The sequence below is a fragment of the Phragmites australis genome, chromosome 1 (assembly GCF_958298935.1).
Source record: "Phragmites australis chromosome 1, lpPhrAust1.1, whole genome shotgun sequence".
In the NCBI taxonomy this organism is placed as follows: Eukaryota; Viridiplantae; Streptophyta; class Magnoliopsida; order Poales; family Poaceae; genus Phragmites; species Phragmites australis.
Genome location: NC_084921.1, coordinates 12,326,152 through 12,470,330, shown reverse-complemented (window position 1 = coordinate 12,470,330; position 144,179 = coordinate 12,326,152). Strand labels below are relative to the sequence as shown.

Below are 144,179 nucleotides of genomic sequence, written 5' to 3'. Positions count from 1 at the left end.
CCAAGAAGCCCCTCTGTCAGTGGCCCCCACAGGGGTCCAGCGATGAGGTGTCAGCAGGTGAAAGGCCCGAGACTGCATTTAAGAGCGCGCGTGGCCTGTCACCTCCAACTACTCCCGCCACGCTCGGTGTCAGTTCCTGCCATATTCTGGCAGAAGGGCGTGGGAACATTAAATGCACGGGTCCCATCCCGTGCCATCCGGCGCGCCTCGGGATAACGTCGCAAGGCCCGAGGCGTTCCGTCTGCTGCGCTGCTGTGGCAGGCGAACAAGACAGGGCGAGCACGCCGGACCGCTCTGTGGCTGACCGGTGGGCCCCCTCCACGGCGTCTGTTGCCAGCGCCATCATGACGATTGATGACCGGGCGCGGGGCGCGTTTTCAACCCCCGTCACTTCACACAGAGGCTATGATGACTCCATTTCCATTTATGGTGCCTTGGAACTTGTGCCCTCCCATTCGAGGCACGCTACTGCCGACGGGTATTTAAAGCGGCCGGTAGCACGGACAAAGACAAGCAAAACAGGTCTTACAAGCGCACAAGCGGAAAAGACCCGGCAAGCTCTGCACGGTTGAAGAAGTTAAGAAAGTAGAGAAGATCGAGAAGTTCAAGAGCACCCAAAGCCAACAGATACACACAGACCAAAGAACAAGAAGCCCCAGTCTCTAGGATAGACAAACATTCTTGTAACTAGCACATTCCTGAGAGACATTCTCAGGACATTTATAGCATCCGCACAGGAGTAAGGTGTTACGCCTCCGTGCGGCCCGAACCTGTCTAAACCCCCAGTGCATTTACTTCATTCCGCACTAGATCATTCCACCCCACCAGCCATCGCATTCATATCCATTTATTTCTCCAGCAAACTTATTCAGGATCATCCCCCGACCGAATCTCTAAAAAGAGATCCCTCAGGATCCCTGCGATAGGAGTTAACCCTCCGATAGATACTATAGTGTGCCAAATGATAGCCGGTGCATCGCATGGCATCCACTATTAGAACCTGTAATACTCAATTTAAAAAATACTAAACTAAGTAGAAGAGCGATATATATTCTATCTTTTACACTATCAAGTTATTTCGCAAAGTTTCGCATTTGCTTAGCCTGCTTGGTTTAGTCACAATTCTTCTACACATCAATCTATTCACAAATGGAAAATATCCTAAATAAACATTAAATAGGCATTATCGATTTTTTTTACTACTAGTTAAATGCTCGTGCTTTGCAACGGGAGTCGAAAATTTTCATTAAGATAATAAAGTTGATCGAGTAAAATATATTCAAAATAACATAATACATAAAAATAGTATTAATCTGACTCATGCGACAGCGTGCAATGACTCGACTCAAGATAATGAATATAACTGTTGTTGCTGCGAGAAGCCTATTGATGGTTACACTACTATTGATACCTTTTCGCACCCTTTGATTGAATTTAATATTGGAAGCAACAGCAAAATTATATGCTTGCTAATAGCTTCTGCAATTGAAAAAAGGTGTAATACATACCTTGAATGTTGTGATAATTCGTGGCTCAGCTTTGCTAAAAATACTGAGCTCAGAAGACCAAGTATCACCATTACAACAAGCATAATGTCTGATAACACCACTGATAAGAGCAGTTACAAGAGTTGATTCTTTTGAATCCAAGCACACATATGTCCCTCCAGTGACTAATGCTATCAAAATTAATAAAAACTACTAAGATACTTGCAATGCCGTTATTTGATAAAATTTGCGCCTTGCCAATAAGAGTGAGGTGCATCTGCATTAGAAAGATTAGATGGGAATTTACTAAAATCCAAAGACATCCATCTCAGTAATGGTGATGTCAACATTTTCAAAATTAGAAAGCACAAATACAGGTACATTGGTTGCATCATTTACATCCACAACAAGAGCTTTATCAGAAATTATCACATTAAATTTGAAAAATTGGATAAATATGGATGAAAGATAATATTACAACAAAATAGAACTGTTTGTGCTTTATATTTACTTGTATTCTAGTAAAACTTTGTGTAAGACTGAACTTTATGTAATAATTAATAATATAGCTCCTGAGCTAAAGAAAGTAGGTGCAAACGGAATGGGGAACTTACCAGACAAACAAAGAGCCAGTTATAGAGATTGAGAGATTTATACTTATGCATGGGGAACCATGCAGCAGTTTGACTTAGCATATGGACTTATAATGAATTACATCTATGACTATATACAATAATACAATACATTCACCAAAACCAACTCAGGTGTCAACAAAATCATTCAGTTAGGAAAGGAAGTTTTGCATCGATTTAACTTGAGAGACCCATCCAATGACGTCGATCTGCTTGATCCCCTTGAATGCCTCCGGCAGCAGCGAGAACAGATTTCTCCCACCCCTCACAATATACTGCATTACAAACCAACAAAAATCCACCAAATAAATGTAAGCTCGTACAAATCAATCACTGAATCAGGATCGCCGAAAGCAACAACACAAGCTACAAATCAGACCTCATTGTAGTCAGCGAGGGACACCTTCTCCTTCTTAAAAATGGAGGTCTTGAAGTCGAACGATGGAATGGCGATGCCGATCGCCGGTGGCGACGAGACCTTCGTTGCCGCGGCGGCAGCCGGTGGAGGCGGCGAGGAGGCATGGGGGTTGGGTGGCAGGGAAGGAGATGAAGAAGGCGGCGACGCCTGGGGTTCTAGGAGGGGCGGGGTTTTGGGTTTTGCGGGAGATGACGAGTGAGGAAGCAGAGGACATGGCCGCCGCCATTTGAAATAATATTAAACCCCTATGGAAGAGATGGATGCGGCCGAGCAGGAGCGGAGAGCGGAGATGGGTTGCTGACGTCGTCAAGGACGAGCCCCACGCCATGTGGCGGGAGGACGAGCTCGCCGTCGGTCTGGAACATGATCTGCGAGCGGAGCAGGTCCACCGCGGCTTAGCAATATAGCCGAGGAGCACAGGGCAGTGGCTGGTGACGAGCTCGTCCTCCCGACGGTGGGCTGGGGGCGGCTGAGTGGATCCATGGCTGGGGGCGGTCGAGCGGCGGCGTGTGCATGTGCGCCTGAGGGCGGTAGGCGGCTAGGGGATGAGGAGGTAGGGTTCACATATGGGCTTGGGGGTGGGTCAGCTGGCTGAGCCTTGGCCCAGATCGGAGGGAGGAGAGGCAGGACGTCCTGCCAGATCGTACTTTTTAAGTAGTAGAGAAAAGTAACTAGCTTTTTTTAAGAAAAATAGATTTATTTTATTAGTGAAAAGGGAAACTAGTTTTTTAAGGCTTGTTTGGATACTCGAAACCCAGTCAGGATCCCGGGCCTTTCCCTGTGGGAAACGAGGTCGTGCAAAATTTTCCCCTTCCATTCCACGTGAGCCTTTGGATGCAATAAGGGTGAAGAGAATTTCCTCCCAAATCCCCTCGATACCCCCTAATCCACGCGGATAAAAAAAATGCCCCTAGATGCATCGAACTTTTCCCCTTCTTTCTCCCATCATCTGTGTCTCCGTGATTGCTTCGTGTCTACTTTGTCGATCCCAATTCACAGGCATGCACCACCTTACCACCTCGCTGCCATCACCGCCCCAACCTCGTGGTGCAGCTGGCCACAAGGATCTTTGCCATCCCTATTCCCTATCAAGCCGCAACTCAGCTCAAAGCAGCTCGCCCGTTCTTTCTGTTGTTGCCCCCATATGGCCGTTGTCGGCGTCGCTCCTCGACTAATTCTGTTGGCTTTCAACCAGATCTGATTGGATTTGATGTGTCGCCCTCAGCCCTAGCTCCGGCGTCTAGCAAGCCGCGTGTCGTGTCACGCTAGGCAGAAGCCATAGTTGCCCTCAACTTCCAGCAGAATTCGCCATCGCTGTCTTCGTTTACAGCCCCGTGCCGCTGCTATCCTACGAGTCCTCTTCACCACCCTCCGCCATCGGCCACGGTAGTCCAGTCATACCCCACCGATTCCAGTAGGCGAAGCAACAATCGAGCTTCTTGCGTTCAGCTACGAGGTCACCATGAGCTTTTTCATGGCTTAATGTGCAGAGCAGGGATTTGATGAGCTTTTCTCCCAAACAACAACGGAGATTTTTTACATACTCTCAGCAGAACAAGTATGGCAAAGAAGATTGGAAGGTGTTCATTGAATTTTCGGATATCGACATGGAAGGAATTTGATTTGACACAAAAAATAGGGATAAATGCAAACCCCCCCCCCCCAAAAGTCACTTGGATTTTGACTCCCCCCCCAAAGTTGTTTTGTTGCAAAAAAACCCCTCAAAGGTTTGATTTTGTTGCAAAAACACCCCCAAAAATTCAAAAAAATTTAAAAAAAATCACAAAAAATTCTAAAAAAAACTAGAGACAATTATAAGACCTTTTGTGAAATTTGTTTTCAAAAATAATATCCTTTTTTATCATATTTCATGGAGAGTAAGTTTGAAAAAAAAGAAAAATGTGCAACTCATTTATTAATTCGAGTTAAATGCATAGTTAATTATTTACTAATCCAAAAATCATGAAACAAATTTTTTTAGTCTTATTACATGATCCTCTATCTTGTAAAAATACATGAAATCTTGAAATAGTTATTGTAACGTGCAGGATTGAGTAAATGTATTGCAGATAGATTAATTCATAACAAATCCATAACACCCCCAAAATTAGTGAAACCACTTTTATTAGTTTACTTAAACAATTATTTGTGTAGGAAAAATAATGATAGACATGACAAAGTTAAAATAACATGAGTTAATAAATGAGCTGCACATTTTTTTTTCTTCCAAACTTTCTCTCCATGAAATATGATGCAAATGATATTATTTTTGAAAACAAAATTCACAGAAGGTCTTATAATTGTCTCTATTTTTTTTAGAATTTTTTTAATGATTTTTTTATTTTTTTGAATTTTTAGGGGGTTTTTTCAACAAAGTTAAACTTTTAGGGGGGTTTTTGGAACAAAACAAATTTTGGGAGGGAAAATCAAAACTCAAGTGACTTTTGGGGGTTTTTTTTTTGCAGTTTTCCCAAAAAAATAATCTCTCATGAGGTTTACTTCCCTGGAATTATCTTACCTAGCACCCAAACAGGCCCTTAGGGGGTGGAAAGCCCACCAATGCAAGCCCAACTCAATCAAGTCCACAGCGGGCAAACCCTTGCCATCGCCTCCCGAGCCTATATAAACACCCAAACCCTAGCACCCCGATTCTTCCACATCGCAGTCATCCCCGAGAAGGAGCCGCCGCGCGAAAAGCAGGCCTCGCTGCCGTCACTCCTCCTCGGGGCGCAACCATGGTGGCCTCAAAGAAGACGGTAACGACCGCCTCTCTGCCCCCCCCCCCCACATCGTTCTCCCATCCCTCCAGCAACGCGCTTGGGTTCTTCCGCCGATTTGCTGCTGCTGCGTTGCGCGGAAGAGTAGGATCTTGCGTTGCGCTCTTCGTGGTTGTAGGGGGCTAACGCTTTGTTGTTTGTTGGCGCCATGGTGGTTTTGCAGAAGAAGTCCACGGACAATATCAACAACAAGCTGCAGCTTGTGATGAAGAGTGGCAAGTACACGCTCGGCTACAAGACCGTCCTCAGGACCATCAGGAACTCCAAGTGTAAGCAAACATTGCCTCGCCTAGTTACATGATGCTTACGCTTGCTGTAAGCAGTGGGTTTTATTTGCCTAACGTTTGAAAGGAGCCGTCGTGGTAGTCTGAATCCATGCCTGTATTGCTAGATTTGTAGTTTAGTTTGTTGCTGTATGTCTTCCTGCGCATAGTAGAAACTGATTGCGGTGGATCTCATGGCCGCTGTGTATGAGTCAGATGCGATAGCAATCAGCTTCACTGTTGCTTTTTGTTCATACGGGATCACTTTTCTGCGTCCGTAGCTGGCGGTGGCCTATATTTTCCAAGATTGATGTTAAACTTTTTCATAGATTTGCTTTTAGAGACTTTGAAATTTTAGCTGCATGGTTTTATGGTGAAATATTCCTGGTTACTTCAAAAAAATTTCGAGTCCTTAGTTTTCTCCACTGCTAATTAAGCGACAGTTGTTTAATTTCTCGTCCTATTTGTTCATTTTGCCCATGTTTGATAGATTATTATCAGTTGATATCATTATTAGTTCTTATATGGGCAGTGCTCACACCTCTTTCTATTCTAATTTGGAGTCTAGTGAATTTTTACATGTCAAAATTGGAATACGAATTTGGGAGAAGGAGAATAGGTGCATGGATCCATGACCTTAGCCACAACTTATCTTGGCTACATGGATACCCCCACTTTATTCTCTGGACAAGTATTTTTTTGACATGTTCTTAGAACAATGTATTTTGCTAATAATATAAAGCTGTGAATGGAGGGTATAATGATCCTTTCCCCAGATGATCGACAGTGAACATTCTGTGCGCTATAATTTCTCTTTGGAGAATCAAGCCAGAATTCTGATCCTCCAAAGTTACTACGTTTTAGAGAAACATTATTTATCTGACTGACATTTCCCAATTTTTTAGAAATATTCTTTCTCTTTGGGGAAATATTTTTTTATCTCACTGGCATTAGGCACCTGGTAAAGAGGATATGATGACAATTTCCCCAGATGATCTACAATGAACATACTGAGCGCTATAATTTCTCATTGAGAAAACCAAGCCAGAACTCTGATCCTCTAAATGTTGTTGTGATGTGCTCGATTCATTATTGTTTGGAGTAACAATGCATTATTAATTGTGTTGAATTCAATTCTGTTGCTGTTTAATGTTACTCATAGCCTATGCCAGATGTTAACTGCTTGTTTGTTTGTTTCTACAAATTGTTATTTTCAAATGTGTGAAAATTTGTGATGTTCAAAGCTTTTTAGCGTTGAAAACTGATTACCAATGGATGTAATATTCAAATGGCCATCGTGTATGAGTCAACGCCATAATAATTCTACCCATTTCCTGCATACACTACCTGTGTGATACCACTGGTTATTTGCATAAGTGGGGATATCATGTTACTGATTATTTTTCACCTGAGCTTATTTAGTTTCACCTTTGGATTGTGTGGTGCAAGTATAATTTCTTTGAATTACTTTTATGCGTTTATTGTCTTCTTGATAGTTTAACTTGTCTCACCTTATTCATTATGTGTCTTCTACATAGACACCTTTTGTTTGTTAAATTTTGAAGTAAGTGATGACATTTGAATTTGTGATGTATCTCTCAGGCTGTTCTAACAGAATTATCATGCTACCATTTCCTGCTTTCTTCTAATTTATTTGTTATTGCAAGTCTGTAATATCTCCCCACTTAATGATTTACAGCGAAGCTTGTGATCATTGCTAACAACTGCCCTCCTCTTCGGAAGTCTGAAATTGAGTACTATGCTATGCTGGCTAAGATCACCGTACACCACTTCCATGGAAGTAAGTTAGCTTCCCTGATTTCCATTTTCTTGGAGTTCACGTAGCAGTTATTTCTTTTGGAACTCATAGTGGCAATTGCGAAAAAAGAAGGAAAACTCTACATTTTTTGCTATTAGCAAGTGTGGTATATCCCCAGCTTGTAATATCTAGAAGATGTTCGTAAGCTGGTTGCTATATCCCAACTTGTAATAGGACAGTGTGGCTATGCCAATTCATTGGTTTATGACTGTTCCTATAGTAATTGCATTATGCTGTTGGTTTCCAGACAATGTTGACCTGGGAACGGCCTGCGGTAAATACTTCCGTGTCTGCTGCCTCAGTATTATTGATCCTGGTAACTTCCTGTCACTTTTCAGAGTGAACAAAAAAGGCATTATTTGGTCATGTTTGAAGATTCACTTTGGGGACTGATCATATTTTGTTCTGTGTTTGCATTTCAGGTGACTCCGACATCATCAAGACCACACCAGGTGATCAGTAAGGAGCACTGCCCTGACCTCTCCGGATGCTGTCTTCTGAGTTTTTCTGCTGCAGTAGATCTTTGTTGGACTTGCTTGGTCTCGCAATGTTGAACAAGCAGTTGCCAGTAAACTTTGTTTCGTGGGAACATTGTTTTGAATTGAAATTTTTGTTCCTGGCTTTGAATTGAGCTTTGTGGCGCTGTGATCACCCTGTACAGAATTGATCGGTGGCTACATCTTTTCTTTCTTGCTTGCGTTGACATTTCTTCATAGTTCACTCGTGTTCTAGCTTGAGGTATCTGTTCTAACGCAGCGTAACTTGTTACAAGCGATCCTAAATAAAGAACCGAGCTGCTAATAATATTTTAGATAAATTAATTGATGAATACATTTTGTAGTTTTAGCGACTAGCGTATCGAGATAAATCTTATGTGGACACTCTGTTAGTTCCTATTACTAATTTTATCTACTATAATACTATTATAGTATTTTTTTAATACTATTACAGTATTTTTTTAATACTATTACAGTATTTTACATTTTTTCTATCTTCAGTAACTATTTTATTTTCTACTTTTTATTACTTTTTTTTTAAAACTCAAATACTCTGTAAACGGTAATATAGGCTTCATTTCTGTCTGCAAACCTTCCGTTCGCTTCCTATAGCGCTGGATGGGCATACATAGATGCGGCTGTGAAAGGCGCCTCTACTGGAGTCGGCCTAAGCTAGTTTCGGCTCCATAACTTCATGTCAAAATGCCAGAACTTCATACTATATTCTTCTAAGTTACGAATAGACACCTTTGTGTGTTGTGATTAATTATAGAGTAACTCATTAGTAGTTACTAATCTCAACAGTTACAAATATAATTATTCATATAATATATAATGTAAATACTATTTACCGATGAATATCGACCATCTCTCTTTATCTTTATTTGTACTTCTACTTTCTTCTTGCAATACATTATCAACACGATTCCTTCTCCACTTGGCAAAAGTAACAACATCAAAGGTAAACTATGGCGAATCCATTTTTCCTTGTTCATGCAATACATGCATCTTCTCCTTTCTTTGTCGTCGTTGTCCTATCAACACATACACGCCCTCGTTCTCACCGTTGTACACATTGTGGCTTTGTCTGTTGCCCATTTGGCCGCCACAACGGCCCTGCAAGTGCCATAACTCCTACGACACTGGAGTTAGGATAACTGTAACACCGGCCACTAGCGTGAGGTCCTTTATGACAGCTGCTGCAACCACGGCGGTGGTTGGCTCAGGCCCGCCGCCCACAATGGTATCTTGCAGTGTTTCTGTCCCTTTCTTCAACGGCTCACCTCCAGGCTTCGAAGACACCCCGGCAGCGACGACGGTGTACTCATCAGAGGAGGACTCAGAGGAGTACGTCCCAACGATGCCCTCTCCAACTTTAACTCCTCCACGACTCCTCCCCGATATGAACACGACAACCATGGCTTCTTCCTCCGTTGCGATGCTTTACAACTGCCTCTGTCGCATTGCGACAGCAGCTGCCAAATGTCGCATGGGCCTTCGCTCGAGGTCGTGGGCCTCAGAGGCCCTCGACCCCTCGACCTCCCCTCCAACGATGGCTGAGCATGCCTGTGCACCCACACGCATGGGGCAGGGGGCCTTCGGGCTTCTTCGTGCACATGTGAGAGAGGGAGGGGTGGAGCACCCCTATGACCGACGAGCCCACCAGCAAAGGTGGCAGACGCGGCTCACAGCAATGCGGCTCCGACACACCTTCATGGCGGTCCACGACGGCCACCCCATCTCCGATGGTGGCGCTCAACGCAACGCGACAATGCACTCGCTTTGGCGCCGCATGCCCACATCCGTGACATGAACATGGACGACGACCAACCCATCTATGACGGACAACCCGTCTCTACACCTGACGGCGCTCCAGCGACCGGCTCGACTTTGGCCCATCCAAAGGCGATGACAGCAACAACTACAATAGGGGTGGGCGGTTAGGGTTTACAAACCCTAATCGCCAGCTCTCCCTTATATATGGCATGGGGTGGGGGGCACCCTGAATGGGCCTAGGCCAAAAAGGCCAAAGGGGTCAAGGCGTAGGTTTGTTCGGCCTGCGCGGAAAAGAAAAAAAGCCATCTCTGCTATCAATTGGGCTAAACAAATGAAAGGGCTTCAGCCCAAAATTTGTTTTAGGCTCGAAAAGAAAAAAATAATTCGGTTGCTGGCTATTTCCATTTAGGCCCCCTGGGTCCTAATAAATAGCCTATATAAATAGCACTATGTGTATTATTTTCATTTTAGCCCCTATAATTGTTTATAATTGTACCCATTGATGTACTTTTATAAATATGCATATCCAAACCCAATGAGTCCTCGATTTGCACTATGTTCTATGTCTAGGCATTTTCGCACTCCCAATAGCATGTCTATTTATTTATTTCGTTCTTATTCATTCTTGCAATTTACTTTCATGTTGGATTTAAATTATTCTGCACTCACTTTTACATCTAAGCCCAAAACTGCTTTATATCAGCACAGAGTGCTTAATTCAAAGCAAAATTTAATGCATAATTTTAAGTGATTGCCTTAATTTAATATTTGAAATATAAGGTAATGGAATTATGGAACCTACTACATATTTGCAGATTATCCATAATTGATGTGAGTTTTACACTCTGTCAGTAGACTTAATGATTACCTTCAACATATTCTTCTAAATATTATACTTAACATAACAAAAAGTAATAGGAATATAGTCATCTACTGACAATTGTCAGATTATGCCTCATATTACTGCAAGATCTACACCATATTTGGTGACTATCTTTAACGTGTTAGCTCCAAAATCTTAGGTAGATACTATGTAATTCAAATCTCAACTCGACTTTATAAATTTTGCATTATTTACAACATTATCATGATTCTTCAATTTACACAAAGTGTAAATTCATTCAATCATTGGTCATTTTGTAGGACAAAATGTCCAACGTAGAGTTCGACAGACTTGAGTTAGATGGCCGAAAATATCTAACTTAGGCAATGAACATGAAGATTAGTTTGTCATCCTGCAGACTAATAATGGCGATTAATCCTCCTAAAAAAGGAGATCCACCACTTTTAGATCAAATCAAGTATGGGGCTCTAAACTTAAAAGTGCATCTAGGTCTTCTATGTGGGTTTTGGATAATTGATGATAAGAGATCAAGGGACTAATGAAGTTTAATGAATTTATGAATATGTATTAGTCCTATGAATAAGTTATAAGACGATAGAGTCCCTCAAAAAGTAAAAGAGAAGCAACATGTGGCTACTCAATAGATTTAAATTTATTTTTGTCGATGTAAAGAATAGGGAGTCCCCTGTTCTACGAGCCAACACCAACAAATGTCTGTTGGCAGTAGATATTATCAAAAGTTGACTCAGGCACGCACGCCAGTCCCCTGATCGCGGAAGGAAACCCCATGATGAGCCCTTGCTGGTCGTGAGGCAGGTATTCAGCTAACCAGTTTAATCTCATTTAATGCTACCCTACTCAAGTGCTTTCCTTCCCCAGACACGTCCTTTTGACAAGCGAAGTCATAGCCAGTGCAATGGTGCAGTGGCCCAACACGTAGCAATTAATGCTACGGGATGGCCCTACAGGCGGGTGTGACGATCTCGCAAGTAGGCGTGACGATGTGCGGCTGATGGGACTGGATGCACAAGACGATCAGACGGACCGAGCATGCCCACTCTCTATAATGATGGCCTCATAGTAAGGGTTTTCGGCAGGAGTGAGACTGCCATAGTTCTGGCATGTACTATTTGTATACATGCCTCTCCTCCTACTATATAAAGGAGGGAAGATCAGACTTGTAAGGGATGAAACTCTTTCTATAACAAAGTTGATCCCCATCATAAGAAAGTACATATGATGTAGGGTTGTTATCCCACGAGAGGTCTAAAACTGGATAACCCCTTATGTTCTTGAGTTCATCATCCACACACACTTGTAGGAAATGTTGATCGTGCTCCCGTTGACTGGTATACCCTGGACATATTGTCAGGGATTAACCCTCGACAGTTGACGTGCCAGGTAGGGGGCACATTTTCGCGTTTTGGTAAGTGTCGATAACCTGATTAGGCTACCGATGGCCAGATCCATGACGACCGCTGAGTCCCGTTCAAGGACCTTGGACACCGCGAGGTGTTTGTCATGAGATATGACCCAGATGAGCCTGGTGTGCTCCAAGCTTAAGATACCAAAATAGAGTCCGAGGAGTCCGAAACCCAACGAGAAGTTTGTATGGTAGCCCATGGAGCGGGGAACAGCGGAGGTTCTCGTCCCTCGGGCGCCGGTGGTAACCCTCATGCCATACTCCCAGAGGGAAACCCGCTCGGTGCTGGACAAGGAGGCGCTCTAAGCAACTACAATGCTACCCAAAGGAGCGCCTGCCGAGGGAGCAGTCCTTGGGGGTATCATCGCTTAGGCCTTCATGTCACGCAAATATCGAGGGCTTCGTCCCTCGCGATATTTCACCACTCCGTGGTCAGCAGCTTGACTTCGAGACAATGACACCCGCACAAAACCTGCAAATTGTATAGACGCTTCTAAGTCACCCACCTATGATAATACCAGAGGGTTCACTGGTGGCGCCATGGTTGCGTGACCTCGCTCTCATGGCAGAAACCACACGATGCCAAGTTACGGCGGCAAAGACCACGCCCATTTCTAGGACTGATGACGATCGTGGTCGCCAGGAATATAATAGGACCCGTGGTAGGACAAATCTCGTGCCCCACTGTAACGTGGGGTTCTAGGAGAACCCCATCGCACCGGGATAGCCAAACCCCCGAGTTGCGTGAATCTCTTCGCCAACGTGACCTCCGTAGCGTGATCTCTGCAGCGTGATCTAGGGCCAAAGGGCCAGCCGAGAGCAGGAGAACCTCGCTCGATGAGGGAAGGACAAGGGCAAGCGGCCATACCGCTCGCCTCCCCCTCGTAGAGAGACATTATATTCCTCCATCCTGTTGCCAGGACCTCATGATCTTTATCTCTCTCCCCGAGCATGTGTGGCCATCCATCAGCCTATGGCTCCCCATTACAGGACAAGGTGCAACACCTTATGGACCCGTTGCAAGAGGTGCACTGGCTGGACAACTTTCGGCCAATCCTAACTAAAAACTACGAGCCCAACTTGCCCTGAGACATTTGAGTGTTTGTCCCAACCATGGAACGCCTCCGCACCTGCCTTCCCTTGCCGTCCGGCCTGTCCCAACATCATGCGCCGTAAGATCACCTGTCAAGCCATCATGTCCCTGTGCCCGTGAGTCTTCCTGCAAAACCGTCCACTTGTCTGGTTGTTCTGCAGACCCTATCTCGTCAGTCGTGCGGTGCTGCGCCGGCCCGTAAGGTCCCATCCGTAGCATTTAATGCTTCAGGATGGGGCAGTACCCAACAATGCCATCCATGACTTTGTTCATTGGATGGGGTGCTTAGGGAAGGAAAACACTTGGAAGTAGATAGCAATAAATGCGATTAGATGGGTTAGGTAAGGACTGGCTTGACTGGCTCCACTACCAGCAAGGGCTGGTCGCGGGATCTCATAATATCGTAAGGAGACTAGTCGCGCAAGCCATGAGCTGATCGTGCGAGCTTGGACCTAGTCACGCGATGGGCCAAGTTTAGGAAATATCCCCCATCGGTCATCATACCCCTCGCAAGACCCATAAGCTAGGATGACCCCTTACTCAAGACTCTGTCAACAATGATCATCCTCGCTTCTATTTTTCTCTTCACTTGATCTTCCGAAAACTTGATAAAGTTTACTTGATTGCTTCTCATGCACCAAGCAAGGAAGACTTCTCTCTTTTTATCATCTTCATCCGGTTCACCACTAAGGCATGAACCGCAAACATCAAACATATAAATTATACATTAAGCTTGTCCAATGAGTTTTTCCTATCTAGGTTTCTTATAGGAGTTTACAATGAGGCAATAACCAATATATGTCATATTATTTTCTCATTATATTTTTTTATTGGCGTTTAAAGGAGTTTTAATGGTATATCAACATATTATTTTTCTCCTCATATGTTCCCATAGGGTTTTGGAGGAGTTTCAACAAAAAGTTTACATTTTGAATAATTGATCAAGGAAAAGTGTTATAAGTAGACACTCTTTGGGTGTTAGTCATGCGATCAATTAGAGATTAACCAATTAGTAGTTACTAATCCCAACCATCACAAATATGATTGTTCATGTACTATATAATGTACACACTATTTACCAATGAATATAAGCAATCATTCTCTTTATCTTTCTTTGTTCTTCTACTTTCTTCTTCAATACTTCTCTAGGTTATGTAGAATCAGGAATTAGATTGGGATGTGTTTGGTTATTTGAATTTGTATCTGTCTGACTTGGTGGATACGTATATTCTCAAAAAGAAGCGTGTTTGTTTGTTTACATCCACTATTTTAGTCTAGCCCGATAGATGCATATACGCCTTTAATCTAGCTCGGAAGTCGAGCTTTACTCCATAGCCTGGTTCGGCAAAGGTAGGCTCTTTCATCAGTCATGCAGGCGGGTCACTTGTCAATCATCTTCATACGAATAATCAATCACAACCCAACGTTTGCATCCGCTCATACGGCTTTAGATTCGGTTAACTAAACAGAAACTTAGCTCAGCTTATCCATACATATACAAATAATTAAACTTTTTTTTCCAATAAATATGACTCCGCTCAGCCTGCTTTCCCTCAACTTACTTATACGATACAGTTTTACGAAACCTCATCTGGAGAACCAAATAAATCCAATGTGTCACTTGCTTGTTTCCAAACTTTCACAGGTCGGAGTCATGCTTTGGCATCTATTTCCCACAATCCTAGGAAGTCCGGACATCCGAACTCAAGTCGAATTTGACACCCATTTCTAAGTAAATCTGACTATGTTTGCTCGTGCAACTACTTCATTTTTCACCAAACGAAACAAAATCCATGGACATGTTTTGTCATTCCATTCCGTCTTTTGATTTAGGGTGTGTATAGTTGGAGGAATATCTCTGGATGAGAGATATCCATCTAATTTTTTAATGTTTGGTTGGAGGGCGAGCTAGATGGGATGATCACTAAAGGGAATATTCTCCTTAGATGCTAGATGAACTCATGTTGTAAAATTGGCCGGAGGAAGCTATCCATAGTCTGGATGAGCTTTATCCCTACTGCTGTGACATATTTTGATTGTTTAGAGTAAATGTATTTTTTTATGACGCTTTAAATGATATTATCTCCTAAACCATTTATCGGATGTACGATCTAATTGTACCATTATATTTGTTGCAATTAAATCAACAAAATAAGATCTCATATGATAATATTTTGATAAAAAACTAAATATATGACAAGCGGGTTCTATAAAATTTTGACTAACCTTATCTAAGTTATATCCGTCCAATCAAATAAAAAATTTGTATCACTATATCCATACTACCAAATAAAAAATTAGATCATCATATCCAATAAAACATAAATAATCATATCTCATCAACTTTATCCTCTAACTAAACACACTAAACGTTAGCCTTGTGCTGTCAGTTATGTGTAACTAAAGTTATGTGTGCTTTATCTTCTAGCATGTGATGACCAACAAGAATGTTGTGATCTACAAGATACAAAACTAAACAAATGATAAAATAACTATTTTTTTATAGAGGAACCAATTAAAAAACTATCTGGCTGTCCTATGGAATAAGAGGGGCCCGCCCCTGTAGCAAGATGTTGATTCTCCTGTTGTGCATTTGCGGCGAAATTGCGAATCGAGCCGGGGTTGGGCCGTGGCAGGCCGGCCCGATAAGAGAAGCTTCATGCCAGCCCATCTCGTCCCGAGGGGCGGGCCCCGCACAGCACGGTCGAACTGGGCCGTCCGTGCGCGAGGCGGCGAGCTCCGCCTGAGCCGTCCGATAGGGATGCCGCGCCGCAAGGAAACCCTAGGCTGCGAAGCAAGGAAACCCTAGGCCGCTCCCGGTCCCGGCCCCGCCGCCTCCTCCTCTCGGATTCCTGCCCGCTCTATAAAACACCCGGGCGCCCCGTCGCCGTCCTCTCATCGCCGGCCTGCTTCATCTGTTCGATCATGGATGGACTAGGCAGCTCTCATCTCTCCGATTGTGGCTGGTTTGGTGATCGTTGCCTTCTCTCCTCTTAAGCTGCTGTGGTTTCTTGTTGTTTGGATCTCCTCTGCTGTCCTCTCTCTTTATTTGTTCTTGCTGCTTGGAGACTTCTGAAAGCTGATGGATGGATGGATGCAGATGATGAGTCACAAGTTTAATGGGTAATTTGCGTCTGAGGCATCTCTGTGATGTCACACCCTTTTTTTCACCTTGGAGATCTGATGCATCTTTCCATGCTCCAATCCCTCAAGCAACAGCATTTTCTTTTGTTTTCTTTTTTCCTTTTCATTACTAAAACTTATTCTTCTTGCGTTGTTAGAGCTCTAGATAGCTCCTTTTTCGTTATGTGCTACTTTCTTTATATGTTATCTTGATTTCTTTTTCCCTTTTTCCCAAGATTCTCGTTTGCCTTGATGGGTGGAGATTGATATGATGACGAGTATTTCCCTATTGGTTTGACTGGCCGCCATGATGGCCTCGAATCTGTATTAGCTCTATCTGATCATCTCCCTGCACATTCTTATCTAATCTTGCAAAAAGATTTCTTTCCGCTTATTTGGATCCGTTTTTATTTTCCCTATTAGGGAAAAGATTGTTCTGTCTTCGGATTTGTTTCGACGGCTTCAACTCTTCTTCAGAGCGCTCAGTTTTCGAACCACTAGTCTGTCTACAGAATATATCTAAGAAACGGATCGGAGATTATAGGTGCAAGTGTTCGATACACAAAATTTGAATCCAAGCTTCTGTACACAGAATTCAAACTAAGCTAATATTGGTTAAGAACGGATGAACTGCGAGATATTTTAGGATCAAGTGCTCGATACACAGAATTTTCATGCAAAGCGTACACGCGGGTGGGGATGAACCGCGGGAGAAGGAACGAAGATATATTTTGATGTGGGCTGAACTGGCTAATCTCGATGTGCCATTTAATCAATCTGTGTTTGGGCCTTCAAATTCCCTACCTTGTTGCGCACTCGAAACACATTCACACCGGTGTCTTTGGAGACAGGAATGTCCATGTTTAGGTGCCTCCACTAGATTATAGCTGCTGTTGGCGCACTGTATAGCCTGTCACCTAGTATAGTGATATGAAACTATAGTGCAAGGCAATTGAACATCAGCAAAGTTCAGCAAGAGGTGGCCATATTATCAATTCAGCATATGTTACAGATGGAATTTGTAAAGTTGATTACTGGTAATACAGATCAAATGGTATTAAGGATATGCTTTTTTATCAGGATTGTTGATTTTTCATGTCTGAAATCGACCTGCTTAGATTTTGGTCAAACGTGCGTGGCATCATCATTTTCATCCTGAGAAACATGTATGTTAATGTTTTTGTTGGATTATTTTCATAAGTAAATGAAAGGAAGAACAATGCTTACATGTAGGTCATCATCCTCATCAATGCTTTCTTGGCAGCTCCCTGTTAAAAAAAGATTCATGTAATAAGTGTTTATAATTGAATATATACCTGCATGAATGATATTTACATTGATGATGCCACAATATATATGCTCCTGGATTTTACCATGAAATTCAGGTATTCTTTCTCATGATTTACCAGGAAGTTTCCAAATCATTGCAACTCATTGATAGTGTTCTTTCCTTTTTCGAGACTATCAGAATATATGTGCACAATATGCTGATGTGTAACCTCCGCTTGATGATCAAACATTGATCTTCAACATCACGACAAGAATTGGAAAGTCAGATGTTATGTTACGAAGAAATATAAATACAAAAGGCTTTTTAAAGGGTGGAAAGAATTTGCACGTGACAACAATTTGCAGCTAGGTGATCTATGCATCTTTTAGCTACTACTCCAAGAATACCTTAATTTATGTGGAGTAAACACCAAGAATACCTTAATTTATGTGGAGTGCATTTTTTCTATTGCATAATTAATAAAATAATATATAATGAGTCCAGATCATGGTCACCAGAACTCTGGATCGAGGGACGCGAGACGACACCTAACAAACTTGTAGTGCGACAGGGGCATACCTCTTCGGAATGCTAGTTTGGAATATGGAACATGATCCTAGATAATTCGGGTCGATGACTCGGGTCGATGGTCTACTTTCACAGATATATTATAGCCGTCACGTTCCAACTAAAGGCTATTATCCAACATTATTCAACATTGTAACCTGTCCATACAGTCTATTATCAAATATTTCCATCTAAAGCCAAACATCTAACAGCCCACTAAACATCCTGCCCATTCTCTTATGATCAGTGTCTTGTATAGAACATCCAACCCAAGCACCAAACACCACCGAACCCTCACTTTTCTCTCCTATTCTCCCTCCATCTTTTCCCCAAATCAGCCCCTATCCCAGCGCTGCAGCGCTCTGTCTTTGATGGCAGCCATGGCTCCCCTCTCTCTCTCTCCCTCCCCACTGGATCAACGGTCGGGGGGTTAGTTAGGACACCACCGTCACACTCTCCCCCTCAGATCTGTAATGTCAATGCTCCCTTCCCGTCAGATCCATGCAGTCATCACTCCCTCCTCACCAGATCCATGCTGCCACCATGAGCTCCTCGCCGAATTTTTGTGCTGCGACACGTTGGATGTGTATCCGCATCGTCGTGCCATGGGTGCGGCTCCGTGTGACGTGCGCCGGTGGGGCGGCGTCCCGGCGACGACACAAAGCATCCTGACGGTGACTTGGACCCACAATCCAGGTCGTTCGATCCTGGTCGTGAATCGTGCCATCGACCCTGACCCCTGTGACTATGATCCAGATCTATAGGCATCTAACACAACCAAGCATAAATTGTGAACTACAAGCTCCCTGTACAGCTCCCAGTTGGCAGTGAGCGGCTGAGTGCAGCTCTGAATCTAAATAGAAGTGGAACTTCTGCGTAGAGCAGCACTGTAGTAGTTGTGCCGTTGTAGTGACTGCAGGTTTGAACTTTTTTATTGTTGCTTCTCAAATGCAGTAGTTATGTACTTAGGTCACCTATGGTATTTTCCTAATTACCCACTGTTTCAGTCAGAAAAGAAAAACAGAGAAGAATCCAGTAGAATCCACTTTTGAATATTGCATTCTCATTCTGAATGTGTTCATATGGCAGACTTTTATACAAAACACGCATTAGGTTTGATTTCCCAGTAAATACCGAACCTAACACTGAACTGAAAATTAGGCAATTACTGCAAGGGAAAAATTATTGGATTGGAATGTTCCTTTCAAAGGAATCCCAATGAAGCTAGAAGATGGATTAAACTCACTTGTTCATGAAGAAATCAAGAGGCATCTACAAATGAAGCAGTCTTAATCATGTAAATTCAGTGAGACTACTTTCTTATGAAAGTGAAGCAAATATCAAGTGGGTGCCTTAGATTGCTGACATTATGGTAAATTCTAAGTAGCACAAACAAGCTAATGCTGGGCATAAGAGCATGCATGGTGTTGATAATTGGAAGTTTAGACATTGCATGAAGCAAATACTCACTTGCAATTAGCATGCTCAATCGATGGTCATGCACTTACATGATACAGCTGGGAGGTGGCGGCGCCAACCCTTCCTCACGGAGCACCACATCTTTTGCCGCCACATTCTCTAACCTTGCTACCTCTGTGCCATGGCTCTGGTGGCGCCACTAAAGTCAAAGCCGGTGACTTCGGTCCGATACTGAAGGCAACAACCCCAAGTTAAGGCAGATGCGACCGACCATGTCAATGTACCATTGGCACCACCGCAAAATCAGATGGGCACCACCGCGAATTCTTCTCTCCGCATTGGCTCCAGCCAGTGGTTTCAAGGGGAGACCGAGGCTAATAGACTGGATGGTGGCCGGAGGAGGACAGCGAAGGGAAGAGACACCTGGCGGTGGAGGCGGAGGTAGAGGGTGGGAATCGGCAAACGGTGGATCACAATTGAGGGAGGGGGCGAGCAACTCAGCGGGTGATTTCTAGAAAGTGCCAAGCGTCAAGCGATGGGACTCCAGATTATCAGCAGTTGTTCAGATCAGGCGGTTGCAAGTCCATTTGCTGACATGGATGCATTGGCTGGGATGAAATGTGAGGACATTTTAAAGTGGGGGTGGTGGTGGCGGTGACGGTGCGATAGTGGTGATGACAGCGTACAGAGCAGCGATGGCGATGATGTTGAGGACGCAGGGAGCCGACCGGAGGGCGGGGCCCTGAGGTTACCAGAGAGATAATAGCGAGCTTCGCGGTGAATTCTTCTCTCCGCATTGGCTCCAGCCAGTGGTTTCAGGGGGAGACCGAGGCTGATAGACTGGATAGTGGCCGGAGGAGGACAGCGAACGGAAGAGACATCTGACGGCGGTGGCGGGGGCGGAGGGTGGGAATCGGCAAACGGCGGGTCACAATTGAGGGAGGGGGCGAGCAACTCAGTGGGTGATTTCTAGAAAGTGCCAAGCGTCAAGCCATGTGATTCCAGATTATCAGCATTTGTTCAGATCGGGCGGTAGCAAGTCCATTTGCCGACGTGGATGCATCGGCTGGGCAGGAATGTGACGACATTTAGATTAGTAAGATTCTTGTACCCTATGGTCATCAATGGAAAAGGTCACCGATGGAATAGATGCAAGTGCAACTGTAAGAGGGGACATTGCTCTGAATCGAATAGATGCAACTATGTATGGCAGATCTTAACCTCCAACGTCAGCAATGGAAGGGGAATCTTACTTGAGAGCGGGACAGAGGCTTCGGTTTTCTTTAACCAAGTGATCAGGATTCCTCCAGATTCTGACGCCAGGAGAATGAGATTCCATTCGCTAGTGTCACCTTTGGCATTAACCTGAGATTCCATTTACTCGCGTCACCTTTTGGGCCAGCTACTTTTAGGCAACTAATTTATATATTAGAGCTACTGTCTATGTGGATCTTACATGTATATATATATGTATACATATGTGTATGCACATATAATTTTTTTGCAAAATTCTAGAAAAATAGCAAAAGTAATAATAGTTATATTGATAATCCGGTTAAAATAATCTAAAATACATACGAAAAATATTTAAAACTAAAAAAATATGAAACAAATTTAGTTAGATTCGTATTACTATCCTCTATATGTAAACCTAAGATTCTTAGCAGTTACTAACTATCCGAGGCCTTGTTTCAGAATAATCCAAATCAGTTACAGAATGGTTCTACCTTTTATGCATCGAGTGCATTTTTGCTTTGCCTATTATCAAGTTTGTGCCCGTCAGATTTCGTTATGTGATCCATTGATCCTTGTTGGATTCACGACGACATACAAAAAGATATTGGCAGCGCATAAAATTTTGAGTGATATGGATGTAATTTTCACTTATCAGTGGAAGTATGTGCTAGGATTGACGGATGAAGCCCCAATAAATCAGGAAATACTTTGCGTACAACCATTTGAGTATAACTCGAGAAACATTTATGAGCTTCTATCTAATTGATTTCAATACTTAAAGTTGTAAGAAAATAATTATATGTGTAGCAATATTCATAAAAGCGAGTAGGAAAAGTGTTGAGATAAACTACGTACCGTCTCAGTAGATCAATTGCTCCAGCACGTTTATCGCTAACAAACAATTGTTTTTGGAGCTAGAACCACATACCAGAACTCGCCGTTGATCAGTGGAAAGTACTGTCTCGCTTCATGGAAGGGCAGGCTAGCTGCGACTGCAAGCCCTCTATGACTTCACTCAGTGCAGTTCAATTATCTGCTAAAGCAGATGATTCGATGGCGGTGCTTACCGGCGATTGATCGATTGATTAACGTATTTGAGAGCAAAAGTACGTGATAACGCGTTGTAATTGAATGTAATTGGACAGTAGAGAGTCGAACCAATTATTCCCACTGCAAAATTTGATTGTACATATATCCACAGGATGAAGGGATGAAAGTTGCCGTTAGGGAGACACCCCTCCCAACGGTCAACAATAACTACTAATTGCAGTTACTAATTATAGTTATGGATTGATCATTACAAGTTCCATGAAAGGAACCTCTCACAAGTCACAATAGCTTATTAGCGTAGCATGCTAATGAACAAGCAAAAGCTTAAATTGACCTTTATAAGCTTACAATATAGGGGGAAACTTCCTGTTGCGACTTCTGAACATTTTTTTTTAAAAGCTGAAGCAAACCCCAGTGTACTATGCCTATGCGGACCATATCTTTACGACAAGACGGTGCGGCGAAAATGGCTTGCGGCTTCAGGGAATGAGAAGTGCTGCGATGCACCTCCGGACACCGTTCTATGCACGCAAGGCTCCCTTTCTGTTTTGTCTGCACCGTGCTTCCACGGTTATCATTTATCAAAGCAAGGTTCAGGTTCAGCCATCTTTGCGACGGCAGGGACCATTGAGCACAACTGGTCGTGGTTCAGTAGGAATCTACATACCAGGCATAGGAAGGAATAATCACCACCAACCAGTCAAAGTGTTTGCAGCGGAGATCATAGGAGGCTGCTCGAAACTTAGAGCAAGTAGAGGAGACGGAGCTTTCCAACTGATAGCCAGTGGGCAGCTTTTGCGAATAGTTCTGAGGTGTCCCTAGCATTGCTAGTACCACATGTTAGGGATATGTGGCAGGGCAACTAGTGGCCTGTGGAAATCACCAGATTAACATACTAGAAGCGACTCACCCTGTCCTTTTAAAATGGAGTTTGAGTAAAGAGGAGATATCACTTTTGACGACACAAATTACTAGGCAGAATCTTAACGGTTTATACGAGAACCCAAGTTGAAAGCTTGGTTCACTTGTCATGAACGATTAATATTAATATTTATTTAATTTGATGATCTTCGATTTTGTATGAGTTTTGATGTGATTTTAATTGATTTATGATCTTATTTGAGCATATTGATTATGTACTAACTGAAATTCAAGTTGAAAATATATGTTTGTTTGTCTTATGGTGTGCAGATGATAGATACAACTTAGCGGTCGACAACGAGATGATCGGGGTCAAGCGGAGTGCTTGGTGTCGGATGATTAAGGAGGTCGGGTGGAGTCAAGAGTGATCTTAGCTGAACACGTGGATGTCAAACAAAGTATGGAAGACGAATGGAGATGGTGTGTTGATAAAGTCGAGCGAATGAGATGTCGGTGCAAGTGACACGATGGCTCAAGGGATCGGGAGTGGGAGAGACTTACTGGCAGTCAGGATCGCATGACGGAGTACACGTGTCGATATCGAAGCGCTTGTTTAAGGTGTAAGCAAGTCGACGAGTCACGCTTTGACAAGCATGCAGATGATTTCGTGGTTTGGCCTCAAAACCATAGGAGGACTGGAGAAGTACGTGACACCATCACGAAGTTTGCGTCGAGGCGAAGCTAAATCATAAAGGCGCCGTGAGCGTCCGATGAATGGAGAAAAAAATAGACCAAAATACCCTCAGTAGTAGGTAGAAGTGTACTACAGGAAAGGAGTATTTTAGAAAAAAAGCTAGAAAATGTAGGGATTAAGCTTCCTAGGCTTATAAATAGAGGGGTAGAGCTATGAGAGAATTTTAACCATTCAGTTGAGCCCGCTTGTGCAACACATTTGAGAGCTTAGAGCTAGAATTTTAGAAGAGAGGAAGAGAAGTGTTTAGCTTATGTATTAGGTGAGAGCTTTGTGAGAAAAATCTTTGTAATCTATCTAAAATAAGGTTTACCTCTGCTGCAATAAACTTTATTTTTCTTCATATTATTGTGCTCACCTACTTCTAGTTTCTCTATATTGGTTCCCTTGCAAGTTTGCAAATTTTTTTGTTTTCGAATTTGATTTTCGTTTTGGTTTTTAGGTTGAAATTTTAGCACCTTGTGAGGTTATTATTTTTTTTATTGCTAGAGGCATAAAATTCATATACATATGATTATATGATGGGGTCTTGAATTTTCTTGCCTCAACAATCAACTTGGAGAGTTTTATTGCTCGATGTTCATCTTTTCTTGTTTCTTGCCAAGTTATAATCTTTCGAGTACTAAGACACATGGATTGATCTTAAACGAACCTATGGTTCATATACCATCCGTAGAGTCGTGTTATCTCGATTTTATCTTGTTAAATTTATCTCTATTTTTTCTTCCGCGAGTTTTGAGGTGCGTTGGGTGATCCAAATAGGAGAAGATCATCGATTTTGCAAGAAATTTGTTGAGACGCCTATTTACCCCCCTCTAGTCGTCGTTCTCGATCGTACAATTGGTATCAGAACCGGTTTGATCACTTATTAACCTTAACCAGCTTTGTGATCTATAGGCGATATGGAGAGAAGTGGGAAGATTATGCTGTTTGATGGCCGTAATTTTTCGTACTGGAAGCTACGCATGGAGGCTTATCTTCTAAGCCAAGGAAGTGCAGTATGGAAAGTAGTTGATTTCAACTACGAGATCTCTGTTGCTCGCACGACTCAGGTTTAAATCGAATAGTATGGGGCCAAAAACAAGACCAAAAATATTTTGTTCACAAGCCTAAGTCAGAATGAGTTTGGCAGGATTCAACACCTCCGTACTACCTGGGAGATCTGGACTACTCTAAGTGTCTTTCATGAAGGCGCTAATTAGATTAAGGCCAGATGCCAATGTACATACAACTAAGAATATCAAATGTTTGTGCAAGACCCCAGAGAGTCTTTGGATGCCATGTTTGCTCGTTTTATTGGAATTGTTAGCAATTTTCGATCAACTGGTGTTTTACGCTATTCTAACCATGAGAGAGGGATCAAGCTTCTCTATGCTCTGAATCGTTACATATATGAAGTGAAGATTTTGAACATTTAAGAGTCATCAAGTTATGACACATTAACTTGTGATGAACTCTTCTGCAAGCTCAAGTCAACCGAGATAGCCAAGGCAGTTCGGATTAGTCTCGGAAACCCCCTGTCTCAAAACATGGCATTGGTTTCCGGATCTAGTGGTGATAAACAATCTGGAGTTGGTGTTTCTTGTACTAACACTTTATCTGGTGGTTTCTCTTTATCTTCCTTGGTCTCTATCATAGAGGAGCATGTGAATATGCCTGATGATAAGGATCTTGCACTGATCATGAAAAAATTCACCCGCTGTAGCATCTAGGCCGCTAAGAAAAAGGTAAGGGTTTCAGTGATTAATGATAACCATATCATTGTGACTAACATTTCAGCTATTAAGAAACAAAGAAAGACTTAATTGTCAATGGTGATCTTACACTCTTGCCCATTAAAAGAGTTATGTGATGATCAAAGGACTGAAATGTGAAGGATAAGGATCTTCTAGATCTAAGTGTCACAAGGAGATGAAGGACACTTAGAATAGTATAGGTTCTTTTTATTCTTAGTCTTTTGACTGTACTATAAAGAGGGGTTAAGAGTTGTAGCTTGACTTAGGAGAGTCTAGACATAGTCGATGCACACTTGTGACTTTCCATTACTAAGTTAACCTCAGAAAATCATTGGTTCCGAATCTCGAAGGTAGAACTCAAAATCGCTTTGAAATAGATAAAATCAGCGAAATTTCAGTTCACCAGATGATCCTCTGATGTCAGAGTGAGTTCGTCGGAGTAAATTCCTAAGAGTTCTAACTTGAAAAATTGTTGAAGACCACGCCGGATAGTCCGGCGTTCGATAGGTGAAATCACCGGATAAATAGAAAGCCATGAAGTTCAGAACTAATTCTATACACCGGATAGTCCGGTGTAGCAAAATATGATCACCGGCTGAATTTTTACAGAGAGGTTGTAAACTATCATCTGGCCCACTTCAATGCACCAGATGATCCGCTGTAGGCCAGGGTTAATCACCGGAGTTTTAACGGCTAATGGAACAGTTAACGGCTATTTTGTCAGATGTATTAGCACAGGATATTCCGGTGTGAAGCGTGTTATTCACACCGGACCTTCCGGCGTTAAGAAAAAGTTCTGGGTTGTTAGGCAACGGCTAATTTTCGATCCTTAGCCTATAAATACCCACCCATTTGGACCTCTCTTGCTCTCTTGCGACCCTGTAGCAGCTCATACACTTGGTGTATCATTTAGAAGCAAGAGAGAGAGTACTTGTGTCAATTCTAAGTTCTTAGTTGAGGATTAAGGACTTCCTTGAGTGCTTGAAGAGTAACAAGTGTGCATCTAGCTGTTGTCTAGGCTTGATCTTTGTCAAGTGAAGCTTGAGGCTTGTTACTCTTGGTGATTGGCAACACCTAGACGGTCTTGGTGATAGAAGGACTTCTCGATGAGCTCTTGGAGGAATTGTGGGAGCCCTGGGAAAAGAAGGTGTACTTGGTTTGATACCCGCCAATCCGGAGATGGAGAAGGGGTAATCAAGAGGGAGCACTTGAGCCTTGGTGACTTAAGGGGGAGCGACATCCTTGGTGGATGCTCCAACGAGGACTAGGGGGAAGTGCCAACTTCTCGAAACCTCGGGAAAAAATCGGTGTTGTCTTCTCCAACTATTTACTTTCTTGCATCTTATTTTGAGCTTTGTTATTATTGCAAGTTCTATTCAAGAATTATCTCTCTTGGTTAATTTTTGCTTGGTTAGTCATCTTGTGCTAGTTAAATTCCTTAGTTGTATTTCTTTTAAGTTTTATTTGGTCAAGCGGTAAAAGTTTTATTTAATATCCCAAGTCACCCCCCCTTCTTGGGCTATTCGATCCTTTCACCCGCTTCTACAACAACCGTTGAGACCAGAGGAGGGGTAGTTCCCATACCTGCGTTGAGCGTGGTGACACCACCCACTTCAAAGTAGGTTGTCCCAAGCTCAAGAAGAAGGAAGAGCGCGACCATGACTATGCCAAGCATAAGAAAAAGAACAAGAAGCTCTTTTTCAAGAAGAATTACGACAAGATGGCCAAGAAGGCGGCCAAGGCAGCTTCTAGGGCGTTCGTGGCAGCTCTCAGAGACATCGACACCTCTTCCAGCAAGGAGGAGAGCTCGGAGGAGGATGAACCGCAAGCAAAGAACAAGAAGAAGGCCAAGGACTTCACCGGCCTCTGCTTCATGGCGGACGACAACAACGATGACAACGACCCCGATCTAGATCTTTCTGAGGTATTGCCTTCCTACGATCAACTTTCCATCTAAGTTGATACCTTGAATGATGCTCTCGTTAGCCAGGATAGGTTACTTAAGAAAGTTGTGTGTGAGTTAAAGGATCTTAGGCATAAGTATGAATCTGTCTTTACTGAACTTGCATTGCTTAGGTCTAGATCCGATGTTGAGAAGTGTGAGAGTTGCCTAATTTTTATGGCTGAACTTGCCGAGCTTCAAAATATGCATGCTCAAGTCGACAGTCGACTTGAGAGTGATAAGAAGAAGCTCCTTGAGGAGGAGTCTAGGTCTACTCTCTTAGGTGCTGGTAAGAATTACCCTTTGCTTGCAAATAATATTGAACTGAAAGACAAACGTTTAAAGGAGCTAGATTCTAAATTGAAGAGTTCTGGGAGTTCTAAGGATGTGCAACTAAATTGTTCCACTTGCACCATTTTTCATGACAAACTCAGCTGGGTTAGAGGGCAAGTTCAAAAGCTTTTGACTGAGAATAAGTGCCTCCTTTTTCTGGTGGAGAAGTGCTTAGAGGGCAAAGGGAAAATGAATTTGATCTTAGCCAAGACCAAGATATATGCTGACAAAACGAGTTTAGCTCTTGGGTTCAGTTTTGAGAGGGTAGCTTACAGTGAGGAGAGTAAGATTGTGTTTACCACACCTGCTACCTTAGACGCTGAGAGGTCTAAAATCAATGCCACAACACAACTCATCAAGAAACTCATTCCTCAACCCATAAAGAAAAAACTCGCACCACAACCTAAGAGAGCTTCACAACCTAAGACAAGGGAGCTCCTAGTGACCGGCAGTCGAGTTCCCGAAAGACACTACCACTGCACCTACTGCTAGAGAGAGTGTCACTTGGTTGGGTTTTGCTTTCGTCGTAGGAGAGATAAGCAGCGTGAGTGGGAGTGGAGCACCCGAGATATATACCGCCCCTCTATTGGTGTACATGAGCCTTTTTCTCGCTTCCATTCATGAGTCACTAGTGTTTTTTAGTCTCTTCCTAGAGGTGGTGCCCGATGTGGATTTTACCATGACTCATATGGTTTTGATCCACGTGTAAAAGGCTTTGAGTTCTAGCGCTTTGGCGGACCACATTTTTCTCTTCGTGATCCTCGCCCCCCAACGTACTAGTGTTGATTTGCATGTACCTACTTTTACTGCTTCAGGGCGGATGACCTAGTACTGGATTCTCAAAAAGTTTATGACTAACCTCAGTATTAAGTCATCCACCTACTACTCTTCTCGCATGTAGGTGGCACGTGGAGGCCTGAAGAACAAGTGGCTTATTGACTCTGGTTGTTTGCATCATATGACCGAAGATACATCATGATTCTCCAGCCTCACCCTAACGAAGCGGTACGAGTACATCACTTTCGGGGATGATCGGAAAGAAATGATGAAAGCCAAAGGTATGGAAATGGTGAATTGAGGGTTTTACTCTCAAGGATGTGGCTTTGGTGGAACATCTGAGATACAATTTGCTTTCTGTATCTCAGTTGTTGAATGAGGACTTGGAAGTGCGTTTTAAACGCGATACTTCTCGAGTTCTTGATTTTTACGGCGCTTTGATTTGCCGAATTTCTAGAGTTGGGAGAGTGTTTGGAGCTGATTCTTTTGAGTCCCTTGGCTCTTCTTGTTGTTTGATTGCTCAACCTTCTTCTGAGCTTTGGATTTGGTATAGGATACTAGGGCATATGAGTTTTGACTTGCTTACTCGTTTGAGTGCCCTAGGCTTGATCCAAGGATTCCCCAAGCTCAAGTTTGAGAAGAACCTCGTTTATGCTCCTTGTCGGCATGGTAAGATGGTTGCCGCCTCTCACCCACCAGTCAATATGGTGATGACTGAATGACCGGGAGAAATTCTCCATATAAATATTATTGGTCCTTCCCGAGTTTGTTCGGCAAGTGGAAAGTGGTATGTACTTATTATTGTTGATGATTTCTCTCGTTACTCTTGGGTTTCTTTCTTGTGAGGAAGGATGAAGTGTTTTCACCCTTTCGAAGCTTGGCTTTGAGATTGTTTAAAGAACTCTCTGGTGCATTGAAAGTAATTCGCAGTGATAATGGCACCGAGTTCAAGAACTATCTCTTTGATGCTTTCTGTCTTGAGCATGGCATTAAGCATCAATTTTCTGTCCCACGTGTTCCTCAGCATAATGGCGTGGTTGAGAGGAAGAATCACTCTTTGGTGGAGATAGCTAGGACGATGCTCGATGAGCATAGAACTCCTAGGAAGTTTTAGGCTGAGACCATTAGTACGGCGTGCTACATCTCCAGTCGATTTTTCTTACGCTCGATCTTGAATTTGACTTCTTATGAGTTATGTTTTGGGAGGAAGCTGAATGTTTCGTATTTGAGAGTTTTTATGTGTTAATACTTAATCTTAAAGCGTGACAATCTTGATAAGTTTGAGTCGCGTTCTTTCGATGGCATTTTCTTAGGGTATTCTCTTCATGGTTATTCTTACAAGGTCTTTAATCTTGACACTAACACCATCATGGAGTCCTGTGATGTGACCTTTGATGAATCAACCATTTGTGCAAGTCCTGTCTTTGAGTGTGTAGGTGATCAGGAGATGAGCGAAAGTATTTTTGTAGACAGTGACCTTCCAGCTTTCGGGGATGACGAGAATGATCCACTACTTCCTACTACTATACTCGCTCCCGAGCTGGTTCCTGTCTCCTCGACACCGGCAGAGGGTCCTATAGCCTCTACTTCTACTTCAACTGCTTTCGAGCCTGCACCAGCAGTGTTTGAGGTGGAGGTCATCTCGCAGCGTGAAACCCCTCAATACATTCAGCGAAGACATCTTTATCAAGCATCTAGATGCAACAAGGTTTGCCTTTCTAATAGGAGAGCTTGGTGTGTGCCATCACTATAGTATTATGTGAGGGGGAGTTGCCTTTGTACATACTCTATCTTGCTTTTGTTGCATTTGCATTGCATAGTATTTTTGTAAGATAATCATATTAGCAAGCTTCACCTTATATGTTCTTTGCACTTTCTTGTACTAGTTATGAATTTGTGCTAAGTGTAGTCAATGTATAATAATTTGTGCAAGCTTAGGCTTTTATTGAAATATGATATAAAATCTATTGAGCAAACTTGTCTTTTCTATGAATAAACTTGAAATGTGAACATAATCTCTTATCACATTTGAGTATTTGTTTTAGCTTGATCAGTGCTTAAATTAGGCTAGTTTTGTGAAAAGCTTGTGCTAGGCTGCTTTGTTTAATTCAGTGGATTATGGGTCTTTAACCTTTTTCTATGTAAATATTTGGCCTATGATTAACCTTTGCGAGAGCATGTGCTCTTTTATGTTGCAAAGGCACAACTTATTTTAGCTTTGTGAAAAAAATGCATATCTTGAATCCTATGTTGAGTTAATAAAATAAATGATCAAGTTTTAAGCTAAAATTGAATCTAATACAATAGCTTAAGACTTCATGTGGTTTGCCAAAGAAGTGAACTCATGGTTGCTTAAAACCCACTTGGGGATAGTTAAATAATCAAATGAAAAAGTTTACTTATGCTTTTTAATGTGCTAATAATATTCTTTTTCATATTGTTAAACTAAGACTTAGATTGATACGTGGGTGTTTGCATAGCCCGTCGGGTTGAACTTGGTTGCCTAGTTTGAATTTGACATAGCACTAGTTTTTTTAATCTTTGCACTGATCATGAAACTGTGGATGCTTTTATGGTGACATCTTTTAGATAATTGAACAATATGATCAAAACTTGCTTCACTTCTTGTGCTTGTGACATGAACTCACTTCGAGACTTTATGTGTTTTTGAGTTATATTGTTTACTCCTCATAGTGTTTTGATATCTCTAGTTCTTGCAAATGCTTTGTGATCTATATGTGAAGCTTTGTAGGCTTATATTTTATTTGCACATCTTTTGTATAGTCTTGTATTCTTGATGTTTGCATTACCAAAAGGGGAGAAAATATGCCCATGCACAAATATTCAACAAAGGGGGAGAAAATTGCATTTATCTAGAAATGAAAGGGGAAAATGAAAAATATGCAATAATCAAGGAGGAGCATGTGTTTTTGGTTTTTTGAGTTTTTCTTTATCTTTTAAGATTTTTGCTCGTCTTTGACTCTCTTAGGGATTTTGTAACCTTTCTTATACCAAGTGACATATATTGTTCTTTCTTGAGTTTTTGTCATTTGGATGAGATTATCTTGTTTTAATTTCTTCAAACCAAAATCTTTGTGCTTTGAAGGTTGTCAATGCACTCATTAAGAGAGTAGGAGATATGTGTTTGCTTGTCTCATAGTGTGCAGATGATGTATGCAACTTAACGGTCAACGGCAGGATGATTGGGGCCAAGCGGAGTGCTTGGTATCAGACAATCAAGGAGGCCGGACGGAGTCAAGGGTGATCTTAGCAGAACACGTGGAGGTCAAGTAAAGCATGGAAGATGAATGGAGACGGCGTGTTAACAAAGTCGAGCGAAGGGAATGCCGGTGCAAGTGATAAGGCGGCCCAAGGGACCGAGAGCGAGAGAGAATTACCAACGATCAGGATCGCATGACAGAGTACACACGTCGACATCGAAGCGCTTGCTTAAGGTGTAAGCAAGGCAGCAAGTCACATTTTGAGAAACGTGCAAGCGGTTTCGCAGTTTGGCCTCAAAACTATGAGAGGACTGGAGAAGTACGTGGCATCATCGCGAAGCTTGCGTCGAGGCGAAGCTAAGTTGTGAAGACACCGTGACCATCCAATGAATGGAGAAGAAAATAGATCAAAATACTCTCGATGGTAGGTGTCGGAGGATTAACTCCAGTCGCAGGGATCCCGAGAGATCCCTTTTTAGAGATTCGGCCGGGGGATGATCCTGAGTATGTTCGTCGAAGACATAAATATGAATGAATGCAACTGCCGGTGGTGGTGGAATGACCTAGTGCAAAAAGAAGTAAATGCACCGGAATTTAGACAGGTTCGGGGCGCACGGGGGTGTAACACCCTACTCCTGTATGGATATTATAAATGCCCTGAGGAAGTCCCTCAAGGATGCTGCTGGTTACAAGAATGTTGGTCTATCTTGGAGCCTGGGGCTCTTTGTTCTTCGGCCTGTCTCGTGCTGCTCACTTCTCAGCCGTGTTTCTCTTGTGCTGTGTTCTTGTCTATGCTTGTGCGTCCTCTCTTTTTTCCATACCTTTCCAGGATGCATTCCGCTTCTTTCTTCTGTGCCGCCGACTGCTTTAAATACCCGCCGGCAGCAACGTGCCCCGAACGGGAGGGAGGGGGCACGAGTTCCGAGACACCATAAATGGAAAGGGCGTCATCATTTCCTCTGGGCGAAGTGACCGGGGGTGGAAAATGCGGCACACGCCCGGTCATCCGTCACCATAAATGGCCTGGCAACGGGCGCCGTGGAGAGGGCCCACCGGGCAGCCGCAGAGCGGCCCGGCGTGCCCGCCTTGTCTTGTTCCCCTGCCACAGCAGCGCGGCAGACGGAACGCCTCGGTCCTTACGATGTTATCCTGAGACGGGCCGGATGGCACGGGACGGGACCCGTGCAATTAATAACCCCACGCCTCTCTGCCAGAACGTGGCAGGAACTGACGCTGAGCGCGGCGGGAGCAGTTGGAGGTGACAGGCCACGCACACTCTTTAAATGCGATCTCGGACCTTTGACTGGCTGACACCTCATCGGTGGGCCCCTCGGGGGCCTCTGCCAGGGGGCTTTCTGGGTCATCGAGGTACCGAGTGCTCAGGGGTACTGTTCACCTCCCCGAGCACTCTCTCCCGGGCACACTTGTACGGATCCTCGGGGAACCGAGTGCTCGGGGGCTGCTGCATGCAGCCCCGAGCACTCTCTCCCGGAACTTCCTTCGGTGGATCCTCAGGATACTTGGGTGCCCAGGGGCCACTGCCGGCGGCCCCGGGCACGTTTCTCCCGGTACTTAGCTCTCCTGGTCGTCGGGGGACTATGGTGCTCGAGGGCCACCGTACACCTTCCCGAGCACTTTCTTCCCGGTACTTAGATTTCGTGGATCATTGGGGAACTGGGGTACACGGGGGCCACCGACTGCGGCCCCGAGCGCCCTTGAAAGTGCATCTTGGCCCCCTAAGTGGGTTTTGGCTTATTGATGACAAAACGATTAAAGAACTAACATGCTTTGTGAGTATTGAACAAGTATGAGCATTAGTTGTGAAGGTAAATGACGTTTGACGCCCGTCGAAACAATTTAAGAATCAACGAAGGATATAAGATAGGGCTTAAATTCTTTTTACTTTTGCAATTGAGTCTAGGATAGATTTCTTCTTAGATGGATGAATTTATTTGCTTGATTAGTGTCTCAATGCTCAAGAGATCCTTTAGAATCACCCAATTGAGAGACACATTCACTCACGGACACGAAACTCTTTCTGAAAATCTTCTGAGTCCGGAGTCTCCGGTGTTCACCGGATACTCCGGTACTCAGCGCTCAGCCGGAGTCTCCGTGCTAGCCTCCGGCAGAGAGTCTCGGCTACGGGTTAATCTTTTCAAGAAAAAGACCGGTAAAATGTTTTGTGTGCAGTCGGAGTCTCCGAGGTAGACTCCGGCAGAGGCTCTCGGTTAGCTCTTAATCTTTTTGATAAATAATAGTAAAGACCGGAGACTCCGGTGTTCACCAGATACTCCGGTACCTGGAGATGCCGGAGGATCCGGCTAGTCTCCGGACTTAGTCTGTTTTGGAAAATCTGTCAGGACCGGAGACTCCGGTGTTCACCGGAGACTCCGGTAATTAAACAGAACTGTAACGGCTAGTTCTGACACGTTCGTGACCGTTCTGACGCCGTTTTTAGAATTAGGACCGGAGACTCCGGTGTTCACCGGATACTCCGGTAAGCTCTGACAAAAACAGTAATGGCTAGTCTGTGAGAGAGGGCTATAAATGCCTCCTCTCTCCATATCATTTAGGGCTTGCTGTGGCTGGTTTCCTTGAGACCTCTTGAGCACTTTAAGAGCATTCAAAGCCTCTCCAATCATCTCTAGAGCCAAATTTGCACAAATTTGAGAGTGTGGGTTTGGAGAGGGTTCAAGCCACTTGAGCATTGAGTTCTTCATCGAGCATTTACTGCGATCATCTCCTTTGAAGCTTTGGGTTTCTAGAAGGAAAGGAGTTGCCCGAAGAGCACCCAAAACTTGTGGTGTGCCTCGGGAAGTTTGTAAGCACCTTCATATTGAGCAAGAATTTCTAGCTTGATCTTTGTGGTCGCTAGAAGAGGATAGGGTTGGAGAAGACCCGGCTCTTTGTGAGCTCCTCAACGGAGACGTAGGCACTTCTTTGTGAGGTGGCCGAACTCCGGGATATATTCTCGTGTTCTTTCTTGTGAAACTCACTTGATCGTGTGCATTTGATAATTTGTCATTTAAATTGCTATAGTATCAACCTTGCTAGTTTTAATTGTTGTTCTAGCTTAGTAATATCTACTTGATCTAGTGCATCTCATAGAATCTAGCTGTGATCCTTAGTTCAAATTTATTCTAAAATTTCCTGTCAGGCCGGAGACTCCGGACTAGACCGGATACTCCGGACCATACCGGAGTATCCGATCTTCACCGGAATATCCGGCAGTTTAATCCGCTGTTTTTAGTTTTAAATTTCAGAAAAGCCTATTCACCCCCCTCCCCCTCTAAGCACTTTCAATTGGTATCAGAGCCTAACCTCCTACAAGGCTTCACCGCTTGGAGGGAATCATTATGTCGACATCCGGAAGTCCGAGGGGTCCGAAAGATGATCCATCAAGAAGTGATGATGGTAATGGTAAAGGAAAGGGAAGTGAGATTCCTTTCAATTATGATCGTTTGAATTCTTCTAGCAATTACATTTCCGTGCCTTCCGGACGTGCACCATTCTTCGATGGTACACATTATGCCGCTTGGAGGCACAAAATGAAAATGCACTTAATTTCTCTTCATCCAAGTATTTGGAAGATTGTTTGCACAGGTTTTGAGCTGCCGGAGGAAGACCAAGAGCTCACCTCAAGTGAAGAACAAAATATGCATCGCAATGCTCAAGCTACAAGTGTGTTGCTTAGTGCCTTGAGTCCGGAGGAATTCAACAAAGTAGATGGACTTGAGGAAGCTAAGCAAATTTGGGACACACTTCAAGTTGCTCATGAAGGGACTACAAGTGTGAGAGAATCCAAAATAGAATTGCTTGAGGGAAAGCTAGGAAGATTTGTGATGGAGGATCATGAAACTCCTCAAGCAATGTATGATCGGATGATGGTGCTTGTGAACAAGCTAAGAGGACTTGGAAGCGAGGACATTGATGATCACAAAGTGGTCAAGAGACTTCTTAGGGCATTTGCTCCTAGAAATCCCACTTTGGCGACGCTCCTCCGTGAGAGAAGAGATTACAAGAGGCTCACACCGAGTGATGTGCTTGGAAGGATTCTTGCTCATGAGCTCATGGAAGAAGAAGCAAATGAAGTGAAGATTCATGCTAAACAAAGCTCAACCTCAAGGCATAAAGAAATTGCACTCAAGGCAAGCAAAAGCAAGCAAATTCAAGAATCAAGCACAAGTGATGATGAAAGCTCCGAAGATGAAGAAATGGCGTTCTTTGTGAAAAGGTTCAAGAAATTCATGAGAAAAGGAGGCTATTCAAAGTACAAGAGAGACATGCCCAAGAAAAGAACATCAAGAAGGGCATGCTATGAATGTGGCGAAAATGGTCACTTTATAGCCGATTGTCCAAACAAGAAGAAGGGAAAGGACAAAGAAGACAATAAAGTCAAGTCATACAAGAAAGACAAGAACAAGATGTACAAGAAGAAATATTCGGGTCAAGCACATATTGGAGAAGAGTGGGATTCCAACTCCGACTCGGACTCCGATGATGAAGGAGTCACCACCATTGCTATTCATGAGCTTACACCAAGAAAATCACTCTTAATGAGTGATGATGATGATGATGATGATGATGGAGACTCCCCAAAATGCTTCATGGCCAAGAACCACAAGGTAAAATCTCAATCCAAGCTCCTAGATAGTGATAGTGAGTATGATAGTGATTGTGATAATTTGTTCAAAGGTTTGAATAAAAATGTCATGGCTAAAATAAAGGAGCTAATGGATACAATAGATAGTCATGAAGAGACCCTTGAGAGGCAAGAAGACTTGCTCATCCTTGAAAAGGAGAGAAACCTTGAACTCGAGGAGCTCTTTGCTAAAGAGAAAGAAAAAGTTGAGAAATTGTCTAAAGATTGTGATTTAGCCAATTCCTCAATTGCCGATCTTAAGAGTAACAATTTCGTGCTTCAAGAGAAATTATCTTGTTTAGATGAAAATTATAGAACTCTTGAAACACAAATTGATATTCTTAAGAAAGGCTCTTCTAACTCTAGTGAAGCAAATTTACTATCTAATGCATCTACTAGCAATGGATGTTCTCGTTGTTCTAACCTTGAAATAAATGCTTGTACAACTAATATTGAATCCTTGCAAGCATTACAAAAGGAAAATGAGAGGCTAAATGCTTTGGTCAAATATGGGTGCATCAAAACTTATAAGTCAAAGGATGCACTTTACAAGACTATTCAAGCCAAAGACAATAAGCAAAAGAGAGGTCTTGGTTTTGACCAATATACAAGCAAGCCAAATGATCGTGTGGTATTGAATGGAGTGGAATGCCTCAAGTTTGTTAAAGGAGGCAAACAAGTTGATCACCCTACTCAAACAAGGCAACCGAAGGCTCATGCCCCCCAATGTTCTTTTTATGCTTCATACATGCTAAAGAGAGACCACCGTGGTAAAGTGGTTGCTCTCTATGTTGGTCCCCGCACAAGAGATAGAATTGTAAAAAGGAATGTGTGGGTGCCAAAAGTGCTTGTGACTAACGCTAAAGGACCCAAACAAATTTGGGTACCTAAAATAAAGGCATAACTTTGTTTTGTAGGCATACTCCTCCGGTGGATCAAGTTGGGTCATTGATAGCGGTTGTACCAATCATATGACCGGAGAAAAGAGTATGTTCTCCTCCTTTGAAAAAATGGAGGACCTCATGAAAACATCATCTTTGGCGATAATGGAAAAGGAGAGGTAATGGGACTAGGTAAAATTGCCATCTCAAATGATACTTTCATTTCAAATGTCTTGTTAGTAAAATCACTCAATTACAACTTATTATCCGTATCTCAATTATGTAAAATTGGTTATAATTGTCTTTTTACAAATGAGGGTGTGGTCGTCTCTAGAAGGGAGGACGCCTCTATGGTCTTCACGGGCAAGTTGAAGGGTAAACTCTATCTTGTTGATTTTTCAACGGATGGAGTGATGCCTAAAACTTGCTTGATGGCTAAGTCTAGCATGGATTGGCTTTGGCATCGCCGACTTGCTCATGTTGGCATGAGGAATTTGTCCAAACTTCAAAGGGGCGAACACATTCTAGGACTAACGAATGTGACCTTTGAGAAAAATAGAGTTTGTAGTGCATGCCAAGCGGGAAAGCAAGTTGGAGCATCTCATCCCTTGAAAAATGTGATGACCACTTCAAGACCATTGGAACTCCTTCACATGGACTTATTTGGGCCAATCACTGATATAAGTATCGGAGGTAACAAATATGGTTTAGTTATTGTTGATGATTTTTCACGCTTCACTTGGGTATTCTTCTTGCATGATAAAAGCGAAACTCAAGCCATTCTCAAGAAGTTTGTGAGAAGAGCACAAAATGAATTCGAAGTAAAGATCAAGAGAGTTAGAAGCGACAATGGAAGCGAATTCAAGAACATACAAGTTGAAGAGTTTCTTGATGAAGAAGGAATCAAGCATGAGTTCTCGGCTCCATATTCCCCTCAACAAAATGGAGTGGTCGAAAGAAAAAATAGGACTCTAATTGAATCCGCAAGAACAATGCTTGATGAATACAAAGTATCGGATCAATTTTGGGCGGAAGCAATCAACACCGCATGCCATGCCATCAACCGGTTATATTTACACAAGTTGTTGAACAAAACTTCATACGAGCTTCTGACCGGTAACAAGCCAAATGTTTCCTATTTTAAAGTCTTTGGTAGCAAATGCTTTATTTTAAACAAGAAATCTAGAAGTTCTAAATTTGCTCCAAAGGTAGATGAAGGGTTTATGCTTGATTATGGTTCAAATGCTTACGCCTACCGCATTTTCAACAAAACCACTGGATGTGTTGAAATTGCGAGAGACGTAACATTCGATGAATCTAATGGCTCCCAAGTGGAGCAAGTGGATACAAATGTTTTAGATGATGAAGAAATACCAAGCGAAGCAATCAAGAAGATGACAATTGGCGAAATCAAGCTCCTAGAACAAGAAAAGACTCAAGAAGCTCAAATAGATAGGGATCAACCATCTTCATCAATGCAAGTTGAACCATCAATGTCAACCCAAGATCAAGACGACAAGAGATCACAAGATCAACATCAAGACCATGAAGATCCGAACAATTTCTTGAATAATGAAGTGGAAGACATCCAACATCAATCTCAAGTGCCACATCCACGTGTTCATCAAAGTATCCAAAGAGATCACCCCGTGGACAACATCCTTGGTGATATACAAAAGGGGGTAACTACTCGTTCAAGAATTGCAAATTTTTGTGAATTTTACTCTTTTGTTTCCTCTTTGGAACCTTTGAAGGTAGAAGAAGCGCTTGATGATCCGGATTGGATAATGGCTATGCAAGAAGAATTGAACAACTTTAAAAGAAATGAAGTTTGGTCTTTGGTGGAAAGGCCAAAACAAAATGTGATTGGGACAAAATGGGTCTTCCGTAACAAACAAGATGAAAATGGGATAGTAACAAGGAACAAAGCTCGTTTGGTTGCTCAAGGATTCACTCAAATCGAAGGTTTGGATTTTGGTGAGACATACGCTCCCGTAGCTAGGCTAGAGTCAATTCGTATTTTATTAGCCTATGCTACTCACCATGATTTCAAGTTATATCAAATGGACGTGAAGAGCGCATTTCTAAATGGACCAATCTCCGAATTGGTGTATGTGGAGCAACCGCCCGGCTTTGAAGATCCCAAACATCCCGAGTATGTTTTTAAACTCCATAAGGCGCTCTATGGGCTAAAACAAGCTCCTAGAGCATGGTATGAATGCCTTAGGGATTTTCTTGTCAAAAAGGGCTTTGAAATAGACAAAGCCGACTCTACTCTCTTTACTAAGAATGTTGATAATGATTTATTTGTTTGCCAAATATATGTCGATGACATTATATTTGGTTCTACTAATCAACAATTTTGTGAAGATTTTAGTAGGATCATGACAAGAAGGTTTGAGATGTCCATGATGGGAGAATTGAAGTTCTTTCTCGGATTTCAAATCAAGCAACTCAAGGAATGAACCTTCATTTGCCAAACCAAGTACATCAAAGATATGCTCAAGAAATTTGACATGGAGAATGCCAAACCAATCAAAACGCCCATGCAAGCTAATGGACATCTTGATCTCAATGGAGAAGGCAAAAGTGTGGATCAAAAGGTATATCGTTCCATGATTAGATCTTTGCTTTACTTATATGCATCTAGGACCGATATTATGCTTAGTGTGTGCATGTGTGCAAGATTTCAAGCCGCTCCCAAAGAGTGCCATTTGATGGCCGTTAAGAGGATTCTTCGATATTTAGTTCATACTCCATATCTTGGGCTTTGGTATCCAAAAGGGTCATCTTTTGACCTTATCGGCTATTCGGACTCCGATTATGCCGGTTGTAAGGTGGATAGGAAGAGTACTTCGGGTACTTGCCAATTCTTGGGTAGGTCCTTAGTGTCATGGTCATCCAAGAAACAAAACTCCGTAGCTCTATCCACTGCCGAAGCTGAATATGTTGCCGCGGGAGCATGTTGTGCTCAACTCCTATGGATGAAGCAAACTCTAAGAGACTATGGCCACAAAACTCCCAAAATTCCACTTTTATGTGATAATGAGAGTTCCATCAAAATAGCCAACAATTCCGTACAACACTCAAGAACCAAGCACATAGATATTAGACATCATTTCTTGAGAGATCATACAACAAAAGGGGATATTGACATTCGCCATGTGAGAACCGAAAAACAATTAGCCGATATCCTCACTAAACCACTAGATGAGCAAAGGTTTTGTGAGTTGAGAAGTGAATTAAATGTCCTAGATTCTCGAAACGTGGCTTGAACTGTTGCATACACTTGCTTGTTGTAGATTTATAGCTTTTCTAGTTAAGAGTTTGCGAAAACTGCATTTTGAGTGTTTTTCTCAAAATTATTTGGATTTTTTTTTATCTCCCGATCATAATTTGTAACTTGTGATCATAGTTATGTAATGATGCTTGATTGGCTGATCACATTTGACAAATTAATCCTCTTGTCCAACATCTTCCTTCCAGAAAATCTTTTTCAATTTCTTCAGCTCTAAATCCTGCTGTGACAGTTCCAGGTCCCGGAATGTCCGGTGTTCACCGGAGTATCCGGACCTGACACTGTTCACAGACTCAGCGTTATTCCGTTCTGCTTCCAGTTACCGGACAGTCCGGTATTCACCGGAGTCTCCGGTACAAGTGTCAGGACCGGAGTCTCCGGTCTCCACCGGAGTCTCCGGTAAAAGTATCAGGACCGGAGTCTCCGGTCTACACCGGAGTTTCCGATGTCTCCAGAATTCTATATATTTCCCCAGCCCGAACAGTTACCTCTTTCCATCTATTCTCTTGTCCTCTCTCCAAACGACCTTCTCTCCGGCGATTTTGAGAGGAACCCAAGGATCTTCAAGTCTTGCTATGTTTCTCTCTTGGATTAAAGGCCGGAATCTCCGGAGATCTCTATTTCTCAAAAATCCCCGGAGGATTTGAGCTCAAAGGTACCGTTTTCAACAATCTTCCCGATCTCTCAATGCTCTTGTCTAGAGTTGTTTTCCTTTGGTAGAATAGTTTCTAGTACCCTCTAGAACCCATTCCCAAACTTGTTTCATCTCTAGTTGGCCATATCTTCAAAACCCTAGCTTGTTAGGTTTTCTGTCGGGGCCGACCGGAGTATCCGGTGTTCACCGGATACTCCGGTATCAGCCTGAAATTTCAGCTTTTTTCTGTCCAATCCTTTTTCCTCAAAATTCTTTGTTCATTCCATTGCTTCTAGATGCTCTTGCAATGGCCGGAGACCGTTTTGAGAAGGGTCGCACTTTTGAGAGGAAGAAGAAACAAAGAAGTGACCCCCGCGCTCAAGAATCAAGTGCTCCTGCCCAATCAGAAGATAGTGGAAGCGGCCATGCCAGTGGTGAAAGAGTCCGCAAAATAGCCGCAAGTGGTGGTATTCACATCGAGGAAGGCAGAGTTGCTGGAAGTGGTGACAGGGACCTTGTGACCATCTGCCGAACCAAATCTCAAGCTATGCGAGGCCGAGAGTCTGCAAGGGGAAAGGGGCCAGCCAAAGTAACTGCAGGAAGAGGTCGAGGAAGGATGCCTTCTACTGAAGAAAGAGGCAAAGGTGTTGCACAAGATAGCTCATCTGAATCTGAGGATAATGAACAAGAACAAGCTGATGAAGTCATTGGACCCTTAAAGCTTCACAGACCCCGGAGAACTGCTTCTGTTGTTGATGCTCCAAAAAGGACAGTAAACTACATGAAGAATGTATCAAGGGTTGTTAGTGAAAGGTTAAACAACCCATATGATTTTGAGAAGAATGTTGCCGATTATCGTTTCTGGAATGACTTTCAGGCAGACTTCTATGAGACAGTAATTTTGGCCAAGAAGAAGCCTATTACTCCCATGCAATGGATTGATTGGGATTATATGGCCAGGAAGAACGACCCGGTGTTCACTGAAGTGATTGCAGCCTGTGAGAGCAAAAGGGTGAAAAATATTATGGCTTTCAGGTATGATTGGTGCGAGGAGGTTATTGCACAATTCTATGCCACAGTGTGGTTTGAGGGATGTGAAAATCCCATTATGCACTGGATGACAGAGGGAGTCAAATACAGGATCAGTTTCAGAGGCTTCGCTCACTACTTCCATCTAGATGCCAGAGATACTTCCAAGGATCAAATTCACAATGAGAATCAACTGACATTGGAAGAAATTGGGTTCATGTATCTAAATCATGGACGAGTTGAGTTCGGAAAACTTACAGGGATGAGGCCTTTCTATCGATGTTTGAACTCCCTATTCCGGCTCACCTTGGCGCCCAAGAGTGGAGATGCAACAACAGTTCAAAGTATCTCCAGAAATCTACTTGCAGCCATGTCAAATGATCATGCTCCTTTCAGCGTAGCTCACTTTCTTTGGGAGGAAATTGTTTTTACATCCAAGTCGCCTATAAAAAGTTGTGGATATGCCCCTTATCTCATGTTTATCATTGAAAGGATATCCAAAAAGACTTTTGTCAAGGAGATTAAGCATGAACCATACAGAATGAGGCCTTTGAACATTCAAGCTCCCTCTCCATCTCCATCACCTCCTCGTGCTCCTCCTAGCTCAAGACCGTTTGCCTCGAGACGTGCTCCACCTCGAGGGTCTTCTTTCATCAAGAGTACTCTCAAAGCAATTTTCAAGATTTGCACTCACAATACCACTCAAATCAAGGATCAAGGTGCTCGCTTAAAGAAAATGGAGAATCGTCATAAACAAATGTACACATCCATGAATCTCCAACCTCCTTGCTCTCCTATTGAGTCAGATGAAGCGGAGAGTGCACCTTTTGAGGTTGAGAACCCTTGGGCATGGTATGATGAAGCTCAAGCAGCAGCTGAAAGTTCTCACCAACAAGCTCAAGACGATTCCTCTGACGGCAACGAAGGAAGTGAAGACGAGGAAGAAGATGATGAGGAAGATGGTAGCAGCGAGTAGGCTCTCTCTCTTTTTGGTGCTTGATGCCAAAGGGGGAGAGATAGTTATCCTTTATCTTAGTTTCCTTAGTTTTGGTCTCCTTTAAATCTCTTTCGCCGTTGGACAATTGGATTCTTGATTGTGATGAACCTTGTGCTATTTAATTTCATAAGACCTTTATGTTAGTATGATGATTGTTGTACTTTCATTAGTTTTGTGTGCTCTATGTCTTTTCATAAACTTTTGCATCCCACGGATTCTAGGATATAGGGGGAGCTCTTGTGTTCAAATTCCTAAATAAATGCATTGTTGTTTAACTTTGCTTAGAACAATGCATACATTTAGGGGGAGCTTACCATATCTTCTAGAATTCAAAACCTTTTCATATATCCTTGTGTATCCTTTAATCGGGTTGTCATCAATCACCAAAAAGGGGGAGATTGAAAGTGCATCTAGGCCCCCTAAGTGGGTATTGGCTTATTGATGACAAAACGATTAAAGAACTAACATGCTTTGTGAGTATTGAACAGGTATGAGCATTAGTTGTGAAGGTAAATGACGTTTGACGCCCGTCGAAACAATTGAAGAATCAACGAAGGATATAAGATAGGGCTTAAATTCTTTTTACTTTTGCAATTGAGTCTAGGATAGATTTCTTCTTAGATGGATGAATTTATTTGCTTGATTAGTGTCTCAATGCTCAAGAGATCCTTTAGAATCACCCAATTGAGAGACACATTCACTCACGGACACGAAACTCTTTCTGAAAATCTTCTGAGTCCGAAGTCTCCGGTGTTCACCGGATACTCCGGTACTCAGCGCTCAGCCGGAGTCTCCGTGCTAGCCTCCGGCAGAGAGTCTCGGCTACGGGTTAATCTTTTCAAGAAAAAGACCGGAGTCTCCGGTGTTCACCGGATACTCCGGTAAAATGTTTTGTGTGCAGTCGGAGTCTCCGAGGTAGACTCCGGCAGAGGCTCTCGGTTAGCTCTTAATCTTTTTGATAAATAATAGTAAAGACCGGAGACTCCGGTGTTCACCGGATACTCCGGTACCTGGAGATGCCGGAGGATCCGGCTAGTCTCCGGACTTAGTCTGTTTTGGAAAATCTGTCAGGACCGGAGACTCCCGGTGTTCACCGGAGACTCTGGTAATTAAACAGAACTGTAACGGCTAGTTCTGACACGTTCGTGACCGTTCTGACGCCGTTTTTAGAATTAGGACCGGAGACTCCGGTGTTCACCAGATACTCCGGTAAACTCTGACAAAAACAGTAACGGCTAGTCTGTGAGAGAGGGCTATAAATGCCTCCTCTCTCCATATCATTTATGGCTTGCTGTGGCTGGTTTCCTTGAGACCTCTTGAGCACTTTAAGAGCATTCAAAGCCTCTCCAATCATCTCTAGAGCCAAATTTGCACAAATTTGAGAGTGTGGGTTTGGAGAGGGTTCAAGCCACTTGAGCATTGAGTTCTTCATCGAGCATTTACTGCGATCATCTCCTTTGAAGCTTTGGATTTCTAGAAGGAAAGGAGTTGCCCGAAGAGCACCCAAAACTTGTGGTGTGCCTCGGGAAGTTTGTAAGCACCTTCATATTGAGCAAGAATTTCTAGCTTGATCTTTGTGGTCGCTAGAAGAGGATAGGGTTGGAGAAGACCCGGCTCTTTGTGAGCTCCTCAACGGAGACGTAGGCACTTCTTTGTGAGGTGGCCGAACTCCGGGATATATTCTCGTGTTCTTTCTTGTGAAACTCATTTGATCGTGTGCATTTGATAATTTGTCATTTAAATTGCTATAGTATCAACCTTGCTAGTTTTAATTGTTGTTCTAGCTTAGTAATATCTACTTGACCTAGTGCATCTCATAGAATCTAGCTGTGATCCTTAGTTCAAATTTATTCTAAAATTTCCTGTCAGGCCGGAGACTCCGGACTAGACCGGATACTCCGGACCATACCGGAGTATCCGATCTTCACCGGAATATCCGGCAGTTTAATCCGCTGTTTTTAGTTTTAAATTTCAGAAAAGCCTATTCACCCCCCCCCCCCCTCTAGGCACTTTCAGCCCTCTCCCGGGACTCGATCTTTCTCACCTTGCGGGAGAGACTCCGCGGGATGGCGCCATGTGGCGAATGGCTAGCCTGGCCTCGGGATTCGGGGACCCCCGGTTTCTGATACACCGACAGTAGATAAAAGTGTACTACGAGAGAGGAGTATTTTAGGAAAAAATTAGAAAACTTAGAGAATAAGTTTTATAGGCCTATAAATAGAGAAATAGAGCTATAAGAGAGTTTGAACCAGTTACTTGAGCCCTCTTATGTCACCCATTTGAGAGCTTAGAGTTAGGGTTTTAGAGAATTGGAAGAGTAGTCTTAGTCTATGTATTAGGAGAGAGTTTTGTGAGCAAAAATCTTTGTAATCTATCTAAAATATGACTAACCTCTGCTGCAATAAAATTTATTTTTCTTCATGTTATTGTGTTCATCTCCTTCTAGTTTTTCTCTATTGGTTTTCTTGCAAGTTTGCAAGTTTTTTGGTTTCCGGATTTGATTTTGTTTTGGTCTTTGGGCTTGAATTTTAGCACCTTGTGAGGTCATTCTTCTTGTTGCTAGAGGCATAAAATTCACATATACATACTTATGTGATGGGATATTAAACTCCCTTGCTTCTAGATAATCAATTTGGAGAGTTTTGTTGCTCAGTGTTTATCTTTTCTTGTTTCTTAGTAAGTTGTGATCTTAAATGGAAACTATGGTTTATATATCATCCATGGAATCGTGTTACCTCGATTTTCTCTTGTTAAAATTCCTCTCTATGTTTGCTTTCACTTGAGTTTTGAGGTACGTTGAGTAATCTAAATAGAAAAAAGTCATCAATTTCGTAAGAAATTTGTTGAGCCGTCTATTCATCCCCTTCTAATCGCCATCCTCGATACTTCGTTATATATTATTGCTAATGAATTAAGAATTTATCCCTGCCATCGATAATGGAAAGAAGGAAGCATACTTATAATAATTTAAGCAGTAAGTCAAGGGTGACGCAGAACAGAACTCACCGTTGCACTTAGCCCCACACCGACTGCAAGGTTTCAGCTGACTCTGGGAGATCAATCAACCAGACCTGATATTCCATTCCCCAGGTGATGACAAACAGCGTGAACAGAATTCTGCAGTCTGATATCAGCACCAAAGTTCCTTTCACCTGTTCTCCATAGCCTGCAGTCATGGGTCGTTCGTGGTGGTTAGCGTTGGCAAGTTGCACATGAACTCTTAAGCAACCATCAACTTCAGGAATAGGAGAAAATGACTATTGCAGGACATGTATAACAAAGATATAACTTTATTCGATCCAATGAATTTAACATCAGATTCCACAACCTTGTTCAATAAAAATATCAAAGATTCCCATGCCTCCCATATAGGCATAAAAGTTATTCAGTAAAAGATCGGCATCATTTCAAACGGTGCTGAAATGTGTGGAAGGTGCAACAACTATCTACCCAAAAAATATATTGATTTGGAGAAAGATTAACAGCGATGGGTGAGAGAGTTATAGACAAAAGGCAATTGAAAAGTAAAGCAAACCATCAAGGCACCATCCAAATGACTTTATGGCCTTCATAAAATGACAGTTGATAGCTTACACCGAGCTATCGATACCCCCACTGAAATATTTATTTGCATTTGCAACTACCTATTCTAAACTGCAGGACAGTCAAAGTACGGGTGGTCCTTCCAATTTATCATTCTCCCAGAGAGAAGCACATGATATCTTAGCTTCCAGCTTTCCGGGCTTCGTCTCCGATGACTGCGCAGCTGTAGAGCCATAGAGGAAACCTCTGGCGCTGGCACACGTCGATATCAAGGATAAAGATCTATTAGATGGCCATGGACGGTCCATCTTACAGATTCCTTCCGTGGTTTACATGGTTTGTAGCTTGTGTTCTTCTCCAGTCGGTTGTTTCTGCTCATGCATGGTGCCCTCCACATCCTAGCCCAAGGCGAGAAGCAAGGTTTAAGCAGAAGACAAATAAGTTTTGGGAGTACCAGGCACAGAGTAATACCTGGGTGGAAATAAACATGCCTTTCAACTTGATGTCTTGTATCAACGGTACCTGCACAAAGGTAGGATCAATCAAGCATCTGGAAAGGAAACCCGGCCGTGCTTCTGTTCATAGTGAAGAAGAGGATGGTGCAAGGCTTGGTGGAGATGATGGAGAAGAAAGAAATGATCCAGTCTTGCCTGTAAGGAAAAGAATTTCCTTGACAAGAATGTCAGAATCATCAGTCTGGATAACAGGACAGAGTGGATTGATCTACGAGAGGTTCTGGAATGGGGTGATGTGGGTGATTGCTCCTCATGAACTCCCAACTTCAGCTGGCTACGCCATGGCAACTTTCATTGTCAATACAACTATTCTTGCTCTTTCAGAGGCTGGAATCCTTTACCAGGTAAGTTGCACCCCCATGATCTAACAGGCAACGTTCTAGCCTATTCAGACTTGTGATTCTAGTCTTCTAGCTCATTCCACTACTCTTACTGCGTCTTATTAGTCATACTTGTATCTTTTTATTGAACTGTTTGAGTTATGATAGAACAGTGTTTTGTTACCCATTTTTAACAACAACAAAAAAAAGTTCAGGTTTTTTGGAATGCTTTTAGTACCTGCATGTGCACACAACTTAAGATGTTGAGCAAAGAGCAGTATCTGTAGTTATCAAGAGCAGTGGAACAAGTTGTACAAAAGAAAAAGTAAGAGAGTAGTAAGAGCAGTTCTAGCTCATTCAGACTTGTGATTCTAGTCTTGTAGCTCATTCCACTACTCTTACTATGTCTTATAGATAATCCTTGTATCTTTTCTTGAATTGTTTGAGTTATGATAGAAAAGTAGTTTATTTATCCTTTTAAAGTAAATAAAAATATGTCCAATTCGATTAATTTTTAGAGTGCTTTTAGTATTTACATGTGCTCAAAACTTACGAGGTTGAGCAAAGAGCAGCAGTTGTAGTCATCGAGAGCAGAGGAAATATTACAGAAGAAGTTGCACAAAAGCAAAAGTAACAGGGGAAAATAACTGAATCCATAATAATAAAAGTAGCAGCGGAATGAGAAAATCACTTCATGTTTGTTATGTTAAAAAATGTAGAGAATAGGGGTAATACTTATTCTTGAGTTAGGCACAAAGAACATGACTAACTACCATCAGTGATATCATGTAAATGAAAAGATGAATGAACTATTTTTTTCACGAAAAGTTTCACTCCATGCTATTTGCATTTTCGAATAATTGAAACATGAGATGAAGATGCTGTAGAAAGTCAGAAATATATGTCGGTAACGTGAACACATCCAAGTGAAATAGACTGCCGAATGGATCCATTTAATTGCAAAAATTGCTTTAACTAATATATTTCTACATTTTCAGCTACAGCTAAATGAACATGCCCAGCCTATCTGGACAGAGATGACATTCAACTCTGACCAACAATTCACAAACCTTGGAGAAAAGAAACAAAGTCAAGCTATGCGTATAAGAAACGGGATTGTAACCGATGATGGAAGGTGGGTCTCTATCCTAATGTTTTCTTCGAAGTACAGTTGGGTGGAAATAGGGGTTAAGTAGTTAATTTGTAATCAACCAACATGCATTGATGGACAGATTTTTTTTTCCCTTCTCAATCAGGAAACTTTTTCTATCTGTCATGAATGGATCCCTACTTGAGGTCACGGAACTTCAGCCTCTAAGGTATGAAGCTGTATTGCTGAACCTCATCCTCTTTGCATGGCTGTAGTATCGAGCTCAAACTCAAATGAAAAATGACAAGGTAGAATAAATAACAATGACCTTTTTTTTTTTTTTTACTGACTAAAAGAACACTAGCAATACATTTGGAGGTTTGAGTTTCACACCCAGTGCTTATTTACAAGAGTGAATATCTTTAGATGCTGTTTTTCTTAAAACTATTTTTATGACATCAAACAATTTGTAATTCTTTTTGTCACTACTACCATGGCCTACTGAACACAGTATTAAATGGTCCAACATTACTGATGCACAGGTGGAATTACCACGGGCGTCCTCCGGGAGGAGATGTATCATATATATCTGATGCTGGAAATGCAAGACCAGGGACCTTGTTCACAGTAAGGTGTGCTAAGTATGTGTTCTTTAGGAGTAGAGAGGTACTTTCATTTCATCCTACTTAGAAAGTAAGTGGTTCTACTTAGAAAGTAAGTGGTTCTAAAGTGTCCCAATTCGCTCAGCTCCAGTCCTGACCAATGACTGAAGCAAAGACCAACTTTTACAAAAATGGGTGGAAAACTAAAAGGGAAATGGAGGAAAATGAAAAAGTGCTCCTCCCACTATGCGTATTTTCTGCCCTTCATCTGTGGGTGCACTAGACATAAAAATTTCACTAATAGATTAAACGGTACAAATAATCAACCTTCTTAGACAGGTCAACACTATACTCGTTTAATTTGTTTATCCAAGATTTGGAATGCTTACCAAGAATCTTCTGTCCACAACCTGTAAGCTATATTGTTGGTATACTCCAATGCTAAGAATGGATAATGCAGTGCAGTTCCACTGGAGACCTATACGAGTTTGACAAAGAATCAAAGCCGTCATGGAAAAAGCATATATGGAGTGAAGAAACAGCAGAAAATATTTCATTAAGCTCATCTGATGGCTGTGCTTTACATGGTTTGCTAGGATCTAACTCAGTGTCACTTTTCCTGATAACCAAGGTACGTAAGAATTTGTTTTATCATACCAGATCCAAGCTAATATATAAAAAAAATATGTTTGATAGCCCATCTACTACACAATCTTCTTACAAATGCAAACGTTCAAAGCCAAGCTAAAAAAACCCAACTAGGGGAAGAGACGTACACCCTAGCATTAATATGTAGAAGGTAAAAATTGAACCTTGGTTGGCGCTAGGTTACAACCACCCCCACTAGCCAATATATCTCAGAGAGATTCTCAAAAACTCAACTAATGGAAGAGGCGTGCACTCTAGCATTAATATGTAGGAGGTGAGAATCGAACCCTAGTTGGCTGGGTGACAACCACCCCCACCAGCCAATATATCTCAGGGAGATTATCATAAAATTAGACGGAGGAACTAGGTGGCTTTATATTAAGAAGAAATATGCACCCAAATTCACATTGGAGAGGACTCAAACTTGGATGGTCTAGGCGTACATCCACACCCTCAACCAATTGAACTAGCCTCGGTTCCTAAAGCCATGTTGACACTTATACAATCAGAACAATATATGATGTGTTCCTGTTATGATTTATTAAGCTGCCTAAGGTACTTGAGAGAAGAAAAGAACCTGCATATGCTTAGTTGGATATCTACTAGCAGAACAGTGAAAGTATGGTGTCACGTGTCAACTATAAAATTAACATTATCATCCACTAGGAAATTCAGCATTAATAATGACTTAAGATTCATCAATAAAAATTAAGAATATCCAAACAATAACATTAAATTTTGCTAGCTGCTGAATTAAAATTTTCGCAGCTAAGACCTCTTTTTTCGTTGCAAGAACAATATTTCTACTTTTATTTGTTAAAGCTAATTATAGATTGGCAGGATGGTCTTTTAGTGGAGCGACGCTTGCATAGAAGGAAGTGGAAGTGGGATAAACAGGGAGCTCCTGTGGGTCACAGACTTAGTTCAATTACAGAAGTTCAACAGGATGAACTCAATGATGCAACTTCTATGTTCTTCACGACAACCACAGGAAACATATTCGAATATCAGTTTCAAAAATATACAGGTATGAACTCATTAAAAGACTTTCATTTATTTGTGCCAGATGTCATTCAAGGGAAAAAAGCAAATAAGTTGAATTTCTTTTTTAAAAGAAAAGTAGTAGGGACTAGGGGGGGGGGTTCATCAAGAAGAATAAAGGCACAAATCTGAGCCTAGAAATACAAAGAAAAAAGAGAGTATACATTCAAGCGCAATGAACAAGGCTGTGTTACAGGGCATACTAAATTCAGCTTGACACAGTAGCACTGAAAACAAGCAAATCAAACTAGATTTAGCATTCTCTCCTAGGACCATATTGACATGGTTTATCTTTTTCATTGGACAAGGCGGGGCTCAAAGCAATAAGATAAGAGGACAATGGATAAATCACATGTCTCCTGAGCATGCAAAGGTTGCAAGAAATGTCCGAGGTGTACAGGTTCAAGTTGGCAGAATGATATTCCCACTAGATGATGGTAGGCTTGGGGAGCTACATTTTCCTGGTATGGGAGGTGATCATATTGGCCCAAGTCCACAAAGTAACACAAGAAGAAAACTGTCAAACAAGTACGAGTGGTCCATCCTAGATGCACCAGAAACAGAAGGTTGGAATGCAGAATATTGCACCGAAGAGCATGGTCCGACAAATTGTATTACTGGAGCAAAGAATATAGCTGCAGACACTGAACCAAATGACTTGAGCAATACCCCACCTTCCAGGAGGCGCAAAACGGAAGAGAAACAACACTACCTACATGTTAATAGCCATGAGAGTGCTGAAACCCAATCATACAACTTTCTATCAAGAAGCATTCATCTGAACTTCCACATGCGGGTGATGCATGCAGATAGATCACTTTTCCTTGTAACAGATAATGGCATGACTTTTGAATATCTAAACAGGAATGGTATTTGGTTGTGGCTAAGACATGAGCACAGTACGGCCATGAAAGGCACACTAGGAAGCTACAATGGCAGCTTGTATCTTGTTGATGTGCATGGGAACTTACACATCAGAGAAAGAAATGGAGATGAACTATCATGGATTAACTGTACAGCAATGAAGAAGGGAAGACAGGTTGCAAGTGGGTCCCCATGGGATGGCATCCCTGGTCTATTTCGCAGAGTGACTACTGATGATGCACTCTTCTTTGTTAACAAGAGAGGCAGGCTGCTACAGTTCACGGTAGAATTTCAACACCTTTTAATTTGAGTAAAGTTAGTTTTGTTAGATGAAAAACTTCGAATATGCCATTTTCATTAGAGCTATTTCAATGATCCAAGATTTAAACACATAGTTGTTAAAAAGCATTAGTTCCTTCATCGTGCCCAAAGTCCTTTGTTATAAGGGGAAAAAACTGATAATCCTCCATAGCAGGTTTATTTTTTGAGGAATAGTCCTCCATAGCAGTAAGTAAATGATTCTTCCCTTAAAAAAGACTGAACAAATAAATGTAGGACTCATGGTAATGCCATGTGTGTACATCACCCATTAATCTATCTAGAGTACATGAGTAGCTGATAATCGACATGCAGGATTTCACAAATAGAGAACAGAAACAAAGAACCCAAAATATGTTGATAACATAATAGTTATAGAAAATTACTCTGGTGGTATCCTTTCATATATTAAGGCAGGCATGTCATAGGAAATCTTAAATGTATCATTGACTTTGTTCTTAAAGTTGGGCTTCTATTCGCAAGTTGATCTTATTTTATTCTACTATCCACTCTTTCCATTGTATCTTGGTAGATGCAGGCAATGGAACTAGATATATTGATTTTTTTCTCTTATAACACACACAACGATTTATTAACAAATTTAAGAATAAATGTGATCTATGCTAAAAGTGGTAAATTGCTATTAAAATGATGAATCGTGCAGGGACATAACACAGGATGCATAGAGAACAAGCTAATGATATATATCTTATGTACCTCTTTCCTTTTCAGCTCACATTTTACTCTCAAGGTGAAAAGCACGAAGTGACTGTCTTTATTCATTTTTCAACATGACCATCTTTCAAAATTATGTTCTTATTCTCAATAGTACCTATTCAACTGAAAACAATTTAACACCACATTATCAAATATTCACCAATCCAGGCATACTAACTTGTGTGTAAAACAGCCTCATACTTCATGTCCTCTTGAACTTGTGCAGGTTGCGTTGCGGAAATTCAAGTGGAAGGACTGCCATAGCCCTCCTAACACCAAGATTGCATTCATAGTGGATCAGGAGGTCTTCAGACGAAACATCATCTTCGTGGTCGGCTGCAACGGCCGCCTCTACCAGTACAACAGGATCACAGAGCTATGGCACAAGCACTACCAGTCGACTCACCTGGTCCTCTCGCGATCCCCAGGGACGGCCATGCGACCGTCCCAGTTGTCCCTGGCGGGCTCCCTCTTCATGGTGTCCGAGCACGGGGGCCTCGTGGAGTACCACTTCAGCCCGCAGGACGGGTGGGAGTGGGTGGAGCACGGGACGCCCCACCGGGATGTGACCCTCGTTGGCGCCCCGGGCCCGTGCTTCGACGGCGCCCAGCTGTTCGTGGTCGGCTCCGACGGGCGTGTATACCGGCGGCACCTGGACAGGCGGACGTGGAGGTGGACGGATCACGGGCACCCGCCGGAGCCGGCCGCGCCGTTGCTGGACGCGGCCTGGGACGGCGACGAGCATACGTGCACCACGCCGGGCGCCGGCGCGCATAACGCGGACGGCTTCCGGGGGAGCTGCGACGGAAAGGTTTGCAGCATCTTTCTTGGCCGCATTGTGTAAACCCCCTGCGCTGGCTGTGGTGTACTAATGGCACTGTGGCATTTGGGCGAACAGGTGGCGGCCGCGCGGCCGGTGCCCTTCTCGGAGGACGCGGTGGTCTTCGAGCTGCGAGACGGCCGGGTAAGCAATGCAAGCTCGCAATCTGCTCCTGCTCCGCCTGATGGCGTCTCATCGCACTGCATGAATCGAACGAAGAGACATGCCCTTACCGCCGTTCTGTTTTGCGGCGTGCAGCTGGCGGAGCTGCGGCGGGCGCCCCCCGCGGAGGGGTGCGGCGGGTGGGAGTGGGCGCGCATCATCGGCACGCCGGCCAGCGCTTGCATGACCAGCTACTGGACGGCCGTGGCCACGTAGCCGCCGAGCTCGAAGCGGTTGGTTAACTTCACTTGGCTCCGACGGTGGCAGGTGCCAGATGGGGAGTGCGGTGGCATACGTTCCTGCGCGTTGGCCGCTGCAGCAGTCCCCGCGAACGAGAATGGTTTTCTTGCCATCTTGTATGATGATTGATGAGTGGCTAAAAGTAGTGGGATAACCAAGGTAGGAGAGGGCGAACGTACGCCTGATATAATTTCGAACTGACCTTCAAACTTCAGCTTGACCTTCAAAATTCAGCTTACGTAGCTCCAGCGCACTGCTCCGGCTCTCAACTTCACATCAAATTTAAATTTATATATTAAAATAAAATAGTTTAGGTTTCTATTTTAAGTATAAAATGAAAATAAAATAACTCAACTAAACACGTTTATCGTACTCATAGCTCTATATCAGTTACAAAATGTTAATTATGTAATTAAACATGTATAATAATTATAGTATTACTTTGTACATGTTTATTTATTAATTTAAGCTTAAATGTACTTATTAATACTTTCTATATAATTAAAGTCATTTAGAAAGAGGAGGAAAACAAAAGAAAGGAAACATGGGAAATTGCTTCTCACGATTTGACTAGGATTATCCACGATCTGACCGTCAGAAGTAGCCACAAGAGCTTTCCGTGCTCTAACCGCCACAGCGCAGAGCGTCCACTTAAGAAAATCAGCACTCTGCTCTCTCTCTCTCTCGCTCACTCTCTTCACACAAATCGTGGGTGAGAAAAAAGAAAGGACGACCCCGGCGACTAGATTTTGATGAAGGGCACTTCTCCAAGCTTCCCGAGGACTTCCCCAAGCTCATCCTCTTCATCCTCTTTGTCGGAGACGTCTTCCACACGAGTTCATCCATCTCAAGCTCGCGCACCACCCTAGAACCTGATATCCAAATCGGAGCCTCCCCAGAGTGGACCCCTCCGCTAGAAAGCTTCTCTACGTCGAGATGAGATACTCACTACCTTTGCCCCGTCATTCCCAAACTCTAGTTGGTCTCATTCCCGATTAGGCTCGACCTCAACCCTAGCCTGGAGCATGTCTATGGAGCTTCTCGAGTTTGGCTCGGTGAATATCGTTCAAACTATCACACTATTCTCTTAGAGAATTTTGGTACCCTTCATGGTAGAAAGCCTCACCGGAGCCTTCACCGGTGATCTCGCAAAGGTGCCTCTAGCAAACCGTTGCTCAGGCCGGTTTGACCGCTAGCCATCGGTCTTATCGTCACTGTGCTTGCGGTCTGGCTGCCAAGGACCCAAACTCTATGCACGCCTGTGGTCGCTAGCTACTGCAAACTTTATAAACTTAGGTTAGCTTATCCAAGGTTCAAACCTTCGAAACCCTAATCATTTGACGATTTTTTACAAATGTTTTCAAAATACGATATTCTATTATTATGTGAGCATATATCATATGCACATTTTTCCGTCATTTATTTATTTATGTGGTGCCAAATGGTCTTCGAGTTGTGTGGGTAAATATATACCCCTGCAGGGTGTAAAATCAATTTGAATTGTCGCGCTCTCAGTTATGAGTATGCTCCTGTCCATCTGCACTGGTTGTAGAGTCACGAATATGGGGATGATGTAGTATGATATGTGGGAAATAGATAGAGATGTTCGGTGATGAATTATTATTGGTTCCAATTACATATATATTCATGTTGATGGATACATGATAGAAGGGTATACTTGGTTAAGTGTAGATACTCACATATTGTGTTAAAGTTGCTTTTGTATATGAATTCACTTAACCTTATAGCCGATCATTGCTAATATCCAAATGCATAATCCTTAGAGTCGGTTTATTTATATGTACCTGTTATGGATTAAATCTTGCGAGTACCTTTGTACTCACGCTGCTATTTCAGGTGCTACCAACGAGGAGGAGGTAGTGTTTGGCTACTTTGCACCCCTGATGTAGGTGGCGGGGATGAATAGTATTACCAAACCATGCCCCCATTAACACAGCCGTGGATATGGGTCCTTTGAGAATGCGTTTCCTCAACGACCAATGGTTAACGGCAGTTCTGTGGAGTGGTTTTGCGAGAATAGTTAATAATATGTAAACTACTTGGATGGCGTGATTTTAGGGTGAAACCTAAGGTTATATGGTTACACCTATCTTTTGTTGTTTATAGATGTCATCTTCTGTTGCATAGTTTTTAGTTTTAGTTAGGAGATGAACTGTTCTTATCCTCTTAGTTACTTTTTGTTGTAAATTGTAATAACTCAAATGATTGTAATATATTTTTAATTAGTCACTCTTTCTTAAGTTTTGTTGTGATGACCTATGTTAGAAATACGTGTGTTCCGATCTTAGGCACAAAACACATACCGTGACTACTGGGATGATATTCTGGTTAATCGTTGTAATCGTGATTATGTAAATAATTAATTTAATAATTAATTAGAATACTATTTAGATCGTTCCTCACACTACAACTTCACGAATTTTTAAAGCTAGAGATACTCCGCTCCAAGAATTATTAGAGTTAGAGCTCAGCCAAAGATGATCATACTCTTATGTTCACCTATCCCGATCTTCACCTGTCAATGAAAAACTAACGAGCAACCAACAGTTTTACATGCATATCTGCCTTATTGCTCGGTAAGCAAACAATGTTGGCGGGCGTAAATACAATGCCAGTAGCAAGAGGAGTGTAAATACAATGTCGTGCCATTCATCTTACTCAGGCATTTGTGTTGCCTATGTTACTAACAATGGTTATACACTTCAAAATGCCTTTCGAGTTTTCTCTTTCGAAAAAGCTAAAAACATTGCCGGAATCATTGGTGTCACACATTTCTACGATATATAGTTATGAGATTATTTGTCGTGTTGCTATTTCATAATTCCCATTGGAACACATCTTAACATCCAATAAAATGGAAACAAGGTAGAATTTACAACACCAACCATTTACTTACATGTACAGAGTTATATGACAAGTGGAATAGATTTGCTCTGGGTACATGGCACCGCTCAAACATTATATTATGCAAATATCCATAAAACTTAGTTGAGTAAGTATTCACTACCTCCTCTCTCCCTTTTAGAGAGTACCCACTCCCTCCTTTGAGTGTGCAAGATTTCCCCTTCAGGAACCCTTAAGTTGTGCCAAATGTCACACTTTTGGGTCCCTCATTCCTCACAAAGGTTGCATTATTTGCAAGCAAACTGACACCTATATAAGAGGCTAGAAACCACTCACCCCACCCTCATTCCTCCCAACTCCTAGCCCGAGCTGGCCGGAGTCACCCTTCATCCTACTCCTGCACACGCACTCAACCTTGTCGCCGCTAGCCAGATCCGCCATTGCTAGATCTGCAAACTGCGTTGCCAATCTACATCTCCAGACCCTGATCAAGCATCCAACTCCATCTATTCACCATGACGCCACCACTACAACCACGATGCTACCTCTAGCCGGTGGCTCCTCGGCCAAGTTGCTCCTCCCCTGGAACCACACCATCCATCCCTGGGCAACTTCCCTCGGCTGGCCATGTGTTTCATCCATAAGGTGATCAAGATAATGTTTGAGCCATGTGTTTCGTCCATAATATGAATAATAGTTTTCATTATCACGAGTAGATGACATGAAATCATTTGGATGCGGATGGTTGTTCTTACATCTTCATACGAAAAATTTGTTTCGAATGGAAATTTATTCTATTTTGGCCATCTTCACATAATTCATGTGGCTTATGTGAAAAATTGATGGTAAATAATATAATAACTTATGTATTGTCACACATTTGAAAATAGTTGAATTACATCTAACAGTAAATCCAAAAAACATTTAAAATGTCAAAAAAAATCCATCAAGAGTATTCCAGACTTTTTCACTCAAACAAACAAATCCACCATATGACAAACAAGACCACCAAATGATCAGATTCAATTTATTTGGCAGCTGGCTAGAATACCAATTCTGCAAAATCCATGATGTGCATTGTAACCCCTCTCTTTATCCTTTACAGGTTCAACCTATGATACACTCATCAACCCCCACACCTAGGCAGGGTTCGAAAATGCGATCGCATACCGCGAATATCGACGCTTATTGGTTGATTCGCTAGCACTCACATTTCAAAAATCATCATTTATCGGTTGAATTTGAATTCAAAAATTCAAAATTCAACTGAATTATCACCAAATTCTTTCAATTTTGATCGATATTCACGATATTTGAAGAATTCGCTGGAGAACGCATTTCGGTGTTACACCACATTTGTGAACCCTGCACCTAGGTACCCACCCAATCACATGACACCATATCATCCATCATCGCACACCTCCCACCACCGTACCTCCCCTCCATGCCTCTCTCAACTCTCACATGCGATTAATTGCATATAATTTTTTCAAGTTATATATATGCTCCTTTTGTGTGAATATCTTGTGAAAGTTTATTTATTTGAGAGTTTATAGAAATCTCAAAAGTTTAAACGAGTTCCAGTAGCGGAGCTTCCTTAGGGCCAACAGGGGCCTTGGCCCCCCTTACTTCAAAATGTTGTTGAAGAAAGTATTAATTTTACTACTTAATTGTTAACTATATACTAATCCTTCTCTCTACTAGCCCCCCTCAATTCCTTATCAAGCTCCGCCACTGGCGAGTTCCATTCAAAGTTTTTGGGATTTTGTCAAGGACTTTGACCAACATTGATAAAATGTCCATAAATGCAATTTGAAAGTTTAAGAGATTAATTTGAAAACTCCTAATCCCGATATGGAAACTGAAAAGATTGAACGGTATCCAAGCAATAGATTTTGATGTTCCTATATTTTGAGACCCGAAGGCGTTCTCCTGCAGGCACCAGCCGGTAGCTGTTTCCAAAACTATTTTGTGAAGTAACTATGTAGATACTTATTACCAAGTTGGCAGAAATTTACATTAAAGTAGTGGTACTCTTTTCTATTTTCATATCTCAAAATTTGCACCATTGAATGGCAATAAGGTATAAATTTTTATTGCATTCTTTAGCTAATGCTTTCATGTGCTGTTATCGATAATTTCTTTCCTAATCATCAGAGAATGAATTTTTTGCCATAATTACTCACCGAAGTTTGAGATTTTGTTGCAAAGATACCGAAATAGCAAACTGGAAACAAAGACAGTCTTTTGAGAAATTGTATCAAGCTAGAGCATCCCGTGCTGTCATCCTAATCACTCATCCAGTTTGTATTATGCCAGATCATCCCAATTAATATACATATATTTTCTGAAACTTCTTTTGGAAAACTTTCATTCTCCAGAGCGGGAACACTGTCAATCTTTCTAAAAATATATCACGTTGATGTATCTTGAAATTTCGTGCTAACCACATTACCATTTTGTCTTGCACAAATACCGCCACAGTTAATTTTCAGATCTATTCTAGTTTTCTTCCAAAAGCATCCACAATCATAACTAGAGCAAGCATCCATAGTAACTAGAGTAATGACAAGCACTAAAAAATATCTCACTTCAATGTATTTTGCCTAACACTAGATCTCCCAAAAATTATTCTCCTCACGGGAGACGAGTGTCTGGCCATATGCACATCAGTTGACATGTCTAATAATTTTTTATTTTTTTATTGGAGCAAGAGATAAAATAAATAAATAGAAGAAGAAAATACTAAAGAAAAGGATAATCCGCTTCTGAGCGTCAACAAATTATTTTTTTATTTTTTATTCCAGGCAATAGCAGATTTGGTAGTAGTCTTCCATTCGGTACCTTTCTGAATCCCGATTCACCTCTAAAAAGAAATAGAGTCCACATTCATTTAATAATAAAAGTCAAGGAAATATTTCATATTTATTTCCGGAAGCAGCCGGACATACAATTGGAAACAAACAACCTCGCTCTTTAACAAATATACGGTCTTTATTTTGTTTGGCTGTATCACATGCCCAATTTATACGGCACAAATTCTCCACATTTTTTTTTGCTCGTTTCAAATTTCCTACCAAAGCATTCCATCGAAAAACCTTAAGGCAACATGTACTAGGAACCTAGGACGCCTCCTTTTTGCTTTGTCTTTTGGTGTTATCTCCCAAAATTTGTTTTCAAATTCATTTCCAATAGCATATCCACAAAATTAGAAAACTGTTAAGACTAGCAATCATGCACGTGTTTCACATACGTAAAATCAATAATATCGTGATGGAGCAAAAGATTTTCATGAGAAAAAATAATTGAAAAGTAAAAAGCTAAGAATACTTATAGGGTCTATTAATGGTAGGTTTATAAATTAATTAGAAATTTCTAAATAATTGAGAGGAAAGTGGGAAGTATGATCAAATTTGATTATAAACCATTTAATGGTATGGTAAATATCATTTAAATTTATTATAACTTATCTATTTTATAGAATATAGCAAATATAGATGTGAGGTGCCATATTTTATAGAATATAGCAAATATAGATGTGAGGTGCCATATTTTATAGAATATAGCAAATATAGATTTGAGGTGTCATACCATCTCAACCAAAACTGGTAGCAAGGCAAGGCGGGCAGCAGCGTAGGTTTTGTTTCCATTTCCATATCCATACTGGAAAAAGGAGCGAGGGCAGGAAGTAAACGGAGAAGGAAATGCTGGTACCTGCCTTTCATGAGCCGCCCCAAGGCTTTGGCAAAAATTGGAAGGAAAAAAATCTGGAGCAGGTGGCAGTGCCAGAGTATCTCGCTGCCAAGCGTGCGACGCTTCGTCCCCCGCCACCCCCACGCTTCGCTGAATGCTCCGCGTTCACAGTGCACCGCGGAGGGCGGTTGGAATCTCAGCGGCTTGCGGGCCCTACATATCAGTGTCATGATCCATGTAGACGGGGTCTAGCTCAGCGGTTTCTTTGTGCTGCCACGAGCGCAGCCTTTGCGCCCCGGAGCACGGGGCTGGGCGTGGATATCGGAGGAGGCCCTAACGGCTCGGTCACGGCGTTGCTGCCAACGGCTGGTATTCCCCCGCGCGCACCGGCGTCCTCGCCTCCGCACCGTCGGATCGGTGGAAGCTTCGGATCCCTCGCCTCCGTCAAGCTAACGCCGTACGAGACCGGATCGGACGCTCCTCGGGGTGGCATCCTGCCTCGGGTGACACCGGTATGCTCACTGAGAGATGGGTCCAGTAGTTTCCGGGCCCGGTGTCAGGTAGGTACCAAACGATGGGTCGCTTGGGGGTGCGTGTCTCTGGGCTCACTGCCGCATCAACGGACGGCTCGCCCTCTGACCACGTAGGACGCACGTGTGACCATGACTGGTGGGGTGTCATCCTGTGGGCCCCGAACGTCAGGGATACACGTTGTCGTTATGTACGGCGCTGCTCGGCGTGCACCGAGGAAGCGGAGAGCCGCATCGGCCCCTGTCCACGTGTCACCTGCTCACGCCCTCCCACCCCGCGTGCTTCAAACGGACGGTCCAGATCGGCGAATCGGATCCCTGGACGGCCCGCCGACCCGCAAGACGAGTGGGGATTTTTACTTTCCTGCCCTTCCTTCCCTCTCCCGTTGGTACAAGAAAGTGGGTGCGGGAGCAGGGGAGCCGCGTTCCGGAGGAAGAGACGAGGGGAAGGGGGGTTCTCGGAGAGGTCGCCTTCGTCCTCCACTCGCTCGGTAACGCAAAACCCCATTCCTCGCTCCCCCTCCCGTTCCCGCTCCCACTCCCTGTAGGTGGAAATCTAGGGTTCTAGGCGCGGATTAGATCGTCTGTTCTTGGAGCGGTTGTTCGTGTTGCACGGATTTGGGGTTTGTTTTGGCGAGGGTTTTTGGCTCCTGTCCTGTGGTGCGTCGTGCTCCTCGTTTCTTTGGTTTTTGTTTCAAGGTCGCTGCATTCCGGTGCCTGCTTGTCAAAGTTTTAGATTTGGGGCTGTTCCGTTTGTATAGGTTTTTGCCGTATTTTTGTGCGGTTTTTGGGCCCTGTTCTGTTGTTTTTGGGCCAAAAGTTTGGTTTTTTTGGCTGGTAAAGGACACAACAACGGTGCTCCGGAACCGTTCTTTTGTTGTGCATCTTTTTTGCTCCGATTTTGGGCGCACTTTTACACGGAGGGTTTTCTAGTTTTGCTGCCTTTTACGCTATATGTCTGATTCCCCCTCATTTTTTAGGGTTTTGGGGAGGTTTATGCGGCTCTGTTAATTTCTTTGCAGAAATGGATCGTTTTGCGAAGTAAAGATATATTTGGAATGGTCATTCCTAAGGATAGTGCGGTGTTCTTCTTTGTAGGCGCTTCTATGCCTGTTGGGGTTTCTTGAGTCTTGGAAGTTTCCAAAGGAAAAAGGGCTTCATTTTTTGGTGCCTTTCGTTCTGGATTTGTTGCCTTTTGCCAAAACTTTTCCTTGTTTGTAGTTTACTTTCTTTCCTGTTTCATTATCTTATTGTTGCTGTATGATTTGCTCATGTGCAGGGTCGGGCAGAGGCTCGGCAGCTTTTGGACCCGAGACACCTTGTGAGTACCTCTGCTCTCTGGTCGTATGGTTTAGTGTTTAAATCTGTGGGCTGAGTAGAATGTTTCTGTAAGAATGCTGTCCCTAGCAAACGTTCTATGTTAGTGTGTTATGTGATTGCAAGCTCCTTTATTACCGTGGCTATGGTTTGTGAGATGTCTAGAATTTCATATATTTTGTTTGTTGGTTTTATTAAGCCACACTAATTGTGCTTTGTCTACCTGTTCATCGTTTACCTTTGTACAGCGGCTTCCTGTGTGAAATTTACACCATTTGTACATTGTAAATAGTTGGCACTTGACAGCAAATGCATATCCAATTCAGAAAGTTGTGTTCCAGAATGTACATGGTGTCTGTACATTACTTGCTGCCTAGCAATGAATGATTAGCAGCAAGTTTTGAAAATATTCTAACACGGTGTTCATCTTATGTTTGTGCTACATTCGGATTTCTTCTACCAAAGAATTAAAATATCCAACTTGAATTCCATGGTCATAAAGTTTTGTTGCTTCGGTTCGTTGTAGTATTGCTGAATTCAGAAGGTTTATCTATGTGTTTAAGGCTACTTTGCCTGTGTACTTATCCTTTTGACACTTCAATTGCATTGCTGCTTGCTTGGATTCTACTGCATAGTGCTACTTATCTGATTGGTTTGATTTGCATGTACTCATGCAGAGAGGCTCACTAAATGGAGTCCAACAATGGTGAGGCTGATGACTTGCCTCCTCCACCTCCTTTGGCTCCAGACATAGAGCCAATTAAAGCTGAGGAAGCAAAGAAGTTGTCGAAACCTAAGAAGGCGCTGGTCCCAAGGAAAGGTTTTGGCAAAAAAGGGCAGCAGATAAAGCTTTTAACAAACCACTTCAAAGTTTCTCTGAAGAACACAGATGAATTTTTCTATCACTACTATGTGCGCCTATTATCCTTGTTTAAAAATTTTATTTTGTTTTCTTGCTCATATATAATTATCATTACTCCTATGTTTTATTGATCGCAGGTGAATCTGAAGTATGAAGATGATAGGCTGGTTGATGGCAAGGGGGTAGGGAGAAAAGTGATTGACAAACTCCAGCAAACTTACGCAACTGAGCTTGCAAATAAAGATTTCGCATATGATGGTGAGAAGAGCCTGTTCACAATTGGTGCTCTTCCTCAAGTTAACAACGAGTTTACTGTTGTGCTGGAAGATGTTTCCACTGGAAAGTAATGACTCCACTATTTCAGTTGCTTTGTCCTGATCCAGTACTGTGGCAACTATTCCTTCATGCTGACTTGATTTTCTTGCATTTAGGATGGCTGCAAATGGAAGCCCTGGCAATGATAGTCCTTCTGGAAGTGACAGGAAAAGGGTTAGAAGGCCCTACCAGACAAAGACGTTCAAAGTGGAGCTATCCTTCGCAGCGAAAATTCCTATGAGTGCAATTGCACAGGCTTTGAGAGGTCAGGAATCCGAGCATACTCAGGAAGCAATCCGAGTAATTGATATTATTTTGAGACAGCACTCTGCAAAGCAGTATGTATCTTTCATACCTTTGTGAAGGCTTATTTGCAAACATCATCGATTTTATTGATATTGTTTACATTTTCCTTTTGTTTGCAGGGGTTGCCTCTTGGTCCGTCAATCTTTCTTCCACAATAATCCTTCCAACTTTGTTGACTTGGGTGGCGGTGTAATGGGCTGTAGAGGATTCCATACTAGCTTCCGTGCTACACAGAGTGGACTTTCACTTAATATTGGTATGTTTTATCATCTAAAAGTCCAGATCCATGCTATACTGTGATCAGTTCTTTGTATGCAGTTGGTAATATTTACATGTATTATTTGGTTTATGCAGACGTGTCCACAACAATGATAGTGAAACCTGGTCCTGTTATTGATTTTCTACTTGCCAACCAGAAGGTTGATCATCCAAACAAGATTGACTGGGCCAAGGTAACATCGTTATGCTGAAAACAATAGTATAAGAATGAAGATTGAGAGCCATTTTACTCTTAGATACCTATAATTGCATCTTTGTTGAACTTCTGCAGGCTAAGCGTGCCTTGAAGAATTTAAGGATAAAGACAAGCCCTGCAAATACAGAATATAAGATTGTTGGTTTGAGCGACAGGAGTTGCTCTGAACAGATGTAAGTATCATGATGATATGTTGAACTATTCTTATTTTATTGTTATTGCTGGATGTTTATTGTCATCTTCTTTGCAGTTTCTTTTTCTTTACTTCTGTCTACATTTTTCACTTTTTTATTAAGTACTTCGTGATTCCATGCTTGTAGGTTCACACTAAAGAACAGAAATGGTGAAAATGGTGACCCTGAAACAACAGAGATGAGTGTTTATGATTACTTTGTCAAGAACCGTGGCATAGAGTTGAGATACTCTGGTGATTTTCCCTGTATTAATGTGGGGAAGCCAAAGCGGCCGACATATTTCCCTGTTGAGGTCATTACTATTGAAATTCTGATGTCTTTCCTTTGCTGAAAAACTCTTCTTTGCTAATCTATTGTGAATGTTTTTATGTTTACCAGCTTTGCAGCCTTGTGCCTTTACAAAGATACACTAAGGCGTTGAGTACACTTCAGAGATCTTCACTTGTTGAGAAGTCTAGGCAGAAACCACAAGAAAGGATGACAGTTCTGTCTGATGTGAGTAGCTCCTTAGCTTCAGTTTAGTAGTTGGTAGTTGTACTTTCTTAACTTGGCAAATTGGTAGGTACTTCAACGAAGCAACTATGACTCGGAGCCTATGCTGATGGCATGCGGCATTTCGATAGCCAAAAGATTCACTGAAGTTGATGGTAGGGTACTGCAGGCACCCAAGGTTGAGCTTCTTCTGGATCAATGTCACTACCCAGTTCTGCATCATTTCCTAAAATGATCTCATTATTAACTATTATCGCAAAACCACTACACAGAACAGCCGAACTATATGTTATGCTTTTTTCAGTTATCCTTGGTTATGAAACTGTGATGGTATAAATCTGATGATATCTTCTTTTGCAGCTCAAAGCTGGAAACGGAGAAGATATTTTTACACGTAATGGGAGATGGAACTTCAATAATAAGGTCCGCGTGTCTGGAGTGTGTATTCCCTGTTTGTATGCAGTCTTTCATGGTATTGAACTTTATATTTGAAGTTATGTTTTCCAGAGGCTCATCAGAGCTAGCAGTGTCGAGAAATGGGCTGTGGTGAACTTTTCTGCACGATGCAATGTCAGGGATCTTGTCCGAGATCTCATCAAGTGTGGGGGCATGAAGGGAATTGTAAGTTTATATTTCACATTATTTCACACATTTCCACACATGCATTTTAACTCACCTGTTTGGTATTGCAGAAAGTAGATCAACCTTTCGATGCATTTGAAGAGAATCCTTCCATGAGACGTGCACCTGCTGTAAAAAGGGTGGATGACATGTTTGATCAAGTAAAAACGAAGCTTCCTGGAGCACCCAAGTTTCTTTTGTGTGTTCTTGCTGAGAGGAAGAATTCTGATGTTTATGGTTGGTTATACTAACTACTTGCTCTTAGCCTCTAGCACATTTTGCCCTCTGTGGCATTTATGCCATTGATCTTCTTTAACAGGGCCTTGGAAGAAGAAATGTCTTGCTGAATTTGGGATTGTTACACAGTGTGTGGCACCTACAAGAGTCAATGATCAATATCTTACAAATGTCCTGCTTAAGATAAATGCAAAGGTCTGTTCCTTTGTGCCTTGAAACTTGAGAGCATGGGTAACATATATACCTGGTAACTAATATTTTTGTTATGTTTCCCCTTTTCAATCAGCTTGGTGGCTTAAATTCATTGCTTCAAATTGAAGCATCTCCTGCTATTCCTCTTGTATCCAAGGTCCCAACTATCATTCTGGGAATGGATGTGTCCCATGGTTCACCTGGACAGTCTGATATGCCCTCCATTGCTGCTGTAAGTATGTTTTTCCTCATCTTCGATGCTATATTTTGATGAAAAGTTTCAACTTGTAAAGTTGACAAATAATAGCTACTGTGACACAATATTTTTACTTTGATTTTCTTAGGTTGTGGGTTCTCGTGAATGGCCTCTTATCTCAAAATACAGAGCTTCGGTGCGTGCTCAATCACCTAAGATGGAAATGATTGATTCCTTGTTTAAGCCACAAGGAACTGAGGATGATGGTCTCATTCGGTAAGAGATTTTTCTTGCTTTAAGTTCAATTTGAGAGCGATTTTGGCGGTATTTTTGTTAAATAAAGCTTTATAGTGACATGTTTTCTCATCACGTATTGGAACTTGAATTTTTTTCAGGGAGTGTCTCATTGACTTCTACACCAGTTCTGGGAAGAGAAAGCCTGAGCAAATCATTATATTCAGGTGGGTTGTCCTTTTAAAGTAACTACTTGCAAATGCGGGTGCTGGTCTTTAAGCGAACTAACAGGGTGGTTCAGTTATGGAAATTGGTTGATTGCCTTTATTTGATTTCAGTTTGTTTACTACAGTACCAAGCTGATTTTTTGTCTTTATTATAGGGATGGGGTTAGCGAAAGCCAGTTTAATCAGGTGCTGAACATTGAGTTGGATCAAATAATTGAGGTACTGTTCACCAGCGACTTTATGAACTCAGTTCTAGTTTATGATTTCCTTTATCCAATTATCATGCACTACTTGCACATGATAATTTACTTGTATTATCTTTCAGGCTTGCAAGTTTCTGGATGAGAAATGGTGTCCCAAGTTCACATTGATTGTTGCCCAGAAAAATCATCATACTAAGTTTTTCTTGCCTGGATCTCCAGATAATGTTCCTCCTGGTAACCTACATCACTCACCAGTGTGCCGTTGCAATCAAATACTGGTGACGGAAATATTCTCTAATAATATGAATGTCTTAATCTGTAGGTACTGTTGTGGACAACAAAGTCTGCCATCCAAGAAACTATGACTTCTACATGTGTTCTCATGCTGGAATGATTGTAAGTATTCTCTGCCTTGTGATTTGGTTTGTCGGCAATTGGTGTAGTTTTGGGTCTATACAAGCTTAGTTTGTCGAAAAAATGTCCCGCATAACAAGATGAAAGAACCACGCACCAATTTGAACTGGAAGGACCAACATGTTATCAGTGGTAAATTCTTGTAGTTCTATAGTTCCAGTAGATGGCAAATTGGATGAAGTTTTCATGGGGCTGTTTGCACTGCTGGCACCTGACCACTGGTGATAGCTATTTTGCTGGTAAATGCCGACCTCGCTAGAAATCCATTCATCCAGGGGATTAACGGGTTACCTCTTGTCAGTGTTTAGCAGACTTTAGTTGGGGTAAATTACACCTTTTAGTTTAGTGTTTTAGTAGCCCTTTGTTTTATTTATACCTGTTTCAATTAACGTGAAATATAAAAGATACATGGAGAAAAACTGAGAATGGCAGCTTCACAATGGAACACTAATTGACAGCCCTAATTAATAGTGGTAGAGAATGTGCGAATAGCATGGTGGTAAGACCATGTGTGAGGCTACTAACCAGGGCTCAAACCCTGGTTCTCGAAAAAAATGCCTCGCTGTGTGTTCCTCGTGGTCGTGGTGTGGTCGCTCAGCGACATCGTGCGGGTTGTAACCGGCTTTTGGGGCCTTTTCTTGACCTTAATGCAATTTCTTTGGGACGGCTTTCCCTTGGATCGACTTTTTTTTTAATTGAGAGCGCTAAGTGTGTGTGCTTGTCTGTATCAGGGTACTACGAGGCCAACACATTACCATATTCTGCATGATGAGATAGGCTTCAGCCCTGATGACCTCCAGGAGTTGGTGCATTCACTCTCTTATGTGTAAGTATACTTAGATGCTCTAACTTTCCCCTGTAGCTTGTGACGGAACTATCCTGACTTGCGATTTTGGGACTTTACAGGTATCAAAGGAGCACAACAGCCATTTCAGTTGGTAAGTCACCCTTGCCTGATTTGGATGTGTGAACTCATATCGCCTCATCTTGCACAACAGTGTGGGAATTCACAGTGTGTTGTTTACTTGCAGTTGCTCCGATCTGTTACGCACATCTTGCTGCCGCTCAGGTCGGCCAGTTCATAAAGTTCGACGAGATGTCTGAGACCTCGTCCAGCCATGGAGGCCACACCTCGGCTGGCAGCGTCCCAGTGCCGGAGCTACCTCGCCTGCACGAGAAAGTTAGGAGCTCCATGTTCTTCTGCTGAGCAGGCCTAGCTGCTGCTTTGTGTGATGTGCTGTACTTTTGGTGGATGGCCTGGGATCACTTGGTGCCTTGAGAAACTTGGAACTCTGTTAGGATGTCGGTGTCTTTTGGCTTCAAAGTATCAGTAGTACTTGCCTATTTGGAACTCTGGTAGGATGTCTGATCTCTTTGCCTGGCGATTGATATGTGATCTGTCCGCTTGCCACTAGAAATTGATGGTTGTTTTAACCGAGTCGAAAGTTTTGGTGTTTTAGTTGATCTGCTTGCCATTTGAAACAGGAAACCCACTGACACGATGCATTAGTGCCTGAGACCCAGAATATTGTGTTAAAAGGAATATTGGTTTGAAGCCTGGCCAGAAAAATTAGAGGCGATAGCTGAACTCCGTTTTTTGTTCCTCCTTTGTTCCTTGTGAACCTCTATGTTCTATCCTATTCAGAGGATTGTTCATGCTGCTGCCTTCCCGTCACCGAACTGCTGCTTGAACCTGGTTCATCTGAATATCATTTTGCGTGATCCTCTTAATGTTTTCCCGTTGTAAATGTCGTGTTCCGACTGAAATGCGTTGATTGCACCAGGTTGCTTCTTGCAAAGAAATGGCAGCCGATTATCGGTTCTCTGCGGCGCAGGTTTCGCCTCCATTGTAGGGCTCTTTTTTTTTTTTACTGAACTTTTGTTGGTTTTACCATGAAGCTTTAATGCTGTGTCTATTTCGTAGTGGACTAACTTCGTAAATTCAGAAACGAAATGCGCGGCCAAAAAATTCTATCGGTAATGACCAATTCGGCCTGTCTAAGTCTCTGGGCCTATTCTTTTGAGATTGAGCAAAATTTGAAATTAGCTTATATCCACTGACGACTCAAGCAGTCAAGAAGCAAAGCAATTTGAAGTGAAGACCTTATTTTTGCTTTTACATTTGCAGTCAGCACATTCTATGTTCCAAGGGAACCGTGCTTCATTGCATCATGTGCACACCACCATATTTCGTGTACTGCTAGTGAGGGCCATCCTTAATTAGCACCACCGTGGCTTCCTGCTAAGAAATGGCATCGGAGTCATGGGTACTCACCGGTGCAGGTTTCACTGCGACGATGCAAAGAACGAAAAGGAACGGAATGCTAACAGAGCAGTACTCTACGACATGATTTGTGGAACTGTGGTGACTTCAACTTTTCACTTGTCCATTGTTGGCCATGTAGAACCCACCAGCATGATCTTTCTTCCTTTTCTTTTTCTTTTTGGTTTACTATATGCTCGAGCTTTAACGCCGTGTCTATTAATTTGCCAAAGAAATGATTTGGAAATTCAGAAATGAAAAACCAGATGCATCTCGCACATCAGATTTTTACTTTGGCAAGTAATTTTACAACCGGCCTGCAATTCTTGGAGCTTCTGCCACAAACCTATATTTTACTGAAATGACTTACTCTTTGCACACCAAAGGTATTGCGTACTAGCTCAGGAACATGAATAATGGTTTGCTTTCTGTGTTCTCTTGCTTGTGTGCAAGAACCAAAGATACAAGACCCCGACGAAATTCCTTAAATTCTATAAAAAATTACTGTTCCAGATTGGTCATTTGTGTTATTGATTTCTTCGTGCAAAAATGATAAACCCGGTGACCCTTTCGGCTGATTCGCATCCTCTGATTTTACCGAAGCAAATTCAGAGGTGCTACAGTAATTCACAGTTCGCGTCTCCCGTCCATCGGATAAGTGAAGATCAGAATTTCAATAATACTGTTCATACACTCACGAATAACTGTAGCGTGGATCCCCTTCCAGCTGGCTTCGCCCCTAGTGGCATCCGAACCTAGATGGACCCTAGGGCTAATCACACATCAAAGATCGGCCCTCACAGTTCAAGCGCCTAGAGCGAGACGAAAATGGACTCCGTTCGTTCGAACATAAACACACAATAATATTTTATTGTCCCATTTGCAAAGCTAATTTGTAATTCACCGTAAAAAATTCTAGCCTCTGAACCCCTAGAGAATACATCACGATGACACAATTGCAAATGGTGACAACGATAGTCACATCACAATAAATAATATCGATAAGCACTTGAAACATTGCGATGACTAAGTCGTTAATCCGTGCGTTCGTACCGGCTACACTTATACAATTTATTAAATTTATAGGGCTAATAGTTGATTATAAAAACGCTACACTGTTTCAATTAAACCTCTAACTTATTTCACGGATTAAACACTATACTCGTATGCCAGATATAAAATGATTTCGGCGAGGAAACATGTATTTGGGGCAGCAATATATTTAGGAAATCTGGGATGCTGCAGTAGCATTCTGATCTACTGCTCAAAATTTAGCTCAACTTAAACCTGGATGCTTTGGGTGCCATGAACCCATGGTACTCTTTCACACTCGGTCGGCTTAGTGACCTTGCTTAAAAGGCACGTCGATCACGTAGATGGAGGCGTGAAAAAAAATTGCAGGCACGGCTGCGGGCTGCCTCCGTGGTGCAACAGCTTAAGGCTACACCAGAATGGAAGCCCGGCCACTAGGGCGTCACCGTTGCATTGACTGGCCACGATGCAGTGTTACCAGGTGCTACAGGAGCGAAGTTAGAGTTCAGTTTACTCTGTGCATCAATCAACATATTCTGAATGGGCCATACACTTGCATAGTACTATATTCGTTCTTAAATAAATATTATTCTATAATACGTGTAGTTAAATTTTAGAAACTTTGATCACTAATATATATAAAACTATTAGGATTTGGCACATAAAAATAATAGTAGTGAATTTATCATGAAAAATATTTTGATATTATTTAATTTTTATCAATTTTTACTAAGAGTTAGTTGTTAAAAGTAGTAATGGTTAAACATATTTGTTAGAGACCATATCAATATTCTAAATAACAAGTAAAAGAGAATAAATGTAGTAAAAGACTAGTGTCTGATGCATATATTTGAGACAGTGAAATGTGCAAAGGTTGAGACGTGAGTATACATACAACTAGTAAAACAAATTTAGGGCCTGTGCCAGTGCACTAGGGTGGCCTGGGCTTCGCCCCTGGGCGCTGCTGTGGTGGCTTCAAGACATAAGTGTTCCTCGTGGCTCAAGTTTGTTTCACAAAATTTTCTTACCCAGTCCCACGCATGCTGCAATTAAATTGGTTTCATCTCTCTATCTCCCCTTTTTCAAGAAGAAAAAAGACAAAAAAATAGACCACACTCCGTCTCCTCTAAATCGTCACCTTATTCTCTCCTACACACCACCACGCCTTGAAGAAGCGCTTACAAATTTGCCGTCATTAACATCCACCCCGCCACTACGCCTTGAATAAGCATCTACGGGTTCGTTTTCTTTGCTGGCCTCGCCTTGCCGAGCGAGGTTAGTCTTGATTTTGACGGAGAACTGATTTGGTTTGCTTGAGTTGTCAAAGAAAAAACTGGAAAGCAAAAACACCGATACAGTTAGTAAATAAACTAAGCGTCTGATTTCTTACCCAACCAGGCAAAGTAAGCGGTGACAAGAGATCCAAACGCACCCTACATAGCATCTTTTACATCTCTACCATACACCACGCCTTGAATAAAACGTTTACATTTCCTATCATTTATTCCACCCTGCCATCACGCCCTAAAGAAGTGCCTATCTGGGATTAAAATTTTACCAAAATTTTAGTAAAATTTCGTGAATTTTGGGAATTTTATAGGAGAACAAAATACCTAATTTCAGAATTTTTCTTTCACTGACATGTGGGACCCACATAACGGAGGACAAAAAATGACTGAAATTTTGATGAAATTTCACGAATTCCAATATTTTCACCTGTGAATGAAAAAATTATAAAATAAAATAAAAATCCCTGACGCCTATATCTCATCATTTGCATGCACCCTACACGATGGCATGCAGGTCTAGCGAATCTGCAGAGCACCAGCCCCAAACCTCCCATTGTAAATGTCCTTGGTAGCTACGTACGAGGAGACTAGCTCGTTAGACCCTCAAAATTCATCCTTTATAATATTATTACAGTATTTCCTAACACTATTATAATATTTTATATTTTTTTATCTCCATCAACTATTATAATATTCTATATTTTTTATTTCTAACAACTATCCTATTTTCTACCTTCTATTACACTTCATCTCTCTTCAGACTCATATTCATGCTCTGTGAACAATGATGTAGCCTCCTCTCACCTGCTGTATTACTGTAGCGCACTGTAGCAGTGAAAGCTGCTTACGCTGGAGTCATTTGCTGGCTGCACCGATCGGCAAAAGTAGCAGCATAGTGATGGGGTTTCTTTTTATGGTAGCTGCTGGAGTCGCCCTTATGAGGCATTTTGGAACAATGGCGACCAAGGCATTCTTCTTTTCCATTCATGAATATGTATGTAGATAAATGGTACGGATCTGTAACATTTTGTACCGAACAAGTCTACACGAAATTGCATAATTTAGACATATATCACACTACACATAAAAAATTCAAAAATAGACAACATACGGCGCCGTATTTACCAAAATAGATAACATGTTGATGTATTTATAAATTTAATATGTGTATTCGGTACCTCAAATTTCAAAAACCTAATTTCAGCACTTTGAAGCACCGAAAAAGCATGGACCGGCAGTTCATTTGTTTCTTCTTTGTCTTGGAGATCAACAGCGTTTGGTGAATTGGTGGTGATCTTGGGTCGGTGACTTTTCATTATTTTTGTTTTGTTTTGGGCATCTTGGCTTGAGTCTGCCAAGTATCTGTTGGAGATAGATGAACCTGATGGGGGGTTTTGGGCTCGAGGTTCTTACACATTTTCTTGATTTCTCTTTGATTGTTTGCCCTGTAAACTCCATCTCTGAAAATTCGGTGCGTGTCTGCATGTTTTCTTGGTAAGGCATTACGTCCTGGAGAAACCACAATTCAATTAGAACTTGAAAACCCTCTTGATTTAGACACTAAATCCATATAAAAATTCTGAAAAAATGTAATAGCATGAGTTTCTCTACCTTTTCTCTCTCTCTTTGAGATGGTTTGATTTCTCTTCTAGTGATGAGACCAGATCGTTCGATGGTGTTTCTTGGGTTCATTGTTTTTTCCCCTTTTCCAAGGTTCCTAAGCTCTCTTGTGGAATTAATGGTGTGGGTAATTGGGAATTGCTTCTGGTTCACATGTTGTTAACTTCCTCTACCTCTGCTTGCTTTATCTTTTTGAGTTGGAAAAGAAATTGAATTAGGATAAAACTATCGATCGAAAAGGTGTAGGCAGAAAAGTGATTGATAAGTTGCAGGAGACCTATGCCTCTGATTTCGCAAATATGAACTTCGCCTATGATGGTGAAAAGAGCCTGTTCACAATTGGCGCCCTTCAGCACGACAAGGATGCGTTCCCTGTAGTAGTGGAGGATGCTTCATCTGCGAAGTGATCACTCCACCACTATTACATGTTTCTCATGATGTTTATGATGCTGAGCTAATCTGTTCTTGGCTGCAAAACTTATCTCGATTTCAGGACTGCGACAACTAGGACCCCTGGAGAAAATGGCAGTCCAGGGGGAAGTGGCATGAAAAGAGTGAAACGGCCGATGCAGGCAAAGACCTTCAAAGTGGAGTTGTCCTTAGAAGGAACGGTTCTGATGAGTGCAATTACTCTGGTCCTGTGAGGTCAAGAATCTGATAACTACCAGGAAGCTCTTCGGATTCTTGACATCATACTGAGGCAAAATTCTGCAAAACAGTAAGTAATTATTTTTGTTAATACTAGTTCTATAAAATACTTTGTTAAGAACTCCTGTCGAAGAGATATCTTTGTTATAGACAGAAACTCCTTGCTTCACTGCATCTTTGTTCTTGTCGTCTGCAGGGGTTGCCTTCTGGTTCGACAATCCTTCTACGACAGCCCTCCCAATTTCGTCAAGTTGGTGGTGGTGTTGTGGGTTGTTCAGGATATCATTCCATCTTTCGACCGACTCAAAGTGGGCTTTCACTTAATGTTGGTATGTTTGCCATCAAGAGGCTCAATTTTGCATGATACTACTTGTGATCAGATTATTGCTAAACAGTATATGACAAAGTGATAGTGCATTACACACAACATTTTTCAATTGGTACAGATGTGTCTACGATTACTATTGTGCAACCAGGGCCTGTCATTGATTTCCTGAAGTCCAACCAGAATATCAATGACACTCGCAGAATTGGCTGGAGCAAAGTAAGTTATGGCCTTGGTGCTGCTCATTTCCCCCTTCAATTAATGTGCTAGTCCTAAACAATAATTAGTCCACCACATTACTTCGATGCTCAAGTGTTGCTCATCATTGATAACTTTTTTTTGGCAAAGCGCACATTGAAGAATTTGAGGATCAGAACCGCTCACTCCAAATCTGAATTCAAAATTGCTGGCTTGAGTGAGAAGTCTTGCTATGAATAGACGTGAGACAATCATATTCTTGGAATTGATGCTTGGGAAGAAAGGGCACCTTGAGGTTATTTAACACATCTCATTCTTGATCCAGGTTCCCGCTGAAGCAAAGAAACACATCTCATTCGGGCCAGCAGTGCAAACCAATGGGGGGGTTGTTAATTTTTCTTTGCGCTGCAATGCTCGGGTCCTTGCTTAACACATCATTCAATGTGGGAACGCTAAGGGAATGGTAGGTTCATGTTTCTTTCTCACACAATCTCGCACATTTTTCTGGCAAGTTCTAGTACTGATCAGCCAGGTTAATTTGCAGCAAATAGACTGTGAAGACGCGGTGATTGAGGAGAGACCTGAAATGAGACGGTGTTGGGGGATGATTCATGACAATGTATTTAGGGTATACTGGACGATGGACGTGTGAATTCGCGTCTCTTGTGGGTATGTATCGGATGAACTCAGGGACGTCAGAAATTATCTAGGTTTAGGACTCCTTTGAGATAATAGCTCTATGTCATATATATTTTCTTATGAGTATATGAACTTGTTATCGAATCGCCCCTCTATATGCCCGATTCTTTGTAGGACAGAGATTGACAATTAGGGGGGGGGGGAGGGGGTTGAATAGACGTCTCACCAAATTCCTTCGAATCGGATGACCTTCTCCTCTGTTCTATCCAACTGTGAGGAACTGTGACATCCAAGAGGGTAGGGTAAATTAGGATATTTAAAAACTTAAATTAAATTAGCTCTAAACACTTCACAAGATAAACATATCTCAATTTCTATCTAAAAGTACTCTAGATTTTATGCCATGTCTTAAAAAGAGTCTAAGCTTACATATATTGTTATACATCCACTCAACTTAGCACAAATTCACAACTAGTACAAGAAAATGTAATAAACATATAAGTGAAACTCAATTACTATTATTATCTTACAAAATGATATGTGATGGAACTGTAACAAATATAAGATAGAATATGTACAACTGTAACTTTCCCTCACATAATGCCATAGGGATGACATATTCCAAGCTCTTTCCTCAAATAGTCAAATCTTGTAGCATCTAGAGGCTTGGTGAAAATATCGGCTATCGATGTAGCTTAACTCAATATCTTCTTTCTCATTGTGGTCTCTCAATAAGTGAAATCTCATATCTATATGTTTGGTTTTAGAGTATTAGACTAGGTTATTAGTAGGACTTTTGGCACTAGTGTTATCACATAAAAGTGATACACTCTTGAAGTCTATCCTAAAATCCCTCAAAGTAGTAACTTGCAAGAGAAACAAAGGGAACTAAAATAAGGAGACTAGAAGGAGATGAACATAAACTCATACAAGAAAATCAATTTCATTAAGCGCAAAGGCCAGCCATAATTTAGACAGATTATAAAGTATTTTTCTCTCACAAAAGCTCTAACCTATTACAAAGGCTAAGTCTATCTTCTTATCTCCTTCAAAACCCATCATTAAGCTCTCAAATGGCTGGCTCAAAACTCTCCTATAGCTCTACCCCTCTATTTATAGGCCTAAGGAGGTGACTTAACTCTTAAGTTTCATTGTTCCAAAATACCTCTCGTTTACAATGGCATCCTACCTACCACCGGAGTATTTTGGTCTATTTTTTGTTCCGTCCATCAAACGACTGTGACACCTTCACGATTTAGCTTCGTCTCGACGCTAGCTTCGCGATGATGCCACATGCGCTCTATTCCTCCACGGTTTTGAGGTCAATCCACGAAACTGCCTCGCACGCTTCTCAAAGCACGACTCACTGCTGCTTACTTTGACCCCAAGCAAACATCCTGATGTCGACCCGTGTACTCCGTCTTGCGATCTTGACTGCCGGCAAGTCTATCCCATTCTCGATCCCTTGGGCCGTCTTGTCACTTGCATTGACATCCATTTCGCTTGACTTTGTCACCAATCGTCTTCATCATTTCTTTCATGCTTTGCTTGACCTCCATGTACATAGCTAAGATCACTTTTGACTCCGTCTGACCTCCTTGATCATCCGGCACCAAACTTCCCGCTTGGCCCTGATCATTCTGCCGTCGACCATCAAGTTGCATTCATTACCTGCACATCATTAGACATGCAAATATGTTTTTCCAAACCTCCAAAAAATATCTCCAATTAGCTCAACATCAAAATCCCTATCGAAGAACCAAATTCATGAAAAATTGTGAACATCGGGTGTTCCGATGTGTACCCATCTCTGAACACCAGATCATCCGGTGTATGTACACTGATTTCTCTGCTGAAAGCCTTTTGGAAAACCCTCCGGTAAAACCTCCGGTTTGTACCAAGCTCATCACCGGATTATCTAGTGAGTACATCTGCATCAGATCCCATTTCGCATCCTCTCTGATAAAAGGTCTAGTGTGTACTGAGCTCCATTGTCGGACCATCCGGTGGGTTGAACTCTTGACACCAAAAACATACATCTCTGGAAAATACTCCAGTGCTCACATCCTCTGAACACCGGACCATCCGGTGCATAGTTCAAGTTTTGCTTTAGTATAGAAAAAGCTCCGGTGTGCACTGCCTCTGATTATCGGACTATCTGGTGTGCACTATCTCTGATTACCGGACTATTCGGTGTGTACAATATTTTACACACCGGATCATCCGGTGAGTACAGTTTCTTTAGAAACAGAGTAAGCACGCCAAATCCAATATCATCCGACTCGGGTTAGTTATGAACAAGAACAAACATCAACAAACTCTTGCTAACTAAGTTCAACTCAACTTGAACATTGTCAATGGCTCATCATCAATATAAACTAAGACACTTATCCACTTAATTTCTTATTTTTATCTTTTTATATACTGAGAAAAAGATATACATACAAACGGACCGTACCAAAACACAGACAGACTTAGTCTTGACGTAGCCTAGCTAACCCTAACTCATCGTAATGGTGGGTACGCATGCCCATGCGATCCTGATCCTGCACGCCCTGTCACGCTCACCTGGTGCCGTCACGTCACTTGTGACACCGTCCATAGCATGTTTGATCAGATAATGGAAGGGTTTCCCAGCAAACCCCCAACTTTTATCCTCTGTGTTCTTCCTGACAAGAACTGTAACATTTATGGTTCGCTCTACTGGCCCAGATTTGCAAAATGACAACAGGCTTACAATGCCTTTATCTAGCATCGTCCAAATCTTTCTTATTCTTGTTCTTGCCAGGGCCATGAAAGCGGAAATGCCTTGCAGAATTCGGTATCGTCACTCAATGCTTGACGTCTCCTGAGACAATTAAGGATCAGTACCTTCCCAATGCGCTGCTGAAGATAATTGCAAAGGTATTACGCATTAGCATCATTGACAGTGTTCATGTTTCTCCGTCTTTGTCCTGAATTGTGCCTTGTTTTTTTTCTTTTTTTGTGAATCAGCTTGGGGGGTTAAATTCATTATGCTAATGGAAGCAAATCCTGCCATTCCTTTGGTGTCAAGGGCTCCAACCATCATCTTCGGTATGGATGTTTCCCATGGTTCACCAGGACGGTGTTGCCATGTATTGTTGCTGTAAGTAACAGAGTTTGCACCGATTATGAATGTACTACATACAGTGTCTGAAACTTAGTCGTATCTGATGCACGGTGGTTTTGATGTTAATTTACTTAGGTTGTTAGCTCCTGTGTGTGCTCAGTCACCCAGGCTCGAAATGATCGACTCCTTGTTCAAGTCAGAAGGAGACAATGATCATGGCCTCATTACTCATTAGGTGAATAATTTCTTTTTGGCTTTGACCAAAACTCAAATTCAATGATTTTGGGTATGTCTTCCTGTGATGCTTCCTCATTTCAGGGAGTTACTAATTGACTTCTGGAGGAAGTCTAATCAGTGAAAACCAGAACAAATTATCATTTTCAGGTTGGCAGTCCTTTTGAAATCAATATTTGCGAATTTCAATAGTGGATTTTGCAATCTAAGCAGGAGAAATGCTTCTTTCATCCAACAATGAAAATAAATCTTGGGTTCCAGATGAATTCCAGCTGGAAATAATCTACCCCTTGGTTGGATCCTATCTGCAGGAGCTATGCATTTGACTTGCCGTGTGAGCTATGCATTTAGCGGGCTGATTATGGACGCCGGATTTTTTAAATTTGGCACTCCAGATTGTTACATGACATGATGGTAGCCTCTTGTTGGTTAGTGATGAGCCTGGGCTGATTAATTGGGCTAAGGTCGAATTGTTTTGGTAATTTTTGTTTTCTGGTAATTGGGCTAAGGTCCAATTGTTTTGGTAATTTTTATTTTCTGGTAATTGGGCTAAGGTCCAATTGACTTTATTAACATATTTTTGTAATTTTGATTAACAAAAAATATATTTAAAAATTGTGACATGTGAGGCTGCAACCCATCCATGCTATAGTTCCTCTCTAAATAGATAAACGTCAGCTCTGCACTCTGCAGCTACTAACAACGACCCTGTTGTATGTGAAAGATAAAACCTATCTCCTTTCGGAAAAAAATATCGATTAACATGATTACTGCTCATACAACACTTAAATGTCTGGGGAATAATTAGCTAACGTTCATAATTTCCAAGAGAAGGCAAATTAAGAGAAAAAAATACAGATTAGCTCGTTGGGAGATTTTTTTCCAACCAAAGGACATGGGTGGTTTGGATATTACAAACCTCTTGGCCAAAAATATTTGTCTCCTCAGCAAATGATTTTTCAAGCTCTTTAATGAGGACGGGGTGTGGTAAAAACTACTCAGAAATAAGTATCTAGGTTCCAAGATCCTCACACAAGCTCAGGGCAAACTAGATGATTCATATTTTTGTCTGGCCTTATGAAGATAAAAAAGGAATTTCTAAAATGAGATTTGTTTTATATACAGGATAGGAGGTAGACTCGATTGTAGAATGATACTTGGTTGGGTAATAGTCCATTAAGTATGTAGTTTTCATTTCTATATAATATTGTGAGGCACAAGCAATCCACTGTCGCGGAAGTCATGCGAAGTTTTCCTCTTAACTTATCTTTCCGACGACTAATTATGAGTGATAAACTAATTGAATGACAAAATTTAACCTTACAATTAGTTCATACAAATCTCTCTAATGAGAGAGACACGTTCAAGTAAGATCCAAATCGAAGTGGACTATTTTCAGTCTATTTCATGTATAAGTAAAAGATGAATCAACTCACTACGAATTCTCACAAGTGGCTATGGAAACTAAAACTCTCTTTAAAATAAAGATTTTTCTATAGTATATAGGTTATGGGGTTATCTTGATCAAAGATAATTTAGCAAAAAGAAATTAGGAATAAAGTATGAAGTGTTGCTTTTATAATTTACAATGAAAATATTCAACATCTTTTTCATCTTTCCTAGCCAAGACCACTGGCAAATTATCGGAATAGTTTTGGTATTAATAGAACTAGGAATATAGCTCAAATTATAGGTAATTGGTTACATAGGAGGGAATAAAGAGAAAGAACAGAATCTTAGGGCTTACAATTCGAAGCTGAAATAAACAGACAGCTTTTGGTTATAGTTTTTTAAAATTTGTTGGTTGGATTGTGGGAATCTGAGAAGCTGATTTTTCTCAGCTTTTCATAGATTATGAAAGTCCATTTTACTAAACTGTTCATTAATTTTTTTTTAGAATCTACAATCTAAAAGCTTTTCACAATCCAGCTTTTTACAATCTAGCTTTTCACAATCCAGCTTTTTACAATCCAGCTTTTCACAATCCAGTTTTTCACAATCCAGCTTCTATAAGCTGCTTTTCAGAATTTGTAGCTAAAACAAACATGTCCTTAGTCGAGGTGGCCACTATTTTTTAGGCTATCTGATTTTGTCGTAATGATATTGTGTTTAATAAAAAACTAAATATGTCATTTATGTAGGTAATATTCAGGGGAACCTTCTGGCTAAGGTTCTGTAGACTACTATAAAAAGAGGATCAAAGGGAAAATGTGTTGAAGTTGTGTCACGCTATGGACGTGATGACAATAGAAATCTTCGCAAAGCATGAATGTCGTTCTAGTTACAGAATAGATGCATAATATTTTTATTTATTCTTTACTTTCTTATTGTTGTTGGTTATTAACCAAAATTTTATAATAATGACAGTAGCTGTATGCACCCTCGATGAAAAAGCTAAATATTTTCCATTTTCTAAAAAATGTCCTCAACTCAAAACACCGTGCCTGAGCTGAAAACAGGTTCGAGAGGAAAATTTCTCTATAAAAGGTCAGTCTGGGTTGTCGTTTCCTGGGTCACACGCACAAGCGGTCTCATCATCCATCCGTGCTGTTCTGTTCCTTCCATCGATCGGTCCGTTCTCCCTCGTGTCGGCATGGCCACACACACTGCATCGATAAATGGTACAGAGATCGGAGCGCTCGGTTTGTTTTTTGGAAGGACTACGGGAGCGCTCGTTGATATTACTCTAACCATTATAATGCGTATGAAATATTGCGAACATACAGTGTTGCTAAAATGTTTAATACTGTGGGTTTCTCGTTTGAAGCCGATCTCAACTGCGAACTCGATAACTCGGGACAATGCAAGTTTACTGAAAATTTCGAGTGTGGTACATTGGTGACTGTAGCCGATCTAAGCTCAACATATAAAAATCAGTAGCATATAAAAATCCTTGAAACAGCCCCAAACACAGAGACTAACATCAAGTGCTACTACATGCCTCTTACCTTCATTTTTCCATTGCCTAAACTGTTGTGCAAGTTTTTACTGAACTATAAAATACTATCTAACATGTAATATGAGCGTCTAAGTCTTTTTACAAGATATTATAAATGAATAGCCAGCACAAATAACAATACAATGGTTCACAGTTTGCTGCAACCATACTTATCTCAGTACAATGATAACACAGTTCGTGTTCAATAGGTTGTATGAGCATACCTTGCCACGCTCGTTGGTCCCACTAGGATTGAGCTGCTCCACCTTCCTCACAAGCACCGCAAACTTGCTAACTGCATCCGTGATAATCTTCATGTGGTTGATCAAAACCTTATCCGACCTCGTCATCATGGTCGGCTTCCTATAAGTGTTGAAGTACTTTGCGATCCTACCCCAATATGTATCCTTCAACTGATCTGTTCCAACCGCAGGATCCTGGCTCACGTTTAACCATGCTGACATGAGTAGCTCATCCTCCTTGTCTGTCCACTTTGTTCGGTCTGTCTTTGGCTCCGCCTTCTTCTTCCTCTTGGAGGTGGTCACCTTCTTCCTTCCCTTCTCCTCGCTACCCAAGCTGAATTGACCCATCTCCTCATGCGGCACAGGAGTGTCCGCAACCATGAACTGGGACATGTCTGTCGGAGGATGAACTCCTGTCGCAGGGATCCCGAGAGACCCCTTTTTAGAGATTCGGCCGGAGGGATGATCCTGAATGAGTTTGTCTGGGAAATAAAATGGGAACGGGAAATAAATGCAGTGGCTGATGGTGAGAGATGATCGTCCTAGTGCGAGAGAGATGGGTGCACCGGGGTTTAGACAGGTTCGGGCCGCACGGGGGCGTAACACCCTACTCCTGTGTGTGTGTTATATCTCTTCTTGAAGGGAATTCTTCAAGGATATATCTGTTACAGGAGTGAGCTACCTACAGAGAGCTTGAGGCTCTCGTGTTCTAGCTTGACTTTAGCTTGTTTGTGATGTTCTTCGCCTTTTGATCTGGGCTTCCTTGCCTTGTTTTCCTTGTTTTCCCGTCTGTCTACCGAGAGCTCTCTCTTCTTCTTGAGTTCTCCATCCTTTCCTTTTATAGGTGCGCCGACCTTGACTTATCCAGAATGGGAAAGAGGGGGCGCAAATACCAAGGCACCACGAAGAAAGGCGTCATCATTCCGTCTTGGCGAAGTGACAGGGACGGTGGAAAATTACGGCGTGCATCCGACCACCCGCCACTGTGGATGTCCTCCGGCGCCATTAAGAGGGCCCACCGGGCAGCCACAGAAGTGCCAGGTGCGCCCACCCTGTCTTGTTCTTCTGCCAGGGCAGGGTGGCAGGCGGAGCGCTTCGATTTTAGCAACGTTATCCCGAGGCACCTGGGTGAAACGGGACGGGACCCGTGCATTAAATGGACCCACGCCCCCCGGCCAGAGCATGGCAGGGTCTGACACTGGGGCGTGGGCAGCTGAGAATGTCAGGATGTCAGGATGTCAGGCCGCGCGTGCCTATTAAATGCGGCATTCGCGTCTTTGACTGGCTGACACCCCGGCGAGGGGACCCTTTGGGTCGTCGAAAGATCTTGCGCGAACCTTCGGGGAACCGAGTCCTCGGGGGCTGCCACGTGCAGCCCCGAGCACTCTCTCCCGAGCACTCTGGTGAGACCTTCGGGGAACCGAGTCCTCGGGGGCTGCCACGTGCAGCCCCGAACACTCTCTCCCGAGCACTCTGGTGAGACCTTCGGGGAACCGAGTCCTCGGGGGCTGCCACGTGCAGCCCCGAGCACTCTCTCCCGAGCACTCTGGTGAGACCTTCGGGGAACCGAGTCCTCGGGGGCTGCCACGTGCAGCCCCGAGCACTCTCTCCCAAGCACTTGGCTGTTTGGATCATCGGGGGACTACAGTACTCGAGGGTAGGCGAGAACCCTTCCGAGCACTTCCTTCTGAGCACTTCCTTCCCGGTACTTGGACCCTGCGGATCATCGGGGAACTGGGGTGCTCGGGAACCAGAGGCGGCGGCCCCGAGCACCTTCTCCTGGGATTTAGCTTCTTCTTATCTTGCAGGGTGGTGACGCGTGGCGGATGGCCGGCCCGGTCTCGGGACTCAGGGACCCCTGGTTCCTGATACACCGACAGTAGCCCCCGGGCCCATTGGTAGGCGACGGGACGGAGACGGCGGATGGGCCCTTCGTCGCGGCCGAGGCCGAGGCTAGTGTAGACGCCATGTGGCAGGCTTTCGAGAGGTGGTTTTTACGGACCCAGACCTCAAGTACGCCCCAACGGGAAAATGAGTGGACGCGTGTCCACACAACTTCCGAAGGGTATGATGACCGTACGAGCGGCACGCGCGGTCGCCACGCAGATCGAGGAAAATTTGCCTGGCGGTTGCGCAGATTCGCCTGGCGGTTGCGCCGAACGAGGCGACGCTTCGCCGAGCGAACCGTTTCGGCGGCAGTTTTTGAACCTTCGAGATATAAAAGGGGATATGATCGGTCCGTCCCCCTCTTTACGCTTTCTTGCTCTTGCGCTCTTGCCTTCTGTGTGCTCCGAAGCCCTTAGGAAATTCTCAGGCGACTGAAGCACTCTTCCTTCTCTCTCTTTCCACCACCAAAACACCTTTCATTCTTGTCGAGATGACGAGGGTTGGAGGAGGACGCCGGGACAAGGCTTTGGACAGCATCTTGCCGGAGTCTCGTCTGAGGAACAAGGAGAAGGCGGACAAGATCAGGAAACTGCTGGTGCTGGAGGGGCAAGAAGGTGCCGTGGTGGTGACGCCGGCGACGACCGTCCCAGGGCGGATCGTCCTCTTCACCTCCTTTGTGGCGGCGGGGTTGGTGCCGCCATTCTCCACCTTCTTCCTGCAAGTGCTGGAGACATACGGCATTCAACTGGTGCACCTAAGCCCCAACTCCGTGGTGGTGTTGGCGGTCTTCGCGCATCTCTGCGAAATGTTCGTGGGGGTGGCGCCGTCGGCGTCGCTGCTTCGCCATTTCTTCGTCCTTCGGCCGGTGGGGAAGAAGAGGGGGCACTCCACGGCGGACGTCGCGGGGTGCTGCAACCTTCGGCTCTGGGACGGCCTGGGGGATCATTACATTCCCCAGGTGCTGCGCAGCAAGTGGGAGGAGTGGCGACAGGACTGGTTCTTCGTCGATGTCGACCCCCACGAGTGCCTCGAGCTGCCAGAGGCGGCGGCGGAACCTCGGCGATCGACGTGGGAGGCGCCGCCGCCAGAAGACGCGAGGCTGAAGCCGGTGTTGGAGCGCATCTGGGAGTTGCGCGAGTCCGGGCTGACCTCCGTCATGGTGGTTGTGGACTTCCTGCGCCGTCGGCTGGCGCCTCTGCGAGAGCGGGCCCGGCCGAGCTGGTTCTATACCGGGCCGGAGGACATCACCAGGACCCAGATCGGCGCGAGCTGGGATCTGGGGCCGGCGGAACTGCGGGGGATGACAAGGGTGATCACCGGAACGGAGGACATGGGCCGGACGGAGCTCCCGTGGTCGGAGATGGCGCTCTGTGCCAACCCCAACCGGGTGGCCATTATGGCGGGGCTGCCGGAGTTCGACGCCCAGGGGCCTGTGGACCGGCCAAGAAGCCGGAGTCCCGAGGCCTCCGAACTCCCCGGGCTGGAGGAGCTACTTGGCGAGGAGGTCGCTGGCAGCTCGGCACGGGCTGGCGAAGGGGTCGCCGCAGGCAGCAGCCGCCGTGCCAGGGAGGAGGGCGCCACTGAAGTCGTCGAGGAGGTGGCACCGGGAGATCGGGGAAAGCGTCCCCGAGCCCTGATCCTAGTGCCAGACTCTCCGCCATCGCCAACGGCAGCGGCGGCATTCCCGGTGCTGGAGCCGCGGCTGGTGCGGATGGGGCGCGCGCCGGCGCCCGCGACCCGTACGGCGGAACCCGAGACCCGTGCGGCGGCACCCGAGGCCCACGCAGCGGTTGAGCCGAGCCCCCAGCGGAAGAGGCGGCGGGAGGAGTCCGGACCGACGGCGCCGGACCCGGACATTAGGCTCCCAGCGGCCAAATGGCAGTACCGGTGAGTCTCCTTTCTTGTTTTTTCCTGTGTATTTCTGGCCCGAACTAAACTTTGGCATTTTTCATCTGTCTCCCGTAGGCCGGCCGCAGGTGCTACTGCGACGGAGAAGGCGCGGGCGCCGAGACCAGAGCCGATCCCGCCTGCAGCTCCGACGGAGGCGGGCACCGGAACGGTGGAGGCGCCAATCGTCGTGGCGGCCAGCGGGAGAGAGGCGGAGGCGGCGGCCGAGAGGAGGACGGAGCAACCGTCTGGATCCTTGGCGCCGGCGGAACCTACCCCGGGCGCGGAAAGCCCGGGGCGGATGACGGTGGAGGTGGATGTTTTGCCGGGGCTGGCGGACAGGGTGGCCGATGCGGAGATGCGGCCGCCGTCCGAGTCTTCGGTGCCGGCGGAGCCTACCCCGGGCAGGCAGAGCCCGGGGCAGATGACAGTGGAGGGCCCTGCAGAGAGCTCGGCCCCCCTGGAGGCACTCTGCGGAGAGGCCTGGGCCCCTCCGGCGCCCGGCCAGCCTGCCGACCCTTTCCTGGCAGCCATCGAAGGCGTCCAAGTAGCGGTCGGGCGGCTGGGCGCAGCGGTGAACGCCAAGGAGGGGGAGCTTGAGGCCGAGCGTGCCCGCCTTGCGTTGGAGAAGGCGCAGCTGGCGGGCGCCCAGGAGGAGGCCCGTGCGGCGGCCGCGCGGGAGCAGAAGCTCCTAGAAGATATCCGCGCGGAAGCCGCGCGGGAACAAGAAATTTTGAAGGCCGCGCGGGCAGGAGCCGCGCGGGAACGAGAAGATGCCGCCCGCCTGGCTGAGGCGTCGAAGCAGCAAGCTGCCGAGGCCCTTGCAAGGATGGGGCAGGCGCAGGAGAGGGAGGTAGCAGTCGCAGCCCGGGAGCAGGCAGCGGAGGAGCGGCAAGCCGAGCTGACCCGCCGGGAGGGCGCGGCCGAGAAGACGCACGCCGACCTCCAGTGCTGGGAAGACGACCTCTGGAAGATCAGGGAAGAGATCAACCGCTGGGAGGAGGAGGTCTCCCTTCGGGAGGTGGACAATCAGTTGTCGGCGTCGGATCTCGGCGCCCGGGAGGATTCGGTGGCCCAGCAGGAGGACGTGCTGGCCCGGCGGGAAGGGGAGATGAGGCGCCGAGAAGACGAACTGAGTCGTCGAGAGGGCGAGGCTGCTGCGGCGGCAGCCGCCGCTGCTACCAGGGCGGAGGAGAACGCGAAGCACGAGGCGGAACTAACCGCCCGTGAACGCGCCTTATCCGAGATGGTGGCCAAGACGAAGCAGGCTGCCGGCTCCGCAGCAGTCGGCGGTTCTTCCAGTCCGGTCGGGGACCAGGGACTTGAGGCGCAGCTGCGGGCCGCCAAGGAGAAGCTCGAGACTACTTTTGTCTCGCGGGTCAACCTGGAGCATATGCTGGAAGACATACTCCGGCGGATGCGGCGGGCCGTAGAGAAGGGTGGTCTCGGACGGCTCGTTGAAGACCAGAAGGGCGACGGCCCCGCACGACAAGTGTTGGGGCTGCAGCAGGTCTGCGAGCGCCTTGAGGCACTGCCTTGGGCGGTTCAGGAGCTTGCCGCCCGGGAGGGACGTGGCTTGGCGCATGCAGTGGCCGAGCACGTCCTGGCCTGCTACCGAAGCAGGGACCCGAACTTCCCGCTGGAGCCGGCGCGGGAGGGAGTGGTCGAGGCTGAGGGAGAGGCCGCCCGGGTAGCGGTCCGAAGTACCGCCGCCGTGGTGGCGGCCGGCTTCAGGCCAGAGGTGCCGCCGCCGCCAGCCCCCGGGGACGACTCAGAGGATTCAGCTGACGCCTCCGCCGCCGACTAGATCTTTTGTAGCTTTTTTCTTTTGTCGTCTTGATGAATGTAAATATAGGAGTGAACCCTAGAAAAAATGCCTTGTATATGTCTTGTAAATATTAATGGTAGCTTTTCCTTGGGCTCGCAACTCCAATTTCTCTGAGTGCTTGATGCTTCTTCTGGTGTTTCACCTTGAAGCCCCGGGGAGTACTCAGTCGGGCCATTCCCGACCTTCCCGTCCCCGAGAACGGAGTTGTCCCGATCGCTATTGCTGGCGCAGTTGGCCTTCGAGCTCTCGCGAGTCCGCATTGCCTAAGTTAAGAAACAAAGACACAGACTTCCCTGCCCGGGAGATAGATCGATCCCGCTCGGAACACACCGTGCTTAGTGAACACTTTTTTCACTTTGCGACCACTCAGTTAGTAGAAGGGAGACGCGTGCGGGCGAGAATGTGACCAAGAGTCCTCGCGGTCCGGTGGTGCCCGGGCTTAAAACGGGCCGGACCGAGCACTGACAGTCTGCCCTCGAGGCCTGAGCTCCGGACTACTCGAGCAGCTCGAGCGATAGGATTACCTAGGGCACCCGAGGACTCGGTAGTGCTCGGGGTCCTTAAAAGCGGACCGAACACCACGACCACCACGAAGGGCTTCGGTCAGACATCACCGCACGCGCGGTACTCATTTCTACAAACCGCTCTGTCGTTCTGGGAAAAGGTAGACACGCGGCAGGGTTTTTGCGTGCGAGGAGACCACCTCGCCGAACAGATTAAAGCGCGAGAGCCCCCGAGAACGACTCGGGAACATAAATTTACTGGAAGCAGACTTGACTGAATATAACCACTCACCGGACAGCTGTTGGCCTTCCGGCCAACCGATCCAGGAGGGGTGTGCTTCCAAGCTCAGGTGCCCGGGGACTTGATTCTTTCAACGGAGCGCCCGAGTGCCCAGAGTCATACGATGCTCCTAGGGTTGGGTGATCTCGACCACCCATGCCTAAGTGGTAGGACCACCCGAGGACCCTTGGGGTCGACCAAAGACCGGGGCATTGAAGCCCTTGCGGCCGAACTGCTCGCGATTGCCAGCCTGTGACTTAAGAGAGAATATAGAATTTCTTTGTCTGGTGCGCTCTGTTAGTACGGTACTTGCTATAGACTGCCCTCATTTTCGACCCGAGACCTCTCGAACACCCAAACCGGCGGACAAGAGCGGGCAGAGGCATAACCCAGAGATCCTATGGTTCGGTGGCGCCCGGGTATGACAGACCAGACCAAGCACCGACAGCCCGCTCCGGGGGCCCGAGCTCCGGACTACTCGAGCAGCTCGAGCGATGGGATTACCCAGAGCACCCCGAAACTTGGCAGTGCCCGGGAGCCTGTCACGACACCGAACACCACAGCCTACCATGCCGGACGTAAGTCAGCGACGACTGTTCGCATACATACCGATTGGGATTCTTTTATCAGCGGGGAAAAAAGAGAGAGCGAACTTTTTCTCGCACAACTGAGCACCTCACCAGACAGATTAAACATACGGAATCCAGAAAAAATATTTCGACATAGCGATTGCTCATTGAAATACTGAATCTACAATATTTACAGGGTTGGGCGACAGCGACTTACCCAAGGGGCGGAGCCCTCGGACTGCTTGGGCGGGGAGAAGCCCCCGGCCTTGCTGACCTGAGCCGCGAGCACGACCATCTACGGGTAGAAGCGTCGAAGATGCTCGATGTTCCACGGATTCGGGAGTGGCTGTCCTTCCTCCGTCGCCAACCTGAAAGAACCTGCCTGCGGGACCGCGATCACGGTTAAGGGACCTTCCCACATAGGGGACAGCTTATTCATTCCTTCGCGCGACTGGACGCGTCGGAGAACTAGGTCCCCCACCTCGAGAGACCGGGCTCGAACATGGCGGAGATGATAACGCCGCAGACTCTGCTGGTATCGAGCCGCACGGACGGCGGCACGTCGCCGGTGCTCTTCCAGGTAGTCCACGTCGTCGCGCCTTTGCTGTTCCTGCTCACCCTCAGAGTACGCATGCACTCGAGGGGAGCCCAGAGTGAGCTCGGAGGGGAGGACTGCCTCGGCGCCATAGACGAGGAAGAACGGAGTCTCCCCGGTGGCACGGCTTGGCGTAGTCCGATTAGCCCACAGCACGGCTGGCAGCTCGTCCACCCATCCCTTCCCGTGCTTAGCGAGCACGTTATAGGTCCGGGTTTTGAGGCCCTTCAGTATCTCCGCGTTGGCGCGCTCGACCTGCCCGTTACTCCGAGGATGAGCGACGGAAGCGAAGCAAAGCTTGATGCCGAGATCTTCGCAATAGTCCCTGAATAGGGCACTAGTGAACTGGGTGCCGTTGTCGGTGATGATCCGGTTCGGGACGCCAAAGCGGCTGGTGATGCCGCGGATAAACTGGAGCGCCGTGTTCTTGGTCACCTTGATGACTGGGACTGCCTCTGGCCACTTGGTAAACTTGTCGATGGCAACATATAGTTATGCATAACCCCCGATTGCTCGGGGGAATGGACCCAGAATGTCCAAACCCCAGACCGCGAAAGGCCACGACAGGGGAATGGTATGAAGAGCCTGAGCTGGCTGGTGAATCTGCTTTGCGTGGAACTGGCACGCCCTGCAGCGCCGAACCAGCTCGGAAGCATCCTGGAGAGCTGTAGGCCAGTAGAAACCTTGCCGGAAGGCCTTCCCGACCAGCGTGCGGAACGATGAATGGCCACCGCACTCGCCCTCGTGGACCTCAGCGAGAAGATCGCCGCCTTCTGCCTGGGAGATGCATTTCAGGAGTACACCTCCTGCGCTACGCCGGTAGAGATCCCCATCTACTATGGCATAGCGTCTGGACTGCCGAGCAACTCTTTCGGCAGACGCCTCATCCCTGGGTAGGAACTTTTCTTTCAAGTACCCTCGGATGTCAGACATCCACGAGGCATCTTGAGAACATTCGGTGAGCACAGCGCACTCGCCGGACGGCGGCACCCTGACGGGGCTTCCCACTGAGGGCACCGCCGGGGTCCCCTGAATTGAGTTCGAGGTTTCCCCTTCATCCTGTTCGGCAGGCAGGACGGAAGGCCGTGCGAGTCTTTCTTCAAAGACTCCGGCAGGGACGCGCGCACGTGAGGAGGCCAGGCGGGAGAGCTCGTCGGCCAGAGCGTTGTCGCGGCGAGGGATATGTCGCAATTCGAGGCCATCGAAGCGTCTCTCGAGTTTCCTGACTGCAGCCACGTACACAGCCATTTGAGGATCCGTGCACTGGTACTCCTTAGACACCTGGTTGACGACCAGTTGGGAGTCCCCTTTGACCAGGAGGCGACGAATCCTGAGCCCCACCGCAGCCCGGAGGCCAGCGATGAGACCTTCATATTCCGCCATGTTGTTGGATGCGCGGAACTGTAACTACACGACGTACCGGAGCTCTTCACCTGTTGGGGAGGTGAGAACCACTCCGGCCCCTGCGCCTTTCAGCGAGAGGGAGCCATCAAAGTGCATGACCCAGTACCCGGGCGCGTCGTGCCCGGGATAGGCAGAGATCTCTTCTGGGACGACGCAGGGGACGGGCGTCCACTCTGCCAAGAAGTCAGAGAGCGCCTGGCTTTTGATTGCCTGGCGACTGACGAAGTGTAAGTCGAACTCCGCCAGCTCTACTGCCCATTTGACAACGCGCCCGGTGCCTTCCCGGTTCCGTAGAATGGGCCCCAGTGGATACGTGGTAACCACCGAGACCTTGTGCGCCTGGAAGTAGTGGCGCAGCTTCCGGGAAGCGACGAGCACGGCATAGAGCAGCTTCTGCGCCTGGGGATATCTTGTCTTGGCTTCCCGGAGGACTTCGCTGACGAAGTACACCGGTCGCTGTACCCGGCGAGCCCGGACGGCGGCTCCACCCGGAGTGCTGCCGCAGCCCCCAGGCTTGGCGGCACGGTCAGGGCTGGCCGGGCACGTGGGCTCGACTCCTTGGCTGGGAGGAGCAGTATGCTCGGGCTCGACCCCTTGCCCAGGGGGAGCCGCGAGGACAAGTGAGTGGTCGGGGGCCTCTGGGAGCTGGGACCCAGCACCCGGCCCCGAACACTCGTCGCGCTTCACCACCAGCACTATGCTCATGACCTGAGGAGTGGTCGAAACGTAGAGTAGTAGGGGCTCACCTTGAGAGGGAGCCACCAACACGGGTGGCGAAGTAAGGTACTTCTTTAAGTCACGGAAGGCCTGCTCGGCCTCCGGCGTCCAGTCAAAACGACCGGATTTCTTCAGAAGCTTGAAGAGGGGGAGCCCTCGCTCCCCGAGCTTGGAGATGAAGCGCCCGAGGGCTGCCATGCAGCCGGCGAGACGCTAGACCTCCTTGAGTCGAACCGGGGGTCGCATCTGCTCGATGGCCCGGATCTTCTCTGGGTTGACCTCGATCCCTCGGCCAGAGACCAAGAAACCAAGGAGCTTGCCCGCCGGCACCCCGAAGACACACTTCTCCGGGTTGAGCTTGAGGCGGGTAGAGCGGAGACTGTTGAAAGTCTCGGCAAGGTCCTCGAGCAGGGTGACGCGGTCTCGAGTTTTGACCACGAGATCGTCGATGTAAGCTTCGACGTTGCGGCCAACCTGCGAGTTAAGGGTAATACGAATAGCGCGCTGGAAGGAGGATCCAGCGTTGCGCAGGCCGAAAGGCATTGACATGTAGCAATAAGTCCCCATCGGAGTGGTAAAAGCAGTTTTTTCCTCGTCCCCTACGGCCATGCGAATCTGGTGATACCCAGAGTTTGCATCTAGAAAGCATAAAAGACCGCATCCCGCAGTTGCATCTATAATTTGATCAATGCGAGGTAAGGGGAAGGGATCTTTAGGGCAAGCCTTATTTAGGTCGGTGTAGTCCACGCACATGCGGAGCTTGCCGTTGGCCTTCGGGACGATGACTGGATTTGCGAGCCAGTCGGGGTGGAGGACTTCTCGGATAAATCCAGCGTCGAGGAGCTTGCTGACCTGCCCGCGGATAAACTCCTGGCGCTCAGGCGCCTGCCGCCGGACCTTCTGCTTCACCGGGCGGGCGTCCGGACGCACCGCCAAGTGATGCTCGATCACCTCCCTAGGGATCCCGGGCATGTCGGACGGTTGCCAGGCAAACACGTCGGCGTTAGCCCGGAGGAAGGCGACGAGCGCGCTTTCCTATTTGCCGCCCAGGTCGCCGCCGATACGGACGACCTGGGTAGCGTCTTTGCCCACCACGACCTCCTTTGTTGGAACAGAGGTGTCGGCGGTGAGTCGGGGTTTGGATGAAGAGGGTCCCAGGCCCCCTGTAGAGCCATCGACCTCGGCCTGCGCTGAGACCAGAGCCATGTATGACTGTTCAGCGCAGGAGACGACGCCGCCAGAATCGGCGATCACAGAGATGGAGCCTGCGGGGCCGGGCATCTTAACCGTAAGGTATGCATAATGCACGGCCATCATAAACTTGGCGAGCGCCGGACGCCCGAGGATGGCGTTGTAGGGGAGAGGGAGCTCCGCGACATCGAAGAGGACACACTCCGTGCGGAAGTTGTCCCGGCTCCCGAACGTCACGGGCAACTCGACCTGCCCGAGGGGCAGGGAGTGCCCGGGGGTCACTCCGCAGAAGGGGAGCAATGGCTTTAGGCGTCGGGAGGACACCTGCAGCATCTCGAAAGCCTCCTTAGAGAGGAGGTTGAGGCCGGCACCACCGTCGATCAGCACTCTGCAGACCTTAACATTGCAGATAGTGGGAGACACTACCAGGGGTAGCCGTCCCACGGCTGCAGTACTGGCGGGGTGACCAGCCATGTTGAACGTGATCGGAGCATCCGACCACCTCAGGGACCTTGCGGCCTGCTCGCTCGGGGTTGCCGAGCACACCTCGCGTCGCATGACCTTGATGCCACGGCGTGAGCAGGGTGTGTAGGCGCCCCCGTCGATGAAGGCGACGGTGTGCTCGGGCTCCTGGAAGCCGAGCTCGGCGTCGTCGGGGGCGACCTCAGTATCGCCTCTTCCGCGGGACTCATCGCGCTCCCTCTGGCGCTGCTCCACGAGTCCTTTGACCGTACGACACTCCGTGAGGTCGTGCCATCTGGTCTGGTGTATGGGACACCATTTACCTGGCTCGGGCCCCGCGGGAGCGGGGGCCCTCGCTGGAGCAGGAGCTTGGCCGGGGGCCGAGGCTCTTGCTGGAGCCGGTGCCCTAGCTGGAGCCGGGGCCCTCGTGGGCACGGAGGCCCGAGGAGGAGCCCGAGCAGGGGCCCTGACGGGGCGTCGGTCGACACCCGGCCGGCGCTCTTGTCGGTGTTCGGGCTCTTGCGGCACCCTGTGAGCGGGGACCTAGGTTGGCTCAACGGGAGCGGCCTCGCGCTTCCTTCTCTTCTTCTTTTCCCGCTTGTCGGAGCGGGAAGAACTTGGCTGGTCAGAGGCGGGGCGAGGAGCATGCCACGCCCTGGCCTCCGCAGCCTTGGCGCACTTATCGGCCAGTGCGAAGAGTTCCGCAGTGGTCTCGATCTCGTGCGTACCTAGCTTTTCGAGCATCCGCTTATCGCGGACACCCTGCCGGAAAGCAACAATAACAGCATGGGGGGCCACTCGCGGAATGGTGTTGCGAACCTGGCTGAAGCGCTGTATAAAGCGCCGTAGCGTCTCCCCTTCCTGCTGTTGGACGGCGTGAAGGTCGCACTCCAAACCGGGGCGCGTAAACGTGCCCTGAAAGTTGGCCATAAACTGGTGGCACAGGTCATCCCAGGAGCTAATAGACCCTGGGGGTAAGTTCATAAGCCAAGAGCGGGCGGAGCCCCTCAAGGCAACATGAAAATAGTTTGCCATCACCTTTTCGCTGCCTCCGGCCGCTTGGACGGCCGTCGTGTAGATTTGGAGGAACTCGACAGGGTCAATGGATCCGTCATACTTCTCCGGCAGCTCGGGGCGGAACTTGGAAGGCCACCTGACCCGACGGAGCTCGGTGGTGAAGGCACGGCAGCCGGTGCCGTACCCTGCAGCACGAGTAGGGGTCCTTGGTGGCGAGTGGCGGCGAGCCGGGGATCCCCGGTGGCCTTGGGCCGGGAGAGAGGAAGCCTGGTCCTCTGCCCCGACCCCCTGCCGGATCTCCCGCTGACGCTCGAGAGTAACTCAGGCATCCTCGTGGCCCCTCCACTCGTCAAGGCGCAAACGAAGGTCCCGGGCTTCAGACACGGCCAGGGGGACGACACTCCGCCTGGAGACCCCTCGGCCCGTGCGGGTGTTGCCCGTTGAGGAGCCAGCTCTGGCGGCACCATGCTGGGAAGTGGTGCGAGGACTCCCGGCCTGCACCCGGCGACGAGCTGTGCCGACCAAGGCGACGACATCTTGGATCCACCGACCTTCCGGAGTGTTCGACGTGGCCTGAACGGGCGGGTGCCTGAGGAGAGCATGCGCTGCAAGCAGCGCGCTCCCTGGGCCGGCTTCGCTGAATGCGATCCTGCGCCGAGGTGGCACCCGACGTGGTCCAGAGGCGAACCTAGCGGCTGGGGTCCCGACCACCTGCTGGGGGTCGGAAAATGCGTCGGCAGCGGCGGCGGCGGCCCTGATGGGCCCAGCGCCTTGAGCGGGAAAAACCGCGCACGTGGATGGCGACTGCTGCTGGTACGCAGCAGCGACTGGGCTCTCTCTGGCGTCGGGCAGCGCTCCATCACTGGAAGTGGAGCCGGAACGCTGGAGACGGTGCCCACCAGCCATCTTTTTCTGTGGGAAAAAAGCGAAACAAACAAATCCAGGGATATTCCCCCCTACCTGGCGCGCCAGCTGTCGGAGGATGAACTCCTGTCGCAGGGATCCCGAGAGACCCCTTTTTAGAGATTCGGCCGGGGGATGATCCTGAATGAGTTTGTCTGGGAAATAAAATGGGAACGGGAAATAAATGCAGTGGCTGATGGTGAGAGATGATCGTCCTAGTGCGAGAGAGATGGGTGCACCGGGGTTTAGACAGGTTCGGGCCGCACGAGGGCGTAACACCCTACTCCTGTGTGTGTGTTATATCTCTTCTTGAAGGGAATTCTTCAAGGATATATCTGTTACAGGAGTGAGCTACCTACAGAGAGCTTGAGGCTCTCGTGTTCTAGCTTGGCTTTAGCTTGTTTGTGATGTTCTTCGCCTTTTGATCTGGGCTCCCTTGCCTTGTTTTCCTTGTTTTCCCATCTGTCTACCGAGAGCTCTCTCTTCTTCTTGAGTTCTCCATCCTTTCCTTTTATAGGCGCGCCGACCTTGACTTATCCAGAATGGGAAAGAGGGGGCGCAAATACCAAGGCGCCACGAAGAAAGGCGTCATCATTCCGTCTTGGCGAAGTGACAGGGACGGTGGAAAATTGCGGCGTGCATCCGACCACCCGCCACTGTGGATGTCCTCCGGCGCCATTAAGAGGGCCCACCGGGCAGCCACAGAAGTGCCAGGTGCGCCCACCCTGTCTTGTTCTTCTGCCAGGGCAGGGTGGCAGGCGGAGCGCTTCGATTTTAGCAACGTTATCCCGAGGCACCTGGGTGAAACGGGATGGGACCCGTGCATTAAATGGACCCACGCCCCCCGGCCAGAGCATGGCAGGGTCTGACACTGGGGCGTGGGCAGCTGAGAATGTCAGGATGTCAGGATGTCAGGCCGCGCGTGCCTATTAAATGCGGCATTCGCGTCTTTGACTGGCTGACACCCCGGCGAGGGGACCCTTTGGGTCATCGAACGATCTTGCGCGAACCTTCGGGGAACCGAGTCCTCGGGGGCTGCCACGTGCAGCCCCGAGCACTCTGGTGAGACCTTCGGGGAACCGAGTCATCGGGGGCTGCCACGTGCAGCCCCGAGCACTCTCTCCCGAGCACTCTGGTGAGACCTTTGGGGAACCGAGTCCTCGGGGGCTGCCACGTGAAGCCCCGAGCACTCTGGTGAGACCTTCGGGGAACCGAGTCCTCGGGGGCTGCCACGTGCAGCCCCGAGCACTCTCTCCCGAGCACGGGGGAAACCTTCGGGGAACCGAGTCCTCGGGGGCTGCCACGTGCAGCCCCGAGCACTCTCTCCCGAGCACTTGGCTGTTTGGATCATCGGGGGACTACAGTACTCGAGGGTAGGCGAGAACCCTTCCGAGCACTTCCTTCCGAGCACTTCCTTCCCGGTACTTGGACCCTGCGGATCATCGGGGAACTAGGGTGCTCGGGAACCAGAGGCGGCGGCCCCGAGCATCTTCTCCCGGGACTTAGCTTCTTCTTATCTTGCAGGGTGGTGACGCGTGGCGGATGGCCGGCCCGGTCTCGGGACTCAGGGACCCCTGGTTCCTGATACACCGACAATGTCCGAGGGAGGTGCCACAGCAAATGGACCCCCCGGCATCTGCGGCCCTGGCCATGTCATCCGATCAAATCCATCCTGAAGTATACTCTCGTAAACGGATCCATGGAGCCCCTGCACATCATAAGAAAAAGGAAGGTGAACATGCAACTCTATGGATGATTCATTTGAACTCTATAAAGACTTGCAACTGAATGCACATTAGTGTTGCAAATATTTGGAAAAAATGTCACAACTTAAAGGAAAACAGGAAAACAGTTCCTGCCAGCAAAGGAGTAGTAGTGACTACTGCACAACTACTAATCTACATATATTTACATAGCAAAGAAGTTTTTACAAAAAATCAGAACACACATCAGTAGTTTAATTCCAGCTTGAACCATATTGTAAGAAGAGTACCATGAACACACATCAATAGTTTAGGAGATTGAAACCATATGTGTACAAAAAATCATTTGTAACATCATTTAAGCAAACCATTTTAGACCTAAAATGATACAACTAGTTCAATCTACCTACCACATATTATCTCAATTTCCTATTTTCAAAGCACAACTATTAAGTGCCACTAATGCAGTGATACTTCAATGCATTTCAGTGCCAATTCCAAACTGATTACTTGATCTTATACACTATCAAACTCACAACTTGTTCTTAAAGTTCAGTGCCACTTTCAAACTGATAACATGCTTATATACACTGCTCTTCGAAGCTATCTATATACTTCCATGATGAAGCTATCTACATACACTGCCCTCTAAAGGTATCTATATATACTATATATTTACAACATGATACTTCACTGCAATATGGTCTTAACACTTGAGTGGCACTTTCAAACTACTAAGAGAGGGATACCTACACTTGATCAATTCAAGATAACAACACATGACAAAAGCATAACACATGCAGCTTCATAGTTCATACATTGCATGCAGTTTCATAGTTCATACATTGCATACTAAACCAACTCTTGACTACATAAACCTAAAATAGTATACAACCATCGCAACAATAATACCAAAGGGATGTTCTCCACTAATCAACACCATTTCACACAACAACCGAACTCCCAAAATATCAAAATGCATGTTCTCCACTAATCGACACCATTTCACACTTCTGCTAACAAATAGCCGACCCGATTACAGCATCCACGAACAATCTGATTCAATCACCATGCCATCGTCCGTACTGGAACACAGAACGTTATTCGAGCTACAGTCAGCAGGAAGGACGTCGTCGTCAATGTCCTTGGATCCCGATGCTTCATTGTTAACGGCCACGCTGCTACTATCGGGCAAACCAACATGGTTAGGCACGACAGTAACCTGCAGTGCATCCTCGACTTGGAAAACAAGTTGCTCCAAATCCGCCGCAATGGAGTCGACCTCCAACAGCGCCATGTTTAGCTCCACAGCAGCAGGGGTGCTGTCCGAACTCAAGTTGTCGTTTGCAACCTTCTTTAACATGGCAGTCGCCTCCTGCACATTATCCTACATCTTCGACACAAGTGCGACAAGCGCTACGACATCCATCTACAATACGGAGCAAGGGATTTCATGAGCACGCAAGACCAGCGAAGCGATTGCCGAGGTCGCCGTCGCACGGTGGCGATACGCACCCAGTCCTATGTATATGTGCACTGAATGGAACGGCGTCGTGTTGTCGGCCAGCGGAGCCCGGATTTAGATCCTTGACTTCACACCGTTTAAAGTCAGGGTAGTGTAGCATAACTTCAAACACAAGTGGGATCAGTGCTGACCTGGGGGGGGGGGGGCGAGCGGGGAAGCTGCCCCGGGCCCCCGATTCCTAGGGGCCCCTCCCCATGTATGTACAAGGTAGGTACATGAAACGTATTTTCACCGTATACTCATGTCAGACAGGTAAATCGACTCGTCAGTCAGCGCTGTGCGCATCGCGAGAGTCTGCGCGAGACTGCGACTCCTCATTTTGGCAAGTTCCCATCAATACTGTTTGCGACTCCTCGCGGCTCGCGCTCGTCTATTCTCGTTTTGCATTGCATCTGCATCGTATCTCGACTCTCGTCTTGTACTCGTTTAGGGCCCCGTGGAACGGCGACTGGGAGACTCGAAGACTGTGCTGCCGCGCTGGCTACCGGCGACCACAGACGTACGACGCTACCACGGCAACACGCCGACCGCCGGGACAACAATACTCCAATAGTCCATCATGTGTACGTGCCTGTGAGTTAGTCTGAAACTCTGAATTGTGAATTGCAAATTTGCAATCACCGATCACCCTTTTTCAATTCCCAAATCCCCATGATCGCATATTTGCATGTATCTCTGACTCATGTTTGTCTGTTCATGTTACATAGCACAACAAGTCAGCAAGGAGGGAGTTCGATCAGCCAATCTCATCTCTCGTGCAGCGTAGGAATCATGAACAGACCACTATAGCAACCAGGTATTAAACTATTCATAATTGATTGGGGTTTAGACTTTAGTATACAGACGTTTTGATCTATCATAAAGACTGTTAAAGAGGTCAAATATTTTTCTGTTATCCTTGATTGTACCCTAGATGTGAGTCATAAAAAACAAATGAGTTTGTTGGTTCGATATGTTAATATGTCTAGTGGCAAAATTGAGGAGTACTTTCTGGGTTTCTTCAAGGTAGATGACACATCTGGTGAGGGGCTTTTCAATTCATTGCTTGATTCCATTAAGTCCTTTGGTCTAAATGTTGATGATATTAGGGGTCAAGGTTATGATAATGGCTCTAACATGAAAGGAAACCGCAAGGAGTGTAAAGACGATTGTTTGATATAAATCCAAGAGCTTTATATATGTCATGTGCTTGCCATAGTCTTAATCTTACTCTTTGTGATATGGCTAAATCTTGTAGTAAAGCTATTTCATTTTTTGGGATTGTGCAACGGATATATGTATTATTTTCCAGTTCTACCAAAAGATGGAATGTTTTGCTTGACCATGTTGAAAGTTTAACTGAAAATCACTGTGCAATACTCGTTGGGAGAGTCGGATCAAAAGTGTCAAAGCAATTAGATTTCAAGCTCCAAAACTAAGGGAAGCTTTGCTTCATTTAAGTGAAGATAAGGATACTGAAGCTAAAGATAGGAGTGATGCCAAAAATTTATATGAAGTGCTAGGCACATTTGAGTTTATACTTGGTATGGTTATTTAGCATGAAATTTTATTTACTGTAAACACTGTCAGCAAGAAGTTGCAATCATCATCCATGTGCATTGATGCTACCTTACAGCACATAGAATATGTAGTGAATTACTTTAAAAGCTACAGAAATGAAAGGTTTGCTTCTAGTTTGATCATTGCTAAAGAGATTGCATTAGAAATGGGTGTACGGCCATCATTTCCAGTAAAGCATCGTGCATCTAGGAAGAAACAGTTTGATGAAATTGATTGTGAGGAAGCAAATCTAGAAGCTGAGAAGGCTTTTGAAATTAATTACTTTTTGTATATGGTTGATATTGCAATTAGTTCATTGGGAGATAGATTTGAAGAACTCCAATCATTCAAAAGTATATTTGAGTTTTTGATGAGTTCAACGACCCTAAAGTCATTGAATAGTATTGAACTAAGAGAACCGTTGCACCAAATTTGCAAACATTTTCTCTCATGATAGTTCATCCGATGTTGATTTAAATGATCTAATTTCAGAGCTAAGTGTTATCAAGCTGACTTTACCAGATTCAATGTCTGCTGTGGAGATTTTTGAGTATGTCTGAGAAGCAGATTGTTATCCTAATCTTTCTATTGCTTATCGAATATTATTTACTGTGCCCGTTACTTTTGCATCGGCTGAAAGAAGTTTTTTCAAGTTGAAGTTGTTGAAGAATTATTTAAAATCCAAAATGTCTCAAGAAAGGTTAAATGACTTGGCAATTTTATCCATCGAGAAGAAATTATTGGATATGATTGATATTGATACCATTATCAATGACTTCGCGTCTAGAAAGGTTAGAAGAAACTTTTAAGGTAATATTTATAAATTTCTTGTTATGAATATTTTTTGATGCATCTTGAGTGTATTGGTAATATTATATATATATAAATAATAATAATTATTAAAAGGGCCCGTTTTAAGTTTCGCCCCGGGCCCCCATATCTCAGGACCGGCCCTGAGTGGGATCCTTGACTTCATACCGTGAGTACCGGTCTTCTTCCTCTTTCGTTTCTGCTCTCTGGATCTGCTCATCTCAGAGTCATCGACTACTCATCCCAGTCCCCATCTCTCTCTACTCCACGGCCACCATCCCACGCGCAGGCGGCGCAGCTACCAGTCCCAGCTGCCACGCGCTGCTCCTGGACGTCGTTCGCTTCGAGCAGGCCGAGGGCGCGTGGGGGCTTGGTCGACGCTCGGCCGTGCGGCGTCTCAGCAGCGGCGCGGCTCGACTGCTCGAGCAGGGCGGCGGTCCGGATCCAACGGCTTCTTGTAGCTTCCCGCGCCTCGGCCTCGCTCCCGTTTTTTTCTTTTTTCTTTTGCGACCAACTCCATACCGGCCGAAGGCGTGAGCGCGTGCCTTTGCCATGGCGGAAATCGGGGGCATGCTCGCCGCCGCCGTCCTCAAGGCGGCGGCCGGTAAGGTGGGCGATGCCATCGGAAATCGGATCATGCTGCAGTGGAGGTTCGGCGAGGACCTGGAGGTCATGAGGGACACGCTGGAATCCATCGAGGCGGTGATGGAGGACGCGGAGAGGCGGTCCATCGAGGACGCGTCGGTGCGGCTGTGGCTCAAGCGCCTCACCAGAGCCTCCTACGACATCTCCGACATGTTTGACGAATTGGAGGCCAAGACCACCAAGCAATCGGCTTTGCGAAAGGTACGCACCTGATTTATTCAACAGCCAAGATGATTTATTCGTCTACTGAATTTTGGGAAATTAAACCACCCACAACTCTTTTGCTTAGGATCATTGTGGGCCTTAACACGTTAGGCAGGCTCGTCAAACTGTTGAGTTGTATCTTGTATGCACCAACCGGTTTAGCTACATCACCATTTTTTTTTTATAAAAAATTTCATGACTATTTGCATGGTGTTTTAAGGCTTCGGGAGCACTAGATATTTTCTCCTCCCCAAAATTTTCTATTACTCCTGACTAGGCTTGGATGTTGAGCAGTCGAGCCAGCTCGGCTTGGCTCCATCCAGCTCGGCTCAACTCGTTAAGGTCATCTCCAGTAGATATTAATTTTTTTTTTCTATAACACTATTACAGTATCCTCTAATACTATTATAGTATTCCTATTTTTTTTAATCTCTAGCAGCTACCCTACTTCCTACCTTACATTACTCTTCACCTCTGTCGAGTCCGCCTGTCAGTCTTTATAAACAGTGATAAGGGAATGAAAAAGAGAGTAGCAAATTTGGAGTTCCAAACCTTCGGCGGCATCCAGGCCGCATCCCTGTAGTGGCAGTTGCCGCTCCTGCTGGAGCTCGTTGCCGATCGGCATTTTCACACTATAGCACTGGAACTGACACTGTAGCACTTGGAAACGGGCACCGCTGGAGATGGACTAAGGAAGCGAGCCAAAAAACTACCTTGGCTTGGCTTGGTAAGGAAGCGAGATAAAAAATTGGCTCAGCTTGGCTCGTTAAGCTCGCGAGCCGACCACTGAAAATAGGCGGCAGGTGACCGAAATCCCGACGGTTGCGGGCGGGAGACCAACAACGGCGATGAGCAGATGGGTGGTTAGGCGGAGTAATGGAGCGCACTCTTCTGGAAACTACAGCTATATGTGGCGGATACTGAACCGGCTAATTCTGCGTTGATCTGCTTGTTACATTTATGTGCTTGCATATCCAAACCAATTAGTAACATGCAGTATTCTAGCTTCAGATCAATAAACTTGATGAGCATGTATCGTGCACGTGAGCAGCAAGGGTTGGACGGATGATAGCGTGATCGAGAGGGCCGATTCGAAGCCTTGCCGTGGCATCCTTGGTCCTCGTCGACGGTGGCAGATCGAGCGGATCCCGGCGGCGCTCGGCGAACGGCAGGCAGCAGGAGCAGAGGTGGAGGAGATGGACTCCCCTTCGTCCAATTGGACAAAAGACCGGTGGCAGTGACGGGATCGCGTGCGAATATCGGTCTCTTCCCCGGCGAAATCCTAGTCGCTTGCCGCCCTTGCGTGACAGCGGGGAGCACCGGAGCAGCGTGAGCTGGGAAGCGTCGGGCACTCGGGCGCAAGTGGGAGTATGATTAACGGTCGGGTGGGCTCTCTTCGGTGGGCCAGCTTGAGCCATCTCATTAACTAAACAAGCTAAAATGTTAGCTCGGCATGCTATAAAATACGGCAAATTTGGGAATTTAGACAACATACGCGACCGTATTTACGAAATTAGACAACATGTCGACGTATTTGTAAATCTAGCACTGTATTCGGTAACTCAAATTCCGAAATTTGGATTTCGGTAACTCAAATTCCGAAAACACCTCGGGCCCACTGAATTCGGCAACTGAGGTGCCGAATACGGCACACCTCAGTTGCCGAATACACCCTGTATTCGGCTGTATTCGGCAACTGAGGTGCCGAATACGGCCCAATCATGTCATTTTCACGTCGTATCGATGCTTTCGGTGTGTGCGTGCCAGCGGGATGCTGCTTTTGCGCTTAATAAAAAGCCCTGGCTCGCAGAAGAGAGAAGGGAGAAGGGAGAAGAGAGCAGCAAATGAGAGAAGAGAGAAGAGAAGAGAGCAGCAAAGGAGAGAAGGGAGAAGAGAAGAGAGCAGCAGTGGAGAGAAGAGAGCAGCAGCGGAGCAACACTAGGAGAAGCAGCTCGAGCAGAGGGGGCAGCCGGAGAGGATCAACGCGAGCAGCAGCCGCGCTCAATTTCCTTAAGGTAAGTTCTTAGATTACGTAGTTAATTAGTAATTGTAATTAGATTTTTCTTAGTTCGTTCAGAAGTATATTAGTCCTTTCGTCAGTATATTGTTAAATTCATTCAAGTACATTTGATTAATTATATTATTTTGATAAATTAGAGTATTTAAATTATTGATTTAGTTGGGTTATATAATTTTTATTAGTAAGTGTGATTAGATTCTTTACTTAATATAGTAACATGAATTTACGTGATTTAATCTAGGTAATTAGTTTTATTAAAGTAATATAATTAATCAATTAACTTGATTAATTAGTTTAATCACTTAGGTTTGGTAGAACCGTAGAAGATAGTGTCCAGTAGCAACAAAGATGCATATTAGTTGTATATTGTACTATTTAATTAGTATTATTTTTGTACTTATTATTTATTACATGTACATTTATTTAGGAGATACGATATGATTTTCCATATTTATTATGGAGAACGTCCCACAGTTTTGCACGGGAGACTTGTAACAATTCAGAACTGCCAGCACATAGAGAGTTCGGTTGAGGTACCTATTGATCTAGATGGCCTGAAATCACATATTATGCGTCTTTTGCGTGTGAACCAGCAGTCCCATACTATTGTCCTAGAGGGTGTACGGCCGCGGCTTGTTCCAAATAGCTCGGTCGTTGTCCATACGTTGTTCGAGATGAGTAGGAACAACGCATGGGCTTTGTACTCACGCAAGGCATTGGAGGAGAACTTTGATATGGCGGTGTACGTAAACATAGTGTCACGACTGGTGCAAGGTGATGCAGTGACCACTGTGGAAGGCTCAGGCCAGCAGGTGATGCATGAAGAGGATAGAGGGTATGTCGGGGAGGGCAGTTCCAGTAGAGAGGGAGGTAGAGTGGACCCTTGTGAGGTCGATGCAGGATGCATGGATAATGAAGACGGTGGTAGCAGGGATGAAGAAGCTGCTGACAATGATGACCCGGTCCCGGCGATCCAGTACTTTCGTGGTACTGGGCTCTTGGAGTGTGTCGTCGTTGAGTATAACACCTTATCTAACTGGGGATACCAGAATAGCGACATTCAGGTCGGGCAACAGTTTCGTAACAGAGGGGAGGTCATCCACTTTATTAGCAACTATGCTGTAATAATAAGAAGGGACCACAAGTGCGCCCGGTCTAACCCTACGGAGTATGATGTCAGGTGTACCAAGCACCCGAATTGCCCTTACTTCGTACGAGCACATCAACCGAAATATGAGAACTATTTTGTGATCAGTAGACACACCCCACATACATGCAGCGAAGAGGCTATTAGGAATGTGAGCCACGCCGTTGATGCGAGGTTCGTAGCCCAACTCCTCATCACGCTTATTGGCACGGAAATTTGTTTGTCGCCAAAATCGATTATGGGGGAGGTGCACACTAAGACTGGCATGCTTATCAATTATCACACCGCGTGGCGAGCGAAGCAGAAGGCATTGAAGATGCTGTTTGGAAGCTTCGAAGAGTCATACAACAATGCTCCGAGACTGCTGCAGAAGATTGCCATGACGAATCCAGGGACTCAGTGGGCCATGGCGGATGAGCCGATCAGGCTAGATGATGGGTCATATAGCACCACTGACCGATACCTCATTAGGTTATTTTGGTCCTTTGGACAATGCATCAAAGCATTCAGGCATTGCAGGCCGGTTGTATGCGTGGATGCCACATTTCTGAGCGGCAAGTTCCATGGTACCCTTATGACAGCAATGGCGGCGGATGCAAATAATCAGATCATTCCTCTCGCCTTTGCAATGGTTGAGAGTGATAGTTGGCTGTGGTTCCTCACCTTGGTGAGGACACGTGTCGTGGGAAATAGGGAACGAGTTTGCGTCATCTCAGACCGCAACAAGGGTCTTCTGCATGCGTTGGACGTGCTGCATGATAACACAAACTGCTCCATTGCATGGCCTGATGTGGAGAGAAGATGGTGCATGCGACACTTGGGCGCGAACCTGTACACAAGGTATCGCAGCAAGTCGCTTGTAAAGAGATTCAAAGGGCTATATCTTCAGAACCAGCAGGCGAAGTTCAACGAGATATGGAGAGAGTTAAATGAGACCACTCGCAAGATGATGGCAGACCAGCAAGCAGGGGAGGATCAACTGCGGGCGCAAATGGTTGGGGGCCAAACTATCGTTAGTCGTTCACGTGGTACATTTAGCCAGTGGATAGCGGGGAAGCCGGCGGAGCGTTGGGCCCTTATCCATGACACTCATGGTGCCAGGTTAGCGCATAGAATTGTAATGATCATATTGTACCGATTCTTATGCAAATAGCCATTCTAAAATTATTGTATCCCATGTTAAGTACTCCATCATGACAACGAACATAGCGGAGGCGTTCAACAATGTCCTAAAGGGAGTACGGGGCCTCCCGTTGTGTGCCATTATTGAGCTCACATTCTACAGAACGGCGGACTACTTTCGAGACCGTGGTAATGCTGCTATGAAGTGCAGCACACGGTTTGCACCTAAGGTGGAGCAAATCATATCAAGAAGGAGGAGCAAGGCACACTTTCATCGGTAGAGGATCTACGACTTGGCCACCAATGACTTTGAGGTCATGTGCCACCGTAGGTATGCTTCAGGGTATAGCGCCGGGGACACCGTGTAGCAATGTCAACTTGTACCTAACGAGGTGAAGTGCACATGCAATAAGCCAAAACTGCACCATATCCCGTGCTCGCATGTCTTAGCCGCTTGCAGGGACATAGGTGGCAATGACGGATCACAGTACGTATCACCGTACTTCACGATCGATGCATTGAGGAGCACATGGCTTCCAAAGATGCGGTCCTTTAACATCGGAACCAACTACAAATCGATCGAGGGCCCTAAGTGGGTACCTTATCCACGAGCACGACGCACAGATCCTGGAAGGCCTAGATCTACGAGGCTGCAAGGTGACATGGATGAAGTAGATGCTGTTGATGGCCTACGCAGGTGCAAACTTTGCAAACAACCTGACCATGACAGGAGGACTTGCCCGACCCGTCAGTAAACTATCAGCCCACTGTCGAACTGAACTGTCTTAGAGACTTTGTATTGTAAAATGTTATTCACCTGTTAGTTGTACTACTTATTGTGCATTATGTGGTTTGCACTGTACCCCTTTAGACAAGAAGTGACCATTGTATTGTAAATGTAATTTTATTTATTTATTTCGTGTTTCTTAAATATTCATGGATCTGTGTTTTGATGCAGAGACAGAGCGTAGGTAGTTAGTGAGCAAGAAATCTATGGCGGGATCCTCTAGTACAGGCTTTCCATGGACACCTTCAACGATCGCTATAGCACTTAATGCCTCCTTACAGGTTGTGCGTGAAGGAAACGATGATCCCTTAAAGGAGAACAACATAATCCAAGCCGTGGCGAAATTGCATGCAAGACTCATATGTTCTAGGTTAACCGCGCCGCTCCAATGTGTAACCATCGAGGACCTTAGGGCCCTCTTGTATCACCGGCGTCAAATGTATCTGAGGGTCCGCGAACTGGCCGACCATCCTTCTGTGATAGGTTTCCCTAGGAGGCAAAGAACGATAGTAATGTCGCCGGACCAGTATGCATCCCATATTCAGGTATGTCATATAAACATTTGGTCACCTTACTTATCTTATTTCCATTGATTCGAACGGTCCTCTTCTGCGTCAGGCTTTCCCGGAAGACGAACAGTTGATCAACAAAGAAATCTCAAACTTTTTGGCGATGTATATGCTCTTCGGCGGGGGTGTGATGCCTGGTTCGCGTAGAAGACGACGACAGTCAGCGAACCAAAGGGGTACAGAGGCGACCTCTACGAATCATCCAGATAATGACGAGGACGAAGATGATGACGATTTCATGCCCCCCATGTCTAGACGTTCGAACAGAAATACAGGAGAATGTTCTAGGAACACTGCAAGAGAACGTTCATGCACAACATCGAGATGCCATACAACTGATAGGGAAATAGGACGTGGTACCACATCGGAGAAACCTCAAGATGATGACGACAACGACGATTTCATGCCACAACGACCCCGCCCTCCGAGGCTTCCATCTCCGGAGGACACCGATGACCCTGAAAATGATGATGGATTTGCTCGTACTCATTTTTACAACTTCCCAGAACCACCTCGGAGACGACAACCATCTTACCCGGATAGCTTTGACCATCACACCTAGAATTCTTACGCTAATTTGCTTCGCCACTTTCCTTCGCCCTAAGCATCTATTGTAACCCTATATATTTTATTCCCTTAAGGCATGTTATTATGTTCTTTAGGCGTATCGTACATGCTAATGTTTGTTGTTGTCCGCTCTTTATGTGTAACCTCTGTACCGGGTTCCATGCTACTTATGCTTTACAACCTCTGTACCTCGACATTAAAATCAATAATACATGTGTCATGACAAATTGTCCTGGCTACTCAACGGCGACGATGCCTCACACAATCCCCAGGAGTGTAAGCGTCTGGCGGGTGTGTGGCTCTCATCCCAGCAGCCTGCGCAGGCCCCTGCCTTGCGTGCCCTTGGTAGTCTTCATCATCATCTGCCTGCCCTGTGGGAACCCCACCGAACGTGTATCCCGCCCCGCTTACTCGGCCCTGCATGTACCATGCCGAAGGATCCTCGTGCGGAAGTGTGGACGGCCCTAGAACGTGCTCCGATGGAGTCTAGTGTGCCGAAGGTTCGCCATGCTGGTACCAATGTGAACTTCTAGGTTCATTGAGATCATGGGAGGACTGTCCGCCGAGTAGATCAGTGAAGGTGGCGGTCGCATGCATTGCAGCAGCCCAGTCAAAAGCATTAGGGTCGCTCCAGCAAGGGGTCTGCTGCGTGTAGTCAACGACGTCCCCCTGATGAGTAGATGCTACAGCCGGAGGTGTCATCGTAGCTGAAGGTGCTAGTGAACCCAGCGTAAACTGCTCGGGCGCAGGAGGCTGCGTGCACTCCTCGGCCTCAGCACCGGAACATGAGACATGACGCGCCGAAGCTGAAGATGTATGTCGTGATTCTGACCGGACGGGTTCCTCACGAGCACTGGATGACCGCCTGCTGTGGGAGGCACGAGGTAGGTCCATGGCAGGTTGGTCGTACCCCCTCCATTGCGGGGCACACCCACCTAGACCACGTATAGCGTTTAGGAAGCGGGATCCTCTTGTCCTCATGTACTCCCGGAGAGGGTTACGATCCCTCTGCGATGATGATCTGCTTGGTTCCCCACAAGCTTGATCCGCTTGCGTATGCATCTCATTCGCCTCTTCAGTCTGTATAAGATGAGGGATATGTCAGTAATACAGAGATTTTTCAAAGAAAACCATTATAAGTAACGCATCACTTACCACAACATGAAGTAGGCGGGCACGATCCTCGGGGAAGGGTCTGGGGCCCGGCTGTACAGGTCCGCTGAGTAAGGTGGCACGCGTGCGCGGACGGTACCAAGCAAGGTAGTCCCAGTATGTGGCCTCGTCGTATTGTTCAGCAGTAATGATGACATCCACTGCAGCTGACTCTGTCCACCTCCGTATGTAGTCGGCATTCTTGGATGCCCAGTTCTGCATGCCTCCACCCCCTGTGAGCTCCTCCTGTACGTGACATAAACAGTTATAATTTGTTAACATGGATAACCAATGTACTAAAGCAACATACAATAACACACTTACTCGTGCGCCCGTCCGGCGCCTTGTGGTGGTGGTACTGGCACCACCTGTCGATACCCGAACTACCTCTGTACACGTTCTGGAGAATATACTTCCACGCAGTTCATGTACAACAAGAAGCATGTGGTCAACCATAAGTCTGCGTCACGGCTACAAGAGAATGCGATGAGTCCACCATCTGTAATTTCTTCTACTCGTGCCATACGCCATGGATCCCACTCCACTAGATCAGCGCTGAGGACGTCCAGGTCACTGATCACCCTGGAGTAGTTACCATGGTCTTGCTGCTGACTCCATCTTAGCCTGGCATGAATCCACCGATACCCCATCGTTGGCCTTATGTCATCGGCAATGCCATCGGAGATGTGGACTGGGTAGTAGCACTTGAGCACCCAAGGTCTGGAAATCGGGAGGTATTCCCAACTCCATAGCTGTAAGAGGTGTAGGCACCCTGTAATAGTTGCCTTCCTCTTTATTCGCTGGGTTGCATCACACAAACCTCTGTAGGTTGCAGCCAACACTGCAGATCCCCAACTGTAAGATGTAGGCTCATAAGGATGTGACGCGAGGTGGGCTGCTAACCATACAATATGGGGGACGACATAATCGCCTGCCGTATTGCAGAACATGATGCCTCCGAGCAGTACGTACAAGTACACCTTATAGTGCTGCATAAGTGTAGCCTCGTCCGCATCCAGTGGGCATGGACCGAACTGTGGGAGCCCATGAACCCAGGACATGGAGAGGCCAGCATCCTTCCCGTCGTATTGCACACCAAACCTATAAGATGCAGATGGTCAGATGAAGCTTTAATAGCACTATAATATTTGAAGTGCATTACATAACAAATAATTACCTATCCGCAACATAACCCTTCCACTCCTCCCTTGCGGGTCGCGAAACTATTAACGGGGCGCCCCTGATTGGTAGCCCGGTCAGCATGGCCACGTCCCTCAATGTTACAGCCATCTCGCAAAAAGAAAAGTGGAACGTGTGCATCTCAGGACGCCACCGGTCGACGAGACCTGTGAGCAGTGGCTCATCAATCGCCGGCAGAGGTGTCCTACCACCGACCTCCATGGGAGCTCCGGCCATCATGAGAGCGAAAGGTAGTAGTCCCGCCCGTGCGAGTGGCTCGCGGAATCGAGGGTCCAACCAAGGTTCAACTTACCGACCGGAGGTCGGTTACCGACCTCCGGCGGTAACCGAAAAAGCGCGGTAACGGCGGTAACCGGCCAAAAATTCAAAAAAATTCGGAAAAAATTCATTCGGCAAATTTTGAATTTTTGCGAAAAAATCGGATTTTTTGGGTCTCAGTAACCGGTCGGTTTGGACCGGTTACCGAGCGGTTTGCTTGATAATTCGAGCGGTTTGCTCGGTTACCGACAGGTCGAAAACCAAGCGCATTTGTGCGATTACCGAGCGATTTTTAGCGGTTACCGACATGTGTGGATGCATTTTCAATAATTAAGGTGTAAATCATAATAAACAAATAATTGGCCACTAAATCATGAGGAAAAATAGTATATAACCATGATATGTTTTCTAATATCATATAAAAATTTGGCATGACCTTTGCTAATTTTTTTATGTTTCGAAGGCAACAAACAGATAGTAATAGCAATTGAAGCACGAACATATAATTATTGTTTCGAATATATGCGTATATTACATATGCAGCGCCTGAAATTAATAAATATATATGGAATTATCATGACCTTCGAAAGGAAATCTGCATCACCTTTAGAACCACCAGCTTGGGGGCCGATTACATTCGGCCATATTGTACTCATCGGTGGACATTAACATTAGCCGTCGTGTCGATAGTAACTCTGCTTTGAACTCAGCCCAAGTTTGTCCTGTCCATGCAGAAGTGGTTGACCATTGTCCTTGCAAAGTGGCATAAAACTCAGGGTCTTGCCACTCATAGACCCACTGAATAGGAGGCTCTGAATGAGCATTGGGGGCAGGATAGTGATACGGATACGATCCAGAACTATTCTCCATGCCATAGCTGCTGGAATAGCTCGCACTATCTTGTGGTCCATCGTGGCCACCATGTGTTGCCTTGGTGAGGATGGAGCACTGTGATCCTGATCTTGCGTGGCATGTGAAAACTGACTCTCACCAGTGAATTGCACAGGAGGAACGACAGATGTTTGGCCTGGATGAGCATCACCGCCCTGACCATCATCATCACCGCTGTCAGTCTTTGAGCTGCTGTCATTCGATTCTTGGTAAGTTGGGCTCTTTGGGTCACTATTTGTGCTCTCATCGCTTTGCACTTGTCTTTTGCCCTTGCCCTTAGTCCTCTTGCTCTTCTTTCTTTGCGTCATTTGCTTCTTCCTCTTTCCCGTGTGTCACCAACCGTTGTAGCAGCCCATTGTTGCAAGTCAGGTGTGTTCACTGTGTCTGTCACCAGGTGAGTAGGCAAGGGTACGTCGCTATCTGTGTCCTCCTCGTCAAGCTCAGGGGCTGCATTTGATCTCCCGGTCTCCATCCAGTCCCGGAGCGGATTGTTATCCTCATTCAATGTGAGCTCCATAAGCCGCTGAAATGGATCATCATCAAGAGTTGACCTGATACCTGCATCCAAGTTGTTCTGTATTCTCAGGTTGTAGTTGACATACACCAACTTATGGAGCTTCTTGTAGCTTAATCGGTTGCGAACTTTGGTGTGGATGAAAGCAAATGTACTCCAGTTCCTCTCACAACCACTAGATGAGGCGCACTGTGACATTAGGCGTCTAGCAAGCATTGATAGTGTAGGTGTAGATGAACCAAACATGGACCACCATTGCGCTGCAAGTAGGTATAGTGATATGAGGCTCAGAAAAGTAGGTATAGTGATATGAGGCTCAGATAGATATGTAAAAATCTTCGTACCCGGATGAGTCCTGCCGTCACAAGCCATCCGTGCAGCTAGAGGACCTGAGAATGAGAGAGACTTTGTCCGATACGTTTCAGCCTCAATAAGTGCTTCCGCGGCAGTAGTAACATCAGTCAGCCGCTCAAATGCCTCACGGAGATCTTCGAACAAGGTTGGACCTGTGCCATACGCGTAATGCTTGCGGGGGTTCAAAGCGGCCGCTGCAAGTTGACGATCAAAACATCAGTACTAAAAGCATTAGAAACACAAGCATTTGAAAAGTGGTATGAGTGTATTACCGGCATTCATGTATGTCCCATTGGCTAGATCATTCATTCTACGATCGACAATTGCCATGTACTTATCCAAAGAATCCCTATCATTCTTATACAATGATTCATACTCATGCTTCACAATGATGTATCTCAGGAGCACCTCACTCAATGTTGGCACTTTGTCCTGATCCGCAAAACGGAGGAATGCATATAATGGCTGGACGGAATCAACAACCATTTTTAGATTGTCCCACCATGGTAAGCTGGATAGGCAACTATGTGCATATCTTCCAATATCAGAACTAATGTATCGAGACTGCTGGAGCTCACTAGATGCCATCCATTGCATGAACCTGTCCTTTCGTCGTAGAAAGCTATCAAGAAATAGGTAGTTAGTTCCAAATCTTGTGGCATTCCACCTCACCAACTCTCCACCAATTGCTGCCTTCATCATTTCATGTAGTTTCGAATGATTGTACAGCCATCGTGATATAGCCCTTGCACTTTGGATGACAATGTCGTGTTCTCTAAAATCGCCAACCGACTTCAACATTAAATTTATCGTGTGTGCCACACAAGGCTGCCATGCGATAGCAGGATATTCCCTTCTCAAAACCTAGCATGCCTTCTTATAGTTGGACCCGTTATCAGTCACAATCTGTACAATATTTTCTGGACCTAAATCAGTTACCACTGCTCTTATCTCCTGCAATAAAAGAATGAACCATATAAATATGCAACAATTTAAATACTATGTTACCAACTGAGAAAAATAATATACCTTATTCAAATATTTTGCATCTTGACTGTAGCAGGTCGCATCAACAGACTTGTGAAAAAACATACGACCATTGCAATATATGAGGAAATTAATAATGCTCATGTGCGTCGGTCCCGTCCACGAATCGCACATTACAGTAACACCATATTCTGGCTATTCTAGCTTCCACTTGTCAAATATTTTCTTTAAAGCATTTTCGTTCTCGTCCAGATACTTACCATCTATATCCCGCCCTGTTGGAGATGGTACACCCTCGCCTGTTACAGAACAAATGATCATACCTCAAAAAGAAATAAGTATGACAATAATAAATTCATTACACACTAAATCACTCACCCCATTTTTGTGTTTCTTTAACTGCAGCGATAAAGAATGCATCGTCCGCCTTTCTGCCAGGAATGCCTGAAGTGTGAAAAAATTTGGACCATGCCACACCAATAGCTTCCTTCGCTTTCTTTCCCTTGGCACTCCATGACCCGGTGTCAATCCTCGGTTGCACAGGGGCTTTTGCTAAAGCAACATTGTAATCCCGGACACTTGGTGGTGGCTCCCTTGTTGACGATGCTCTTCTAAGCATCCTCTTTAATACAGATCCCCCTCTGTCAGTACCACTACCACCTCCATGCTCGTAGGACTCGCCTGACCTCCTCCTAAACTCTTCCTTATCCCTCGATTGACCTACGGCACGCTGCACCTGTTCCTCTTCCGTGTCCTCATTGTTGCTTGTCAAATCTACTTGAACTCTAGCTGATTCTTGCCTCCGAAGCCTCTCGTCTGCCTTTCCCTTCCTCTTATCTTTTGCCCTATCTAGCTCACGTCTGAAATAATCGCGTACATCTGGAGGCACCCTATCACAGTGTACAACATTTGATCCGCGCCCTGCCAAATGTTCTTTCAATCTTGTGGCACCACCGCCTCTCTTCGACTTATTGCAATAATTACACCTAAAACCCGGAGCCAAATTGTCCCCATGCTGCCATACCACATCTTTATCTGTCATTGACTAGTTTGCAATTTCTCTGTACGAAGAAATAATCTCGAAGGTTAGCCTACTAATACATATGCCAACATGTGTTCAAATCGTTACCCAACTCAATTGAACAAAAATTATCAATGCTTACCTAACTAATAAACTAATTTGACCGCATATTAGCATCATATACACCTACATAACTGATTATGTAGCACATATGTTACCATCATTCACATGTACATGAACAATTCAATGTAATAAGGTCTATAGCTCAACGATTCACCCGAGCTCAACACCGAACAATGCATTTCACATGAAAGAACTACTACACAGTTCACAACCGAAGTAATAATGCATTGCATCGTCAAAATAACATGATACCGAGGTGAAGCGGTCGGTTACCGATCCTTCACCGCCGGAGTCGCGCCGTCTTCCACGAATTCGGTCGCCCGGTCGCCCGGTCGCCGGAGCCGCTCTAGCAGCTCGTGAACTCGCGATGGGGAAAGTGGAACCTTGCCTGGACGCGCTTACCGACGCCACCTTATCCTTTCGCCGTGGGCCACAAATGGGCCAGAGTATACTGTTCAGTCGGCCCAGAACAGAAACGAGCCCATTAGAAATATGTCCGCACTTTGCTCATCAATTTGGATGTCGAAACGATATTTTTTTTCAAGTTTCGTTTTCACAGATACTCTTAAAATTACCTCTAGTTTTTTATCAGATTTTTTTTGGATTTTTTTTTTCAATTTTGGTTTGAATTATTTGAATTCAAATTCGGTAACCGAACGATTTCTGAAACCGAGCCGCAGCGGGAAGGTCGGTAACCGCGCATTTTGGGCGGTTACCGTCGCATTTTTGAACCCTGGGTTCAACTCCTTAATCTTGTGCACACTCCGGGCTCGTAACGGACCCAACTGCATGAGTTATCCAATACATGTACAGAGTTAATTCGAAATTATCGTGGCAATAAAATAGCAATATAAACGTGGTAGCTGCTGTCCTGTGAATATCATCCTTCCCCTATGGTTCTCGTCGTACCGCTGCTGAAGAAGCTCGGGAAGACCACCATGAGCCATGATAATGATTTAAGGCTTCATGGTTCAACAAATAGGTGAACAACAGATTAGAATAATCTAAGTACTCTAATTAAATAAACTAAGTACTCTAATTAAATAATCTAAGTAATATAATAACGTAATTAAATAATCTAATTTGTATAATCTCAAAACTCTAATTAAATAAACTAAGTACTCTAATTAAATAATCTAAGTAATATAATAACGTAATTAAATAATCTAATTTGTATAATCTAAGTACTCTAATTAAATAAACTAAGTACCCTAATTAAATAATCTAAGTAATATAATAACGTAATTAAATAATCTAATTAGAATAATCTAAGTACTCTAATTAAATAAACTAAGTACTCTAATTAAATAATCTAAGTAATATAATAACGTAATTAAATAATCTAATTTGTATAATCTAAGTACTCTAATTAAATAAACTAAGTACCCTAATTAAATAATCTAAGTAATATAATAACGTAATTAAATAATCTAATTAGAATAATCTAAGTACTCTAATTAAATAAACTAAGTACTCTAATTAAATAATCTAAGTAATATAATAACATAATTAAATAATCTAATTTGTATAATCTAAGTACTCTAATTAAATAAACTAATATAATTAAATAAATGTAATTGAACGGATTAAACAATCTACTTCCGAAAGAACTAATATATTTCGAAACTGACTAACCAAATAAGCTAATTACTCTAAATATTATTACTAACCTAAGTATTAAATAGGTAATCTAATAACTAACCGGTACGAAAGTGAGTGATCTCGAAGTATTAAACTGCCGCTGCTGCTCGCGTTGCTCCTCTTCTGCTGCTCGCATTGCTCCTCTTCTGCTGCTTTCTCTACTCGAGATGCTGCTCCTCTGCCGCTCCTCGCATTCCTTGCTCCCTTCTCTGCTCTGCTGCTGCTCTCTTCTTCGCGACCTCAATTTATTTAGCTCTCCGCAGGCCAACGTGCATGCATCCTGCATCAATAATTCACCAGCCGGCCGAACTCACGGGATGGAAAAAACGAATGACGTGACGTGACAATGATTGATGTGACGCGGCAAAAAGAAAGATGGTATGCCGGCCAGCTGTATTCGGCACCTCAGTTGCCGTATTCGGCACCTCAGTTGCCGAATTCAGTGGGCCCGGGGTGTTTTCGGAATTTGAGTTACTGAAATCCAAATTTCGGATTTTGAGATACCGAATACGAGTGCTAGATTTGCAAATACGCCAACATGTTGTCTAATTTCGCAAATACAGTCGCGTATATTGTCTAAATTTCCAAATTCGCCATAAAATACGAGCCGAGCCAGCAACAAGCAACAAGCTGAGCTAGCTCGCAAGTTTTAAGCTTTTCATCCTGGCCCTTCCCCCTCTCTTCCATTACAAACTCTCACATGCAGTCCTACTCCTGGCCGTTAAACTATGAGGCCATGCACCTTGTTCAAATGAGATGACAATAAGTGTAGTCGGATGTTTAATTTTCAAATGTACTGACATATCTTTTTCTTTTTTCAGTTCAAAGTTTTGAACCCCTGTCTCACACTTGCTCCTAAGGTTGGCATGGCTGTTAAGATGAAGAAGGCTAGGGAGAAACTGAATACTATCTCAAACGATCGTCACAATTTCTGTTTCACGGCAGTGCCGCAAGTTATCGATGAACGTGAAACATCGTCAAGGGTGATAGAAGCAGATATCCAAGGAAGGGGTCAAGAGATACGCAAAGTAATTGCTCTTTTAACGGAAGCCAACACCTCATCAGAGTTCATTATCCTTCCGATATATGGCATTGGAGGCATTGGCAAGACAACGTTTGCACAGCTGCTTTTCAATGATACCCATTTCAAGTACTATAAGAAAGCATGGGTATATGTCTCTCAAACATTTGATTTGAAAAAAATTGACGACTCTATAACATCACAACTTCAAAAGGAGCAGGGCCAGCTAATCGACACACAGGAGCCAGATGCTGATGTACCTGCTAGCAAGAAGATTCTAATTGTTCTAGATGATCTGTGGGAGAACGATGACTTTAAGTTGGAAGCCTTGAAGATTTCCCTTAAACTGATCGGGAGTGGAGGATGCAAGGTGTTTGTCATTGCAACCACACGGGATGCTGACATTGCTCAGAAAATTCAAACGACGGAAGCATACAAGATAGAGCCCCTGTCAACTGATATGTGCTGGACTATAATTAAACAGATAGTTGGCTTTGATGGTAGATCTGACAAAGAAACGTTGAAGGATACAGGAAAGGAGATCGCAAAAAAGTGTGCAGGTGTGGCACTAGCAGCTCGAGCTCTTGGGTACATGTTGAGATTCAGGAATTTCAATGGTTGGGTTTCAGTAAAAGACAGTGGCATCTGGAATGTATCTACGTCAGGATATACAACTTCGCCGTATGATAATGTACTTGCATCTTTGAAATTGAGCTACAGCAGTATGCTGCCGTACCTAAGGCTATGCTTCGCCTATTGTGCAATCTTTCCAAAGGGACACAAGATGGCTAAAGACGATCTGATTTACCAATGGGTTGCTCTTGGTTTTATTAATCCATCTGACGATGTCTCCAGTTGGCAGCATGGTGGGAACTGCATTGAGCAACTATTGGGAATGTCCTTCTTTCAACATTCAAAGTCACCTTCCGTGAGTTATTACTTACGACATATCTCTGTGATTGATAAGTTATTCTTTGATTGAAATATTGAAACTGTTTTAGGGAAACTAATATAATGCACATGTTTACACCATTGTTGGCTCGTTGCAGTCACACTGTGTGATCCGAATTCTAATATGAAAGGTTAAGTCTATTGAAGCAGAGGCCGATCTATATATTTTGAAAGATAATAATAGTTAAACTTTCAAAAGTTTGATTAGAAGCATGCCCAAAATGTCATGATTTTGTGACCGGAGAGAGTATATAGATAGATTGTAACTTCCCTTTGCCTAGAAGCTGGGGGACTATGGGAGAGAAATGTCTCTTGCCAACTTATGTTGTCCTTTTTTTATTTTCCTTATTTTTCTATTGCAGAAAGGAATTAATGACAAAAGTTTTATTGGCTTATTGAATCATAGAGTAGGTGAAATGTGTAACCTAACATGACACCAGGTTTGGATAGCCTTTTGATTCATTCATATCTTTGTGTTCAAATCATGTCTCTAATAACATCAGGATGTTGCGACTTATAGTTCATTATTATTAAAGTGCACCAAATTAAGGGTTAAATGTGCTTTAATAGGGAAATTTTACAGTACACCCAAATCAATAGGAGCCATTAATCTTTCTTGATCTAGTGGCTAGTAATTACTATTACCTCTTAGTAAGTAAGATGTCACCAATGACTATATAAGGATAATATCGACTTTTCACTTCGTATAATTAAGGAAGAATAATATTACCATTAAAGCACAAGATAACTAAAGAAAGTTATAATGATGGTAATTATTGTTAGCTGTACATGCCAAATTTGGTTCTAATTTCTCATGCATGCAAAAACGTGAGCTATGTTACTATCTTTTCTTGAGACTCCATTTTCCTTCAACATATTGTGCAAATTACAAATTACGATGTGTGATTATCACATAGAAAATTGAAATAACAAACTTTCAGTGTTAAGGCAAGTTAGATATAAATTTACACATTATTTCAACATGCTTAATGTGTTTTTAAGTACTATGCTGCAGATTTTCAAAAACAGAATCACACCCCCACGTATATATCTAACTTAGATCAAAAGAATAAATTGATCACTCATGATTGGTGTAATTAATTGCTCATGGATTAATATTAGAAAGAGAATTAAATTCTTTTAAACCATTCTCTTCTATAAATAGCTGGTAACCTACCATACTAGGTAGATACTCCTGTAGCCAAACCTGCCCTTGATTAATGGATGGTTGAGATTTAATACTCGTCTTACCCTGGAGGAGGTAAGAGGTTTGAATAGATGTCTCAACAATTTTTTTGAAATCGATGACCTTCTCCTATTTAGATCACCCAACGCACGTCAAAACTCAAGCGAAAACAAAAATAGAGAGAACTTTTAACAAGAGAAAATCGAGACAACACGACTCCATGGATAGTATATAAATCATAGGTTCCATTTAAGATCAATCCATGTGTCTTAGCACTCGAAAGATCACAATTTGTAAAGAAACAAGAAAAGATGAACACCGAGTAACGAAACTCTACAAGTTGATTGTCTAGAGGAATGGAATTCAAGACTTTATCACATAAGTATACGTATACGGATTTTATAACTCTAGCAACAAGAAGAATGATCTTACAAGGTGCTGAAATTTCAGTCCAAAAAATCAAAACCGGAATAAAAAAACTTGCAAACTTGCAAGGAAACCAATGGAGGGAAACTAGAAGTAGGGGAATTCAAGTATATGCAAAAACATAAACTTTATTACTCAAAGAGATCAGCTCTATTTTAGACGGATTACAAAGATTTATCTCTTAAAACTCTCATCTATTACATAGGCTAAGTACTCATCCTCCTCTCCTCTAAAACCCTAACTCTAAGCTCTCAAATGGATGGCACAAGGAGGCTCAAGTGGCTGGTTCAAACTCTCTCATAGCCTTACCCCTCTATTTATAGGTCTAGTAAATTTGACCTCTAAATTTCTTAATTTTTTCCCAAAATATCCCTCTCTTATACTACACTTTTATCTACCACCGAGGGTATTTTGGGCAATTTCTTCTCCATTCATTGAACGGCCATGACACCTTCACGAATTACGATGATGCCACGCACTCCTCCAATCCTCCCACGATTTTGATGCCAAACTGTGAAACCGCCTACACGCTTCTCAAAGCGTAACTCGCCATCTTGCTTACACCTTAGCGCTTCGATGTCGACGCGTGCACTCCGTCATGCAATCCTGACTGCCGGCAAGTCTCTCCCACCCCTGATCCCTCGGGCCGCCTTATCACTTGCATCGGTACCCTTTCGCTTGATTTTGTCAATACGCTGTCTTCATCCACCTTTCATGCTTTGCTTGACCTCCATGTGTTCAACTAGAATCACCATTGACTCCACCTGACCTCCTTGATCGTCCGGCACTAAGCACTCCGCTTGGCCCCGATCATCCCGCCATCGACCGCTAAGTTGCATTCATCATCTGCACACCATGAAACAAGCAAACACATATCTCCAACTCCAATTCTAATTAGTCCATAATCAATATGCTCAAATGAAATCCCAAATCAATTCAAATCACATCAAAACTCATGCAAAACCGAAAATCATCAAGCCAAATAAATACCAATATCAATCACTCATCACATGTAAACTAAGACACATTTTAACTTGGTTTCTCATGAACAGTCTGTTTTAGCATCTGCAAGGGTACAGACTACTCATCCATTTCCTGTATATACTAATAGATACGTTTGTATATTACATAGTTGTCAATGAGGAAACTAACAAGGCAAGCTGCTTTTGTTGCAGTCTGATCGGAAACACGACGAAGATGTTACATTGTTCACTATGCATGACCTGGTGCATGACCTCGCAAGATTGGTCATGGGGAATGAACTTCTTGATGCTAGTACAAAGTGCAATATTGGGGGAAGCAACTGCCGCTATGCAGTCCTTGCAGATTGCAGCAAGCCACTGAATTTATTTGTGTCTTATCCTGACAAGATTAGAGCCCTTCGTTTTCTGGGAAGTGGCGAAATTGGGCGTTATGCTGCTGGATTTTCAACTGCTAAGTACCTGCGAGTCTTAGATTTAGGAGAATGTTCCATACAGAAGTTGCCATCTTCTATCTGTCAACTGAAGCAGTTGAGGTATCTCAATGCTCCAGGGATCAAAGATCGAATGATTCCCAGTTGTATCACCAAGCTCTCAAAATTAATTTACCTCAACCTTCGTGGATCTTCTGCAATTTTAGCACTGCCAAAGTCAATCGGAGAAATGGAAGGTCTGACGTATCTTGATTTATCAGGTTGTTCGGAGATTAGAGAACTGCCAGAGTCAATTGGAGAAATGGAAGGTCTAACGTATCTTGATTTATCAGGTTGTTCGAAGATTAGTGAACTGCCAGAATCATTTAGGAAGCTCAAAAACTTGGTGCATCTAGATTTTTCGAATTGCTCTGTTATATGTGTATCAAAATCCTTGGGGAGCCTCACTCAACTGCAATATTTGAACTTATCAGACTGGAGAAACATTATTGTAGAGGAACCAGAAGCTTTAGGTAGCCTCACAGAACTTCGATATTTGAACTTATCACGCAGCTCGTATTTTCTACCGAGGTCAGATTGTGATGTTTTGGGCACCCTCACCAATCTCGAATATTTGAACCTATCATCAGGAGAAGAAGAAAGCTTAGATCTCAAAAGGCTCCCTGAAGCCTTGGGAAGCTTCACTGAACTGAAATATTTAAACTTATCAGGCTGTGAACTTTTGGATGAATTGCCAGGGTCATTTGGGAACCTTCGAAATTTGGTTCATCTGGATTTATCTGATTGCTATCACGTCAATGGTATACCAGAAGCTTTGCGTAGCCTTACCAAACTCCGATATTTGAATTTATCACGGAAAAGGAAATATTCAGGGTCATCTCTCGGAGGGCTGCCGGAAGTGATAGGAAAACTCATTGAACTACGGTATTTGAATTTATCAGGGTGTCTGGACCGTATCTGTCCCCGTCTAGAAATAATTGTAGATTTCTCATATCTGGTTGATAGTTTGCTTGACAGTATCAGTACACTTTCAAATCTAGAGCATCTAGAGTTGTCCAATAATAGTATTCTTGGTAGTATTCCAGGTAGTTTTTGTAGCCTCAGAAAGCTACATACGCTGGACCTCACTGGCTGCTGTCAGCTACGCCGGCTACCAGCGAACATAGGTGATATGGACAGCCTGAAGTCTATAATTGCAGTGGGCTGCTCGTGTCTGCATAAGTCCGCCCTGCCAAACAAAAGGAGTTTGATCTCGTTTCCATACTTTGTGGTACACAATACTGATGGTGAGCAAAGCAGCAATCTTGTTCTGCTTAAAGATGTAACTTGTCCTGAGTTGGAGATAAGTCGCCTTGAAAATGTGAAGTCCGTAGAAGAGGCACGGAGAATAGAACTGAGAGAAAAACAAAGTATGGTAAAACTGACACTTGATTGGACAAGAGAAAAGAAAGGATCTGTGGAGGACATGGAATTGTTGAGAGAGCTAGTGCCACCAAGAAGTTTAAAACAATTTATGATACGAGGTTATAACAGTGTGAGCTTTCCAACATGGCTGATGGACATTGCTACTTATCTCCCTTATCTTGTCGAAGTTAAGTTGACGGGCTTGTCCCAGTGCAGTAGCCTACCACCACTTGGTCAGTTACCAAACCTAAAGTATCTTGATCTCGAAGCAATGCCCAGCATTACAAAGATTGATAGCGGCTTTTGCGGCGGCGTGAAAGCCTTCGCACAATTGGAGCGATTGTCCATATCCAATATGGAAAGCTTGGATGAGTGGAGTGTGACATACTCCTATGCTGGGATTGTTTCGGATGAGTTCATGTTCCCCAACCTCTGGAACCTGACAATACGTGGATGCCGCAAGTTGAGGTTAAACCCATGTCCGCCAATAGTGAAAGGAACCTGGTGCATAATAGATAGTGATGGTGTGCTATTGCAATGGGGAGATAGTTCTCCACACACTGGTTCTTCCACCTCCTCTGCTTTAGTAGCTTGCCTGAGTGTCAAATCCTGCATGGCGCCTATGCATCAGTGGAAGTTGCTTCACCACCTTCCTGCCCTCGATGAGTTAATTATTGAGGATTGCAATGACCTGAGCAGCTCATCAGAGATTGTGGGAGACCTCACCTCTCTCCGAACATTGACAATCCGGGAGTGCCCAAAGCTGAATAATTTGCCGGAGAGCATGCAACACCTCAGCTGTCTCCAGTCGCAATGTTTGAGTGGTTGCCAGGGCATTCAAGCACTGCCAGAACGGTTGGGTGACCTTGTGTCTCTGAAGACACTCGAAATCATTGATTGCAATGGCATCGTGTCTTTGCCAGAAAGCATACAACAACTCACTACTCTTGAAGAACTAAGAATTTTTTATTGCCCTGCATTAGAGCAATGGTGCAAATTAGAGGAGAACAAGATGAAAATTGGTCACATAAAAAAGGTGTGTGCGCCCTACTGAGCTCTCAGCCCTATTTGGCTCTTACTATTTCCACTGACTAGTTCTTTTGTCATCTCCAATGGAGTAAATTATTTCATTGTATTGTCAGTGGAGTCTCACACAAAAAAGGATACGTATATGGAGTATAAACTACCTCAGCAAACCCTATGCTAAGAGGTCAAGATGACAACTCACTATATCCAAGCCAAGTTACAAGTTACAAATTAAACTAGGGTATCTCTTAACGATGGTAGGAATCTAACAGATGTTTTAAATATCAGCACTACCTTTTTTTTGGCGATCTTTCATGCTACTGAAAAATAGTGAAATACAAAAAGGTGGGATATGTTTGGTTTGCTATGGGGCTTAACCCTATAGCAATATGTGCCACCACTGTCCACCAATGCAAAAAGACTTGAAGGCACTTTACCGTATTCTCATTCTCTTATTATTTTTGTTTCTATGTGCCATTGGCCATCGTGTTAGACATAGCACCAAATATTCTTGATACAGAACAGAACATAATGCAAAGGCATATATAGATATAATTTATGCTTTGGAGGTGGTGGCTATGGATATGTTCGCCAAGCATGGGTGATGGCTTAATTATAGATTATGCGGATAATTCTTATAATGAGACTATGTAATAATGAACAAGAGTCTATTTGCTTTGTACGATGCAAATATTTTCCTTTTAGTCCTTTAATCGTTCAGGTCGAGACTTTGTAATAAACATTATGGGGCTGTATGCATCGGAGGATGCAAAAGGCCAAAAATATTTCCTTTATCTAAAAAAAGATATAATTTATGCTGGTTGTTTTTTTATGGATGCTAATAGAAGTGTTGGCTTTATCTATTTTGCAGATAGAGATTAATGGTATCAGGCAGATTCCTATGAACGTCAGGCTGCACATGAGACTGCAAAAATGAAGGCACTTAGGGTTCTGTTAGGAGGTCCTAATCATCATCGGTACTTTGCTCCAGTTGCATATTGCTGTGCTGTACTTGTTTGTTTTTTTTTCCGTCAAGTGTGAATGCTATCTGTTTGCCTGCCTGTCGAAATTGCTGGTCTGAAGGCGTGTCTCAGTAGTTTAGCTGCTTAAGGTTGCATGCATTGGTCCTCGTACGTATCTGGTCGTTGAACAAGTGCTGTTTGCTATTGCGAAGCTTTTGTGGTAGCTTAGTGCACTGCTACAGAAAGAGTCATCAGTATCGGCTCAAAAACGACATTAGTAACAGTTTTTGAACCGATACTGATAGTCTATGACTATTAGTGTCGGCTCATGAACTGGTATTGATCACTACAATAAATTTGCTATTAGTGTCGGCTCATGAACTGGTATTGATCACTACAATAAATTTGCTATTCTATGATCATAAGTTTTTGTCACTGATTATTGAATATTTGTCGGCCATAAAATTTATGACGGTTGTATGGCGAAAATTTGTTTGTCACCTTTCTTGCGTCTCTAATCAAATTGAGGGATGAATTAAAGCTTTTTCGTCATAGAAATTATGACTATATTATGTCGTCGTTACTTTTATGACGTTATGCATTGTCATTGTTGAAAAAAAATGTCACAAGTTGGTGGTTGCGGTGTTGCCACATGGATAGTGCTCGTCATAAATTTTGCAACCCAGTGACATGTATCTGATGTGGCAAAATGTTGTAACGAATTATGGATCTGATGTGGTAAAATGTTACGACGAATTTTGTCGTCATGATTTAGCGAAAGACCCATGTGATTGCTGAGTCTATATTGATTGCTGAGCTGTGAGCTCAGCCCGTTTTGAGGCCCAATTTATTTTGACCAAACCTATTTTGAGGCCCAATTCGATTTTTTGCTAAACCCATTTTGAGACACAAAATGTTATCAGCAGACTATCCGGTGAATACAATCTTCAGAAACCCTAGACTTCAAGCTTTGTTCTCATCGGATAAATTAGTGCGAACAAAATGCTAGCGCCAGAGTTTATGTTTACGCCGTACAATTAATTAGAAACGTTTATGGAAATCCTTCTTAACACCGGATGTTTCTATGATCTACCGGAGTTTTGCCCTTTGTCCGGTGTTCCTAATCTCCTGCTGCAACTCCTCTCATCCATCTTCTATACACCAGATGATCTGATGATGACACCAGAGTATTCACCAGACTAAAAGTCAGAGAGTAAACTCCAATTTGAACTCACCGGATGATCTTACGTTTAAAATAAGCTATTACCGGACTATCCGGTGTTTGCATTAATTTTAACCCGAGCCAAATTTGAGTGTCAACACTAGTTTATAAGCCATAATTCCATAGTTCATATGATTTACAATCACATAGCTCCCACAGATCAAAATACAATAATAATGTTCATAGATCCTAGATAGAACAAAACAACCACAAGTTCACAAAATATACCATCTCCCAGGTCTCAAAATTATGAAAATAGAAACCACAATAGTTCACTAACAGTTGGAGCTACATCAAGCTGATAAGCAGAACCCAAAAATTTTAGGGAGTAGATGAACCTAACCCTGATTGAAGCTTAAGAGGTGAAGAAGGACGGTATTAGTTTATTGTGTTGTCTTATTCAAACTATCAATCTCTTCTGACTGGTTTTTCATGTTGTCTCTGATTCTTGTGCCTGCTTCTTCAAGGTATCCGACTCTTGTTGTTGAACATCAATTTGTTGTCAAAGTTCTGCTGCACTTTATTTCTCGGTCTCAAGTTCAGTCTGAAGCTCTTTTACCTGCGAAGAAACACCACCTCTGGAGGTTTTCTTGGAGGCTGACTGAAGGCCCACATTTTGAAGAAATATACTTGATTGCAGAACTTGAGAAACAACTTCAGTAGCAGACTTTGGTTCTTGGCCATCTTGTATTGGTTCAGCCATGATTGCTTCCATATCAGCCTAGCAATAGAAGGATTACAACTCAGACTTTCATCTTGTACTCAGATTTTTCAAGTGTACTTCAGGTAGAAAATGAAAAAAAAGGAAACAAGGACTTACAATAGCTTTCTTTACTAGCTCACTAAAACCAATATTCTTGCTGCAATGGCAGTCCTTGAAAAGACCAATCGTGATGGGCTCTACATAGTTATATTTGTCTTGCTTCTAAAATAATGTGCAAACAATTTCAAATTGTTAGCTTGGAACATGATCAGGATTTTCTGAGTAGTGATCACAAATATCATTTGTTTAGTTTTTTACCACGACATGGGCCTGTGCAATGTAGAACCGAAAGCTTGTTTGCTGCTAAAGCTGAACATTCTCACGATTCAGTTGGTTTTTTATACAATGATACATTTGTGTAAGATAGACTAATAAAAATACTAAATACTAAAAAATACTCCAAGGATTCCAGTTTCATGAGAATACGATACAACATTTAGAAGCAATAGTGCCATATATGCATGTGACATCCCAAGAATGTTCAAACTTCATTAAACAGAAAGTGTGCAGTTTAGCAACAAACATCTTGCTTAACCATTAATCCATATGTTTCGGTTCGTGCTAAATTCAAGTGTTCTGAAAAAAATGGTTTTTTGGTTGCACATTTTTTATCTGACTGACAAACAATATTTGTAATATAGGAGGAATCTAAATCCGAAACTCAGTTGAACAAGACTCATACCTTGTGCTTTGAGCTTGACCACATCTCTACCGGTTGAACAAGACTCATACCTTGTGCTTTGAGCTTGACCACATCTCTACCAGTTCTCTCTATTGGGCATCATTCATACACTTCACAAGTGATGTGGTTCTCACTTCATTTGCTGGTACACCAATGAAGTACTGTTTTTTCAACCTGCACCTTATCTGTCGTTGTCCACCCTTTAGCATATCAGCACATGCATTTCTCAATACCTTACTATTGGTGTCTATGGTAAATTGGCCCTAGTAAGAGCATGAACATCAGGAAAAGAGAATACAAAGGATACAATGAACTTTGACAGAACAAGTCAAATAGAAATTGACTTCACTTTTAGCCCAGAGTTGATATACTTACAATAACTTTGCCAATGTAGTTTGTAAATGAGACTCATTCTTCTTGTACTCCTTCCACTGTGGAAGGATCAGTATATGCTGCTTAAGTATGATTCTACCCTCTAATGCAAGCTTTGCAGCTTGCATAGGTGCCTCTAGCTGTCTATTCCTTTCAGAAATATGGATTGCAATCTTATTGCATAACCCTCTGCTTATCCTATCAAGATCTTTCCCCATTCTTCTTCCCCTTTGCCCTTGCTGTGTACTGGCAGTTGGTGCACCTGACAAAATTACATTCATAGAGTTAGTGTAAATCATTTAGTTACTATTTGCAATAGTGTAAAGAATATTCGCCTTGAGCAAAGGAGATACAATAACTTGCCTTCATTGCCCATATGGATCTGGTCCTCATGTTGGGTTGGAGAATTAGCAGATACCAATGCATCATGTGTGGCAGTAGACAGGCTTAAGGTGGGCACTTCTTGTGGATCTGGACTCGTACCATGGAAAACTTCATCAGTTGAAGTCAATTCCCTTATCTTCTGCCTAATGACTCTAGTAAATTGCTCTTGTTGCTCAGATGCCACCACTATCTTTGATGCTCTTGCTCCTCCACCAATATGCTGCCAGTCTGTTTGGAACCCTTGTTAGGTAGATCCTTAGAAACCTGTGATGCCTCAATAGGTAGAATACAAGAAGAATTAGATCCAAATTAAACAAATTGCATAATCAAAGCTAATGAGAAATAACACTGCAACAGTGATAGCACAAACTTGCACATGCAAAGAAGGTTCAGAGTCCTCATTCTCTTGAGGGTCATACAAAGAACCTAAATCTTCAGGACCGCTGTCGGAGGGTGAACTCCTATCGCAGGGATCTGGAGGGACCCCCTTTGAGATTTGGCCGGGGGATGATTCTGAATCTGTTTGCGGGAGAAATAAATGGGCGTAAATGCGATGGCAGGTGGAATGGAATGATCGAATGCAGAATGCAGTAAATGCACTGGAGGTTTTTAGACAGGTTCGGGCCGCACTGAGCGTAATACCCTACTCCTGTGTGGATGCTGTAAATGCACTGAGAATGTCTCTCAGGGATGTTGCTGGTTACAAGAATATTTGTTTATCCTAGAGCTTTGAGATCCTTGTTCTTCGGGGATCTCAGCTTCTGTACTTGTACTGAGTGTTCTGTCTTCCTTGGCTCTGAGTGTTCGAATCCGGGTCTTCGAGAGAGTCTGTCTCAGAGAGTGTGAGAGAGAGCGAGCCCTTTTTTCGGAGTCCACCGGCTTCTCTTAAGTACTCGCCGGCAGTAGCGTGCCCCGAAAGGGAGGGCACGAGTTCCAAGACGCCATAAATGGAAAAGCAGCTATCATGGGCTGCTGCGTGAAGTGACGGCGGGGTTGAAAATGCGCCTCCCGCCCGGTCTCGGTCGTCATGATGGCATTCTGCAACGGGCGCCGCGAAGAGGGCCCACCGGGCAGCGACCGAGCAGCCCGGCGTGCCCGTTCGGTCTTGTACGCCTGTCGCAGCAGGGCGGCAGGCGGGGCGCCTCGGGCCTCGTAATGTTATCCCGAGGTGCGCTGGATGACGCGGGATGGGACCCGTGCATTAAATGTCCCCACGCCTCTCTGCCAAGCCGTGGCAGGGGCTGACACCGAGCGTGGCAGGAGCAGTTGGAGGTGACAGGCCACGCGCCATCTTAAATGCGGCATTAGGCCTTTCATTGGCTGACATCTCACCACTGGACCTCTGTGGGGGCCACCGGCGAAGGGCTTCTTAGGCCGTCGGGGAACCGAGTGCTCGGGGGCCACTGTTCACCGCCCCGAGCACTCTCTCTCGGAAACTGGCTGATCGGGTCCTCGGGGAACCGAGTGCTCGGGGACCACAGCTCGCGACCCCGAGCACTCTCTCCCGGAACTTAGCTTCCTTTGGGTCTTCGGGGTACTCGGGCGCTCGGGGGCCGCTGCTTGCGACCCCGAGCACCCCCTTCCCGGTACTCAGCTTTCCTTGGTCGTCGGGGGACTCGAGTGCTCGGGGGCCACTGCCCGCAGCCCCGAGGACTCTCTTCCCGGCACTTAGTCTTCTCGGGTCATCGGGGAACCCGGGTACCCGGGAACCACTGTTCATGGCCCCGAGCGCCCTCTCCCGGGACTTAGTCTTCTCGCGCTTCGGGGAGATCATCCCCGCGGAAGTTCGCCACGTGGCAACTTGCTGGTCTGGCCTCGGGGCTCGGGGACCACTGGTTTCTGTGTCACCGACAACCACTACCCTTGCTCTTTCGAAATGTATTGTTAACTATTGATGCTAATGCAGTGACACCAAGTCTTTGCACCACTTGATTGTTCCTCATCATAGTTTGAGCCCTTGTTTTGTCATATTCGGTAAGTGGAACTTCTATACATTCGTAAAAAACAAATAAGTGTAAGATTGTTTGTTTACGATGCATGTAGAAGCAAGTCAACTCAATATAAGCATCTAAGTATATAGCAGTACTGTGTGTGTGCAGTAAGCTTTAAATATAATTTTAAGTTAATATAGAACTACTGTGTGTGTGCATCCAAGCTCTATTTGCATTTCAGGAGTATGAAGAATTTCAGATGCATAATCATCACTGTTTTAGTATTCATAGGAGAAAGGTACAATTGCAGTTAATAATGATTTACACAGTAACTAATGTAAGCAACAATATTTAGGATATAACATGCTAATTGGAGATGGTTCTGGCCTAATGGGCTGCCTGGCTGGTGGCCTCTTCGATGGGTCAAACAAATAAGCTATAAACATTTGAATTCAGCATTCTTCAACACGTGATGGCCAAATCGAGCAAGAAACAAGATTAAAAAGCAAGAATAAAAACCAATAGCCCTAATCTTTCATCAACCTACAACCTGCCAACTTCGTTAAATTGGTGGCACCTTCTGCCCTGGTTCCATTGGGGTCTTGGGAGGGAGAAGGATCAGTCGTCGGTGGTCGTTGGGAGGGAGAAGGGGACAGGGCAGGGAACGACGAGGGGAAGATTGGGGATGGCGGCGAGGGGAAGATTTATATTTTGCTGGTTGTCCTCAGTTGTTTACTAAAACATCCTTGCTTTGGTGTGGCACGTCCAGTGAAGATTTTGGGAAGGCAGGCACAAAATAGACATTTCACATATCATTTTGGGTGGCTGTCTGGCGGGGTGGCTTTTGGCGTATGAAATTTTGTAAAGCAAAACATATGCAAAATGGAATTTTAGCGGTGGCTTCTGGCGGGGCTTCTTTCATCCAACAATGAAAATAAATCTTGGGTTCCAGCTGAATTCTTTGTTTTTGTTTTCATGAATCCCCCCCCCCCCCGGCGCGCGCAAGGAATCTTATTTGCCTTGATTCTTAGGGATGGGGTTGGTGAGAGCCAGTTTAATCAGGTCCTCAACATTGAGCTGGCTCAGATAATTGAGGTAAAGTAAAACATGCGCTCCAGTTACTCTCTTGTCCTGTGCTTCTAATGCATGGCTACTGTCTTCTGCATGCGAAAAAGTATGTATCCTCTGTTTGATGTAGGCATGCAAGTTTCTTGATACAAATTGGTTCCCCAAGTTCACAGTGTTTGTCGCGCAGAAGAACCATCACACAAGTTTTTTCGTGCCCAAGGGCCCCAGAGATGACGATGTGGGTAATGTCCCTGCTGGTAACCTAGATCTTTTACTTAAATGTTGTCTTAATAAAGATCCTCAAATCATGTCCTGGGAACCATCTTTTTAGTTTCCTCGTTCTGAAATCCGTGTTCCTGTGCAGGTACTGTTGTGGACAAGGGATCTGCCATCCCAGCAACTATGATTTCTACATGTGTGCTCATGCTGGCATGATTGTAAGTGCATGTGCTCCACCTTTGCAATTTATGATTATTTTTTCTAGAATGCTTCATGCTATATTCCTCAAAAAGAAAAAGAAAAAAAGAACTCTTCATGTTGTATATCATCTACTGCAAATTTTGGTGCATGGATTGCTTTACAGTTTCACATAAAAAATCTAGACATGTACTTGCCGAACTTTCCAAACAAAAAGGCATGTGGAGTTCATGTTTCAGTTTCATTTTTACCTTGTATGTAATTGAGCCGTGGATGTGCATGTGTTGTATCAATGAACAACAAGGCCAAAGCTCGTGCACTCCCTCTCCTATGTGTATGCACACTGAAATTGCATCAACCATAAAAAAGAAGAAGAGATGCTCATTTTTTGCCTCCTTGAATTCCTCTGAAGTCTGACCTTTTGCAAATGCTGTGAACTTTTCAGGTACCAGAGGAGGAGCACCTCTGCCATATCAGTAGGTAAGCCAGACACATTTGTCTTCAGTTGCAACCTGCTCGGTCGGCTAAGTGATGACTGATCCATCCCCTGCTCTGTCGTGCAGTTCCTCCGGCGTACTAGGCGCACCTCGCGGAGCGCAGGTGCGTCAGTTCGTCAAGCTCGACGACGCATCGGAGACAGCGTCATCAGCCAGCGGCGCCCCGGCGCCGGTGCCGGAGCTGCCTTGCCTGCATCACATGGTCAGCTCTTACATGTTCTTCTGCCGAGTTCCAGCTGTGGATGCAGTGCTTGGAATGGGACAGATCGAACTGCTCTTTTTTGCTGTTCATCATTCTTCATTTCTGAACGCCTGAATGTGCCTTTTATTTTGGACCGAGCTGCTGCTGCTAGATAATCTACCCCTTGGTTGGATCCTATCTGCAGGAGCTATGCATTTGACTTGCCGTGTGAACTATGCGTTTAGCGGGCTGCTTATGGACGCCGGATTTTTTAAATTTGGCACTCCAGATTGTTTCATGACATGATGGTATCCCCTTGTTGGTTAGTGATGGGCCTGGGCTGATTAATTGGGCTAAGGTCGAATTGTTTTGGTAATTTTTGTTTTCTGGTAATTGGGCTAAGGTCCAATTGACTTTATTAACATATTTTTTGTAATTTTAATTAACAAAAATATATTAAAAAATTGTGTCATGTGAGGCTGCAACCCATCCATGCTATAGTTCCTCTCTAAATAGCTAAACGTCAGTTCTGTACTCTGCAGCTACTAACAACGACCCTATTGTATGTGAAAGATAAAACCTATTTCATCTCGGAAAAAATATCGATGAACATGATTACTGTTCATACAACATTTAAAAGCCTGGGGAATAATTAGCTAATGTTCATAATGTCCAAGAGAGGCAAATTAAGATATTTGTCCTGTGTCCCTGCCCTGACTGGGAATGGGTTCTCAACTCGAAGACCGTGCCTGAGCTGAAAACAGGTTTGAGAGGTGAATCTCAGTCTAGGTTCTCCTTTCCTGGGTCACACGCACAATCTCGCGGTCTCGTCATCCGTGCTGTTCTGTTCCTTCCATCCATCGGTCCGAGCGTTCTCTCTCGTGTCGGCATGGCCACAAACACTGCATCGATGAACGGTGCAGAGATCGGAGCGCTCGTTGATAATGATATTACTCTACCCATGAGTTCCTTTCGGCAGTATAATGCGTATGAAATACAGTGTTTAATATGCATGCGAACTTACAGTGTTGCTAAAATGTTTAATACTGTCGGTTTCTCGTTTGAAGCCTACATCAACTGTGAACTCTGATAACTCGGGACAATGCTAGTTTACTGAAAATGCGGTACATTGGTGACTGTAGCTGGTCTAAGCTCAACATTTTCAAGATGTCCTTGCAAAATTAACAAAAGAGGAGTAGCAGAATCCAAAGCTCCATGGCATAAACTGTATTATGTTTGCTAGTTTGATACCATTTCTTCCTCAATGTTCAGAGTTAGTCTTCAAAAGAATTTTTAAGAAAGGTGATGCTCTACTTCAGGCATACAAAAATCTAAGATTTTTCAAGTGATAAATCTCAGCTGTCGGATATGATTTTAATAGTGGATGAATTGTCTTCAACCTCCAGACGCTCTTCTCGCTCGCGAATCGTCCCGTCGCTCACCCCTGCTCTACCCTCCTCCACTGTCTCCGGTGGTGCCCCGCCGTCGGATCCACTCCAACAACATGCCGTCACGCTAACCTTTTCGTTTTGTAGCTACCTTGCCCCAACACCGGCGGTCCATCCGGTGGTTCTTCGCCGCCCTGCCTCCGCGTCCGTCTCCTCCACCGGGCCGATCACCCTCCCCCAACTCCTATTCTAAGCCTGGTAACAAAGAAGCCTCCCCTCCCCTAATCCTCACCAGCATGCCTTTTTCATCGGCTGAGCGACACCGTCATTTTCATGCAACTGAAGAATAGGAGGTGTGAAAAAGAAAACATATGTTGAGAGTTTTGGTTGTCCAGCCTCCTCTACAGCTCCACTATACTATGCTCGCACTCTGATAGAGTATTGGTTGCACTGCCTACTTAAACTAGTACTAATTTGTTAGCTATGGAGGTTTGGGAGTCCTGGGAGATGCAAGTGTTGGTGTTTAGTGGGGGCAGGTAGCCACTAGTAATCAAATGGTTTCGGTAGGGTTTTAATTTAGGCGCCAAAACTGTGCATTAGGAACACCTGCTTGGAGCCCATAAACTAATTAGGGGATTAGACAAATCAAACCTTGGGAATTAGGGGGATGGCTCTAGTTTCAGTAAGACCAGGGATGGCTCTAGTTTCAGTGTTCCTGGACCACGTCATGCAGAATTGCAGATGCAGATAGATTCTCCCTGCAATTTAGTTTTAATATGGTGTGCACATTCTTCCGTTAGTTAGGCTAAATTGACTAGTGGCCTGATGTCCTGCATCTCTCTTGGACTCTTCCTATTGCTGTGGTTTTGTTTGCTTGCATCATTTGGCACTGGGAGGAGATTTTGGTCCACTGTCTACTGTGGGCCTGTGGCACTGTATCTATCCTCTGCAAACGCAGCTGCTAAATAATATGCGCAGCTGTTAAGCTGGTAGAGTAAATTTCACAAACGCACCACCTTTTATGTCTATTTTATAAAATAATATGCGCAAATAATATCATGTGTTTGCAAGCGACTAAGCTAAAGGCCATCGATGATCATCTGGGTCTCGAATTTCTAAAACCGCGTCTTTGCAATTTCTCTTTCCTTCTGGCAGACGGCACCAGAGGAGGCATCCTGCTAGCTTGAGATGTAGATTATGTACAAGCTGAGGACTTGGTGCTGCGTGATTTTTTGTTGACAATGAAAATCACCCCGCGCCTTTCTAATTCCTCCTTCTCTCTTACCACGGTGTATGGTCCATCAGCGGATGAAGCCAAAACAAGATTTCTTGATGAGCTACTAACTATTGGGTTTGTCTGGGGGACTACAATTTGATTTATGAAGCAAAGTACAAGAACAACCTGAATTTAAATCGGCGGCTAATGGGCCTATTTTGCAGACTCTTGATCGATGTGAACTAATAGAGATTGCTCTCCACAACCGCAAGTATACATGGAGTAATGAACGTGAAATCCCAACACTCATCAGATTGGATCACGTGTTCTACAACAAAGAATGGGACTTGGCCTTTTCATCCTTTTTGTTTACAAGCCCTTTTATCTGATGCCTCAGATCACTGCCCCCTCTTCCTATGTCCACAACAAAGACCTCCACAGAAAGCGCGGTTCAAGTTTGAACAATTCTGCACACGAGTATCTGGATTCAAGGAAATGGTGAAGGAGGCCTGGGAAACACCTCTTCATGGCCGTTCTGCCCTGAACATCCTACACTGTAAGATACAGAACATAGCGAAGGCATTGCGCATCTGGAGCAACTCTCTTTTTGGCGATGCACACTTGCAGTTCCATATGGCGTGCGAAGTGATCCTGCATCTTGACATGGCACAAGATGACTGCGCACTTTCTGCAGAGGAGGCCAAACTTCGCAAAGATCTCAAGATCAGGTTTTGGGCCTAGCAGCAGTAGAGCGGGCAAGGAGATAGCAATGCTCTCGTATTACCTGGCTGCGTGAAGGGGATGCATGCACAAAATTCTTTCACATCAAAGCAAATGCTCGTTGTAGAAAGAATTTTATCCCCAATTTGAAGACGACAGATGGAACCTACATATGGTCACATGAAGAAAAAGAGACAACAATTCATGTGCATTTTCTGCAGATGATGGGCACAAAGGAGCATCGACAATCCACCTTTCAATGGGATGAACTCGATCTCCCAACGATTGATGAAGCCGGACTGGATGATATTTTTACAGAGGACGAGATTTGTGTGGCTATCAAACAGATGCCACCGGAGAAGGCACCGAGGTCCGATGGTTTCACCATATCTTTCTACCAATCGTGCTGGGGCATCATCAAAACTAATGTGGTCAATGCGTTTCCATGCATTAATTGGCTACACACCGGCCCTCTTCAAAAGCTAAATGATTCATCAGTGACCCTTTTGCCCAAAAAAGAAGTAGCTGAGACCACAAACGACTTTAGACCCATTAGTCTAATCCATTCTTTTGCCAAATTACTATCAAAAGTGGTGGCAATTAGATTAGCAGACAAACTGAATGGTCTCGTTTCATATGCACAAAGTGCCTTTGTCAAAGGAAGATGCATCCAGGATAATTTCCTATATATCCGCAATTTGGCCCGTGCATACCACCGGACGCACACTCCAACTCTTCTCTTCAAATTGGACATTTCGAAAGCTTTTGACTCAATTTCCTAGGAGTACATCTTTGAGCTGCTGGAACACCATGGCTTCCCTCCTCGGTGGCAAGACTGGCTGGCCCTCATCTTCACCTCCTCCTCCTCATCAATCCTACTCAATGGCATTCTGGGACCTAAAATTCTTCATGAAAGGGGGCTCCGCTAGGGAGACCCACTCTCTCCATACCTATTCATCATAGCAATAGACACCTTGTAGAGAGTTTTTGAGTTGGCTACAGATGACAGATATCTATCTCCTCTGCATGACAAACAAGCCAAGCTCAGATTGTCACTATACGCTGATGATGCCGTGGTGTTTGTTAACCCGACCAAAAGGGATGTGGACATGGTGGTGTCGATCATGAAGAAATTTGGAGACACCACAGGGTTATGAGTCAACCTAGGAAAAAGCTCCGTGGCACCAATTGGGTGTCAATCAACCAACTTGGATGAGATCTTATCATCTTTCACAGGTCAGTGGGTCAACTTCCCTCTAACTTATCTGGGCCTGCCATTAACCCTCGCACGTCTGCGTTTGGTTCATGTTCATCCGATCCAAGATAGAGCACTAGCATGACTTGCAGGTTAGTAGGGTATTCTTAATCCGGGTGGCTGCCGTGATGTCGGAGGGTTAACTCCTGTCGCAGGGATCCTGAGGGACCCCTTTTTAGAGATTCGGCCGGGGGATGATCCTTAATATGTTCGCCGGAGAAATAAATGGGTATGAATGCGATGGCCGGTGGGGTGGAATGATCTAATGCGGAACGGAGTAAATGCGCTGGTGTTTAGATAGGTTCGGGCTGCTCAGAGGCGTAACACCCTACTCCTGTATGGATACTATAAATGTCTTGAGAATGTCCCTTAAGGATGTTGCAGATTACAAGAATATCTGTCTATCTTAGAGACTGGGGCTCCTTGTTCTTCGGTCTGCACGTATCTCTTGGCTTTGGGTGCTCTCGATCTTCTCTTCTCTACTCAAAGCCTGTTCTGATATTCTTGAGCGCCGGAGAGCTTTTTTTTGTCCGTGCTGCCGGCTGCTTTAAATACCCGCCGGCAGTAGCGTGCCCCGAACGGGAGGGGGGCATGAGTTCCAAGATACCATAAATGGAAAGGGCGTCATCATAGCCTCTGTGCGAAGTGATCGGGGGTGGAAAATGCGTCCCACGCCCGGTCATCCGTCACCATAAATGCACTGGCAATGGACGCCGTGGAGAGGGCCCACCGGGCAGCCGCGGAGCGGCCCGGCGTGCCCGCCCTGTCTTGTTCTCCTGCCACAGCAGCACGGCAGACGGAACGCCTCGGCCTTTACGACGTTATCCCGAGACGGGCCGGATGGCACGGGATGTGACCCGTGCATTCAATGTCCCCACGCCCTTCCGCCAGAATATGGCAGGGATTGACACTGAGCGCGGCGGGAGCAGTTGGAGGTGACAGGCCACGCGCGCTCTTTAAATGCGGTTTTGGGCCTTTGACTTGCTGACACCTCATCAGTGGGCCCCTCGGGGGCCATTGTCAGGGAGCTCTCTGGGTCGTCGGGGAACCGAGTGCTCGGGGGTCACTGTACACCTCCCTGAGCACTCTCTCCCGAGAATACCCTTTCTTGATTCTCGGGGAATCGAGTGCTTGGGGGTACTGTTCACCTCCTCGAGCATTCTCTCCCGGGCACACTTGTACGGATCCTCGGGGGACCGAGTGCTCGGGGGCTGCTGCACGCAGCCCCAAGCACTCTCTCCCGGAACTTCCTTCAGTGGGTCCTCGGGATACTTGGGTGCCCAGGGGGCCACCGCTCGCGATCCCGGGCACGTTTCTCCCGGTACTTAGCTTTCCTGACCGTCGGGGGACTCGGGTGCTCGGGGGCCACCGTATACCTTCCCGAGCACTTTCTTCCCGGCACTTAGACTTCATAGATTATCAGGGAACTTGGGTGTTCGGGGACCACCGACTGTGGCCCCGAGCGCCCTCTCCCGGAACTTAATCTTTCTTACCTCGCGGAGGAGACTCCGCGGGATGGCGCCATGTGGCGGATTGCTGACCTGGCCTCGGGATTCGGGGACCCCCGGTTCCTGATTCATCCTTTTGTGACATCTCCTATGGACGGTGCAATCTGGATTGCAATCAGCGTTTGGGTCGACTGTCGCAACCTTGCACCGGCCTCTTAACGTCCCCAGCAGCTAAAGGCATGCGTTCTTTAGCCATCGCTGTCATCTGGAATCTTTGGAGGGAACGAAATGATAGGGTTTCAACTGTCACGAGAAAACGGCTGCTCGACTCATCTCCGAGATACAAGAAGAAATACGTATTTGGTGCACGGCAGGAGCAAAACATCTTGCAACCTTAGTTGTCCCAATAATTAGTGTGTAATAGCTTTGTCTTTTTTAACAAGGGTTGTAAGTCAGAAGTACTCTACTCCAACCGGCATCAGTTTTCCATCTAACCGGGACTTCTTGCACCCTTGACACATGTAATTGCTCTTCTTCTTATTAATATATATGCTGGATAAGGTTCCAGGTCTTTCAAAAAGAAAAGGTTCAACAAGAAAAGAACATGAGCAACTTCAGTACAGCAGGAGCAACCTCTGGTATGATATATTCTTTTTCTATACTCATCCGAAATTGATTTATGCTCTCCTAAAGAGCCACAGTTACGTAACAGACAATTAGTGGCACACGTATATAAAACTCAGATCTTGGAATGTAGTGTTCTGTCGCCTCCAAAAGCAGAAAATGCATAGCTTTAGGTGACACATTCTCCCTGGAACCGGCAGAGGCCATTCTGCATGCTAACTGAAGCGCAAAGGCGTGGGGACTTCGTCTCCATCCTCGGTGCTCCACACCACCAAACTCTGGTGAGGCGGCTCGGTGAGCAGGCGAGACGCAGAGGAGAAACATGGCAAGGACTTCTTTGTTGCTTTCTTTTGCTTCAGGGTCCTCCATCTAATTTGTGGGATGTAATATCCATCTTCATTATATATATATAGAAAAACTAGTCTGTACTTTTGAAAGTACTTACTCCATACTATAATATATCATATAAATAAACTGTATATATTTTTTTATCATTATAAATATACTTATATACTCATTCTAAAATACTGTAATGTGAACTATATTAAAAAATTAAAAAGAATTTCATCAATTTTAATATATTTTGATAATACATTTATATTTGTACATAAAATATAATATAATATACTAAAAAAATATATGAAAAAAATATACATACCACCTAGATAATCTTATATACTCACATGCTATATATACATATGATTTATCACATTAAATATTTTCTAGATTATAAGATACGTACGTCAGAGTACATACTCCGGAGTACCAAATATGCTCTCTCTCTATATATACACACACGTACGCTCACGGCTGCCGGCCGGTGATCGTGCTCTCTCTTTTGTCCCCTAATATAGCATAGCCTTTAACTAACCCTTGTGCACCGTCGGACGTGGTTCCTCTGCAGTCGAAGTCAAACTCACGGTGACTTCGACTGCAGGGGATCTGTGTGCGGGCACCGTCTACAAACTTTTTGACCGGATCTGACTTCACGAGGCAAGGAAGAAGGAAGAGGCCAAGTGAAAATGCTACAAGAAGGAACGAACAAAATCGTTTGTTAATTTGTGCCTAACTCTTCCTGTCTGTGATGTATGTATCAAGGAACGAACAATATCAAGGACAGGCATGCATGATGCATCCAACCAGGTGCAAGCTTCCGAAACCCGCGGTCTTCTAATGTGACAACATGAAACAAGTGATGTGGTTCTCGCCCAAATGATAGAAATTTCAGTTAGGTGTTTTTTCAGGGCAGCACACACGAAAGCATTTTCAATGTTCATGATTTTTCTGAGAGGTGTATCGACTGAGGATTTTGATTATAAACTAATCTATAACGAGTTTAAAAATATGTGTTTGCTTATCTTATGATGTTTAGGTGATGGATATAACTTGCCAACGAACGGCGGGGAGATCGGGGCTAAGCGGGAAGCTTGATGCCGGATGATCGAGGGAACCGGACGGAGTCAAGGGTGATCCTAGTTGTACACGTGTACACATGGAGGTCAAACAAAACGTGAGATGGAGGATGAAGATTGAGTATTGATGAAGTCTAAAGGGATGCTGATGCAAGTGACAAGGCGGTCCGAGAGATTAAGAGTGGGAGGAACTTACCAGTGATCAAGATCGTAAGACAGAGAACACGCCTCGATATCGGAAGACTTACTTAAGGTGTAAGCAAGTGGCTGAGAGTCACATTTTATGAAGCGTGCAAGACAGATTCCTGGTTTGGTAGCAAAAACCACGGGAGGATAGAGTGCACGTGACATCATCAAAAAGTTTGCGTCGAGATGAGGCTAAGTCCAGCGGCGAAGCTAGTGTCGGAGAGAGGGGGTGCATAGCTCTTTACTGTTCATCGGAGCTACAGTAATTTACTGTTCATTAAAGCTAATTGTAGTAGTATTTTTGAATAGTAGGGGGTGCATATGCACCCACACCTCCTAACCTAGCTTCGCCCCTAGCTAAGTCATAAAGACACCATGACTATCCGGTGGACGAAAAAAAATTCGAACGAAATTACTCCGGTGGTAAGTGGGAATGCATTGTAAGTAAATGATAGTTTAAGGACAGAATTGTATAAGGATTAAGCTACATTCTTAGACCTATAAATAGAGGGGTAGAATTGTGTGAAAAGGGTGAGCCAGCCATTAGAGTCTTAGATAGTTTTGAAAGTCCTCCACTTGCGTTATGTGGAGAGTTTGAGAGAAATACTTAGCCTATATTTAGGTGAGAGTTTTTATAAAAAAATACTTTATAATCTATAAAAGAGGGCGTTCCTCTGAGCTTAATAAAGAAAATATTTTTATATATACTTAAGTCCATCTCCTTCTAGCCTCCTATTTTTTCTCTCATGTTTTTGTACGTGTTTTTGAAGTTTCCATGCTGATTTTTGCTTTTATTGAAAGCTGCTTATTTTAGATCGTGTAAAAGGTGTTCTTTTTGTTATTAGAAGGTGAATCATCATCTCATATGAGTTGATCTTGAACTGTCTTAACTTTTTAGATCCATCAACTTAGAGAATTTATTTTTTTACATCTAGTTCTCTTATATTTAAGAGTTTCTCGTCAAGTTATTTGATTCTTTGCGCTATGACTCTTAATATGGTATTAACCGGAACTTAGTATTCACATCCATCTAAGAGGAACGTTAGTTTTAAAATTTTCACAATTTATTTTTACCTCTCTTACTTTCGTATATAGTTTTAAGATACGGTGGATCTAAAAATAGACAAAAGAACTATTAATTTTAATTTTTTTAAAAATAACTATTCACCTTTTCTAATCAACTACCTCATCCTACATCTGGCGAGCCGGTTCGGTGAGCAGCGATTCGGTCGGAGGCGAAGGAGATCCAGAGGAGAACATGGCAAGGAATTCTTTGTAGCTTTCTTTTGCTTCAGGGTCCTCCATGTACTGTGGGATGTAATATCCACTTTTAATTAATATAAATCCAACCGCGTTCGAAGAAAAAAGGCGTGCTCACGGCAGCCGGCCGGTGATCGTGCTCTCTCTTTTTGACCCTAATATAGCATTAGCCTTTAACTAACCCTTGTGCACCGTCTACAAACTTTTTGACCGGATCTGACTTAACGAGGCAAGGAAGAAGGAAGAGACTAAGTGAAAATGCTACAAGAAGAACGCCAAAATCGTTTGTTAATTTGTGCCTAACTTGTCCTGTCTTTATATATATATATACTACATAATCTATTTAGTGAGACGTCTCTGTACAGATAGATTTATAAAGCCGACTGTACAAGACGACTTTAAACTAAAACCGTCTGAGAAAATAGCAATGAGCAGTTACAACAAAGTGGGACGTTACAGTACAGATGGTTATAAACTACAACCGTCTGTATTAATAATACAAACCGTATGTACTGTTCCTTTTTTTCGGATGGTTTCAAATTAAAACCGTCTATACTATTAGTAGTAATATATATATAGAAAAACTAGTCTATACTCTCGGGGTACATACTCTCTACTATGATATACCACATAAATAAACTGAATATACTTTTTTGTCACTATAAGTATACTTATATACTCATTCTAAGATACTTTAATGTGAACTACATAAAAAAAATAGAAAAGAAGTCCATCAATTTTATTAGATTTTAATAATACCTTTATATTTGTACATAAAATATAATACACTCAAAAAGATATGTGCAAATCAATAAAAAAATTATACATATCACTTAGATGATCTTATATACTCACATACTTTATATACATATCATTTATCATACAAGATACTCGTTATGTAATAAGATACGTATGTGAGAATATATACCTCAAAAGTACCCAAATATGCTTTATATATATACATCCAACCAGCAGCAAGTCTCCGAAACCCGTGGTCTTCTAATATGACAACATGAAACAAGTGACGTGGTTCTCGGCCAAATGACAGAAATTTCGGTTCGGTGTTTTTTCAGGGCAGCACTTTTCCCTCCCTAGAAGCTAAATACTTTGTGAGCGTTGTAGCAAGTGTTTAACCTTTTCTTTTCTTTTTCTTCAAAGCAAGTGCAAATTAAGTGCTCCACTAACTAGCTTGTGTCCAAAACGGGCGTTGGTCTGACATGTGTTGAAAAGTTTGGTATATGTATGTATCATCGTTGGACTACCTATGAGATTTCTTTTTTTTGAGAAAAGGCTACCTATGAGATTGAATGTATGTGCCGGAGATTGTGAGTCGAGTATCGCTTTCGTTGCGGAAAAAATGTTATGCTCTGATTGGAGTGGAAGGCACGTGCCTACATGAGTTTGGTTCCAGTTACATGGCTGGCACGAAAAATATTGAGGTTCATTCTTTCACGCACGTTTTTTTAGAGCACATACTGCATTTGATTTTGATCATTACTATAGAAATCGAAGACCGATCTCTTATAAAGTATATATATTGAAGATCAGAAATAACAGTGATAGAGATATATGCCCAATATACTTGACAATTTAGTAATATACTTTGTGCTATCGACCAATGTTGAGGATACTCATATTTTTCTATAATTTATCTGGAATACCGGATGTTATATCAAACTATGTAATAATGAATGGCTATATGTATAACTTTATACCTAGACTGAAATAAACTTTATTTCTTCATTAAAAAAAGATGGAGGATGGATGAATCAGAAATGGTAGACAGTAGAATCGCCCATGCTCTGAAAATGCAAAATGAAGCAGAGTTGGGCCAGGTGACCGGTGGTCCTCGAAGCTCAGCGGGCCGGACCTGGCCCAGCATGTGAAGTCGGAGGCAGCAGAGCACGCGATTGGTCCGCGATTGGCCACGAAAGCTGCGGTTGGTAGGCCGCCCTGTCGGGCGCACATCTCCACGCACCACCGCACACTACTCGGCAATACTAGCACACTCGTACTTGCACGGTACTACCAATACGGTACTCAACCCCACGGTCAAGGTGCATGGTGAATTTCAGAATGCCTAACTGGATGGCCGGATCTGTAGAGGAAAAAGAAAGAATCTGAAATACTACCACAAATCTGCTAATCACTGGGGTAGCAGTACGTATACTAATTAAACGAACTGGTGATCAGACTAGAGTAATTGAACAGAGTCCTACAAGCCAAGAGGCAGGTTCACACTCTGCTTCTGGTTAACAGAACATGCCATGCAATTGCATGCTCGATCAAATGGCTTTTGGCGCCGATCACCCAACACTTTTATTAGCTTCCCAGCAAATCCTCACAAATCACATGCATGCTGATCAAACCGAACGAAGCTGCAGGGAAAGTAACTGTGCCATGTACCAACACAGTTAGCCCCACGCCCGCGCGCATGCTTGCGCAGCTATTATTTCAAACGAGGCGTCGATCGGCTTGTCGAGTAATCACACGGTCAGACGACTATGATTTTATTCGATAATGGAGTTAGTTTCTGACAGCATCTCTGATCGACTACTCATACTTAACCTCATATTTCTCTTATTTAGGGGATTCTCATCCAGATTTTATCCTCTAATTTTTAGCTCGTTCCAACCGACCCTTCATATTTAACCTCATATATTCAAATCATTTCTATTTTATTAATATCTGGTAACTCTCTCTCTCCAAAGCCGCTCTCCCGACGCCAGCCAGAGCTCCCTCTCTCCCCGCTCCTTCTCTCTCCCCGACCTCCCTCTCCTTGAGCTCCCTCTCTCCACGCCTCCACGGCACGGGCGGGCGAGCGGGTGCGGGGAAGCGTGGGCGGGCAGGTGCGGGGTAGTGCGGTGGTACGGAAGGGGCCGTGCGCGGGCGCGGCGGCGCGGGTGAGGGGCCGAATGAGGAGCCTCTAGATATAGGGGGTGAGGGAGGAGATTTGAGAGTTCCTCGAATAAAAGGGGCTGGATAAAGGTCGGTTAGAGATCAATTTTTATTATTATTTTCTTAAATATAAAATAAGGGTGAGAAGAAGACTCGATTAGAGATGCCCTAAGGTTGTTAGTCTCTAAGACGACCTTGTTCATTTCATGTGCGTTTGGAAGGAAAAGCGGCCGAAGATAGCTAGCTGCAGGCTGGCTGAAAATTTGGTTCCTCCC

General features: G+C 44.6%; 4 protein-coding genes, 4 non-coding genes and 3 pseudogenes across 11 annotated transcripts; 9 read left to right on the top strand and 2 right to left on the bottom strand.

Moving 5' to 3' along the window:
* The first annotated feature begins 5,167 nt into the window (after window positions 1-5,167).
* On the top strand, window positions 5,168-8,023 carry LOC133909996 (large ribosomal subunit protein eL30-like). Its single transcript, XM_062352522.1, has 5 exons — window positions 5,168-5,293; window positions 5,478-5,583; window positions 7,277-7,378; window positions 7,644-7,712; window positions 7,819-8,023. The coding sequence occupies exons 1-5, from the start codon at window positions 5,273-5,275 to the stop codon at window positions 7,857-7,859; spliced, it is 339 nt and encodes a 112-aa protein (XP_062208506.1). The 5' UTR covers window positions 5,168-5,272; the 3' UTR covers window positions 7,860-8,023.
* On the top strand, window positions 6,329-6,422 carry LOC133891277 (small nucleolar RNA Z103). The gene has a single exon (XR_009904168.1). It is a non-coding gene; the product is annotated as a small nucleolar RNA Z103 (small nucleolar RNA).
* Window positions 6,544-6,638, top strand: LOC133891289 (small nucleolar RNA Z103). The gene has a single exon (XR_009904171.1). It is a non-coding gene; the product is annotated as a small nucleolar RNA Z103 (small nucleolar RNA).
* Window positions 8,024-16,120: 8,097 nt separating the features above from the next.
* LOC133891475 (small nucleolar RNA Z101) lies at window positions 16,121-16,221 on the top strand. The gene has a single exon (XR_009904227.1). It is a non-coding gene; the product is annotated as a small nucleolar RNA Z101 (small nucleolar RNA).
* Window positions 16,222-16,412: 191 nt separating this feature from the next.
* Window positions 16,413-16,499, top strand: LOC133891481 (small nucleolar RNA Z102/R77). The gene has a single exon (XR_009904228.1). It is a non-coding gene; the product is annotated as a small nucleolar RNA Z102/R77 (small nucleolar RNA).
* A 30,129-nt stretch (window positions 16,500-46,628) lies between these two features.
* On the top strand, window positions 46,629-53,935 carry LOC133909986 (uncharacterized). The gene is made up of 10 exons (XM_062352512.1): window positions 46,629-47,198; window positions 48,173-48,309; window positions 48,431-48,493; window positions 48,807-48,896; window positions 49,332-49,497; window positions 50,355-50,541; window positions 50,864-51,702; window positions 52,681-53,265; window positions 53,353-53,418; window positions 53,533-53,935. Exons 1-10 carry the CDS (start codon window positions 46,629-46,631, stop codon window positions 53,650-53,652), a joined length of 2,823 nt encoding a protein of 940 aa, XP_062208496.1. The 3' UTR covers window positions 53,653-53,935.
* Window positions 53,936-61,121: 7,186 nt separating this feature from the next.
* On the top strand, window positions 61,122-68,652 carry LOC133909968 (protein argonaute 4A). Of its 2 annotated transcripts, none has more exons than XM_062352498.1 (24): window positions 61,122-61,255; window positions 62,044-62,085; window positions 62,759-62,993; window positions 63,081-63,286; window positions 63,375-63,596; window positions 63,684-63,820; window positions 63,919-64,016; window positions 64,115-64,212; window positions 64,360-64,525; window positions 64,612-64,728; window positions 64,796-64,903; window positions 65,086-65,148; window positions 65,233-65,346; window positions 65,418-65,583; window positions 65,666-65,778; window positions 65,870-66,007; window positions 66,120-66,247; window positions 66,367-66,432; window positions 66,588-66,651; window positions 66,758-66,869; window positions 66,958-67,031; window positions 67,781-67,875; window positions 67,956-67,987; window positions 68,081-68,652. In XM_062352498.1, exons 3-24 carry the CDS (start codon window positions 62,772-62,774, stop codon window positions 68,254-68,256), a joined length of 2,715 nt encoding a protein of 904 aa, XP_062208482.1. In that variant the 5' UTR covers window positions 61,122-61,255; window positions 62,044-62,085; window positions 62,759-62,771; the 3' UTR covers window positions 68,257-68,652. The 2 variants fall into 2 exon arrangements, with proteins under 2 accessions (XP_062208482.1, XP_062208488.1); XM_062352504.1 differs by lacking the exon at window positions 61,122-61,255 and adding an exon at window positions 61,270-61,424.
* Window positions 68,653-73,017: 4,365 nt separating this feature from the next.
* LOC133931185 (protein argonaute 4A-like) lies at window positions 73,018-131,915 on the top strand (annotated as a pseudogene).
* LOC133909946 (putative disease resistance protein RGA1) lies at window positions 100,536-124,357 on the top strand. Of its 3 annotated transcripts, none has more exons than XM_062352475.1 (4): window positions 100,536-101,234; window positions 116,412-117,539; window positions 120,350-123,028; window positions 123,890-124,357. In XM_062352475.1, the coding sequence occupies exons 1-4, from the start codon at window positions 100,941-100,943 to the stop codon at window positions 123,953-123,955; spliced, it is 4,167 nt and encodes a 1,388-aa protein (XP_062208459.1). In that variant the 5' UTR covers window positions 100,536-100,940; the 3' UTR covers window positions 123,956-124,357. The 3 variants fall into 3 exon arrangements, with proteins under 3 accessions (XP_062208459.1, XP_062208473.1, XP_062208465.1); XM_062352481.1 differs by lacking the exon at window positions 100,536-101,234 and adding an exon at window positions 102,966-103,252; XM_062352489.1 differs by lacking the exon at window positions 120,350-123,028.
* LOC133915650 (uncharacterized) lies at window positions 111,255-113,967 on the bottom strand (annotated as a pseudogene).
* Window positions 125,586-127,395, bottom strand: LOC133889563 (uncharacterized; annotated as a pseudogene).
* Window positions 131,916-144,179: the final 12,264 nt, after the last annotated feature.

Bases quoted from the DNA above. Each gene is read 5' to 3' on its own strand.
- LOC133909996 (XM_062352522.1), top strand. From the start codon at position 5,273: ATGGTGGCCTCAAAGAAGACG. The intron at 5,584-7,276 runs GTAAGCAAACAT...AATGATTTACAG, and splicing joins GACCATCAGGAACTCCAAGT to CGAAGCTTGTGATCATTGCT. The intron at 7,379-7,643 runs GTAAGTTAGCTT...GTTGGTTTCCAG, and splicing joins CGTACACCACTTCCATGGAA to ACAATGTTGACCTGGGAACG.
- LOC133909986 (XM_062352512.1), top strand. From the start codon at position 46,629: ATGGCCATGGACGGTCCATCTTACAGATTCCTTCCGTGGTTTACATGG. The intron at 47,199-48,172 runs GTAAGTTGCACC...CTACATTTTCAG, and splicing joins AGGCTGGAATCCTTTACCAG to CTACAGCTAAATGAACATGC. The intron at 48,897-49,331 runs GTGTGCTAAGTA...AATGCAGTGCAG, and splicing joins GGGACCTTGTTCACAGTAAG to TTCCACTGGAGACCTATACG.
- LOC133909968 (XM_062352498.1), top strand. From the start codon at position 62,772: ATGGAGTCCAACAATGGTGAGGCTGATGACTTGCCTCCTCCACCTCCT. The intron at 63,597-63,683 runs GTATGTATCTTT...TTTTGTTTGCAG, and splicing joins AGACAGCACTCTGCAAAGCA to GGGTTGCCTCTTGGTCCGTC. The intron at 67,032-67,780 runs GTAAGTATTCTC...TGTCTGTATCAG, and splicing joins GTTCTCATGCTGGAATGATT to GGTACTACGAGGCCAACACA.
- LOC133909946 (XM_062352475.1), top strand. From the start codon at position 100,941: ATGGCGGAAATCGGGGGCATGCTCGCCGCCGCCGTCCTCAAGGCGGCG. The intron at 117,540-120,349 runs GTGAGTTATTAC...CTTTTGTTGCAG, and splicing joins AACATTCAAAGTCACCTTCC to TCTGATCGGAAACACGACGA. The intron at 123,029-123,889 runs GTGTGTGCGCCC...TCTATTTTGCAG, and splicing joins AAATTGGTCACATAAAAAAG to ATAGAGATTAATGGTATCAG.